The sequence below is a fragment of the Pieris brassicae genome, chromosome 1 (assembly GCF_905147105.1).
Source record: "Pieris brassicae chromosome 1, ilPieBrab1.1, whole genome shotgun sequence".
In the NCBI taxonomy this organism is placed as follows: Eukaryota; Metazoa; Arthropoda; class Insecta; order Lepidoptera; family Pieridae; genus Pieris; species Pieris brassicae.
This window is the reverse complement of record NC_059665.1, coordinates 12,901,499-13,011,250: the sequence shown is the minus strand read 5'-3', so window position 1 is coordinate 13,011,250 and position 109,752 is coordinate 12,901,499. Positions and strand designations below refer to the sequence as shown.

At 33.6% G+C, this 109,752-nt stretch overlaps 1 protein-coding gene and 1 non-coding gene across 3 annotated transcripts; one reads left to right on the top strand and one right to left on the bottom strand.

The window, feature by feature from the left end:
* Positions 1-2,706: 2,706 nt before the first annotated feature.
* Trnal-aag lies at positions 2,707-2,788 on the top strand. Its single transcript has one exon. It is a non-coding gene; the product is annotated as a tRNA-Leu (tRNA).
* Positions 2,789-15,024: 12,236 nt separating this feature from the next.
* Positions 15,025-96,179, bottom strand: LOC123714227 (synaptotagmin-10-like). 2 transcript variants are annotated; one of them, XM_045668424.1, is made up of 11 exons: positions 96,057-96,179; positions 55,532-55,688; positions 54,483-54,633; positions 45,569-45,712; positions 38,672-38,794; positions 36,286-36,440; positions 31,968-32,136; positions 26,688-26,808; positions 21,120-21,291; positions 20,564-20,770; positions 15,025-18,798 (listed from the first exon to the last, which is right to left on the bottom strand). In XM_045668424.1, the coding sequence occupies exons 1-11, from the start codon at positions 96,166-96,168 to the stop codon at positions 18,795-18,797; spliced, it is 1,515 nt and encodes a 504-aa protein (XP_045524380.1). In that variant the 5' UTR covers positions 96,169-96,179; the 3' UTR covers positions 15,025-18,794. The 2 variants fall into 2 exon arrangements, with proteins under 2 accessions (XP_045524380.1, XP_045524387.1); XM_045668431.1 differs by lacking the exon at positions 15,025-18,798 and having other exon boundaries at positions 20,560-20,770; positions 54,483-54,624.
* Between the last annotated feature and the right edge of the window lie 13,573 nt (positions 96,180-109,752).

The window sequence follows — 109,752 nt, the reverse complement described above, 5'->3', positions numbered from 1 at the left end:
GTATTTATTCAATGCTTCGTCGTGATATTCGATTCCGAATCGATAACTTTATTTGGACAACTTACACAACTTTGAACGATTAATGAAATTTGTCCTTTGCCCCACATAATATACTATCCCTATACCAACACACCAATAGCACAGTAGATGGCACTATTGTTTCATAAAAAAATCCGTAAGCGCCTGTTGCATAAAACCTATACATACTATAGACGTCTGGGACACGGAAGCACACACAGAAGTTTCAGGGTCTGGTTCACGCACACCAACACACAGCTGCAGGTAGGTCGCTAATGACGTCACGCTTCAGAAGTTCAATATCACTCGGATGTGCTCTTCTTACGCTAGGCCACTATCTCCATCTCTTTCGTAGCGGGCTCACCGTCTGGGCCAGGGACTGCATACCGTGAATGTGTGCGTATCCTTTGGAATTGTTACGGGTTAAACTTTAGCCGTTATTTATTCCTGTTGTCTGATTAAATATGGCTGGATTAAAGCAAGTTTCTTAAGAGTTAAATAAATATAAAAACGTTTCTTAGTCAAAGTAAAAATACAATTAGACTGTAAGCCGAGTCGAGCTTAGTTCAGAGCTATAATAATTTATTTATCTCTAAGCATTAAGTAAGTATCTGTTTAATATTAAAAAGACTGTCTGATAGTTGATTTTGGAACTATTATATTACTACATATATTTTATATACTTATATATAAAACAATAATACTACACATAGAGCTGAGAATGGAATACATATATAGAAAAAAGGTTCAAAAATGTTTTACTAAATGGAAAAATAATTAAAATGATATAATATTAAGGTTTTCCCGTAATATTTCGACTGTGGAGTGTGATGGTGTGAAAGTGAGAGTATGTATATACGTGAGAGTGTGTATGTGGGGTGAACTGTCAATTTTGTAATCAATTCAGAATATATCTATACTATACACGCCGAAAAGCACGAGAAACGTCGGTAAAAAAATTAAAATTATGTACATAATTATAAGTTTTTAATAATAATAAGTACATAGCTCCGTTTAAAAAGTGTTTTCTTAATATCTATACTATTTATTTACAGTACTAATTGTATGCTGTTCATGTAAATTGGACACTAATGTAGCAAAAGTATATGATCATGAATACTGCAAGTTCTTAAATTAATTAGAAAGAGGGGATCTGCCAAATAACACCGCTGGTTTTAATCGATGATTTTTACTTACTTCATATGACGTCCAATTAATGATCTGTTTTCATTACTTGACATGGAGCAACGGACACGAGACTCATCTGATGTTAAGTGATACCGCCGCCCACGGATACTCACATTGTCAGAAGAGGCTCGCAAGTGCATAGCCGGCCCTTTGAGAATAGCATTTGTAAGTTTTGTTCGTATTTTTGTTCTAAAACTAATCCATGAGCTGTGTATTATGTAGACTTCAGAGCTGTCATATAACGTAAATGTAGTGTCAACGAAAAGGTACTACAAATATCACTCATGTCACATGCAAAGTGTTTTTGCTGATGAGTGATGAGACCAATTTCAGTAAAATATATGTACAACTTATCTTTCATAAAATGTAAACATTATATCTTAAAGGGTTCCCGTTTTAACACTTCTCTAATTTATCATTTAAATACTATTTCAAAGTACGTACATTGTCATTATATAACCAGGACCGAGGGTTATTACGTAAGCAGATTTACTGCAATTTATCCCCCCCCCGCTCTTCTTTCCAGCAAAATTAAGCAAAGCTCTCAAAAGTAATACATAGTACATAATCGTAATATGTGTCAAAAAGTAAATATTTACTTTTGACGTAATCACCAAATACGAATATCAAGGTATATGTAGTGCTTACTAGGGGGCCGTTCAAGTTCAATTACCTACACTTGAACGGCCCCCTAGTATGTTTTTGGTCGATTCAAAGACTAACAAATCTAATCGTAAAATTTGAAAAATAAGTACAATTTGTAGTGGTTAATGTATTGCAAAATCTTGACTGTCAATTTACTACGTAACAACAGAACGTACTTAATAACTACGGATTAACAAGTAGGAGTGAGCAGTGTTGGCCAACTGGCTTCAGTCTGCGACTCTTATTACTGAGGTCGGAAGTTCGATCCTCGGCTGTGCACCTATGGAGTTTCTGTCTATGTGGGGATTTAACATTCAATCGAATACTGAAGCAAAACATAGTGAGGAAGGACTAGTGTGTCTTAGACTAAAAAATTGTCGGCGTCTCACTGGAGGCTATCACCTATTTAGTAGGAATACTAAATTAACTAATGTTCAAGAAACAGATAAATAAATCTAAGGGGCAGACCCCAAAAGGTTATAGCGCCATTGACTTATTTTTTATTTACGGATATACCTTTCTGACCTCTAAACTGGTCAGATCTCTAAACAATGTTAAAATTTTAATTACGATACTGGCCAAAGGTTAATTCATCTAAGTTTGTTTCACCAGAGTTTCCATTATTATTTTTTGTTTAGTATAAAATGTCTGTTTTAGACAATGGCAATATCCTTTGTCACTCCGTATTCGTAAATCTTTTTAACATTTGTAGTGTAGTTTAATTGAGTATTAAAAAGACATATGCTGGGCCAAGTCTAAAAATATAATCACTATAAATAATGAGTTTATATAATTTTAGCTGTTATAAATAATATTTATCGGTAGCTATTTATCTATTTTGAAATTGCTCATCAAGGTAGCGTGGCCGAGCGGTCTAAGGCGCTGGTTTAAGGCACCAGTCTCTTCGGAGGCGTGGGTTCGAATCCCACCGCTGCCAGAAATCTTTTATATTTTTATTTTTCTGAATTCTATTACATCTAAAATATAATGTTCTTACGTATGGTAAAAAATCTTTGTTAATTGGGAAATTCTAAAATTTCAAAAAAGGCCTCTGGATTTCGACGATTAACCTTTCTTATGATTTTTTTATCTTTACGGTTTTTCTCTAATCAAATTTATTTAAAAGAGTTGAATTGTGCAAGCGTGGATATTAATTTAGAATGTAGGTCAAATAAAATCAGTATAAATGTAAACACGTGTTCGTAACAGCCTGAAATAATGGTTGAACGCGGTCAAACAATAAAAAAATTAATTCTCTCAGAAACCCAATTGTAACTGCCAATTACTTTGATATTTTAATATGCTTTGAGTTAACATCTGATATTTAAAAACATAGCTACAAGTTTGACATCTATATGAAGGCGAAATTTATATAATAAAATTGTATACAAACATTTTAAAAATAAATTTTAAAAGTCGTTTTAAGTCTTAACAAAGTGTGATTTAGAAAATTTAAAACATTGTTCGTATCTAATAAAAAAATATTTTTTCTTATTTTAAATAATAGTACGCTTTGTTCCGGATGATTTCTCTAATTCTAATCTTCTAAATCTAATCAATAGAATAGAATTTGGCGCTAACCAAACATCTCTTTCTATTATATATTAACCTTAGATATCCCACGACGTCCACGATGCCAAAATACAGTCGCAATGTTAATTAAATATATCAGTATTAATATACTGATATTTATTATAATTAATAGTTTGTTTCCAAATTTAAAAATCATTAATATATAATTAAGATTTGTCTTGTTACTTAATTTCCTAGTGGGAGTGCCATGCTGTTGCCTTTGGGCTTCAGGCAAATGGGCTGAAACTCGGCACTACCCGGGCGGTACCACTGTCTCTCAGAAAACAGGCGTGAATACAAATTACCATCCATATCACCTCGAAGTTCGTCATTTCACAACTGAGCGTGTCTTAAGGCCCTATCCCAGCACGAATTTCTGTGTCAGTGTCTCGGGCTGGACTGCGGTACGCAATGGAGAGCTGGAGAACTGAGGCGCGCCGGCCTGTAATATTTTTTTTTTATGTAAAACATTAAATTAATATAATTTTTTTTCTGAAATGTATTACTTGAATTGCCATAAAATATATCGTGTAAATTTCAAAATCATGTTCTATATACATTTTCGTCATAAAATGCATTCAAAGTGTCAACAATTAGCTTTGTTTGGATTTTTTTCTATCAAGCGAAGTTATTTAAATCATGTATCGATCTTTTCAAAATGGATACATATACTATTCATGTCCACCATATATTTTTTCCACTCGCCATACTTCCAGAAACGATGACAAAAAAAAAACAAAACAATGTGCCTTTTTGGAGGGTGGCGACCCTTAAGGCAGTTTTTCCGAACCAATTCGACTTAGGGTCCTTCAAGAAAATAGCGTACCAATTCTTGAAAAGCCGGCAACGCACTTGCGAGCCCTCTGGCAATGTGAGGGTCCATGGGCGGCGGTATCATTTAACATCAAGAGCCTGCAGCCTGCGTGCCTCCTGTTATATTAAAATTATATTTATATATTCCATATTACCGACGACGCTCATTCATTATATTTAATTCTTTCGACAGAATGACGGATCGAGGACAGAGGAAGCTGTAAGTGTCAAAAGAATCTGCCGCATGAACGATCACATTTTGTATTTCAAACAAACTTTTCTTCTTATAAAGTCTTAAACGCTATATCAGTTCTTGATCGAGCTAATGTTATGCGCACATAGAAAGAAAATCCAATGGTGCATAGCCGGGGATCGAACCTACGACCTTAGGGATGAGAGTGGCATGCTGAAGCCACTAGGACAACACTGCTCAATACAACAATATTTTAATAATAATTTAAATTAATACGAAGCAGTCTGTGCGTCCACTAACGAATGCTGAATGGTGGACACCCAGAGGAGGTTTCTCCACAGCGGTACACCCCGTAATATCTGTTTAAACGGCGGCTTCATACTTTTCAGGGGGTGAATGATGGCTTCCGGATGATAAACCTACTGCATCCCTTCACGCCTGTTTTGCTGTTAGACAGGGGTTCTACCCTGGTCAAGCCTGCCCATTTGAAGCCCGAATGCAACAGTATGGCGTTTTCCGTCTGTATGAACACGACTCAATTGAACTTTGTGCGGTTAATATTGTGATTCCTAAGAATTTAATGTAGTTATGGTTTTATTTGTTAGTCTCGTGGCTAAACCATTCAATCCTCAAACCTGAGCTCATGCGTTCGAATCATGGTTCAATGAGCACTAAGTCCTATGGTAAGGCAAACATCACGATAAGTTTTAAACCGAAAAATGTTTGTGACACAGACGGCTGATCACCTACTTATATTTTTATTTACTTAAAGCCATTTTTATTTTATAATGAAGTAGAGAGATAATTAATATTATTTATAAAACATCTTAACAACATAACAACTCTTACAAGTATGCTGAATTAACTATGTGACCAACAGCTTTTATAAATATTATAAAACCAACCAACCAACAAAATTTGTATTACCAAAAAATTAAGATGAACCGCCTACCTTAGTAAAACATAATACTTATATTGGTGTGTCTGTGCGTACGTATGTGTTTGCATGTATGAGACGGTATGTGTGACTATTAACTTTAACTATTTTGTATATCAATTTTCGGAGAAATTTGTCTATTTAAAACTGTCAAATTAAGAAAAGAAATCATTATACTAGACACAAATTCTATGTAAGGGGCGTTACGAGAAAAGTCATTTTTATTTGTATTTACCGCGAAAGAGCAGTCTTGTTCTCCGTCTAGAAACAGAACATTTAATTTTGATGAGTTATTCAAGACTTTTAAGCGAGTATGACACACAATTTTAGGCCCATTTCACATTTTCAAAATAGATATTGTGTACATACTTTTGACGCAGGTTAAAATAACGTAGGTTTTATGATTTCAATTAAACCTCAATTTATTGAACTGAAATCATACAGCAACAAGATAAATTGGTGACGTCGTTAGCTGCGATGGACATCTGCATACGACACGCCATGAATTGAGATGAATGCCTGAACAGAATATACGTGAAATTTTATTGGACACGCGGAAGCAGAATATTAGATCAGGATGAAAAGGTTTCAGTGAATTATAAGGTATATTTGGGCTATTTTCCGAAGCATTTTATCGTAAGCTTCTTCATCGCCATCGCGAGCAGTGTTGGCCTAGTGACTTTAGCGTGCGTCTCCCTGAGGTCGGAGGTTCGATCCCGGCTGTGCACCAATAGATTTTCTTTCTATAAACGCATTTAACAGAACGGTGAAGGAAAACATCCTGACGTGACACAGGATTCTGATCATAAAACAGATACAGAAATACCCAGTCGCGCTACTGCGCCACTTATTTATTTATCGCGAATATTTTACAGTTATTATATCTTCACTAATATTATAAAGAGCAAGAAATTATTATCAAAAAAGGTTTGTGTAAAACAGATTTAAAAAAAATCCTAAATCACGTACGTGATTCTGCGGGAACTATTGACAATAGAGCAACGTACTACAGTTTTAAAGATGACATAAATAGGCATGACATGAGTTATGTAACCTAAATTAGTTAAGTTGCATATGTATATAAGCTGGTTAACCATTAATTGTTTAAAACATGAGTTTATAACTATGATAGCATCAGGGATTGCAACGCTGGATTTAGGAAAAGTAACTTGACTTATTGGACATTATCGGAAACGAGAATATTAAATTACAATTTATGAGTGTGGTAAAAATTAAAAGGCATCAAGTGAACGTTGGTTCTTTATATTTTGTTTCCGCTTCTACTTATATTAGTCCAGCCATTTATCTGTTTCCATAAAGTCTGCGTATAGTCTAAGCGTTAAAAGTTTTATTTCACTTGTACAATTTTGAATTGGAGTAACGAGGAGTATTTTATTCTATGTAAATATATAATAGAATCGCTAGTTTGTACATAAAAATACTTCAAAAAGCCTCTGTTAATTAACGTTTCCTTTGATCCAAAATCTTAATTACAGATCACAAATATTACGACTTATTTTCTAAGGGTAATACTAAATTGCCTTTTTGGTATGTATTTAATTTAATCAGGCCGATTCGGTATATTTATTCTAGCCGCACTTAGAACATAGGAGTCTCCTTTGTCTGTGTTTGTAAGGCACTGTGCCTTGCACTTGCCTTAGTGAACACACAAATGTATCTGCCCCTACAATTCTTGGTATTAAATTCAAATAGTATTTCCATAAAAATTAATAAGTAAAATTAAATTAAAAAATCCTTTTTATTTCTTGCTGCAGATCACTGTAAACTTAATTCTACTATATATACACATATATTTATTTGTAAGAAAATAAATTACACTAATTTTCTTTCATTTCCAATTTTTATATCTATTTTCTAATTTGTTTGCATGAACCCTTTCGCAGATGAAGGCCTACTGCAAGGCAGTCCACCTGGACCGATACCTTTCGGTCTTGTGTGAGTTGCATCCAGCTTGAGCCAGCGGTTTTATTATTGACATCCGTCCTACTCGTGAGCGGTCTTCCTCCGTTTCGTTTCCCAATAGGGCCTCCCCACTGGGTCGCACTTATGGTCGATCGATCGTCAGGCCTTGCCCATCTCCCTTTTAGCTTTAGAACATCGTTTAAAACAGCAGTAGCTTTAGTAACGCTTCTTATCTTTGTGTCTTATTTTATAATTTTTTCTAATGTTGAGCATGCTTCGTTGTAGGCCCCTTTCCCAAATTCAGATTTTTCTTTTTTCTTATCTGTATATTTCCATATCATTAGAGTTTAATTTTGAATAGTTATACATTTTATACATTATTTTGGTGGAATCCAGAAACCTTAACAGCAGTTTAATGATCAACATCGAATTTAAAGTGCTTGCGAAAAATCAAGTGTTTTCTCATGCTGAAAATGAGCACAAATTCTATGCCTCGCGGTATTTATAGTAATCACGTCGCTAGACAAAAATAGTTATTTGTTCTCTATCTTATTATATTTGGTAGTCATAAATAATTTGTTTATCATTTTTGTGTATTTTATCCATAATTTATATTTTTATATGGCAACTTTACTAGTTAGTAGAATTGCCAGAGACAAAGCACTGATTATGCAACCACGAACGTACTTATTGAATGAATATACTTATGAATTAAGTGTGAAACGAGATTTTTTGAGCATTTTGTTTGTAATAATAATATTTTTACGCGCACGCTGTAAAGCACGCGAAACGTCTGAAAATTTTTAAATTATGTAAATAATTATAAGTTTTTAATAATAATACATAGCTTCAATCCGTTTAAAAAGTGTTTTCTTAATAATATTTTTTTAAATGCCATAAACAGGTTACAAACACGTATCCCAGGCCACTGATACAGTGAGAACTGTTCCAGTAGCCCGGGTCTCCCCATTATGTTCTATTTAGCAATATCGAGAATTAATTATAATGATTAAAAAATAATAATAACGAAACAAATTAGATTTACAAATAGCTACCTTGGACACGGCTTGCGCCACTAAGTCTTTCTGTGGACCGAATCTTTGTAGCCGAACCTTGTTTAAGCGAGTCACTAAACCGCTTCAACAGCCGCGGTCAGCATCCATCTTGCACGGGATACTCCGTCCTAACGATCACGAAATATTGGTGCTCTCGGGATAATCTAGGAGTGAAGTGTAATAGCTCAAATTCTAGTAACCTTATATATATCGCAATATCGTGAATTAGCTCAAGGAACAGGTTGATGCTTTAATATATTTCTATCTATTGTATTTATAATGACGTAAGTTAATATAAATCTTCAATACGTATCTGACTTATGCTTATTATGTTAAGATATTCGTTAAATGCTTCTAGCCTGTCCGCTTTTTATGCTGAAACTACTAAGCTTTTGAATAATTTTTCTAGCATTAGTTTATACAAAAGTAATGCTAGAAAGGTATACTTTCATATATGTTTCAACAACTAAACGTTTGTATAATGAATATTTAGAAGACTATCCAATCTAGATCCAGTACACTGTCCATGATGTCATCAACAACCAAGCCATTATGTACAAAGTTTATTGATTTATTATAATTCGAAAGAAATATATTGTAACGCCCATATATTTGCAATATATTAGTAAATATCCCTTACATCTTTAGCGATAAATCACCTCGATGTCCATTGTTCCGAAAATGAGCGTTTGAGGCAGTTTTTGCCGCGAACCAACACTATGTGGAACTAGCTGCCAATCGATTTTCCGTACCAATTCGATTTAGGATCCTTCAAGAAAAGAGCGTATCAATTTTTTTAAGCCAGCAACGCATTTGCGAGCCCTCTGGCAATGTAAGTGTCTATGGGCACTAAACATGAGATGCGCCTTCTGACCGTTTGCCCACTTTTAATATAAATAATAAATAAACGTCTCAAATCCTTTCACACAATATTTTTTAGGAATTCATGGAATTCAGCGTTCAGAACTCGGAATTTAATGATGGACAAGATGGCCGATACTAATGATAAGTTGATAGTTATTTAGAACTTTATTTAATAAACAATAGTGTAGTGCATGTCGGAGACAATTATTATTTACGCTAGAGTATAAAGCTTGTTCACAAATAGTGTTTGTTACTTGAGTAATACGGAACAATATTTAAACGATTAGTTCCTTTTAATAAAACAAATCTAAAAATCTAAAGCAACCTCAAAGGCAATTACAACGTTACTAGGTTTTTATTTACTTGACTTAAAGTGCTATCTCCACTCATCCATCCGCCATCCAGCGTAGTAAACCAACCTGATCGGTCCCACGGCACTCTTAATTTCACTCCACGTCATTCTAGCTTCCTTGGCTCTGCACTGATGCTTCAATGCCAGATCTGTTTTAGGCGGCCACGTTTCCTTTGGCCTTGAGGATTCCAGTCGAGGGCTTGCTTGGCAATGTGACTTCCCTCCGCAGCATATTGCCCACCCATTTTCACTTTCGACGTTTAATATTCTTGTCAACTGGCACCTCATAGCTCATAGTTGATAAGAGAGATTGTTGAGATTCATGCCAGATTTTTATAGATTTTTAATAGCAATAAAACCTAAGCTTAAGCTTTTGTCATTGGGAACAGAACCTGACACAAATACAAAGCAAGCGAGCCTTCATTATCTGAGTGGGGTTATTTTTCATACGTTTTTGTGTTTGTTTACTGCCATCCTAACAAAACAAGACCCGTTTCAGGTCCATGGTAACCTCGATTGTCTGACGGAAGTTCAATATTAAGATCCAGCCAGGAAAAACTGACCAACTTTAATAGTCCTTGGATTATATTTAGAACCAGACTAATTAATTTTAGAGGAAATTTAGGTCAGAAATATTCTTGTATATAATAATTTGTAATACGCTCATCAAAGCAATTTCGCGGGGGTGTTGGTAAATATTGCTTAGTTGACTTATACTGAATATTTTAATGAAGTTGAAATTAATTTAGAAAAAAAAAGTGACAAAGTCTTTAACGTAAAAACAGTAGTACAACCTTTTAGGCCTGGGCCTAAGATTTCTAAATTAGGTAGGGTAGATAGTAAGATTGGTGGACTCAGTTTCCGCACTTAGACTCTCACTGGGTCCATAAAGTCGTGTGCGTAAAATCCTTGTTAACTAAGCCAGCCTAGCTTCTTCCAGTCTCTTGGGCACTTTGCAGGCTTCATGGAGCGACCTCACTGCTCCAGAGATTTCTGTACGTTGCGTCCCAGGACTAGGTGGATGACTGATATTTCTACATCTATTTCGTGATCACTTGTTTTTCTGATAAGCAAGTGAATGACCAGCTCTCTGTGTCTGCCACACGCCGTCGATTAGTGTCTCAGTCATGCTGGTTTCCTCAAAATGTTTCCTTTCACAGTACGTGCGATTTCAGAGATGAGAGTCGAACTCTCAAGCCTATATGCCAACAGTGCTCATGCATTTGTTGTTAAATTATATTCTCACTACAAAGCTTTAAGTATAGTACAAGTTCGTGTTAACATTGATAGTCAATATTATTATAAAATATATCATCATAGATATTAGTACCAAACTTTGTTTGATTATAACAACTTTTCAATGTTTTACTTTGAATTTATAAAGCTTGTTTAAATGTATAGTCAACCCTCCGAGGTCACAGACTTACTGGAAACCACGCGAAACGTTGGGAACAGCTTTATAACTTTACTTAAAATTGTGATTATGTTTTTTCAAGTGTGATTTTAGTAGTTTTTTTATTTAGCTATTTTAGTATTATATACTATTATAGTAGTTATTATAGTAGTGTAGGAAGGAAATAATAAAGACCGTATTACGTAAATGAGTCTACGGAATGCCCAAATAGGGCTGTCGCAACCCATTTTCACAGTCATTTGGACAGTCATTGAATAGTTGGAGGTCGTATCTCTCAGAAAAGTATAGATTTTGTATAGTGTTTCACTGTTATTACAATCTTATAACAATCACAACATTCTTACTCTTTTTTACATCTTTACGGTCTAAAAATAGTATTTTATTAATAGTAAATCCCAGTCTATCATTAAGTGAAGACATTTCACCAAAAAGGCGAGCTATTGACTTTCATGAACGCGATAATGATCACGAACTTGTTATGGGCTCTAGTGTCAAAGATATTCATTACGGCCAAAATAGAACAGTTTCAAGGAAAATGGAGAAGGTTAGAAAAAACGGGCAAGCGTGTGTAGGTTTTGAAAGAACTTTAATAAATGCTGTGTTCTCCATAAACAATATATTACCTCGGGGTTGCTATCAATGGAGCTGCTTTTAGTGGTAGTCTTGAAACAAATCAAGAAGTAAATTATGGAAGGCTGATTACTTATTCGATTAACTACAAAATTTTCTTCAAGCCTATAATGCTCCTAATCCCGTTGAAGCTATAGAATTTCAGGGTGCTGTTGCGGCTTTCTCATTTCTATAATACGTCCGCAATTTTTGCTGATGATATGATGAAAAAAGACATCATCTCTGGCACAGTCTTAGCATGATCACCTATTTTTACATTTTAATGTTATATGTAGTTTGTATGTTTTTTTCTAACATATATTTTAAGTCAAAAACCTACTTGCGTTGGCCTAAAATTTTAATTCGATATACCAATCAGTATTCTTACTTTTGGTCCCCGGTGGGAAGCAAAACTATAGCTTGTATATGTCCTAGGCAATCTCTTGTTCATCAGGCCTATCTGTTTTCAAATTTCCCATCGGTAACTAGATAGCTCGTAAGTATTGTAAGATTATTTGACTTAATGCCCTATAGAACCTAGATGGAACAGAGAACGTTACCAGTGAGTCTACATCGCGTTCTGTCTTAAATCTATACGACGCCTGGTGTGCTTGGGACGGTCACGCTTCCGCTATCCATGCGGGTTCCAATCAAACGCCTGCTTGGGAGTTGGGCATATAATTGGAGTCTCTTCGGAGTGATCCCTATCCCACACATTATTTAGTATTTAGTTATTATTACGTACATAATACATAATACCTGCTGGTAGTTCGCACTTTCGGCGTGGATGTGCAGAATTATTAGTCGCTTGTAAAGTGAAGGGAAACATGTGTGTAGTTCGCACGAAAATGTAAGTGCGCGCTCCTATTCACCATGCCTCCTGCTAAAAGAGGGATCTTTGTTTTTAATTTAATTTATTATTATTAATTAACTATGACTTCAGAGGTCATGTGGAACATGTTGTTATGGTTGCAGCTCCTTACAAACATTGTGTAAAACAAAAACTTGGCGATAAAAAGAGTGGCGGAGAGTATATTGCCAGTTCTTCTCTTCCATTCTACGCCCTTGATTTGAGAACTGGCAGTAAATTTCAAATTAGAAGCATCTAATATATATTTCTTGTTTGACGTTCATAAGTGTACATTGTGTTACCTATATGAATAAACGATTTTGACTTTGCCTTGACTTTGACATGGAGAGGAAACCGGGCATGCCTCTTATTTAAAAAGCCGTCACCGTGTGTTCTACTGATGATTATGGCAGAGGGCTGATGCAATTTTATTTAATTATTATATATTAAATATGATTACTTTTCATGTTGTATTAGTATTTGTTATTTACAAAAGCATTTGTTTCAAAACGACAAATCATTAAATAGTTTTCTTAACTTCAATATATTTCCTTGTTAACCCTATTCCTACTTTGTGCTCGTAATGAAAACAACATTTGTACATGAGGTATGTACTAACAACGTTAATACATTAGGTTTTGTTGGCTTTTAACAAACAATATATCCACAGCACTAACAAATAAATAATAGAAATAATTAAAAAACCAAGTTCAAATACGACATGTACCTGCAATATAATTTTCCTATTTACCTGTCACTTATAGATATGTGAAATTGTATGACTTTGATGTAACTTGGACTGTTCCGTAAGTTAGAAATAAAAATGGATCATCGCAGTGACAAGCACGAGATTTTGATGGCCTCTTCTGAATGAGGTTGTGCTTATATTCCAGCCAATATGGTTAACGATTTACATTAACCGTTAACTTAAACTAATACTAATAGCGAGATTGTAAAACTTCGTGCACAAAGTAAAGTAAATAAATACGGATATGAATTTTCTTATTTATTAATCTAAGGTTATGACAAATTTTGTCTAATACATGTTCCATATGTTCTCATTTATCTCAATGCAGGAATATTTGTTATTTTTTGTGAATGTTTCTCCAAATGACATATCATGTTGCCTCATTTGGTTTTTCGTGGTGTATATCGGGAATCATTTCAAAGGACCTCCTACAATGAAGCAAATGACTGAAGCACGCATCGATTGTTTGTGATTGTTTAATGCTTTGTGTTCCATGTCGGCGATAGAACTGTGGACCACTGCCTTTGAACCAATGACAATTAAACAAAATTACCCAACCTTACTTCCCTCTTTTAATATTGCCACGATCTCTCATTCAACAAATGTTGGTTTTTCATTCATATTTTGTAAAAGCCTTTTGTAAAAGTATTTTAGTGAAGGATTTATACTTCCAAAGGATGTACTAAAGCTAAGAAGTCTAGTTATTAAGCTTTCCGAAGCAATAAGAATTCCTATGATGTTACCGCACCGTTAGCGAGAGCCATCTACTCCAAGATATTAATTTCAAACTATCGCAGAGATACTTTGAAACTTTAATGAGAGATATTAAAGATATAAGTAGTAGTTATTGGAATGCCGTGTTAGCTTAGCAAAGTCATGCTTTCAAACCCTGGAAATGTATGCATAAATGTTACATAAAAATTACAGATTTGAAATAAATAAATCTAGTCGGTGACGGGTCCCAATTTCGTTTCAAACGAAATTTATTCTTACATTTCCTTGAATATTAATATTTAATTCCTAATGGAGCATAGACATTACTGCATCTGCTTGACCTAACTCCAAAACCAACCTCTTGATGTGAATGAATGTGATTTCAGATAGTTATATATATATAGTTATAGATATCAAGCGTCACTGAGTTTTTAAAAACTTAAAAAAATCAGATGAAGCTGCTTTCTAAGGAAACTAGAGTAAGCTTATATTACCGACTATTAAAACGTAATGTATCATAATTTTAGCATAGGCCAGGTATTGGGAATTAAAACTTCGTTGAATGTACAACGAGAACAACTGGCGGCCTCATCGCTTTCGAGCGATCTCTTCCAGACAACCACTGTAAGGGAAAAACATAGATAAGGTAAGCAATAAGTGCGAAGATACTTAAGTTATTTAAATAAAACTAATGGACGGAACGTAATTTCTATAGCCTCACTGCAGAGAACTTAAAGAATTTGCCAAGAAATGAAGAGATGGGATTTCCGGTATATAGCTAGCTTTCGGAACTATGGGCTCTTAAATTTGATGAATTTTTTTTTATCGCCTTTGAGATAGGGAGGCGGTTGAACAGGAATGGAATATTAGATGGAGAACGTGAGCATTACGTAGCTGACGAATGGGTAACCATCCTAGCCGCTTATGGAACGCAGAGATATGTTCGTACTAGACCGAACTAACTAGTTCTAGAATATAAAACGGATACAGATATTTTGGAGACAATTCAGTTTATTAATCAATTCCTTGTTCCTTGGATCGGAAGTACAAGATACTTTAGTATCATTAAACAAATGAAACTCAATATAAAAATATCAACATTTTATTCATAAATCAGTATAATCTCTTACATCTAGACAGATTTACAGTAAAGACTTAACGAAGAACACTACGATAGCTCGTACAAAAATAATCACTCTTCTTCCAATATAATTGAAAATTCTTAAATAAACGTAATTCATATTAGAAGTATTAAAAAAAATTGTGCTTACTCTACTGCGTTCAAAACGTGCGTAGTTATTTCTGTAGAACGATTCCCGTATATGTTACGTTATAAACGTCATAACATGATCTAAAAATCGAGTTGAATGCAATCGCGCATAATTAAGGAAATCGATCTATTACGCTTTTCAGAATCAGTTTTAATGACACATTTACAATCAGCCCTGTCGGACTTGCAACAGGAAGTAGGCAGTATGAGTCTACAAATAGCTCAGCCGAGCTACCTCTGCTATTGAGAGCTGAGTATGAACTGGCGACGATGCAAATATTTCCGACAACGGCCGAGCTGAGTGTTAATGTGGTAGTAGTAAAAAATAGGTTGAGGTATTGTGTTGAAGATTGGAAAAAACTACTGTAATTTTTTTTAACATCGATTATTGATATAACATCGAAACTATAACATCTAAATTCTGCCTTATATCAAGAAATTTTTAAGCTATGCCTTGGCTCGATTAATATCTATACAACATAGAAAATCTACTATTTATATAATAAATGAAAGGTTAGCAAAGGTTACGTTAAACTATTTTTATTATAAATATATTAAAAAACGGTTTAAATGTATTATATAATGTCTACTGGACAAGCTGTTCAGAAATGTAAATTGCGATGCAGTTGCTAATTAGGTGACAGACGAGCCTTTCCGCATAGAAAACCACATACTAATGCGCCGTAATCTGGCCTTTACTTAGAAATAAATAATAATAACTGGGCGTATAAGATTTTACATACACATCATTTGTAAAGACGATAAGTTTGACTAGCTATATCAATTAAAGATTAAGGTTGAGATAAAGGTTCTCGTCCCTAACGCACGGAGTGAGATTTTAAGATGTTTCTGCTCGATTCCTTTTATAGAAAGAAAAGGGTTAAAGTGAACTCAATCCAGTTTAAATGCAACACTCTAAAGCCACTCGTCCGTCACTAGCGTCTCGTCAACTTTTCATAGAAATATAGAGAATTTCTAGGAATCTCGGCTAAATACATTGTTATAAAATATAAATTAACAATACTTACATCATTATGACGAACACGTTAAAGCTTAATTTGCATATTATGTCGTTTTCAACGGCGCTGCTAATGTAACAAATGAAATCTATTTCGCAAACATCTACTTATTGTCAGACATGAGAGAATGTTAAACATTCATATTAGCATAATCTAAATTAAATGTGCTGAGGTGCTTTATCAATTAGAAAAATTGCGCTTTACATTGCATCGCTGCTTTATACAAATTCATAAATGCCACACAAAATTCATGTAAAGCGAGAGTTGGAAAACTAAGTATCAATAACATAAGTTAAATCATGTTTCATTATTCCATTCTAGATTTATAAAAGTGACCACCTTGCAGTTTGGCAAGGGGAGAAAACGCACAGTTAGAGTTCAGAGGCCCAGTTCATTCCAATAAATGAATATCAATAAGATGAAATACACAAAACTCAATTCTAACTTTCTCTACCAATTACAATTCGTCATATGCGTTACTGGAGACGTATTACAAAATAATGAATTATATAATCCATAAGTCCCTCAATAAAATTCAAATTACCGAATAATTAAACGCATTTAATCCAAAAAAAGTGTTTTTTATTGAAAAGTTTAAAAAATTCCTTGCTAATTAAAAAAACCTTTAAGTATAACAATATATAAAACTATATGTAAGCAAAAGGTCTTTTTTGATATTTCCAGAAACAAAAGATTTATATATTTATATTATGGGCATCTTTATTGCCCTTCATTAGTTTAATATGTTAATTAATTTAAAATAAGCTTTATTCTGAGGTAATGTATCGCAGTAGATAAAAAATGAATGAAACGATGCAATAGTGATTCTTCTTGTTCTTTTCTCTAAGAAATCTTGGAGTCAGATTTAGTGTCAAAATTTTGCTAAGCATATCGTGTATTTCAAAAAAGTATTGGTTTTGATATTCACCTGAAACTCGTATATAGCCTAAAATATAATAGGTAAAGTAATATTTATTTAATTATACATTTGATATGAATATACATATAACATTTGATTGACAACAATTATAACTATGGATAATACATAGTCTTCATTTGAAATGTGCGTTTGTACATAGTTTACAAAGTTTATAAATATAGAAAATGGTAGATATGGTTAAGTAATCTCAACAATTGGGTTAGTTCGCCACGTGCAGAATAAATCACTTAGTTAAAGTGTTGAGTTAATCGAAAAATATTCTGTGGAGTAGAATTTTAATCTATGATTTTATAGTCTGTGGACCCGCCATCTTGTTTACGTAATCTTAAAATCTTTGTCATAAATCCCTTTCTAATGTTATAGATATGTATGTGTCAATAAATCTAAAATTAATGTTATCTAACCCAATTTTTAAGACAGGAAATAAAGGAATAGGGATGACAATGATAATATATCTAACACATAGCTACGTACATCAAAATATTGGGTATATTTTAAAGAAATCTAATGGAAACTCTGTCTACAATAACATTATATCTACTCATACTTTCGAGATAAAAATGACTATTTCTATTCTTACACCACAAGACTAATAGAGCTGTTATAATTAAGCAGGGCTGGAGATTTAAAAATCGGTGGACTTCTTTAAGTTTTGGCACTGACCAAAAAAATTACAGTATACGGTAAACGTACCAAGGACACGGCATCTATAAACGTTAAAAATACATGAGTTCTTAAGTTAAATGTAAGTTGAATAACATATAGGTATTTAGAAAATTATAACATATATCTTGGCTTTTGGCTAATAATTATTATTCCCAAAAATAAATGATACACCACCTCCACCACTTTCACGTACATTGTTGTATTTCTATGTTCAAAACATTATATTCCTGTTAAGACTACAAAAGCTTACTTAACACCTTACTTAGATATTAATAATCATTGAGTTATGCGTAAAATTATTAAGGTTATATAATTTACGGAATTAAACTCTGTATCACAATTCAAACGAGTTCATAAAAATCTAGTTTTTATTAGTTACGCTGGTGCTTTTGCCAATAATAGTGCTATTTTCGGCAATATTTGAAAGTTGATGTGAAGTAACCTTATAGACAGCAAATGTATGATTGAGGAGTATATCGGAATAAGACATCGTCGTCATAATCATAAAACTTCTTAAAGTTCATGTTGGTTAAATACCATGAGATTCAGTTATGAAAAAGCTTACATTGGTCTCTTAACTTCCGTATTGACACATAATTATATATCATATCCTTTAATAAGATACGTACAATTAATAAGTTAACTAATCGTGATATAACGAAGCTAAATCAAAACATTTGTTTGTTTAACGATCCTATATTACACGAAAAACAGAAACGAAAGATAGAACCTTCGCCTCTTAATAGAAAGCCTGTTATCGCTGGTATGTGAATCAATTTATCTATACAGATTCTCGGGCTCATCCTTTAGTACTTAATCTACGTCCAGTTTATATATATCAATAGAATAATTAATCATTTTTATCTCGTCACAAGAATATCACTAGAATTCTACAGTAAATGGACATACAACCGTTAAGACCACTAATTACACAAATCTTTTGGCATCGCGAGATTACCTGATTTCGTTTGACATACCTGGCGATCACGTGTTTGGAAGTCTCTTCATCTAGAAAAAACAATTACACGTTAGTTTACTTTAATGTGAATAAATCAGAAGCAATACAATTTTTTTGAGGTCTGAGAATTCTTTATCTATTTCATGATCATTTGTCTAATAGGCAAGCCGGTTTAATCACGATGTTTTCCTTCACCGGTCGAGCGAATGTTAAATTCTCACATAGAAAGAAATAATTCATGACACTTTAGTATTACAAACTGTACCTACTCCTTACGTATGCATCATTCATAAGAAAATACATTTAGACTTATTGGTGTGACAGAAATATCATTAAAGAAATGTCTATCTCGATTTTAGACATGACTTTCTTCACAAAACCAATTCCGAAGAGAATTTTAGATAATGTCTTTAAATTACATCCGTTAAACCTGAAAGTTTTCGATTCTATCTCACTCAATGGAGTAATCATCATTTATTTTCATTTCATGAAAAGGTGAGACAGCTTGAAAATAGTTTAAATTTGTCTTCGCTTACAATAGCTCGATTTCATTTTACTCCAACATTGTGTCATGCACTGCCAGTTTCTTGAACATATTTTTCATTTCGAATCAAAAGTTTTGGCGAAACTACTCAGCTTTATAATAATGTGATGTTGTCACGTTAGCCCCGTCTCACCTCTCAGCAAAACAGATCAGAACAGAGCAGATGAAATAATAAACGGCTCAAATAATCTTTATTATAAGTCTTTCCTCCAACTTCCCTTGTTCCCTTTCGAGTAGAGACTCTTCAGGGCTTAAGTGCACAGGCGCTAATTAAAGATTTAAGTTGGTGCCTCGTAGATAGTACCAGTGACTCCAGAGCTGTTGCTTTCCTCAACGAATAAGTATCGCAATACAGGGAGGAAATGCTGCCAGCGTTATAGCTACACAGGCATCAAACTTTGTTATTTTTAAATATGTGTTTATTTTCCATTTATTAATTTTTAATTGTTTTTATTATTACTATGTAGGTTAAGAAAACTGTAATTACAGTATATTTATTTATTTATTATATTATTACAGTATATTTATTAGTAGAAATAAGTCGTCGATCAGTTAGCACTAACTTCATCAGACGGATTATGCATGCAGATACATATACAATAAATTAAATACGCTGCTCAATATCTACCCGTTCAACGTCCTCAATTTAGTAAACGTTTAAAGGACTGTCTTCTAAACACACCTTACGGAGAGTAAAAGATGCTCCTGAGACCTTACATTTAGTTACGCGTGACACGAGTAAGTGAGTGTAAGGCAGAAAAAATATTGTTACAGAAGTTTATTATGAACGAGGTTGTAAGACATCTTTTTAAAGTGACACTTCTTTATCGGCGTTGAAAAAAAATTACCGTCACATTTTTGGATTACGCGTCACATTTTTCATGGTTGATTCGAAGCCAATAATAACAAAAATATATAATAACGATAACAATGATAGTAATATATCTATTACAATATATGAAAATCTGTAATAATCTTAGTAGAAAATCTGTAATAATGTAAAATGATGTAATTGTATTATTTGTATTCTATGTCTATGATAATAAAAGCCTTTTGTTAAACTTTATCTAATTTTATTTCATTTTGCCAATTTCTGTGAAGTTGCATATAGTAGATCATTTTTTTTAAAATAAGGTCATAAAGAAGTTTCACTTCTTACGTGTTTACACTAGTACACGCACACATTTTACTCATTTTAATTGTTATAACACACATATATTTATTTTATTTGTTTAAATAATATACCTTAGCAAGACGGTTAATTTCCTTACCTTACATTTAAACAGTTCAAAGCGGCATTCTGGTCCTTATGGTCTTTAGTCGAGACTGGTACATTGGTGGGTAGGCTTTTGTTTAATGGGTACCACTGTGCGACTGGTTTCCGAGCGTTGTCCAACATCTCCAACCAGTGATCACGACCAATGCCGATCATGTTGGAACCAATTGCCGTGCAGCCGATTAATTCATTTTGTCCAATTCTGTTGAATAATATTTACCTATTTATTCAAGAACGGACAACTTATTGAGCTTTATATGCGACTGGAGTAAGAGAGAGGCTCAGGACTGATCATACAATACAATACAATTTCTATGATTCTTATGAATAAACTTCTGAACTACTGAGCGTCTTTCAGTTTGAGATAAGTCGCTAGTTGCTTTTATTTAATATAACAGGGGATGATACTGATGCCATAGACACTTTGCTAGTGGGCTCGGGCGTTGCCAGCCTTTTAATCTGTCGTTTGATATAATCGATTTGACGACACCATATACTCTAATAAAATATTGAAATATATAAAAAATACTGGTTATCTTAAAGATACTTACAAATCATAATCAATAACTTTTATGAGCAGTGTGACGTCGTAGACATTTTCTGCGGGTAGATCAAAAACAAGCGCCTCGTTGTAGACGGGGTTCAGTGTGTTCTTTTTGACAGTAGTTTTCTTTTTCTTTATTCGTTTCCCTTGACAGATGAGGCAGATTTTCACATAGGGATCTGAAACAAAAATGAATTATTTAAAATAAGTTGTATATATTGTTATGAAGACGGGTCGACTGCAATGTTTCTAGATTTTTCCACTAGTTAGAGAACTTTTCAGCAGGCTGTAATATGATTTCTGACCGTTTCAGGAGAGGGTCAATCACATATTAGAAAATTGTAATTTCCATAATGTTACCCTAGTTTTCAGGAAGCTGAAACCTTTTTTCAGTCGGTTTCATGTGTAGTAGAGTGGTGCAGTTTTCAGGAGACCCGTTTTCAGGCCTAGGTATACCCCTTTGATGAAGGAATATTCTAGACCAAACTTTCTAGGTGTGAGACAAGGACGAAATGATACGAGAGAGAGAGAGAGAAGATCAGAACTTTCTCGAAACTAGACTGATCACTCTAGAACGCCGTACGACAAGGACGGAGCAACGTGCGAAAGAGACAAAGAGTGCGGACGTTCTAGAATTGTGCAATCGCTACTCAGTAGCAAGCCCGCCTAGAGAGTTATCGAATATTGTTTAGAATTATTCCCAGGGATATATAAGCGAGCCGAAAGGCGACTACTGACTTTAGTTTTGAATGCGATAACAAGAGAGAAACACCGAAGCGATAAAGTGCGAATAAAGTGATTACAAGTGATAAAGTACTGTGTGAAGTGTGCATAAGTGAAGTAATAAGTGTTTGTTTTTGTGTCCTATAAGTGCAATTAATTTGTGCCCATAAATTCCTCATTGATTTTTCAAGAAATAAACCCTTGAATAAATCCACGGCATTTTCTATCCGATCCCCTAGCTCGTATCAATATTATATCCCCTTATATAAAACAGAGTATATCACCGTTTATATATATTACTCTTTCGTCAATTTGAAAAGAGACAGAACAGTCTTTTAGCTTTGATAATGCAATTAGAATGATTATGTTTTATAGGTGGGTTATTATTTATTTACATTTCGTTGCAGAAATACAGTACAATTAAAATAATTTAATAAAAATGATAGCAACTGGCGGCCCTATCGCTTTCGAACGATCTCTTCCAAGCAACCACTAACACGAAATTTCAAAGGAAACTATAATTAATACATTAACGTAACACATGGCCTAACTGAGAAATAAAATTCAAACACACAGTAAAACAATATCAACAAAAAAAACAGACAGGCAAACATTAATAAAAGTCATTTAAAAGAATCCAATTGAAATGTTTCCCTAAGAAAAACACGTTTACTTGAAGGTTGAATCAAAGATAGCATTTTCCTAAGAAAAATAGGTCAAGGATGATATTGTCTTTTATTCGCTATGATATTCACCCGAAATCACGTTTCTATGTGTGACTCGAATCCACAGCTCCAAAATGCACAAAAACGATTCAATAATATTTGTATTCGTGACTTGGTCTTCGAAACTAGCGCTGGCCTAGATTACAGTGCGGCTTTCATCCCTTATTTCGTGTAACAGATGAACAATATTGTATTACTCGTAATAATATATCAACGGGGTTTAGATTCAAACTTCAAAAACAATCCAGTCAAACGACTAAATGAAGAACAAAAGGAAACGACTTTAATAAATAATAGCTCAAAAGTCTCGAGGTTCGGACGACTTATTAAACCCGACATCCGTGCAATTATATAAAACATAATATAAATGATTATAACATATTTAAGTTGTTTTATCTTACTGATTTTAAATGTTATTTTGAACTTATTTAGGATATTTAATCTAGTAGGAATCAAATACATTTACATAATTTCATTTTTATTGTGTATTCACATCTTAAATTAAGTTTTTGAGTTGGTAATAAAATGTCATAGAAATTATTCTACCATGTTATTGAAACATTTGCATTTTGATTTTATTAAGGGAGACGTACTGTGCCTACATGGTTAATATAAATATATTGATGTTTTAATATATATCAGTACTGTATCAATACTCATATTATATATATATACCAGTACATTTCAATTGGTTGTGCCCCGGTTGCCTTCCCCGAATTCCGGCAATGGTATTTATTACTTTATTTTCTAAAATCAATACGAAACACAAATTCTAAATAAATATAAGTCATTATATGACTTGTAAATAGCAAGTAATTAAAGAAAAATATCAATCAGTAAAGAAATTCAATATATTCTTTCCCTCATACGACCTTCATATGTTAACAGCATTGAAATATTATATCACGAATGATGGATACAAATAAAATGTACACTGACAAAGGACTCGTTACCTAGAATTTCATTTCTTTAACACATATAAACGCGACAATACTCGACGTTTTGAATCCATTAACGATCTCCAGACTGATTTAACCATTTTAGACTGGACATTGTCGTAGAAGGTTTATATTTATTCACTAAAAATATATACATGCTATTCGTATAGCAATTAATCAATAATATCGAAAAATCAAATATATAGTATTAAATAAATAGCTACATAAATATGTCTGTAGTTGGAGACAGCATTCAATAGACAACGTCTTTAACGGGGATCTGTGCAACAGGCTGCTTCAGGACCTTGGTATCGCAAACAACCTTGGCCTTCGCCGTCGTACATATCTTCTAAGTGCAAAGTACCCAAGTACTTGAAGAACACTTGGGTTACTCACCCGCAAGACTTTATGTAGATAGTAGGCCAGATACAATAACAACTAACCGCTGAAGCAGTCTCACCTCATTTTCTCTAGCTGAAGATTCTCTATACAACGACAGCTCACTAAACTAATATTATACATGTGTAATATACAACATCGGAGATAGATACGGAGTTGCCGTGCTTATTAAGAAAAACAGACAAACTTTACTTAAGAACTTTCTACCTCTTTCAGACCGGGTAATTTTGTTACAACTAGAAGCGAAACCATTTAACATCAACATCGTTCAAGTATATATGCCCCGATAGCAGACAAAAGTAAGGAATTGAATGAGACTTTCTACAACGACTTAGGCGCAGCAGCTATAAATTGGAAGGTTCTCGGTACTAGGTAAGACTAGTACAGTTATGCCAGCACCACGATTATGTTGCTGCGAATACTTTCTTGAAAATAACAACCAGGTACACTCTATACTTGGCAATTGCCAGAACATAAGCAAGACAGGTGTGTGTGAAACCAGATAAACAAAAGGCATAGAAATAACATTAAATCTAAAACAAACCCTGGTACATATATAGGTTCTGACCGCTATCATCGTGGAGACTATTTGACTAAAATTGAAGAAAGTTTGCTGTCATTCTCTTTCCAAAAAAAAGATCTTGACAAGTTGATGCATATCAAGTCTAGGATACAACTGTGAGTTGTTGAGACGCATCCTTACGGGTACGTCTGTAACCTTAGGTCTCTTGTCATTTTAATTTCATGCAACAGGAGGCAAACAGGCTGGCCGTTCATCTAAAGTTTAGTGATACCGCCGCCCATGGACACATTGCCAGAAGGCTCAAGTGCGTTGCTGGCCTTTTAAAAAATGGTACTCACTTTTGTTGAAGGTCACTAAGTCGTATTGTTTCGGAATTACTTCAGTGGTCAGCTGGTTCCATATAGCGTGACAGAACTATTTATGTATTCACTATTTAAGTGTAATGCTAGTGCAGACATCCAAAAACTATTTGCAACTATACTGCGTAGGGAGCCGATAATAATGATATACTATATTTGCTAATATTGATATACTATATTTACTATGCTCCGTCTATATAAACTTAAATACAACAGTCCACAGGCTGAAGCTGCATATTTTGTATACTGTACAAGCATGTCTATTTCCTAACTTTGTCTAAAAAAATCATTAAGGCCGGAGCTTTGAGGCCTGAATAAGAATGACAATTATGAGACTAATGAGTCTATGACAAATGTTACAAACGTCTGGAACAGTATGCCACATCAAAAAACCTATACCATAATTAAAATTGACAACAGCTCTTTGTTCGAATTCATTTTAATTAGACACTTTCATAAGTTATTAATTAACATTACGACTAATGCTACAAAATTTTCGACATATTTCATGCTTCAATATTATTTGTGAATAGAAATTTCATTCAATGACGTAGTCGCAAAATACGTCAGTCTCTAATGTGAATAATTAAATGTGCTTACCTACAGAAATATAATTGAAGGATGGGCTATCTGCTAGAGTGGTGGAGTATCTGGTGGCTCAGGTACTCTCAGGAAATACCCCGATTTCTACGACGGCCTACGACATTTCGTGGGCACAGCGAATAATCACCGCCATTTTATAAATGCTGTCTCGTCATTGGGAGGAGCTGAGAGATAGATTCACGACATCATCCACGGAAATGGTTGTCGTACTGTTGATAAAATATCTGGTCGTTGTCAACAGATGACAGATTACACAAATTAAGGGCTGCCAAAACATCTAAGTGTATGGCACATAGCGTGCATGATCGAAAACCTATGGACCCGCAGGCTCTCTGAACTTGACAGAACTAATAACCGCGCGGCCGTCTACTGATTAGACGTACTGATAACATCGCTGATTAGCTTTCTCGATTTTCCACAAGTTACAGACGTTTTCAGCAAGTTGAAAATTGATTTATGACCGTTTCATGAGAGGCGCTATCACATATTACAAATTGAAATTTGCATAATTTTACTCTTCTTTTCAGGAGAATGAAACATTTTTAGACAGTTTCAGAACATGTTTAGTCGAGTGAGTAGAACAGTATTAGTTTTCAGGCGTTTTCAGGAATTTTAATGAACCGTTTAATGAACGAATCGTTCGATCGAAACGAAAAACGATACGTTTGTAAAAAACTAATTTTCTAGGTGTGACTAGGATGGAATGATACGCGAGAAAGAAGGAAGATCTTCTCGAAGCCAGACTGAACACTCTATAACGCCGTACGACAAGAACGGAACAATGCTAAAGGCAAACCTAAGGCGGACAATCACTACTCAATAGCAATCCTGCAAAGAAAATTCTCGAATATTAGTCAAGATTATTCCCAGGAATATATAAGCGAGCCAAAACGCGACCAATTAAGTAAGTTTGAAGTGATAAAGTGCGAATATTGAACATTAGTGATGAAGTATGTGAAGTGCACGTAATTGAAGTAATTAGTTACCGTATTTTGTGTGTAATTAGTGTATTTCTGCGTATAATTTGTGTTTTTTTAGTGTAAACAAATTCCTCGTTTATTTATTTCAAAATAACCCTTGAAGAGACTCCGCCATTTTCTATCGAATTCCTTAGCTCGTAACAATATGTTTTAGTAATAATAAAAATATTTTCGGCTATCAGGAGATTAAAGCATAAGTTTTAGACAAATGCGTCTTAAATTGGCATCAGAAATATATATATATATACAAACTCAGCCAGGCATATTTCTAACTACAATCGAGTATTATCTGTACGATTATGTTTGAATATATATGAAGGCTTACCAGAAGATCCATTAATGTCCATGGCTTTAAGATTTCTTCCTTTGATAACAGTGACAGTCAGTCGGCCCGCAGTAGGCAAATAGCAGAGAGATAGCATGAGCTCTCCAAGATCCTTTTTCTCCTGGAACAAAGAATTATTTATGTACTGTAAGTGTAGGAAACGTTTTGTTTGACACTTAAAAATTGCGTTTTTTTGTTAGTACGGGCAAAAATGGTTCTATGTCAGTGCTTACAAAATAAGACATTGAGGGGTTTTTGGTCGTTAACCAAATAATATATTAGACATAGAAATATGATTTAGTAACTAATTATTATTAGCATCATAATTGCACGTTCTTGTATCTCTATACTAGATCTAATGAAACTCTGACGCCTTTTTTTCATATTTTTAAAACTCGATATTGAAAAATGTACTTTTAAATAAGTTTATAACTTCGGTATGACAGGTATTTACCCACGCCAACCAACAATTTAGATAAATATCTATTTAGATATATATCGAGTGTATTTTCATGTTTCTAATGAAGAGGAGATATCATAGTTTTAAAATAACTCAACTCAAACTCAACTCAACTCAAAAATAACTCAACCAAGCACGCATTTATAATGCGCATATCAATGTTATAGATAGAAAACGCGCCACAGATCTAGTAAATATATAAAGTGACACAACAGTCTCCATAGCCCTTGCCGGACTCAACTCTGTAATTATTTAAGTTGCGTAACTTTAATTTGTTTCAATAGTCTTATAAAGGGTTTGAAACACGAACAAAAAGTACTTAATTTCATCTTCGATTGCTTAAAGTTTGTAGTTCTAATATCTTTGTATGTACAAAAAAAATGTTTATTATTCTAATGCTTTATGATAACATTCTTTGTTTCTGCCGCGTATATTAATGGCGCGTAATAGTTTTGTTGGTATTCCGACAACGTGCAAATAGCCAATAAATAAAAATAAAGTAAATAATTTGCTATAGTAACAAAAGTATTCTTTAATTTTCTAATTTTCTATGCAATTTTCTTTATTTTTTCTTTCATAAGAATGATAATAAAAAAAACACAACAATTAAAAGAGTTAGCGAAATCGGTCCAGCCGTTCACGTGTGATGCCGTGACCAGGGGAAATAGGGATTCATTTTATATATATAGATTTTAAAACCAATGGTGACTTTCACGAGTATAATACTCGAAACATAACTAATCTAAGCGTATGACCAATCAGGCTCCAGAAGATAAACCACTCCTTATATGGAAACTGTATTCGTTTTTATAACAAATTCTCAAGCTAAATTAGAGAATTATCAATAAATAAGTTCAAAACTTTCGTTGAACGTAAATTAATCAAAACATTTTTTTATAAATTTCCGAATATTTAAATGATCCTAATCTTTGGGATTGATTTGCAGTTCAAACGATATTCATGACTCAAAACTTGGCGATTTAAAAGAATATCCTAAAGTTTCCTGCCAGTTCTTTTTGCCCGCTCTATGCCCTTGACATGCGTACTGGTAGTTAATGTAAATTTAAAATTAATTTAACCTCTTTTCTGAGTAGTGTTGGTCAAGTGACTTCAAGGTGCGACTCTTATCCCAGAGAATGTAGGTTCGATCCCCGCCTATGCACCAATGGACTTTCTTTCTATGGGCGCATTTAACATTCGCTCGAACGGTGAAGGAAAACATCGTCAGAAAACCGACTTGACTTAGACCCAAAAAGTCGACGACATGTGTCAAGCATAAGAGGCTGAACACCTACATGCCTATTAGTTTGCCAAAAATTATTGAAACAGACACATAAATCTAAGGCCCAAATCTAAAAAGGTCATGGTTTTTTTTCTTTCGTTCATAAGTGCACTTGTTTACCTATTTGAAAAAGTCATTTTGAGTTTGAGTTTTAACGTGATCTAAACAGAGTTATGAGCTAGTTCGTGGAATCACGTAGTTAAAACTTCGTTAAAGGATTTCATAAATTAACCGTTAATCGATTCGGAAGTTGAAAAAGCAATTGGGCATTAAAGTTCGCAGCTGATTTTCACACTTTACTTAATCAAACATACGCATAGACAGACAGACGTTAATTTCATATAATAACCCCACCCAATTTATAAACTTAATAAATATACTACAGATTAAAAAAGTTTTTGACTTATAATGTCATTCAGTTAAGTAAATAACTTCTATTAGAGATAACGTAAGCTTCTCACCACTTCATTATGTTACTCGCATGCTTGTTTACGCCTGTCCCGTAAAAATAATATATGAATTACATTTGAAAGATACTTTGTATATGACGTGTTATGGTGATTATAGATAATTATAGTACCAGTGTTTGCCAACGTGGTCCCCCTCACAGAGGATTTGATTTGATTGCTATTCGAAAATAATTTATTCAAATTATTTGGAGTTTGAATTTCAGTCTGTCATTATATGTTCGGAAAATTTACTCACTGTGTTTCGATAATAGCTTCCTAGTTTCTTACAATAACCTTTGACTTATCATTTATGTTTCTTAAGAGCACAATCCAGATTTAGATTATTAAAAATCGTATATGTTACATAAGAGTTTTGGAAAGGCTAAGGGATATGGCAAAAAAAAGATGACAAAAGTCGACATTTAGCATTTATCATACCACTGTCCAAAAACATCGGATTTGACATATGAAAGCCATAAATTCCATTTAGGCAACAGTACATTGGCATGGAACACCGAGAACATACCAACACATACATAAATTGTGCGTTAGTGTTCGTAACGTACTCACTATATATGTCGCGGTTTACGAGATTTGGGACCAACATAACCAAAGATTACGGCCGGAATATACCAACTAATAAACTTAGCTTAATCTTGTCGTTAGAAATTCAACTTAAAAAAGATTCGAGATACCGTTTGCGTTCAATTACCTTGAAAGCTGTTGAGAGCTCTCAACGTTATATTAAATATTACGGAAATGTATCAAGTTTTCCCTTGTAATATCTCTCATTTCAGGAAAATGATATAGACATAGGCATTTTAAAGACATTTCTGCGCCTGATTCATCGAGCATTTTTAACCAAATTTCGAGCTATAGTATTAAACAATATCTTATTAAATATTCCTTTCATGGATGTGGTAGGTAAGTATGTTTTAGAAGATGATTTGATTTATACTACAGATATTACAACACAGGGATCACTTTAAAATCATACTAGTTCTAAAGAAATTTCCATGCATTTCTGTGAATCACAATATATGTTAACTTTATATATAAGTACAAACAAATGGGCGCAAGATATTATGCGCAAGCTGGCATCGACCTGTTGTTGTGCATTACCAAAGGAAGAAAGAGTAAAATGCAATTACAGCAGTACTTACGTTCATAAACAGGTGCATAACTTACACAATGTAGATTTTCCGAACATACTTGTATAATGAAAAACTTAAAATCAAATTCCAAATAATTTTGATAAATTTAATATAAAAAACACGTATTAATCACCATAAGGTATCTGTTAAATGTAATCCAAATATTTTTTGGGCAGGCTTAAGCAAGCAGGCTGGTAACATAATAAAGTGCTAGTTGCTGCCCACAGACACCGAGAAGCTTACGTTGTCTCTATGTGGGTAATTACTTTAGTTAGGGTTGAAAGAATAATATAGATGCAGTCTGAAACTAAAACAGGCATTTATCTGTCTTATACCTTCCCGAATGATTGGATAACTAATACAAATTGTTACAATATAAGTGAATTTACACGCTACGACTTGGATAACAAGAGCAATTGTTGGCAACATCCATTATCCATTGACAGTAATAAATTGTGTTTAATAGATTGACTAACAGTATTGAATGATAAAAATATTAAAATGTTTTAGGTCTGCGCCTCTTATATCTGTATCGTGATCGCGATCTTAAAGGACCCTAAGTCGAATGGGTTCGGAAATACTTCAGTAGGCAGCTGGTTCCACATAACGGTGGTGCGCGGCAAAAATTGCCTTGAAAAACGCTCAGTCGTGGAACGGCAGACATCGAGATGATACGGGTGGAATTTTGTATTCTGCCTCGACGTCCGATGATAAAACTCAGCTTCAGGTATTAATCCGAGTAACTCCTCTGAATACTCTCCATGATAAATTGTGTGGGTGATACACGCTGTCGAACTTTTGCTTCTAGGCATGCCGATTTCCTGACGTTTTTCTTCACAGTAGGAAGTAGGTGTAAAATCCATTGGTCGGATCATCTTGTCAAAGTATAACGATGACAAAATTGTGAAGAAATTTTTACTAAATGTTAATTTTTAATGTGAAGATTTACATGAATCGAGATATACCCATATCCAATGACAGTATAGATCTTCATTGTTATAACTATATTCAACCTCATTGTTATACTCTTTGACGGAGAGCAACCTTTTTTTGTTTGTTGTATTTAGGCATATGGAGGTATATCATTTACAAACGTACTTAAAGAAGATTGATAGATAGATTTTAGACCCAGTGGGGTCAGCTACTAGTTTACAATAATTAACTAACAAGGTCATAGTTTATTCTAAAGTGTAATCCAACTTTCTAATTACAACCAACACTTACTAACAAGGTTAAACTTTATGAATTACCCAAAAACAGTGAAAGAAGACTTAAAACAAAAAAGTAAGGAAAACGCTTATTGAGTTTGGGTGTTGCAAAAAGTTTACTAACTTATTTTTGTAGAATTACGATTTTTTTTAACAAAATATCCTTTTACACGGGATGAAAGTAATATTACGTAATATCCTCAAAAGAGTTATATATAATATATATACTTATATAACGAAACAGCACCTTCTAAGCATTTTTAATTGTTTAAATATTAATGGTGCTACAACCTTTTAGGTTTGGGTCTCAGATTTCTCTATTTGTTCCGTAATCATTTCTAACAGGCAAAAAGATCATTAGCCTCCCGTGCCTGGTAGACACTGTGGCTTTTTTTTCGGTCTAAGGCATGTCGGTTTCCTTATCATATTTTCCTTCACCGTAAGTTCGAGTGTTGAATGCGTACATGGACAGAATGTCCATTGGTGGGCTTTTTTATTGTTTAGTCTGTTTGGATTTTATTTTATAAATGTTTTAAATAATAAATAATTATATGAAGTCGACTAAATTTGTATTAATGTAATTTCGATAGCTTTTTTTACATAAAGAAGCCAAAATTTATATTATATACAGTAGTTAATAGAATAAACATTCAGAGAGTACCGTAACAATTACTCGTTAGTAATAAGAGAATACTTCTTGCATTCATACTCTGAATATAATTATTACCTGTGGTGGAGCCAAAATGTTCATAGTGTACTCAATCTCTTGAGTCAGGTCTGCAGACTCGAGTAGACCTTTAAGCACCACATGACCGATGAGGTCGTGTCGGCTGAACCGGTCGAAGTCATACACGGAGAATTGTAGGTAGCGTTGACGAAGGTCTTCGTAGGGGACGCTACAACAAATAATACATAAAAGCGGCGTTGGACATGGGATACTAATTTAATAATTATTCCAGACTTTATTTTAGTTCTCGAATCGATTTTGTTATTAATTTTATTGCTGTGAATAATAATTTATATAGTATAATAATTAGTTCCAAAGTCAATATATATTAGGAAAGTTACGACATATTGTGCGCAGCTACCTCGGACAAAGAATTAGTCTAGCTATTTAATGGGGGTACCCTGCCAGTAACTTCGGAACCTTGCCTAAAGAGACTGTTTTTAATAATATATTTTAAGGTTAGTTATTTTTTTTCTTATATTAATTTATGTTAGATGGAGGATTACTTTATAAACGTTAATAGTTATTTTTAGTTAGAATATATGAGAATTTCTAAGTACAAATTGGAAGCTTATGGTTGAGCTTATTTCAGACGCAATCATCTGAAATAAGCTCTACAAGCAATCTTTGTACGTTTTGTGAACGTTGCTGGAGCTTGAAGGAGTCATCCATACTGTACGAATAGTGGTTAAGTATACAACTAGGTAACGATATGATATAACACAAACTGAAATCGTATTGAAGTATACGAACATTTACCACTTTTTATAGTATAGGACCAAAGGGGCCTACTGGACGCCCATTAAGGACGTTCATCGCAACCCATGGACATCCATTTTAGTGGATGCTTGCTGGTTTTGTAAGAAGGAGTAAACTCTTTCTTTAAACAATTGGATCGTAAATCACGGTAACTATCTAAAATCGACTAAAAGACTATCGTTTGTGCGTAAATATAGTTTTAGTTATTTTAAGTTCTTTCTATGTTAATTATTTATTTCACTTACTTCATGTACTTCTACCCTTTGTAGGTGTTTCTTTTTTTAATTTACCGTACTACGGTTGCCTGGAAAAAATCGCTTGTTACCAATAAGATCGCCTTATCCTTTAACATCCGTAACTAACCTGTTTTTATATGTATGTTTAAGGTGACAAAGTGTTAATAAATATATTAATAAAATATTTATTTCGGATCGACAATATGTTTTGCTTATATTACGACCAAGCTCTGTTCTTAAACATTTTGCAACATTATTCATAAATGTGCCGGCAACGCACTCTGGCAATGTGAGTGTCTATGTTATGCGGTATCACATTACATCAGGTGAGCCTCCTGCCCGTTTGCCTCGGCATATAAAACAAAATAACTCTGCCAAGAATTTAGAAAAGTTGGAGACCCATTGCCTATAAGCCCGGATAGATAAATGGCATTGCATTTCATATTCCAATTACACGTCAAAGCGAACTTTTAATGAACTAAAGCGTAACTCGACCCCTTAATTGGCGATGCGGTTCGTGGGGGGATATTTTGAGTTTTAGCAAAGACTTATAATTAATTACGCTTTATATGACGCTTTGATGGTCAGGATTTCGATGCCATAGCTCTTGTTTGTAAAATTCAATGCGTTTTTGACATACTAAAGACATACTTAAGTCTACGAGTAAGTCTCGCCTCTGTAGGCTTTGAAATGAACATACATATCTACTATGACTATGACCAAACAATTTAGAATACAAAAGTAAAAAATATTAATAAAAACTACAGATAATAGCCAGAGACAATATGAGAAAATTAGTTATCTTTAGGCGCTAAGACCAAACCGAAACTAGCCATTAACGAAAAGACCATTACTGACTGAGGCTGTTTCAAAATATATTTTTTTTTTATGTAGGTAGGAGGCAAACGGGCAGGAGGCTCATCTGATGTTAAGGGATACCGCCGCCCATGGACACTCACATTGCCAGAAGGCTCGCAAGTGCATTGCCTTCCAAATATATATGTATATACGTAACGCACGGTATATTACACTACAAATGCTAAGAGGTGAATATCCAATGTATTTAAATTTTGACCATTAAAAATTTCAAAGTTGTCTGTTGATTTTATGTGATAGCCGCTATACACCAGAATTGTAATATCGTTCATGTTTTTATAATATATATTTTTAATTAAGTCATCAAATCCAAAAACCATCAACGCTCCGAAGAAATCCCAATCAGGAATATAACTGGGATAAGAATTATCAAAGGAAGTGAAAGCGTAGACATTCCAAACAAACCTTGAGGGACAATTGCAGATAAGGCGAGGGGGCCAGATTTTTATCTGTGGTCATCCTTTGCCCCATCCAGGGGACATATATATAAGGTTACGCCCGTACTCATGCGTGGGTAGACCTTTACGTCATATGAGAGATATTACATAATCATTGATTTAGAGTAGTCATAATATAATAAATAAAATAAAAAAACATTTGACGATCATTTATGTATATAGCGAATTGGCGAATGAATCTATCTCTCTTAACAAAGACAACTACAGTTATACAAATCTTCTATTAAGTTATATAAAAACATAACTCCGATTCTAAATACCGAGTGCTTCTTAAAACTCATCACGATAAAATGCCATTAACTAAGATTACTACAATCTTCTGAACGTCTTCAGCGATTAGCACCCAGCTTCCTTAGATCTAATTGTTCGTTGCACTATTTTTTATCTCTAGAGTTTAATCTGAGCTTTTCTAACGAGATTAAAACTATCGGGTTTTACATTTATTTAAAGCAAAGTTAGAAATGGGTTTTACTAAACTTATGGAGGGTGGAATGCATTTTATGTAACGGGCAAACGAGTAAGAGGGCCGCCAGATGTTAAGTGATATCGCTGCCCATAGACATCGCAAGTGCGTTGCCGGAATTTTGAGAATTCATACGGTCTCTTCTTAAAGGACTCTAAGTCGAATTGGTTCGGAAATACATCGGCAGGAAGCTCCCCATAGTGATATTGCGCGGCAAAAACTACCTATATCAGTTATGGAATAACGTATATCGAGTAGATATGGATAGAATTAAGTAATTTGCCTTGACATCCAATGATGAAACTCAGCTGCAGGAATCAATGAGAACAACTCCTCTGAATACTATCCGTGGTGCAGAGACACGCCACATCTTTAGGCAACCCCAAGAGATTAAGTCGCTAGGAAAATGACTGCCCGTCGACTATTTGCTTTCGTCGACGGCACGCGGGAGCTCCCGCCCAGAGGTGAGAGTAGTAATCCATGTGGGGCCACATTTGCGTTTTATGGAGTTGTAAGCGGTAGCCTGGAGTGTGGACCGTCTGGCCTTGTTGAGCACACAAAGCTTCTTAGAGGGTTATGTAGCCTTCCTTTCCGCGAAAATGAACGTATTTTTCTATCTAAGCAGCATGGTGATAATCTAAAAGGCATCGTGTCGTATATCTGTGATTAGACTGCGATGCTGTGGACCAATCACAATCTATTTTTTCATATTTTCCAATAAAACTTCATTTAAAAAATATGTTTACTATGGAATATCAGATACAGGTATCACTTATTCCACGTAATTACATTTGAATCAGTAGACATCCCTACTCATCGGCAAAGACAGAGAAAAGAGATAAAGCCGGAGTAAAAACCTCTCGGTACTCATTTAAAATAGCAAATCATTAAACAACACTTATTTAAACACAAATATCGCAAATGAATTAGAAGCAGCCTGTCTTTCACTAGTCCCAGGCCCTTTTATCAACTAGATAATCGTTAACTGTATAGTAATCCTTTTTTCACAGCTCTTTAATACATTTCTCAAATTTATTAAAAGGCAGAGATAAAAGAGCCCCTGGTTTTTTATTAAAGAAAAGTATCTCTTTTTCCAAAAAAGAATTACTAACTTTAGATAGTCTAGTACGCGGAAATTGCAGACTGCGTGTGTTCCGAGTATTAACATTGTTCTATTCTAGTAAACATATCACTATTTTTATTACCACTTATCATCGGCCAAAGTGGTTGGCGAGAACTACTACTATTGAGATAACTGGAGGAACGCATTATCCATATGTTGTTCCTTAGCTTAGATCTTTTGGCATTAGTAACAAACAAGTTTTAAGCACTCAACAAGGCTTAAAAAGAAACATTTTATACTATAAACAAGTCCAACGTTTTTTCCAATCTCGGGCAACAATTCATTCAAAATAAATAAGCACGTTTTATTATAAATAGTTTGTTGCCTTAGTTACTAATTGAGTGGTGACCGAATTTTACTTAAACGAACCCACAATTAACTAATATCAATTAAGTTTAATTACCTGAACAAAAACGTCTCGTTAAAGACAGGGTTGAGGTTCTTCCGGTGTACTTTAGTCTGGAATTTCTTTTTCCGGTCTGGCAGAAGGAAGACTTTTATGTACGGGTCGCTACTTCCGGTTACATCCTTGATAGGCAGGTCACGGGCTTCGAATATCTAAAGAAACAATTTTATAAATATTTTTTTTAACCAAGCAAAGATGACATACAAATTTTAGTTGCTATTGGCTACTTGTTGACTGTATATAACGAGAATATAATATATATAAGAAACTCGCATAAAATAGAGATGTTGTAAATATTGACCACTAAGTCTAAATAATAATTTAGTTATCTGCTGCATTGTTTTTCATAACACCATACGCCAATTTATTTTAGTATACCTAGTAGTGTTTTGTTCGGGTACATGATCTTCTCATATAATTATCGAATCAATGCATAGAAAATATTGTAAAAACTATTTTAAAGGATTAAGTATGGAGTTTTTTGCCCATTCTTCTCCATATGAAACTACATTTTGGTTGAGGCAACTAGAGTCATTAAAAAAGTTTCCAAAGTGCCTTTCTAATAGGCCTAATTGAAGTATTCTGACTGTGACTTTTACACTGATATTTTTTATAGAACAGTACAAATCAAATGATATATACAATAGTAATATAGTTTCATACATACTTTATTTTAGTGTAGCTGTAAAAGACGCAAAATAAAAATGTATACTTCACTAAATCATACGCATACACAACCCGGTATAGTACACATACAACGATATTAATATCCGAGATATTTATGTATATTGATATAGGTAATTTTTTTCGCAAGAAACTGCTGATGATTACACGAGAAAGCAGATAATCCTTTAGTAATGAATGAATAAACTCAACCGTTCTCCATTATTCATCTCCATCCCTCAATTTCCATCATTACATAAATAAATAATTATATTTATTTATCTATTGAAGGGTGTAGCTACGACAAATTCCCCTATAGTTAATGATAGATTTTAATATAAATTCTGTTAAGTAGAAATCTTCTTAAAACTTCTCTCTGATTCATTGATATTTTAAGCCATTAATAATCATTCAATTCAATTCAATCATCATTAAGTTGTACCAAACAATTATTTTCAAAAAATCGAATCGATTATTAATTTATAAATTTATACATAAAAATATTATGACGAATTATCATACATTAGGTAATCATAAAAAGATACTTTTAATCAGCAGAACTATTAATATAATAATAATTACCACGAAGAAAAGTCTTGTTGGAATAAAGGTGGGCGTAGGCGCTTGGCAGGTTTATTGGCAATATTGCGCCAAGTGTCGAAACTAAGCGATAAATAGGATTACTGTTCAATCACTTTCTAAGTTTGATGAAATAATCAATTATTTGACGCTTTATTCGATACTAAAATGATAATAATAATCCAGTAGCGCTACGATATTGGTCTTGGACTGAGATTGCTTCTATTACTTTGATGTTTTTATTTTATTTTATAGACAACCCCATAGCCTGTGCCAACAGTTGCCGTAGATTTCCGGCATCACGTTAATCACAAGTTTTAAGCCCTTAACAATTTACATAATCTATCTAAATCATATAGATATCGTGTTACCGATTTTTATGACACACATGGATGCGCTTTGCTTTAAGGGTATTTATTCTCTAGAGTCTGGAGCGTTGTTTGAAGCTACGAACTATAATCCTACTATAACCCGCTATACAGTAATACAGTAAGCCCCGCTGTTATACTCTATATACATTGTACATATTGGTAAGGAATACGTTATCGAAATGAAGAGGAAGTGTGTAACAAAATGTTTAGTTGAAATTCTTCCTTAATAGGTGTGTATTGTGTGAATAAATGTTAGATATACAACGACAACTATTAAGTCCTCGATTTGTTGAAGCTATCACGGAATATGTTTAAAAGGAGTATTACAAATATGAATGGCGTTAAATAACCTGCATCATGAGCACACCCCACATACACACCCTCGCGTACATGCCCTCATTGTCACACCATCACGCAACACAGCCGAATTACGTATTACTTTGTAAAGTGTATTAATTTTAATTATTTTTTTCCTTTCGTAAATGTTTGAATCTTTTTGTAAATAGGATCCGTCCATGTAGGAGTAAAATATTTATGAAAGATGCATGCAAAACAATGAAATGAGGTCTAAGTTAAGCTAACTAACAAAACTAGCCTGTGTGAATAAATAATGTGAATGAAAAAACAATAACAACTTCAGAAAAGTGCTGGACAAAACACAAAACATCCCCTTTATAGTATAGAATGTCAATTGTTTTACAACTCTCGAGAAAGAGACAGAGAGAAAATCATGCAATCATTTTACATATTATTTTTCTACTATGTATTACCTTGACAACCAAAGCTTCCACCTCCTGGTCGTACTTCAACGCGAAGTGTAGTTTACCACAGAACTCAAGTTCAGCACTGTCTGTTGATGATTGGCGAACCAGTTCATTCTTGTACAATTCCGGCTGCAAAAAGATCACGAGATAAAAAGATTTTCGAGTGCAGATTGTTTCCAAGTATTTAGATTTACGTATATATGGGACGTTTGCTTTAACCTGAAATCAGATCCGTCATGTACAAGTGACAAACAAGTCAGACAGCAATGCATTTTAGAATGTCTAGTTATTGGAGATTCTAGATGGCGTGCAGGTATTCGAAATATTAAGGAGCTAGAAGAACTGGAAGATTTTTGTAATAGAATTGTAAAACACGTTACTCAACAACAAAAGCGTAGGGTTGGCAATCGCGAGACGGCGGGCCACTTTCCTATGAATATTAGAAAGGAGTTTTGGGAAGTGGCTACGTCCTCTCGCAAGTTTTCGTAACAAGGGCTAATTTCTGATGCTACAACCCTTTATGGATCTTGGTTGGCTATGTGTTTCTTTGATATTTTTATTTTGCTAGATAAATAAATATCTGTAACGAATGAATATTTCTCTCATTGTTTCACAATCACAATAAGTATTTACAGTATCTTTTTTTATGTAGCAAGCAAGTGCGTTGACGACCTTTCATTGGTTGCTGGTGGGCGACAAAAACTGCCTTACAAAACTCTCAGTTGTGGAATGACGGACATCTAGGTGATACGGATGGTACGGATGGTTTAAAGAGTTGCAAGCGGTGGCTCGGAGGGAAGTACCGTCTCGCCTTGCTAAGCACACATAGCTTTTTGGATGCTAATTTAGCCCTCCGTTCGAAATGACCGCAAAACTGACGCATAGACAATGGGAGCTATAACTATTATTTAAATCTAGTCTCCAATATCTGTTTCTGTTGGTACTTCAATATCAATCGCTTTTCAATCTATACAAATTCAAAGCAACCTTTGTACAATACAAACAGAACGTATTATTTTACGGTCAAACGCAAACAAAATACCTGCTCGTATTGATATCCATGTCCAAATATTTTGTTGTAAAAACATGTTTGAGTTCCACGAAGCATTAATGTTACTTACCATTCTCAAATCATCATTACTAAAATGATTTGGAATACAAGGCTTGAGAAACATGAGGAAATGAAAGAGCAGTGTTGGTCTAGCGGCTTCAGCGTGCGATACTCATCCCTGAGGTCTTACGTTCGACCCTCGTGCAACAAAGATCGTGAGGAAAATGTCGACCGCGTATGTCAGGCACCGGTTAATCACCTACTTGCCTATTAGATTGAGTAATTATCATGAAACAGATACAGAAATCCAGAGGCCCAGACCTAAAAAGGTAGTAATGCCATAGATTTTTTTATTAAACATAATTCTGTTGTTCATATTTACCCGAATACTTAACTGGCTAAGTTTGCTTGATCATCACAAAGATGGCAACAATTTAGCAAACTTCAAAATTTAATTGGATTTTCTTTTCCAAAAATAATTAATGTTGTTTTGAGATAAAAACATTAATTACATCAAGCTTATACAAACTTTTACCAACTTATTTTTAAAAACTGGTTCTATATAATGAATAGCAATGATCTATTTTAAACACAGCATAATCTTTAAAATAAATAAATAAATTTGGCTAAATTCAATTCTTTAATTTATTTTGCAATGAAGAAACATAAATAAAAAAAATAAAAATATATCGGTTATATGTTATATTATAAAAAGGGCCTTCCAATTTCATATAGTTTAAGTCCTATAGATACCTGCAATATAACGAGCCTTCCGTATACGTAAGTTTCACGACACATGATCAGTCAATGTTAAAAGAAATACAAAACAAAAGAACGGCGATACCCGCGAAAATAAACTGAGTAACATCGAAATTTTACAGTCCAGTTATTAGAGACTACATCTTTATTACGAAATTCAATTTAGAAATGTTTGCATAAAATATAGCTCTATACTTTAATTATGTTGGTAAAAACTTGCAGTTTTAAAGGAAAAAATAAATCCAACGCTTTGTTCTCACTGTTTTACTATGAAAATTTCATTTTAAATTCACTAATTTAAGAGCCGATTTACTGAACATTTCAACTGTTTTCAAGTTAAACCTCCATTTAATATTTCGATCATCTATTTACAATAAATAATATATTAGAAAGATTGTAGTTATCATATAATAATGAAGCCGTTATATTTATTTTATATTTAGTAGTAATTACACCGTATACACGGTGAGGCTAAAAGCTTTTATTTTGGCCTATGATATAGCCATATTATTTCTGATCATTTTTCTTTATAAGCAAATCGAGGTCGTGAAGCAGTATTTTATGTTCGAATCATAAAGAATCCCAGGTTTATACTCAGAAGGATAGTCGATTACAGAAACTCATACATAAAATCCTTAACATATTATATTCCAACTCCGTACCGTGACTAGGCAACAAAAACTTATGAAATTTAAGAACATTCACTACTCAAAAAAATCGATTTCAAAGGTTAAAAGTGGGAATCATAAACCTTTACCTATTGTAAATGCCTTTTTACGATGCCATCCCAAACAATATACACTGTTATTTATCGACGCAATAATATTTTTACGATTAATAAAAAAACACCTAAGATATACCGAGCTAAGATCTTATATTGAAAAAAAGTTGTTTTAGCTATGTCCTAATTTTATTTCAAAACACTTTAATATATGTGAATAAAGACATTTATATGCTTCGCTACACGCGTGGATACTAAGTTGACTGTGTACGTATAGTTATGATGGTCATTGTTCCAGAGATTTCAACCTGAGCGAAGCGACGTGATTCGTTTTTGATCCTAACCATAACTATCATAAAAGGACCGCAGTATTAGGTACGCGCGAAGCGATGAGAACTTCGAGAAACTGATCGTAGTTGGTAATCGATCACGTGGCAGCTAACCAATCAGATGGACCAATCTAATCGAAACAAATGCTCCACTCTAGATGCTTCCTTGCTGACCACTACGGTCAAACATGAGCTGCCGATAGAAAGAGAGATAACGTAAGCACATTACGCAGCTCAGGGCAGCAGTATATTGACTAACTATAACAAAATTGTTTATGCCCTAATAATGCTATGCGAGTGGCGTAACACCATAGAAAAAGAGGTCAAAACCCGTTTTAAAAGTAACGTATAAAGCGATCGCATTTATCCATTAACCGCTAAGCCGGCGACTCCATTAACGAAACAATATAAACCGGTGATTTCGGTATGAAACTGTGTGAACATTAAATACCTTTTACTTATTAAATGGAATAAGTAGTAATGGGTTATCGGATTATACTCTGCACACATTAATGTATCTGATACTTATTTACGTAATCGTTTTCTGATTGATATCTTAGGCTCGCCTGATATTAAGTGATTTTAGTACACTTCCTTTGCCAGGAGGATTGCGACTGTGTTGCCAATTCTTTACGATACAAAATTCTTCTTCATTAGGTTGTAGGATGTAGAATTTATAAGTTTAAAGCTCTGTTTACGGCGTTTAAGTTTTTATAACAACATTCATGGCGTAGTACTTTAACACTTAACCGCGATTATTTCTCGAGTTATAGTAACGGCTATAGACTGACCTATCAGATATAAAAAACAAGACTGTATTATATGACGACTCCATTTGGACATCATCCGTAATAGCTAGCATAATTTCATGCTCATTCATGTCAACGAATTTACTTGAAATTACACATAGAGTACAATCATTTATGACGAAAGATTCTATACACTTTTATTCCCAATGGTAAATTAATCTCTTAGCTCTGAAAATTTGATTGAAAAGTAAATAATAATTTCTAAACGAAACTTTAATCTTAATTTCAAAAAGCCAGCTACGCCGCTTTCTACGTCGCTTGTAATACTTATTTAATTTAGATACTTATATACAATTTTTATATACTACGAATGATAAGTAATATTATTTTTAATATAGAGTGACTATGGCAACTAAACATGAAAAACATATTCAATCCATTTATATTCGGGCTCTACATTTACGCCCCCTAACTTAACAGTGAGACTGACAAATTTATTATTTTCTAGAGAAATGTATGTAGACATATTCTCGTGTCACTATGTTCGTTTCCATACTTCTCCGAAACATACACAAACAAATTCAGCAGTCTGAATATATATTCTGTATTTCTAACTCCTAAGTGATAAGGGGTGTCCACCCCAATTTTTTTTAATTTAATTTTTTAGACAATTTATTTTTTGATTATATAATGATTTTTATGATACAACATACAAAAATAATACAACCCCTAAATACCACGATAAACCCCTATTTATTATTATAGTACAAGGTTATTTTTATTGAACTAAAAATGATTCCTGTAAATAATATACATGGCAAAACGACGATTGTCGTGTCAGCTAGTTATAAATAAAAAAAATTCAAAACATTCTTTGATCAGAACTTTCAAATTTATTAGAAGCCTACGCAATGGCTATACCACAAATAGAGCCTTTAATTAACACTTTCTTTGAACAAAGAAGATTAAAGGATTTTATTTCTATCATATAGTCGGCAATGCCCACTCAGCTGAGTAGGCTTTCAAATGTAAATAAATACAAATTTCGAATGTTAACGCATTTATTTAGATTATCTAAGACTCATTCATTATTATACATAGATGAAAATTAAAAATTGCACTGTGAATTTTTTGAAAATTAATAAATTGTTTAAACAATTATAGATTATTTTATAATATACTAGCTGACCCGGCAAACGTCGTTTTGCTATGTATATTATTTCCAGGAAAAAAAATTAGTTTAATAAAAATAGCCTATGTACTATGATGAAAAATAGGGGTTGGGGTGGACACCCCTTATCACTTAGGGGTTTTAAATATAGAATATATATTCAGACTTGCTGAATATGCATTAAAAAAATCATAAGAATCGGTGGAGCCGTGAAAATTAATTATGTAATTTTAGTATGTATTTTCTTAATACCATCGCAGAGCAATGCTATTGACATCTCTGTTGTCTGAGTGCGAGCTTGGCACCCGTTGGCAGAACCCTCTATGCAAGCACTTGTTCATACGGTCAGCGTTATTAACACTATAAGAAGAACTTACCAAGGAAACAGTTTCAGAAATCTGAAGCCAAAACCATTGGGCATCACTACTGCGACAGCTACCTGTAGCTATAAAAGCTACTATAAAACATTTATTATAACCCGTTACTATAAAAAAAATATTTTTATAAATGTGAAAATTTCTTACTTTAAAATGTTAGTCGCCGCAACAGGTTGCCGAGGCGATTTAGTTAATTTACCAACTCAAGGAATGAGTGCACTCTGTTTAGCGCCATCTTGTGGCTGTTTTATTAGTTTGATGAAATAACTAGTAAAATACTTTTGGGTAGGGCGACTGATCAGTCTGCAGTTGCTGACAAAAAACGTCTGCCGTAATCGTCTGGGCAGACTTAAGAAAGTTATAGTGAAAGACCCTGGCACTAGTACACCAAACGCTCCATTTCATCATTTCATTTGTAAGGACCCTAATATTTTGAAACATATAACCTAACTAACAGTACAACTTAGTCTCGAAAGTCATAGATCTCCATAAGTCTCTGCGTTTTCAACAAATCTATAAAAAGTACGTGCTGTGTCGCTCCAGTGGGTTTAAACGTACAAAGTCGTACCAAGTGACTTGAAAAATTCACTTCATTTAGCACTTTAACAAGGGAGCTTTTTCAACTACAAAGCTCACTTCCGCGGTTGTGTAAAGTGACCTAGTTTGTTTCATACAAACTATACGTGATACCTTTAAGCTACTTCAAGCTTTAATCCGTTTATGGAGTTCTAATCAAAAGACCAACATTTTTTCTTTGATTGAAATTAGGTGTAAAATTAGTTACCATACTCTTAAAACACTTTATACTATACAATTTGAATAAATGTCGTCAATTTGCATTTATGATCTCGGTTAAAATTTTGTACTGATAGTTCTATGTGAAAGTCATCGCAAAGTCTAGTCCTACATAAATACGGTAGGTACACATCTATTGAGGTCAGGCAGTACTTGGCCACATTTTGACTTCTGTGCTTCTGGAAGGAGCTAGGCTGGCTAAATTAGCCAGGACTTACAATTATGAGTCTAAGTGCGCAAAATGACTCCACCAACCATTAACCTAAAGTCTAGCCCGAATTTTATTATTTTTATTGTAACAATACATTCATATCATACATATTTTTAAACGAACTAATTGCAATTCATTGTATATTTTAAATAAAAATTATAAAAGACTTTGCATTTATATATACATGTTTCTATTTGTATTGATTGACATTATTAAATGGGCTATGAAATCCTACATGATTTTTTTTATATGCTACGAATTTAGTCTCTCATTCGCTGCAAATCCGGTCCATTTGACACCTCATCAAGATCGGTCCACGGACAGAGGAGCTACGCTTGAATATTCATTAAAGTTCCACGTTGAATTGAGAACCTTCTTTTTCGTTTTTTAAGTAATTCAAAAAGTACTCAAAACGTGGAGTTTTTGTTACAGAAGGCAAACGGGCAGAAGGCTCACCTGATGTTAGACACTGCCAGCCTAAACTATAATATAGTTATTGTTTATTGATTTATTATATTCATAATCAGAAAAGGAATCAGTTTATAATAGTGTGGTGGAAACCAACTGGAGACAGTTTTTCTGTCCACCAATACATCGAACAGATTTAAACTCATATACTAAGAACAATTATTTATAGAACAGAGAAAATTAATAACAAAACCATAGTTACATTACATTGTTGATTACGTAAATGATTTCGATGCATTCGATTCTATGCAATTTATTGACATTTTACTTACTTTTATAAGTCCAATAGAAGAGTCAGCTCGCTCCAAACTGCATATGCTGAACTGTATCGAAGGTAGATCCAATCGGTGGGATAGCTGTCTTTGAAATGTCTGATGGCGGTCGGGGACTATTGGCAGAGTCGTCTGTCTTAGAACCTACGACAAAATAAAATAAATCACAAAAAAAATTGCGTTACAACGGTATTTTTTAGGTCTGGGCGTCATATTTATGTATTTTAATGACCCTTTGTCAATCTAATAGGCAAGTAGGTGATCGGCCTCATATGTCTGACACGCGCCATCTACTTTTTGGGTGTGGACCGTCGGTTTCCTAACGATGTTTTCCTACGGTTACGGTTCGGGCGAATGTTAAATGCGCATATAGAAAGTCCATTGGTGCACAGCCGGGAATCGAGCCTACCACCTCAGAGTCGCAAGCTGAAGCCACTAGGCCAACGCTTGTCTCAAAAGTACCAATATTTCATGGGTCCTTGTACTGTAAGAATTAAATGTAAAAAGTCTCAATTTTCTTTTTGTTATTAACTCACCAAGCCAAGTAATTAACTCAAATCGTCCATTTTGGGTACCTAGGTAAAACTGAAAATGTTTAGAAAATGAGAAACTGCGTAATGTGGCAGTTATATATTATTTTCTTTTTGGTGTCAATATTGGATGCTGGGGCTAAAATATCGGACCTAAATTGGGCGGCTGAGGGAAGGTTATTGTATCTAATAGCAGAACCGACCCTCAACAACCTACCCGCGTTCGATACTATACGCCAGCATCCTACAAGAATAATTCATTCATTCATTTTTACAAATTCAACCTTATTGCACTTTCGCAGTGGCATAATCACGCTCATTTTGTTTTATGTAAAATTGTATTTAACCGATAAGATGACAGCGTAACCATTTTTATTTATAAAATTGTTCTATTTTCTAATTTAAATTGTACCTATTACTTTTATAAACAACACTACTTTTACTATCATATTGTATAATTACTAGTTTTTAAGACGCGGACTCTAATAGGCGGTTGAGGGGGAATTTATTGTATCCATTAGCAAAACCAAACCTCAACTGCCAAACCGAGATCACACGTATATATTTTTTTTACAACAATAAACGCAAACGTCATGCTAAATTATTATAGCTTAGCTTCCTCGGCCCCGGAGCGTAAGTGGCCGGGGAGGTAGACCCACTAGCAATTTTAAAAAAAATGTAAAAAGTTGCCAATACTTTTATTGTTTTTCGTAGTAATCTTCGTTCCTTTCTAGACATCGTCGCATTCGCATGGAACCACTGAAAAAAACAGGGGGCCCATTCACCCTTAGGGATATCTTCTATGGCATGTTCGTATTTTATCTTAAGTTCTTGAGAATAAAGAAAAGTCGTTCAAGTCCGCCAGGTCAGGACTGTATGGCGGATGACTCATCGTCTCGACACCTGCCGTAGTCAAATATTCAACAATCCGTTTTGCGGAGTGCGCTGAAGCATTGTCGAGGTGAAGGAGGAGGAGAAGAAGCCTGCTTCGAGGGCGCTGCTGTCGAATTATTTCCAAGACAACAGGCAAACGGCCATTGACATACCAGTCTGCAGTTACTTCCATCTTCTAGCACAACTGTCGCAAAATAACCTTTCCTACCAAAGAACGAGTCAATCATCTTTTTTCCTTGACTACTTACTTTCTTTACTTTAGTTGGCCGATCCTTGAAAGGAAACACCCATCGAGCTGATTGTCTTTTGGTTTCGGGTTAGTAGCAATACATTCAACTTTCATCACCTGTGACAATGTCAACAGCATTTGAGTTACCGCCTTTGAACTTATCTAAAATTTGGCGACACCAGTCCATGCGAAAGTGTTTCTGGTCGTCGGTTAAAGTATGGGGATTTCCATCTGATATAAAGCTTCCTGATGCCTTAATGTTCGTGTAATATTTTTTGAACTTGACTCATACCAATACCTAGGCTTGCTCTCTCACTCTCTTATCTTATATGTATCTATCTCTATGCGTCGCATGATGTTATGTTATTGAGATTGCTACGTCCACGCTTAAAGTCGTTAAACCATTTGTAAATAGTGGCACGAGATGGGGCTTCATTAAGAAATGCTAATCAAAGCCTGTCATAGCTTTGTTGTTGAGTAAGCCCACAACGAAAGTTATAATAAATCATAGACCGAAAATTATCTCGCATTAGGTTCATTTTCACGTGTAACGAGAGTTTTAGATTTGCCGCCAATTCCCAAAAACAAATGAATGTAATATACTACAGTAGGTTACTAAAGAGTTCTAAAATTGAAATTAAAAAAAAATCATTAGCAATGTTTCTAACTGGCCAGTTTAACATTTTCAGTGTTACGTATAAAACAATTTTGGAAGATAAAGGTTATGACGTTTTTTATATTATATGATAATTGTAATAATTAAGCCTCATTTATTATTATAACAAATCCAAAAGAAACACACTCTTAAAATGTTATACTAAAATTAGATATCTATTTTTTCCAAAGACCTCCTGTAGAGTCTCTCTCTATCTTAAGCATTTTTTCAATTCTTCCAATCTTCTCCACCAACTATTAAGCTCAGCCCACCGTGCAAAAGAGTGACCTCTTTCTGTTTACTTGGTGGCCCTTTTCACTTTGTTCATTTGCCATTGTTCATGCGAACTGTCTGGCCAGCCTATTGACACTTAAGTTTTATGCAGTGGCATTAAAAACTTATGTTTTGATCATTATTTCTGTACTTCTTGTCCATATGTCCATGTTTGGACCTACATAATCGTATCACCACTAGACTAACACTGAACTTAAATCCTTAAATATTCAAATATACATATATTCCTAATGAGAAAGGAAATTTCAATGTTTTTTTATTTCAATACAACGTATCTACCCGTGAAGCCTTTGTTTGCCTGTATTACGGAATGAATAATGTATTTTTAAAGATTACGTTTCCATAGACTTCATCTTGATTTACGGTAAAAGGTATTCTGTAATGCGTATTATTCATAATTGTATAAAAAACACAACTGTATTTAGAATATTCTTAACCTATATAGTAATAGTAATAATTAAAAAATAATGAATTAGTAATAGACATTATTATAAAAGTGTTTGTGATAGACCACAGAACAAATATATTATATATTTTGTAAACTTTTATCTTATTCAGTTAGACATGTTTTTTTTTTTAAATTTAATTGTTCAGAAAAATCAATAATATCTGTTCAATTGTGTAGAATTTATCTACTACGCTGAGGCAATGGCGCAATAATTTTACGTCACTATTATTAGAATAACAATATAAAGACAGACTGTCTAAGATAATTTAATCACTCGAAATGAATTTCTGTGGATTCTTCTGTAGTTTTAATTGCTAAATAAAAAACTTTTGTTGGTAGTGTTTTGTTTACCAGTCCCAGGGAGACGTCTTTATTGGTATTTTGACCTTAAAAGGTTGTCAACCGTAATAAATTGAATATCTCTATGTAAAATTAGTTATTGAAACTATTTAATTAAGCAATTTACATATCTATTCGTTTATTTATCTATATTAAAAAAATACAGAATTTGAGAATTCTTCAATTTCCTTAAAATTATATCAAATCTAAGCATAAACTTACTCAAAAAAAGAGAGATGGCCCACCAGAAACCTGGTAATAAAAGGAGGGCGGGGCAGGATTAGAAATTTGTGGCGAGAAAAGAGCCAAGGGGAAGAATTTGGAGGAAGCCTTGACTTCGTCGGAGGTGGAAAACATAATGACATGGACTGAATGTTATAAAGTACTCGAAACTTAATATAATGCATCAAGGCGCACAAATATTTATTTCCATACAGTTTAAGAAATAAAACCTTTCTACAAATTTTACATTTTTTAAAAGAACATATAATTAACAACATACCGTATATATAACAAAATATATATATTATATAAAATAGCGTGCCAGTTCTAACTAAAATAATATGATAAATATATATTTATAAAAAATATCAAATAGTCACTTCTAGCATTAATTAATATCTGTCACAACAGTGTTGAAATATCGATGCAACCTACCTGCAACTGTGTAAAAAATATTGTACATATTGTTAGCGTATTTTTTTTTATATTTTATATAGGTTATTTTAAAATAATTTTATAACGATGTACATATTTAACCAACCCTAAATATTCTCCCAAACTGAATGTAATTCTTTGAGAAATAAAGTATCTTTGCCCTTAAAAACAGGTGAAATCTGTTTAACCACAAAAACAAACTCAAACTCAAAATAGCTTTATTCCTATAGGTCACTAAGTACACTTATAGACTTCAACAGAAAAGATGTTAATTTGACTTTACAGTTACATTTACTACCAGTTCGCAAGTCAAGGGCGTAGAGCGGACAAGAAGAACAGGCAAAAAACTCTCCGCCACTCTTTTTAATCACCATTATTTGAGTCATACAATTTTTTTGTAACCTAGAGTAACCATAAATATTTAAAATGGAACAAATCAATCCCAAGAATTATTTAAATAAACTTCAAATTTCAAAAAAGACGTTAAACATTAATTTACATTTAGCGAGAGTTTAGATTTTTTAGTCTTTTATTTTCTTATTTCATTTGGGAGTTTATTGTATAAAGGAATACAATTTATATAAAAGGACAGGTTTATCTTCTGGAGGTTGACTTTTTGTTATTATTCATAATACTGTTACGAAGACGGGTCGACTGCAATGTTTCTAGATTTTTCCACTACTTAGGGAACTTTTCAGCAGGCTGTAATATGATTTCTAGCCGTTTCGGGAGAGGGTCAATCACATACTCGAAAATTGTAATTTCCATAATGTTACCCTAGTTTTCAGGAAGCTGAAACCTTTTTCAGTCGGTTTCAGAACATGTGTAGTCGAGTGGTGCAGTTTTCAGGAGACCCGTTTTCAGGCGTCTTATGGCCTAGGTATACCCCTTTGATGAAGGAACATTCTAGACCAAACTTTCTAGGTGTGACACAAGGACGAAATGATACGAGAGAGAGAGAGAAGATCAGAACTTTCTCGAAACTAGACTGAGCACTCTAGAACGCCGTACGACAAGGACGGAGCAACGTGCGAAAGAGACAAAGAGTGCGGACGTTCTAGAATTGTGCAATCGCTACTCAGTAGCAAGCCCGCCTAGAGAGTTCTCGAATATTGTACAAGATTATTCCGAGGGATATATAAGCGAGCCGAAACGCGACCAGTAACTTTAGTTTTGAATGCGATAACAAGAGAGAAACACCGAAGCGATAAAGTGAATACAAGTGATAAAGTACTATGTGAAGTGTGCATAAGTGAGTAATAAGTGATTGTTTTTGTGTGTTATAAGTGCATCTCTGCGATTAATTTGTGCCCATAAATTCCTCATTGATTTTTCAAGAAATAAACCTTTGAAGAAATCTACGGCATTTTCTATCCGATCCCCTAGCTCGTAACAATACTTAACTCTTGACATTTGTATTAAACATATATAGTAGTAGTTCGTTATTTTAATAACATTTGGGTAATATGATTGGAACTTTTATCTGGAATATCTTAAGAATATTGAGTTCGAAAGCTCTATAACCTATGTCCAGACACGCTCATTGATATATTAAACTTGTTATCGAATTATGTGCGGCTGTGTGAAATTTATCTTCGCAAATGTGTTTAGGGATATTCTACCAAAATGATGATATTTTAGTCAATATTGTGTGTTCACTCATTTCAATGTTTTTACAGTGTAATACCCTCCTCGTATCAATCCTTATATTATTAATTTCAAGCTACAAAAGCCTACGATGATAAGCAACGTTATTGCACCACTATCTTAGTTTTTTATTAAAATTTAATCGCTAACCGCTATCAATGAATGTCGTACGATGTAGTAAAGTTTTTACTTGTGGATATGAATTGCGCATATCACGGGGCAACTGCTTACTGCGGGAGGGTTTTGTGGGACTCGCAGTTGTGCATAACCACTAAAATGCCAAGGCAACACCAATTGCAGTAGGCGGGATGCAGTAACAGCAAAGCCTTATCCGCTTCCCAACATGCAAAGCGGCGGCTGCGGCGACGATTGTTAGTTTGTGAAGATACTTGACACAGCAAGTATTCTTCACAAACCGGGCCATCTGCTTTTAGAAATAGCTAGAGCGATCGGGTCCAGATCTAAGTGTCACAAGTGATATAGCGATGGTTAAATAGGTTGTTTAATAATTAACCACTTGATACCGGAAAATGTCGATCCAAGAAACCGTCATGGTTCACAAGGTATGCCATATGATACTAATATTAACAAAATATTAGCTGATTAGCTTTGGTGAAAATAGCAACAATGAAAATTGAAAGAAACACAAGAAAAAAGAATATACTTTTTAGACAAAAAAAAAACAAGCCCCAACTAATAATCGTAACTTTTATAACTCTCGATCTCGATACATGTTCTTAAGAGGGGAGTGTTAAAAAGACACTCATACATAAAGGAAAACTCACAGTATATTGTAGAAAAAGAAAGGAGTTGTTCTTATCAAACATCAAATGATGATAGGATCAAGGCAATATTCACTCAATATTAAATATGACCAACTAATCATTATAAATATCACTGGATTAGAGCAATATTTAGGAGGAGGCATCTTCGGTCTTGCAGACAAAAACAAATAGATATCTATAGTATTGTCTTTTATTAACATAACTTATACACATTTCAAGAAAACACTTTTACAACAGATTGAAGCTATGTATAATTATAAACTTATAATTATTTTACATAATACAATACTATCCAAATTAAAATCTCACGACAAACTATCCGCGAAAATATCCGTCATCTTTTAGTCGATATCAACGCCGGGGAAATAATACAGATAATATAACTTTCTCTAAAGCTGTGATACTTTTTGACATTCAACACCTTTTGTCTTCAGTCACCGTGACCACGCACTCTGTAAAGGACTCGAAACGTCGTATTTTTTTAAATTATGTAAAATAATTATAAGTTTATAAGAATACATAGCTTCAATCCCTGGAAAAAGTGTTTTCTTTAAATAGATATCTAACTCTTAGTTAATCATAATTAGCAGTACATATTTACAAGATTCATTATACTTTTTTTGTGTGTTACGTACTTTACTTAACGCACAGAATAGAAGCAATTATTTTACTTTAATATGTCTATCAATTACAATAATTAAAATGGTAATTCAAAATGTATACATAAAATTCACTTGTCACAGTGAAATATTCTTATATTTCATGACTGAACTTGAAATGACAACGAAGTTAATAGCATTACAGAAACTTCCACGTGATAAATCGCTGCATTTATAATAGGGAAAGAGAAAATATGAAAAATTGCAAAGGTCGGGCGGATATTAAAAAATAATAGCGTGCAAATGGAAAAGAAAATTTATCTTGATATATAGAAACGAGTTGCTAGCTATAATCTTCTTGCTTTAGAAATATATCAAATGAAGATGATGTATTTGTACCATCACTTTTAAGAACACTAAGTAAGTAAGATATAAAAATTCAGGTACTTTAAAAGAAAGTTCTTATTTCTGTCCCCCATGCAAAGCCAGTTTGACATTCGCAGTCCAGGCATTCCTGGTCAGCAATCGCCCCCAACACTATATCATTGCAATATACATGTATTATATTTATTTTGTATATAATTATTATATAATTTGTGGCCTAGTGGCTTCAGAGTGCGACTCTCATCCCTGAGGGCGTAGGTTCGATCCCCGGCTGTGCACCAATGGACTTCCTTTCTATGTGCATAATTAACATTGGCTCGAACGGTGAAGGAAAACATGGAGAGGAAACCGGCTTGACTACTTGCCTGATAGATTAACAAATGATCATAAAACAGATACAGGAATCTGAGGCCAGATCTAAAAAGGTGGTAGCGCCATTAATTGTATCTTTTGAATATAATAAAATAACTGCAACTTACATATAATTATTTTTAATCATTAAAACACCAATTGCTGGTTCTTGGTTTGCCTAAATTATGATTAATAAGGGCAAGATTAAACTTAATTTCATGTCTGTTTCAATGAGTATATTTGTTAAGTGTTTACTTATTTTCTGGCTAAGATAGCGGTTCCCGCTTGATGTACATATTCACTGTACAAGCAAAAGCGAATTTAGAGAGAAAAAACAATTAGAGGTCAGTCGGAGATTGATGATGATGCACTAACATTGCCTTTTATATGTACAGATAAAGGCTAACTAAAAGTATTGTAGTAAAATTAGTTTTTCGTTCTTTTTCTTTATCATTAATTTGCAGATTTTTCAAACATCGATGCATTGTATTAGTATTCAAAGTGACTCTTTGCTATGAAGCAATATAAAAGGTCTTAAAGTTCAACGTCTGAGTCGATGACCTCATGTGGAAAACCTTAGTTCATATCCTTAAGACGAGGTTAAGTTACTGGCTGAATGTTCGCGATGTGTTTAGAATTTATTATAAGCTTTCCATAAATAATTTCATGTAACAAGAAATATTAAAGAAACCTAATACAGTAAAAAATTGTTTACGCACGCACCTGCTATGTTGATAACAAATTTCCTTTTTTTGAAGTCAGCAGTTTTGGGGTGGTGGCTTCAGCGACTCTCATCCCTGACGTCGTGGGTTCGATCTCTCTGGCTATGCACTAATAAACTTCGTGATCGCAAAAAAACCGGCTTTTCTTAGACATGAAGTCGACGGCGTGTGTGAGGCATAGGCCGATAAAGTACTCGTCTATTTTATTGACAAATGATTATGAAATACATACAGAAATCTAAGGCCTTGACCTAAATAGGTTGTAGTGTCACTTTATTTATTTTTTAATATAACGTTATCTTTCTAAGTAACGAATCTGTATAGAAAATGTTTGTATTTTTAGCAATAATAATAATAATAATAATTTGTTAGATACTTACTTTTTTAGCTGTATCCTTGTGTTCCTGAACATACTCCTCTTTCAAGGGCTCAGTTTGTAGGTCGGGGAGAGAGTGACTTATTCGTATCGCCGCCTGTCGGGAGAGGGAATCACAATTGCTGTCCTGGGAATTACGTCGGCTCCTGTAACAACTTTAAAGAGTTATTCTAGGTTATAATAAATACCGTAATACAAGTTCTTTTAGTCTTTAATATCTTGGATGCAGTATAGGATTATGTAAAATAATAATTCTAAATAAATGCCTTGGGATCCGGTAAACAAAGAAATTAATATCTAAAGTAGACTTACGCTTCATATATTTATAGATACTATTAAAAGCCAAACAAACTTCTTTTGAATTACCTTATATCAATTTTGATATATAATATTTATATAAAAAGTAGTTTATTGTATATGTTATGTACATAAAAATCTATTTTATGATTTATGATTATATAAATGAATGAACTTAAATCATTTGATAATATTTATACATTTAAATATAAATCACGGCGGGATTAATTCTACAAGAGAATATATGAAGATACAAAAGGTCTAGCACGCCAGCCCTAGGAAATATATGCAACACTTCCCGCTAAAGCCTATCTAACCAAGCTAACCTAGGATAGCGAAATGCAATTTCCTAGAGATTGTTATCTGGAACAACGTTATTATTCGCTTGGACACCTTTATAAGTACCCTATGGAAACGATATTTATTAAGAGTTTTCAAAGGCTTTAGTTCTTTAATAACAATTGGCACTTTTGTTCAGTATAAGTTAAGGTAACTGAGTATTTGAAAAAGTAGATGGTTAAATACGATAAAAATCTATATTTTTAAACTATAGACTTACTACTTAGTAATAATAATTAGCATATATTTTTAGGTAGTGCCTGATAGATTTTGACTCTAACAAAACCTCAATATATTTTCCTTGCCCTGTAGTTAATAATAGAAAAAATCGTTAGGAAACTTGGTCTTTATACGGACAACCTCGTGAATGAAAACTGCGTTTCTTGGATAATCTTGAAATATACTTTTGTTTTTTACCTGCCCATTAACCACCTCCATGTAGCAGCACACTGGTAACCCACAGCGGCAAGTAGCACGGCCGCCATAGCAGCCAGCATCAAAGCTGCAGCGTAATCCAAGGAACTGCCCAGCACTCCACCAGATTGCGTTTCTATGCCTTCGGGCTTCCAACTTTCTGTAATAAAAATAACAATTTTAGTTTATACTTTATACATTCATTTATAACAAAACAAATATAAAAACAGAGTACAAATAATATTATTCCAACGCTATTATAATCATTTATTCAATGTTTTATAATTTTTAAATAATCATAAAGAAATCTAAATAAATAACTACTTATCTTAGATTTTTATCACATATTTTTCGTTCAATTTTATGGGATTGAAAAAGCATTTGTTTAATATTGGTTTTACTATTTCTGCAAGAATAATGTTAATTTATGATTATTTCAATCAACTACATCAATATTTCGGAAAAAGATAACATAGACACAATAGACTTGAAATCACAAATACTTTTAAAAGACAACCGGTGACGCACTCGCGAGCCGTGACATTGAATGTCCATGGGCAATAATGATATCAGATGAGCCTCTTACGCGTTTACAGAACAGGGAGTCCTATATAAAAACATGTTATTCCTTGACAAAATAAACTTTTTGATTTGTTGAGTAAACAAACTGTTTTGTGTAGAATTCCATGTTAATTCGGTCGCAAAATCTTATTACAGCATCGTCTAACCTTCATTTTTTAAACTAAGAAGCCATGAGAAAAAAATATGAACTCTTTTAGAAAATCGTCCTTTGAATTCAAATCACAACGCCTCAATTTAGAACAATAAATATTATTTCAATATATTTATAATTTCGCGTGAAATACCTTTGACAATTTCATTGTTACTATGAGGATAAAGTTGAAATAATTGCGTAAATATTTTTGGCAACTAATTTCGCAAGAACGGATAGTACCTAGCTTATAGAAAATCGGCTGTCATAGTCATTTCAACGCATTCATTAAGCATGACATCTATGTATAGTCAAGATAGTGTCGGAAGGCACATGACACATGATATGTCGTATCCTGTCAGGTGTAGTTTCCTATCTATTTTTGCACAGCAGTGAATCGAACGCACGACACACACACTTCATTGCATCACAAAGTCTTTAAATTATTTTTATAAATGGTGACAATACTTCGACCTATAGGAGTAAAGACTAGAATTATGTTTTATAAGTATAAGTAAAATATCTGTCTGTATTACTAAATAATATCCCTAATAAATGTCGCAAGCACTGTATAATTTAAATTGACATCAAATATTTCATAATTATCAAATGGCAAGCAAATTACCTAAGATGTTCAAGACTAATTTAGTTATATTCAATTTATTTAAATTTAATTACTCGGTAAATAGAATTTCATTATACAAACTTAAGATTGTATTTTTAATATCTTAATGTATACAACTCTGAACCATGACGAATAAATATCGTTTATTATGCTTATAAAAACCCTTGCTATACGCCTGTTGTGTTCTCTTAACAAGTATATATGCAAGTATATTTGTAAGCAACCCAATTCGAGCAGGAAGAGAAGCTGACCTAGGAGAAGGAACGCCCATCTCCTACCAGATTCGTGACGCAAGGAGAAAGCGCAGCAAGACTCTTTAAGTGATTGGGCGGAACGCACCCGTCGAGTGTTTAAGGGGTTTACCTGGTTTTCCGAGTAGCAACGATCCTACTGTTAGTAGGGACTTTGATATTAACGTAGCTTTTGAATTACGGAATGAGCAAATGGCACCTCTTTTTTTATAGAACAGGGGGCAAACGGGCAGGAGGCTCACCTCTTTCATGGTTATAAAAAAATGGATCGGTGTACGCCATCGATTTTTGGGATATATATTTCACGATATTTTCCCATTAGCATTACCACCACACTACTACACCTGTGTGCTAAACTGACATTGGTGCATACTTAAATTATATTGCGTGTTGTTCCCACGGGAATGTAAGTGCGTGCTCCTATTTCACCATGCCTCCTGCTGATAGAGGACAATTCTTTGTTTTTAATTTATTAAATTATTATTAATAACTTAAGATGTCATGCGGGACATGGTGTAATGTTTGCAGATCCATACAAACAGAGAGTTTATTGCCAGTTCTTCTCTTCCGTTCTACGCCCTTGATTTGAGAGCTAGCAGTAAATGTAAAATTAGAAGCATTTAATGTATATTTCTTTTTAACATTCATAAGTGTACAATGTGTTACCTAAGTGAATAAATGATTTTGATTTGATTAGATTAGCCAAGATTCGAACCTAATATTTACTAAGAAAACAATAATATCAATGAATCCTTAATTAAATTCTCTATTGGGCTCTGGAATACCCGAGATAGCATCGTAGTACAAGTTGCTTCAAGTTGTAAGCTCTAAACTAAAGCTATAAACCCATTCCAGCGTTTAATTGTCCTAAACTGCCCCTCTATTACTATTGTTCAGTTATAAACCTGTTAGAAACATGTATATATGTTGAATTACTTTCTACATATCTCAAGATTTTATAGTACAATGTTGACACATTAATTCAACAAAATACGCTTTAAATGATATTGTCTTTAATTGACAATTACACGAACACTACAGAGAGTGTTTCCCGCTGATTGCGATTGCAGAAAATCAATCTAATCCTCCAGTTATAATAATAATGTATTGATTAATACAGGTTTAAATATGTTAAACTGAGTGTGTCTGTGCGTAAATCGAGGTAGCGGTTGTGCAAAAGCGCGTAGCATTTAAAAAAAAATATAGTATGGAGGGAATCTACCCTACGAAACGCCCAGAAAGGGTAGCCATAGCAGCCCATGCATAGTGAACGCGTTGCCAGACTTTGAGGGAGGACTATACGCTTTTTTGAAACAATTGGAGGTCGTATATCTGAGGGAAGTCTACTACCGGGAGTCGATACCACAGTTCGCAAAAGAAAATGTCTTATGAAGTGGACCGTAATAGACTTCCAGCCATCAAGATGATGCGGATGAAATTTTTGAATTATTACGGCTCGTCCGGTGTTGAAACGAGGCAGGAGGGATCAAGCCAAACAACTCTTCTCTAAATAAGAATAAAGTTCCAAAAGTAACTAAATACAACACTAAAATAACTATATTGTTGTATTTAATTAACTGTTATATCATAAAAAGAGTTTATATGAAAATTAAATATATTAAAATTACTATTTAAATTAGTCTCAAATATTTTAAATAAAAACTTTCAGCTTACGCTGCAGCTACGAGTCTACGAATCTCGTAGCTCCCTACGGGCCTATGTATTATAACGAAAATGAAATAACAAAGCAAAACTGTATTTCATGTAACGGCTAATCATGAAACAGAATACCTCGAAACGTTCCTGGCACTTTCTCATAAATTTGAATCAATGACGGGCGTATTATACAGAAAATTGCTTCAATTTTCTACGTTACCTAACTTGTAATAAGGTTTTCATTCTCTTGGTGTAACCAAGTGGATAATTCTCGTAGCCGTAAATCGCTCAGTATAGTTACCATGCGTTGTCGAAAAAGGAAAATCTGTTGAATGCTGTAAATAAATAAAAAATAAATGTAACTAGAAAATCAATATATAATTAATTTTAAACACTCGTTAAAGGTTCTTATAGTTATAAAGAAAATAACTCAAAATAAAACCTTACATATGTGATAATTTTAAATTAATAAAAACATCATTACTATACAGTAGAATTGCCTCAAATGGCATAAACAAGCTCACGCCGAAGGTTATCAAGTCAACTAGTTCCAAACACATTGTTATTGTTAAAACCACGAAATTTTCCGAAATATTTTTTCTATTCTATGTTAAAACTTTAGAAATAAAACGGAAATCATTATCTTGTAATCATTTGCAAAAAAAAGATGTGTGCGTGTACTAGTATACACACGCACGAAGTGAAAATTCTTTATGACCTTTTTTTTCGAAAAGTGATCTGCTTTAACTATCAGAGACATGAATACATATCATACAATTATTTTATTTTACCTCATTACTAAGATTACAGAATTTCATTAATTGTAACATAGTTTTTACTATCATTGTTTTCATTATTATATATTTTTTGTTATTAATGGCTTCGAATCTCTTCGAATCAACCTCGGTAGAGACAAGAAGAAGATGGCGCGTAACGGAAAATTTGACGGTAATTTTTTTTCCAACGCCGAGAAAGAAGTTTCACTTCAATAATACTATTTGGGTACAAAATAAAAAATTTAAATTAGAATGGTAAGTATAACATCTTGGATGGTACAGGCTGTGATGATTCTAAAAACAAATATTTAACGCAGACACCAAGAATATTTGGAACTCATGGTAAACCTTCTGATATCTTTATGGATAAAATTATCGTAACAAACGTGAAGAAAACGAGGAATATTGTTATTGGGATGAAAAGGATATCTTTTTGAACAAAACATAGGATTCTCTTTGTTCCATTTGAACCATTGTTTTTAATTTAACTTAAAAAAATTATTACTTTAATTTAAATTTGTATAAGTCTAAATATCTTTCATACATTTTTACTCCAAAATATGCGGCTTTAGAGGAAAGATACACAAAAAGATTATTCTTTCATATCGAGGTACTATATCCCAGCTTATCTCTCTCACTAGTCCTACATACAATACCATGCAACATATGCGCAAATTCTTGTTCATATCAAAGTAATTTCTAAACCTATGAAATAGTTTTATGCGTCACAATTGGTCTAACAAGTGACGAGCCCTCATGATTGGAAGCCTCAAAACGTATTTTTCCAACTTGGTTACCACAGCTTAATTTGAAAGCTTTTATTTGGACGACATTTTAAAAGTTACTGCGCAAACAACAGTCATAAATCAAATGAATACGCGCAATAAAAGTTTTACCGGCAATATCATTCGTATTAATTATTTAAGTACTATATACATATATACTTTGTTTTTAGTATTGAGTCTATTGGATTGCTCAAAGATTTTCAAACCTTCTCTGTGTGTTATTGCTGTTTCTATATAATATGATATGTAGGTTACACAAATATCATTACAAAGAAACGTCCTTTGCTTATGAATTCATAATGTATGTGTATGTAATTACATAAGCGTGGAGTACAATTCATTGCATTGATAATTAATTTAACCTTGATTTTATAAATAAATAGAAATTTTACTAAATATTTTTTAAGATTGCAGACCCTTAGGTGTTTGTCGAAATTGAATTGGGTACACACGATCCCAATAAAAACACTTTAAACCAATCTCTTCCGAATAGAAGGCTATTACCGGCGATAAATAAAGGACGGAAAATACGCTTAGTCCCATATTGCGGAACGATAGTGTCTCGAATTTTATTTTGGTGTAAGGATATGGCATACAAGAGAGAGAGAGAAGCCTGAAAGTGTGTGGGACTCTGAGTTCGGCATTCAAATACTTTATATGTGCGAAATAAAACTGACATTATAATACTGGATCGTGCTGTCAATTTATGTATCTAAGATATTTTAATTTATAGAAAAATTTGGCCAAACAGCTTTCGGAACGCCTAAAAAGGGCATTTTAGTGGAAGCACATTACTCTAATTTATTATGTAACCAAACGCCGAAATTGAACTTTCATTCGCACCCTAATAGATTTTTTCATATTGAAATTGTTATTTTTCTTCATTTGGTTTTCTTTGTAGAACGGAATGTTGTAATTCGTAATTCGAATTTTTTTATTAGTTGAACTACTAATATGTTATAGATCAAACAACAGCCTGAATCAACAAAGCTTATTGAGTAAATAAAATCTTTTTTATTAAAAAATACAAACTATTTACAATAATACATAATCTTGGTTTCAAATTGCATTCGTTTATTTTACCGTTTTTAAGGTTCTTAATCTAGAAAGTAGATGGTATGCCTTTTGTGCCTGACGTATCAAGAATGGTGCAAAGCCGTGTTTTGAACGCACGATCTTAGAGATGAGATAAGGACACTTAAATTTCTAACATTTCTCCTTTTTTAGTATAAAATACTTATAAAATCTAGATGACAATATTTTATATTAAAAATTCATCATACATAACAAAACGTTATATGAATTTCGGATAGCCACAAATTGTTATTTCATTTGAAAACACGTTAGCCTAGTTAGTTTTGGAGTTGATTAAACCAATTTAACCGGCGGAATTTTATAATTAGATAAAGCGCAAACTATTATTTTTATTGCAGTGTTCTTTAGTCTTTTTTGTGTAATTGAGAGAATAAAAATACCCACTTTTTAATATTTGAATGTGCGTGGATATATTTGGTTCGTTATTTGAACCCAACTTCCAAATGCAGCATATGCAACAATGCAATAGCTTGATTACTATTTTGGTATATTTCACTCGAGTTATACGGAAACGATACGTTCTCTACAGTGTCCGAGTAGCAGACACATCCATATAATGTATTACATATTACGTATTTTTTATATTTGATAAATCAAATCAAATAAATATTTTAATGTATTATGGTTTAATTATATCAAGTATCAAGTATATACAAAACAGTTTCCCTGTAAATACTCAACAATCTCGCTTCAAAAAGCATCTCTTTAACAAGTAAACAAGATATTAATTATACGAGGAATCGTGAAGAGATAATATGTTTGTCGATGTAACAAAAGACGTTTGCATTTCAATTCAATATTATTTTGTTAGTGGAATGACTATCACTTTGAAATTTGAGTACAGCAATTCGTAAACAATTAAAATGTGTGTGTGTGTGTGATTGTAAGTCAAAAATTATTCCTTTTACGTTCAACTTTGTAGGCCTATTTTAAGCATAAAAGGAAAGCGCATACTTGCTGGGGAAGATTATGAAAATGTACGTTCTGGACAATTATCATCGGAAACATAACCTTTTTGCTGTGCATTCGTCTCGCACTGTCCAGCGTCAACAAGGTCCCATTCTACGCTTACTCTCGCAGCTTAATAGTTTCCTCATCTCTTCGCCGTAAACCGACTTGTTTGTGAAGCGTTTGGTGGTGTTTTATACTATGATTTAAGGTTATACTTAGCGAGGATAAATGGATAGTAAAAGGTTGTCTGTGAATTTTGTAAACGTCGATTAATTATTTAATAGTTTTATAATATTTTTATTTATTTATTTGTACTTTGTTACCATACTATATATAATTATACAAACAAAAACAAAAAGTAAGTAGGTTACATAAGTTAATAGGAAACAGGCGGCGTTATCGCTAACAAGTGATTTCTTCCAGGCAACCCTAATGGAGAATAAAAGAAACACCTAGAACACCTTTTTTGTTGAAATTTGGCCATGCCTGGGGCTGTAAATAAATAAAATAAAGATAACAACCCTTATTTTCTTCTCAACCGTCTCTCGTTAAAGAAACAAATGAATAATATCAAAGTCAATCATTTATTTCAATTAGGACTTTCAAAACACTTTTGAAAGTTAAAATAACAAGTTAAAAAAAATTCTAGTTGCCCCTTCCGAAATAGGAGAAGAATATGGTTACTCCAAACTTACTGTTTCAAAATAATTTTTACAATATTTTGTATTTATTCACATTATAATTATATCTGAAGACCTACTTAGAATAAAAAGAAACTACTATACTAAAATAAAATAGTTGCATGGTGTCATAAAAAAACAATGAAGCAGATAACTAAATTATTATGTAGATACAGAGTGTTGACATATTTACAAATATTGCAACTAGAGATTTAGCATTATTCTTCATAAAAATCGAAACAATTAACATACAGTCAAACAGTGTGGGAGCTACGTAAAAGTTTATTATGTTATTTAGGCAAATATAAAGCTATATTAGCAACCGGTTGTTTGTAGATCGATTGTCCTACGGACAGCATGGTTTCAAGCCTATGCTTGTTTACAAAGTGTTTTAATTTTTGTTTTGATAAATCACAAGGTATTTTTTTGTAACATTTAGCACCCTATATATATATATTACTTAAAACAGTTTTATATAAAAACTTAATTTTTATGAATGAATAATACGTATATACATCAATTCAAGCTCAAACAATTTCAATAGCTTTATTGTTATAACTTTACATTATATTTTGTATTGTGACGTAATTTTAGCTTAATGTTAATATTTATATATTCAGTAAGTGATGGATAATAAAATAATATTTTACAATATAATGGTAACTTATAAATTTATTTTTTAGTAAATTTAAATACCGTTCAATTTGGACTGAATGATACAAATGACGAAAGTATTAAGGTTTGTGGTTGGATGGCCGCCTATTGCTTTATTTCCTGGAAACCTGTTTTGGAAAAACATTTGTAGATTTTATTGGGATACCAGTTGTCTCTGATTAATATATTTCTCACACATAAAATAGAGCCGTATTGGCCTAGTGGTTTCAACGTGCTTGTGCACTAAAGGAGTCACATAGACAGTCTATTTTAACAGTGTCAGGCACAGAAGGCTGATCACCAACTTGCCTATTAGGCCAAAATGAGGCCCAGACCTAAAAGGTTGTAGTGCCATTGGTATAAATATAAATTACTTACTAATACCACAGACAGATTAAGTTATTTAAGAAGTTTCAATCTCCCTTGCATCTTATTTGGTACAATCCTCAAGGGAGTGTTATTGATTTGAATTATTAATTGGAACTAATTGAACAGGCGGGAATTGTTATAACTAATATACGTAATAACTAGAAATAATTAATGTTATTATCTGTATGCGAATGTGTTAAAGTGAAGATAAATATAGCATAATTTTGTATAATTATTGCGTTTTCCAGACCAACTTTAAGGCAAATCCTAATTATCTAATAGGAATATGTCACAGAACACACAACAGCAAAATCAAACAATAAGACATAAGTGTTATCAAAAACAATTAAAGGAAAGAAATTACACACACCTACACGTACATTTTTTAAGTTGAGTTTAATTTTCAATAAACTCATAAATATGCTTGTAGGTTTCCTACCTGTATCTATCTCATATATGTATCACAAAAAAAATTTCGAACCTTTTACTAATAAAAACGTGGTCCATTCTGTAAAAAGATATTATCGAGCAATATCTGCTGAACGAGAAATATGAAGAATTTGGCTTAATGACAGTAAACAATCAATATAATATGACAAGTAACTTGACAATGATGGAATCTAAAAATTATTATGTTATGATTACAGTATTGACCGATATATAATTAGTAAGAATAATGTGATGCTTTCTATAAAAACATATTATCGAATGAGAAATATAAAGGATTTAGCTTAATGATAGAAAACAATCTATATATGACAATTGTCTTGATAAAGATTGATTCTCATATTAATTATCGGATTCCAGTATTGACATATATTAAAATCTGATTCTGCAATAATTTTTTACTGTTTATGCTATTGTATACTAATACTGTTCTGTGTTACTTTAAATTAAAATACAACCCGTATTTTGCTACCCGCTTGATAAAGAAGAGATCGAAATTAGTGGTTTACACTAAACATTTTATTTATTTTCCTTTTTTTGTAAATGAGCAGTGTTGTCCTAATGGCTTCAACGTACGACTCTTATCCCTGAGGTCGTAGGTTCGATCCCCGGCTGTGCACCAATGGATTTTCTTTCTATGTGCGCATTTAACATTAGCTCCGACGGTGAAGGAAAGCATCGTGAGGAAACCGGCTTGCCTTAGACCAAAAAAGTCGACGGCGTGTGTCAGGCACAGAAGGCTGATCACCTACTTGCCTATTCGATTAAAAAAATGATCATGAAACAGATACAGAAATCTGAGGCCCGGACCTGAAAATGTTGTAGTGCCACTGATTTATTTTTTATTTGTAAATAATAGTGTCGTGTATCTTCTTTTTTTTTGAACTCAAATCAACTCTTAAAGAAGTCTATATGCAAGGCCTATATATATTAATAAATCAGATTACAGGCTTATAAAAAAACCAACCGTTTGAAAAATATAAAAGTACTAGCGGAGAGCTTAAAAATAATTCGGACGGCTCAGACTGGGAATATAACCCAGATAGTTTGGTTCCGCGCCAAGAGCTCTACCAGTTAAGCTATCTGGTACTTGAAGTCCAGCTGTTTAGTTGCATAAATAACCTAGAGCTCGACTGCGGATTCTGCCGGGCTGATTTGTGAATCTACGCATGCAAAAAAATATTCATTCAAATCAGAATCTTTTAAGAGGAGTTCAGTAACATACACACGCACAGTAGAATTCTATATAATAATGAGGATCTTAACTCAACTCGAGAAGGAGGATATTATGAATAAGTAAACTTATCACTGTGATAAAAGACAGACGACACGAACAGAGTTGGTAACATTAATACAGAAACATTTGCGATGTTAACACAAACATGTTGCTTTGTCTAGACATGATATTTTGGTGTGCTTCTAGAAATGCCATCTTATCCTTATGTAGTTAAAATATACTTTTGAAATCTATGTAAACGATATAGTTTATGAAATAAACACTTTATAAGAGTAATATTATTTATTACATTCGTAGGTTTGGAATGACATTTATATGGAAATATTTAAATTAACTATTTGAAATACAACGTATAAGATTTACGTCTAGTTTTGTATTAACATATTATTTTTCATAGGGATGGTGGGGTACAATAAATTGGCCTACTACGTACTGAAAGTCTTGAGGGGTGTAGTGTGCCACCCAAGTGTACTCCAAGAACTGGGTTTCTTCGGCAAAGGCTTAGGTTATTTGCGATACCAAGGACCTGAACCAGTCTGTTGCACAGATCCTCGTTATCCAGGACGTTGGGCCTACTGAATGCTGTCTCCGACATATTTATATGTTCGGAGAGTGAATTCACAGTAGCGATATTGTGTATATTATGTGTTCAATATTATATATGTACCTTATTACATTTTATTTAATATTTCTCGACGTTATCGTATTGGCATAGTCTGTAAGTATAATGAATGTGTTTCTGTAATAAACGAATAATATAATGTTATCAATCGCTTTACCATCTAACTCTTAAAATTTATGTTTTCGCATCTAGGCTGTGTGCTTTCTTTCTATGTACGCAATAAAGAAGAGAACGCTGATTACCTTCTTGTCTATGAAAACGAAAATCACCAAAGAGTAAGCGTATGCAAGACCCATACAGGATTGTAACAAATGTTTTTTTATTATAAAACCGAACAGTCTACGTTCGAGCAAAGATGGTCGTTTTATATTAATTCCAAAAAAGAGAATTGGCATAATATTGAAATAGCAACAGCGACCAGTCCCTTCGGATAGATGGACAATTTCTTTAATATTTTGGAAAGAAATATCTTACTTATGGTAACTCAAACTCATAACATAGCATTGTAACGGTGAAATAGTTTTTGTAATCGGTCGAGTGGTTAAGTTTTTGTAGTGAAACTTCTTTATCGGCGTTTAGTGAATTTTAATTCAAAGTAATTATGTCTCTCTTTCTAATACTTGTGTGGTGTGATTGTGGTATTTATTTTTCTAAGTTATTTAAAGTTAACCTCAGTTTAATTTCTGTAAAATTGCATATAGTAGTTTCGAAAAATAATGTCATAAAGAAGTTTCACTTCTTACGTGTGTATACTAGTACACACATTAAAAAAAAATTAAAAACATACAAATTAATAATATTTACTGGTCGACTGTAAATTATGCCAATCATCGAAACAGTTTTATAACTTAAAACATTAAATTGCGACAATCGTATTTTATGGATAATTTTATTTGAAATGTAGGAGGACGTAAACCGTGTTAATAATTATATAAAGTCTAGACAGGTGCTAATAAAATACGTAACAAAGAATATATAAAATTTCAGTATCAGAACGTTGCTGTATCAATCAAGGCAGTGAGCCGTATCAAAATTTGTTTCAGACAAAAGATGGGTGCAAATAATACTATGAATCTTCGAGACAATCTTCTTGACAATCTCTCAAGATTGGTCATCTTCTTTATGTGAATATATATATCCATATTTATATAGGGAGCAATGTTGTGTGTGTTTTGTGTTGGCCAATTGGCTTCAGCGTGCGACTCTCATCCCTGAACCTACGACAGGTTCGATCCTCGGCTGCATCAATGGATTTTCTATCTATCGTGAGGAAACCGGCTCGCTTTAGACCCAAAAAAGTGACGGCATGCGTCAGGCACAGAAGGCTGATGACCTACTTGCCTATTCGATTTACAAAATATGATCATGAAACTGATACAAATCTAAGGCCTAGACCTAAAAATAATTGTGCATTTATGGTGTAATTTTACAAGTGAACAGTGGAGGCACCGGCTTACATAGAAATATACAAAAAACATGATTCTTATATGTTAAGACGACCGAATTTTTTAACCTCGCCAAATTTCACAGTGACTTGTTAGCTACAAACGATCTATAGTCAATTTAATTTAATGTCTTTTAAAAGCCAAGTTCAAGAAATAAAAAACCTTAGTTTATTTATTAGTAAAAGCTGCTTGGTTATTATTTATTAGTAAAAGTAGTGAACCCGACAGACGTTGTCCTGTCTTAACTATAAATATTCATTTAGAATTGGTTTGATTAATAACAAAAAAATTGAGTACATAGTTTTGCAAGTTTCATATACAAAGTGTAATGCTTTATGTAATGTAATGCTTTATGATATACAACATTCTTTGTTTGTTTTTCTGGCGCGTATGTAAATAGTTTTGCTAGTATCCGACACGTGAACACGCGGCATATCAATGTCCATGTGAAAAACTTGGAATTTCAAGTTTAATGCTACAAACAATTACTGACTGCAATTATTTTATATGTATTTTATCAATACATTAACTCCGATCGAAGCGTTTGCTGTAAACGATATTATTTTTTCTTACTCCTCTTTGATGATATTTGTAGCACGCATTCTGTCAATGTTATGTCAAACGCCATAAGGTTTAAAAAAGTTTGAATTGTAAAAGCGCCATGCACTAAAAAAAATATTTGCTGTAACAAAAGCCTGGATTACTTAAATATATTTTCTGTGCAATTTTTTTATCTTTTTCTTTCATAAGAATTAGCGAAATCGGTCCAGCCGTTCACGCTTGATGCCGTGACCAAGGGAAATAGGGATTAATTTTTATATATATAGAATTATTTATCTCCATATTATAGTCATATGGAAGTCCGTTCGTTACACAATTATACACGTAACAAAGAACATTCGTCTTACTGAATTCCTTGCATTGATATTCAAATAGAAAAATTGTCATGAAGCTGTTCATACATTTCAATATATTTTCCTGACTTCAAGCAAAATATGTCCAATGGTGTTTTTGAATATATAATGAGAAAAATGGGTTTGTATGTTTCTGTTAGTTATAAACTTTTATAACTAAATAAATTATTTGAAAGTTATATTGTTATTTACATTATTTAGATTATACAAGAATGATTTTAATTACCTAAGATGTTTGTTAAGTTATGTTTATTATTAGAATAAAGACTGAAAAATCACGTCCAGGCAGCAAATGATCCAAAATATGTATATACAAGAACACTCCCTTCGAGACCCGTTAATCGTGACTCTGAGCAGTGACAACGGCAGAGCACCAGACCTCAAGACCGATCTCCTACTCGTTGAACCCATCAATTAAAGGCTTTTGCGGGTCTTACATCACCCTTGCGCAGAGGCACGCAACAGGAAAGAGTTGACGAAGTGTACAGCTGCCGCGCCACTAACGCTGACCATAGACGGACTGCATGTTGCAACCGAGACCGACTGGTCTAGAAAGGTAGCCTCACGGCGATTTGCACTTTCCATACTAAATTCATATCCCCAATACACGGACTGTTCGAGCAGTTCCTGAGCGGTCAAAGCAGTCGCTCTGCGGTTGAGTTTCATCGTGCGCTAGTCTGCTTAGAGCTGTCGGACCCACCATACATGGACTGCAACAGCATGTAGCAGTCCGTCTACATGCTGTTGCTGTCGACCGCGTGCCACTCCCTCCAGAAAAATACTAACTAATTCATCAACGACGGACATTCTACAGTAGTTGAAAAATTTTTAGAGTCTTCTCTGAGCTGGATACATAGTATGAAATACTGCTCCATGCTGTTGCACTTTATTGTAGTATAGACGCACCCACATACTACGGTGTCTTCTACGCCTACGCTAGCGTAATAGTAGTACAAGAAGCAGTGTAACATCCAGTCCGTCTATGGCCAGCGTAACAAGAACTTCAGAAATGAAGAGTGTGACTGAAGATGAATGTATATTTATATCAAGTTTAGAATTCGAATCGTATCCAATAGATATTACAGTACATAAGCAATAAATTCATATTATAATAACATTCAGAATGAACAAAAATAATGACGTTATTCAGAGAAACGTTCATATTAAAGCTTCATCATGCCTAAAAACATGAAAAATGATAGTATGATATAAAAACATTGAAATGCTCGAAATGAGTAACAAAGAAAAACTACGTATAAAACTATGAAAAATAACAAAAAATACAGAGTAATGAAAAATCTTTCGCCGAGTTCACAAGGTGAGATGAAAAACACGTTTAATCTGTAGTCGGCACACCTCTAGATCATTAGTTATCTGTCGTCGTAACCACGCAGGATTTGCGAATTGATTGATGACATGAATGAAATGTAATTCGAGATATTTTCCCCTATATTTTTCAAAGGTTTTGGCCAACCTTGTTAAATTGCGTAATTGGAATAGAAAAACTTTTGAGAACTTCTCTTATTTGGGGCTGTTCCTTCATTACTCTTTGCTGATTTTGCGATAGTTTTGTTAAGTATTTGGGTTCGTTAATTTTGCCTGAATGTAACTTTTACTATCTCACGTCAGCATGCCTACATGCCCCAAGGATTGGTAGCGACCAAACATTAGTCAAACCATCTCTTGAGAAAATTATTAAGATACCGGTACTGATAACATCTACTTAGATTTCTGTAAGACCTTCGACGAATACAATGTTCTTCTTAAATGACGGCAATTTTATTTCCAGTATATTATCTTAAAAGTATATTCAGTTTTTTGGGTTTGGGCCTCATATTTCTCCTGTACCTGACACACGCCGCTTATTGGGTCTAAGGCAAGGCGGTTTCCTAACAATGTTTTCATTCACTGTTCCAGCGAATGTTAAATGCGCTAGAGGAAGTCCATTGGTGCACAGCCGGGGCTCGAACCTGCGAGCTTAGGTATGAGAGTCGCTCACTGAGATCAAAAGGCCAACACTGCTTGTACATATAATGATAAAGCTTAAACAAAGCACCAATTTTTCACGTTGAGTGATTCTGAATTTTTCTCTTAATCTGTATCTTGAAGCTGGGGCCTTGTCTTCACACTGAGATAATCCAACCCAAACTTAACGATACAAAGCTTAGGATCAGTGAAGTACCGATCGCATTCTCTACTTTTCATATTTATAAGCGGATTATTTTACGTCCTCAAATCCGTTTTTAATAATGAAAAGTCCGGAACGTCTATAGCTCAAATGAAATTAAAAATATTTTTAAATCTGTTTGTGGTATTAAATTTCTGATGTTGCTGTGATTGATGTATATTTTGATTTAATTTAGTTTAGAGTAAGGTGCACATGGAAATAAAGTCTCTTGAGGTACTGCGGGGTTTCGAATTCATTTCGGATTCAAAATGGCAGCCACTTAAGCTAGGACTTTTTTAAAGTAACGTCTAATTATTTTTCGTAGGAGTCCATATTCAAGCTGTTGTATCCTTAAAGTAATACCATACCTAGCCTACCAAACATATATACAATCCATTTTGACAATGAGCAAGACAAGTCTTGACATAAACGCAATTAAATTAATGATCAGCAAAATCCCATTTAATATTTAAAGACCCACAAGGGCACCTGTCACTCCCAACACAAAACATTGACCCAAATCGCCACCTCGGACTATCGCTATCAGTAGCCAGTAGGGTGGAAAGAAACCATTAATCTCCCATACAAAGGAAATTGTATGCCTATTTCAAAAGTTATTATAAATAAATTTTGCTCATAACAGACAATAACCAAATGTGTGGGTTTATCACAGAAATAGACAACAAACTTTCCATTTGTAAATATATTTTTTTTTATTAATTTATTGTATACATGATCTTAAATAGAAAATAAGTTGGTGTGGTGGAAACACAAACTGGATACAGTTTTCTGTCTGGTGGACGTCGAATACATTTAAGTAATTAACGAATATACTAAAGCCAGTGACATATACACTATAACATTATAACTATTACACCATTACAAATTGCACGTAAAACGTCATAAACCAATTGAAACATTGACGATCCATAGATAGCCGATGCAAGAAACCGGCTCTTGACGAGAATTCTCATTCGAATACAGGATGTGTTTTTATATTCGAATATGTATTAAATGATTATGATGTCTGATTATATTTTATTTTGTATATGTAACTTTTATGCTATAATTTTGCTTAAATGTATCTGAGAACAGTAAATAATGAACCATATTGTCTCGGAAAAAGGTATCGGCAAGTAAACGAGTTAATTATTAGAGTCAAAATAAATCAGTGGCGCTACAACCATTTTAGGTCTTGGCCTCAGATTTCTGTATCTGTTTCATGAACATATGTCAATCTAATAAGCAAGTAGGTGATCAGCCTTCTGTGCCTGACACTCGCCGTCGAGTTTTTGGTTCTAAGGCAAAACGGTTTCCTTCAACCAATGTTACATGGTCGAGCGAATGATATATGTGTATAGAAAGAAGTCCATTGGCGAACAGCCGGAGATAGAACCTACGACCTCAAGCATGAGTGTCGCACGCTAAAGCCACTTGGCCAACACTGCTCAATATAATAACATAATATTTAGGACAATATAACTAGCACTAATCATATAGACTTATGAGAGTCTCCTTAAATTAATAAATTGTAATTATCATTTATTTATTTCCCTTCATGTGTGCAAATATTTTAATTAGACAAAGTCAAAACCTATATATAGGTCAACTAGATAATATTTTTGCAAATTTTTCGAAATTTTAAAATTTCAGTGTCAAGAGTCTAACCAGCTCTATCACATAAAGTTATTTCAAAGTTCCTAGACATTACTTAAATATGTTTTACTCCGAATTCAGCGTTGAGTTAATTTAAAATCCCGAAATTTAAACAACTCGAGAAACAAGATGGTGGATGTATTTGTATTCATTGTTAAATTACTTTCATTATTTTTGAATGATGTATAATAAAAGTCTAAGATAATATATTATAAGACTAATGTGGACAGTTGAAAATGTGTTTTGATAATTGAGAGTCTCTCGATACGATTTTATCGGTAAGAAAGATTGTTAAAGATTATTGAGATCTAAGACTAGCGTTAGATCAATTTTGTGACAACCATAATAAGGTCATGAACAAAGTTTAATTAGTATTTAGAGGTTGAGAAGTGTTAGTTTCAGGATTTTTTATCGGTAGGCCACGAGATTTTAATCAAAACGCAATGCATAAATATTTGTTACCTGCAGTTAAAGCAAATACGTGTTCTGTAACATTCACTAGTTGCAACATTTCCAACGAAAAAGTCATACCTTTTGCTATCACGTTTCCGGAATTCGTGTATCATGCACATCGTGTCATTCATTTAAAACTCAAATCACATTTCTAAACTCCAAACCACACAGTTCTAGGATTTATTTGGTAAATGAATGTCCCAAACATATGCAGTAGCCGTATCTAACAAAGTTATGTAAAAAGAAAATTCTCGGCGTGAATTGATATGAAATGAGGCGCGAAATGAAGTTCGCGGTAACTGGATTTAAATATAATATTCCTTAGTTATTAGTTTTTGTAACTGAAATTATTTTATTAACTGATAACAAAAAAATACTGTTTTAATTCTTAGAACATTTAAAAACTTAGAGAAATTTACTTTAAGGGCCTGTTTAACGTTAAAATTATAGTTATATATATTATATACCCCCATATTCATAAAAACAAAATCAGCCTACTTTCACTATTTATATTTTTAATGACATCCATAATTTAATTGAAAAATATGGTTTTGTATGTTTTCTTTGTCAATTATGAACTAACGTAGTACAAGGTACGTACAAGAAAAACAGTTGTTGGAAAAATTGAATTAATCCACGACGTTTGAGGACATTTCTCATTATGTTGAGGTCTTCTGTTAGAAAAATAAAAAATAACATTATCAGGTTTTATTCTTAGTCATTTATATGAATCTATAAGAAATTGTGTTTTAATGTAATTTTATAATTTTCTAACCCACCTTTTGATAAGAATAATACGGCAATGTGGATAATTGTATTGGTATATGCGACGATAAGAAGAGATCATAGTAATTCATAATAATTATTTATTTCTAAATTGAATAAGTACAATGTTTTTTTCTATCGGAATTTATACCTTATAGGAGCCCAATTTCTGGCAAAACAATTTCTGTTTAATATAAAAATCATTGTTATGTGACTGGTATAATGAAGTTTTCTATTGTGGAGTTTCAAAGATTGAAGCAGACGTTACATCATTAATATTAGTTTATAAAATATTTAATTCATATAAATATTGTTGTAGGTTTCCGTTTCCTTAAAGCAAGTTGCAATTATTCGGAATGTTACCCGGGTATGCGCGCGCATATCCGGGTATGTGACCGTGACCCGTAGTCTTGACCCATTAAGAGCAAACAAAATCAACAGGTCTTACGAGACCCACGAAATTTTCTACAAACGTGAAGTTTTCAAAAATTAGGTCATAATAACCTTGACATGATTCAGAAGTTTTCTGTCTCAACAGAAATAATGACACTTTATCGTTTCAAACGAGGAAAATGTAATTTAGATCAAAGGCAACTTCTGTGCGTACCTTAATGTATGTATGTACTCTCGGTATGGGATTTTGAATTTTTTATAAAATGGGGCAAACGGGATGGCTTATGCTGCTCGTGGACACCTAAATTTCCAGGAGGATACAACATTTCTACTTTTTTTCAAGGTCTTTTGACGCACTTTGAGTCGAATTGGTTCTTTATAAATATTGTATTCTTTCAGATTAAACTTATTAAATTATTATCACTAGAAAAAATTATTCATGTATAACGCTGGTTCTAGAGAAATGGCACGGTTGTCTGCTGTGTTTTGGGCATGTCAAGAAATCAAGTATACGAGATTATAGAAGATTTAAATGAATCAAGGCGTATCATCAGCTCAACATTTACTCATTGACATCTAATTTGATGCCCTGTCTAATGTATTTAAAATTAATTTTACCAATACCAACTTAACAGGCATTTTTGGGCATCTAACAGGAAGGGTTTTTTTTTAAATACAGTTTGAAAAAAATATTTTAAAATTAAATTTACTGTTAAATCTCGAATGGGTGAGAATCTTGTGTTAGAATCTGTTTAATAAGAAGCTGCATTATACTATATATGTATAACTTAGAGCACGATTGTGAGTGGTACGTTATGTATACTGAATGCCATTTACAACCCATTAAATAACTTTGTTTTGCTTCAGGCCTACAAAGAAATACAGGATCTGACATTATCTTAAACAAACTTGAGCAATCAACGCAAACTCATATACAGTGGGATTAGTGCTTTACGAGGGCTTAAAGGTCACTCTAGGTTAATTGCGAGAAGTTGTGCTAATCTTCTAATAACTTCTGTAAAACTTTGATATAAAAGGAAGGAATTTAGCATATATAACACATATATGTAAGCTCATTTAAACCACAAGACAAGATCACAAGTACAGATATCAGAAACAAAACAAAGGTTATTGTTGCACTATCCCCTTGTAAAAAACTTAGTGGAAACGGTTGGGCCATACCGCTTGCATGAACAATGACAGATGGATAAAAAGGGTTAAATGGAAAGGGACACCAGGAAAAAGAAAAAGAGTTCGCCTTATTGCACGACTGACGAGCTTAAGGAAGTTGGTGGAAATGATTGGGAGAAAAATGCTCAAGACAGAGAGAGATGGAGGCAATTGGAGAAAGCCTATAAGAGGTCCTTGAATGATATATATATATTAAGGAATAAATAAGGCTAAATAATAATAATTATTATTATTATGTTAGCTTATATTTTAGCAACCTTGCCGTGTTAATTATTTGCTATTATTATTATTTTCTTAATTCCCATATAATTATGTATATTCACGGATGCTTGGCGGATCCATGCGACTTCTTCAATACAAAGTCATCCCCCGTGAGTTGGGTGCTACAATATTGCGGGCTACTCGATTGTGAGAAAGATGCATGGATCTGGTTTGCGCTGTGCCTTCTTAAGTTCTCATGTTATTTTCACACGTGTATTTCCATTTTATAACATATATTCATAAGTATCTGATTCCTCCTTGTAAAATGATGTATGGCAGCAATAATAAAACAAAAAACGTTTTATATAAAATTCATATGTTACTTCCATTCGAAAGAGGAAAATGTCTTCATACTGACAATTATAACAATTGTAAATCGATGCCTAAAACTAAATAAAAACTTTTTATTGTCTAATTGCTTATCGAATTTTAAAGCAACACTTAAAACAAAGCGTTGCGAGTAAAAATCTGCAATTTGTCTTACTAATTGCTGTCTGTAAAAGGGTTTTATTTGCTGTTTTTTATCCATAACAAAACGGTTTCAAAAGCTTTTCTGAATAGTAGTTAGTTTAACATTAAACTTATTTTGGGGTCATTTTTTTGCAAAACAAGATTTGAAGTGTTTTTCGTTTCAGTTTCATTATAGTGATATTTATTTATACATAGACATTTTCTTATAAACCGAGATGGATATGCACTTACAGTTGCAGACCAGTCTACCCACAACAGAATCTCTGCTATTCAGAGACCAGGTGAGCAATACCCTCTAAAACCACCTCTGGTGGTGGTCGAATGGTCGAATCTGTGATGAAAAGTGAAACCTATACGATAATCAGAAGCGCTCATCGCAATGGCCAAAAAGTTACTTGTGAGCATTTGGATTGCGGCAGATGATGGAAATCTAGCTGCTTAACAACCAAGGCTAGTCAATTGCTCTAGGCCAGTGCTGCTTCACGACAACGCTAGACCACACATTGCACAACAGACTGTACCAAATTAGAAGAGCTTCAATTGGAATTTCTAATATATCCACTATACTCTCCCGGACCTTGCTACAACACATTACCATTGCTTTCAAAATTTGGATAACTTGCAATTGCACAACAGACTGCTACCAAATTAGAAGAGCTTCAATTGGAATTTCTAATATATCCACTATACTCTCCTGGACCTTGCTACAACACATTACCATTGCTTTCAAAATTTGGATAACTTGCAATTGCACAACAGACTGCTACCAAATTAGAAGAGCTTCAATTGGAATTTCTAAGATATCCACTATACTCTCCCGGACCTTGCTACAACACGTTACCATTGCTTACAAAATTTGAATAACTTGCAAGGTAAAAAACTCCGATGGGGCAGACGAAACGGCCTTTCAAATGTTTTTTTAGTACAAGGATCAACTACCTATAATATGGCAAGTGTGCAAAGATAGCAATGATATGTACCACTTTGATTAATTAAATATTCTATTTAAAAAAAACTACTTTTTGTTCCTCCCATACAAAACGCCAATTTCATATGTAACGACTTGATATTTAAAATACCTTATAGAATCGTTTGACGTTCATAATTCAAATAACAATGGAACGATCTAAGCCATTTATAATATTCCTCTACATTTTCTTTCCAAATTTAAAATTGAATAATAAAAGAAATATGAAAGAATTTTATCTTTTATATTCGCTTATGGTGGCCCTTTACATGCAAATTAAGCATTCAAGTCGGAATAATAATGTTTTCCTACACTTAGCGAGCATCGTTATTATACAGTAACGTTTTAAAATAATTCTCAAGTGGTTTTTGTTTTAATGACATCATTAGGATTTTGGAATTCATGTATAGAATATTTAAAATATTAACTAGAAGACAGTTATGCAAATAAGTCCCAATGTGTTCCTTCGTTAATAAGTCCGGACGGCACAAACATATGATTATAATATAATAATGCTTAATTTTAATTTTTCAAAGATATTATAAAATAACAAACGATAAAGAAACAAAGTTACCAAAAACACAGGTATACTTCTATAAAAGACGTTATTAAATTTGGTGTTGTTCGAACAATCGAAGTTAAATGTTTCGTGATATGTTGGTTTTGCTTACCAAAATTTTTTTTATAGTTGTCTATGATTTATACACATAATAAAAAAAACATGCTTATTACCATTAAACGTGGATGGTATTTGACATTTCAATTGTCTTGATACACACATAATAATCCTGATATGAATATTATGGAATTTTGGAACAAATTTGGCATAGCGAAATGCATTGTAAACATAAAAGAATCATTAGAAGAACTGAAGCCACACACATTAAAGTCATGCTGGAAAAATCTGTGCCTGCTCTGACTGCGGAAAATGACGAAGAAGAGCCGAAATTTCGAATTGAATAGGACGATGTGTTCGAACAGATATAATCAAGTGACATTCAGGAATTGCTTGAATCTCAAGAGGAAGATTAGAGCAAAGATTATTACTTGACTGAAACTGACTTGGAGGATATGTTAAATTCACAGCCCATACAATAAGAGGCTATAACACGCACTGGAAACGTGACATTTAATATGAAAAATCTTAGTGAACGTTTAAGAATTAGTCTATGGAACAGTCTTATTTTTAAGAGGAAAATTTCTAAAGCCACTGCTCAATAGCAGAATTGAATGAGCTTCCAAGGAAAAAAAAATGTAATAGATGATTTAAAACATTGCTTAAGATAATAATTAATCAATACGGTCAATAAAACTTCAATTAAATTGATTTTTTATATATTACTTTTTTTATTTTATTATGGATGCGGAATAGTAATATATATAATCCCATATATATTACCATTCCGAATTCACGGTTTCTTTATTCACGGCATATTTATGAAACATGATAAAGAGCGTTTACTGTATCCCTTTAATTACTCATAACTGCTAACGCTCGACTATTGCTATTTATTGAGTTTCCCCAACATTGCGATCTTAAGGAATTAACAGTCTCCCATATGTATCTGTGGCATCCATAGCCATTAAACATTAAGGTAATGCTCCATAAATACAGAAAAGTATTATGGTCTATATAGTAGAACTGAAATTAGTAGTGTCATTAACACTACTAATATTAAAAGCTGTCAACACATATTTTCTGTTTTAAGTTTGAGAATGAAGACGTCAATAACTATCAGGATGAAAGTGATAGCGTCGAATTAGCCGTATAAACAACAATAAACAAAGACATTATTACTCAATAGTGAACATTTCGTAAAGTAAGGAAGTAAAATATTTTTTCTTAAACGTTTATAATTATTGATTTTCTCCTTACTGTAATTAAAAGTATCGTAATACTTTAACACGATGACACATTTCTGCTGTAATTGTAAAGCCCTAAAGGCGCTACAACCTTTTAGGTTGTGCATTTGTTTCATGATCATTTGTTTTTTCTAGTAAGTAATCAGCTTTCTGTGCCCGACATTGTGCCTAAGACATAGCCACACACACGCTTTCCTCACAACGTTTTTCTTTACCGTACGAGCAAGTGTTCTTTGATATTGGTTATAATTCAGTGTATTAGAGTTCAGTAAAAGGCATATAACCGCGCTATATACACGAACAGTCACAGTTTGTCTAGAACGTTGTAAAAATTAAGGTATAATTAAAGTAAAAATTCAATTTTGAAGTAATGATAATAAATGACCGACAAAAATGACGGTCACAGGAATTGCAATGATACCACCAAATAGATTCTAACACAAATTTAGTTAATTCAAATGTTGCTATTCGTGTATAGCATACTGAGTTTCAAAGCAAAATATAGAGAAAGCTTTTAGGAAATACGTGTGGTATTATTACGAGAGGCTATGTATGCTTGCATTTCATTACACAAAGGTTTGTACTGCTTCCAACTGTTCCAGCGAATGTAAAGATGGCTGACAATGTTAGTGATTTATACTATATATTTTAGTTTCCGATTCTCAACGGCCATGTCAGCAATGTCAGCTCAGCAGTTTGCGAGTGTATTGCCGGCCTTTACTATAAGGTTATACATTAAAAAAAATGTTTATTATTGAATATAAGACACCGGTATCACTTATTCCACGTCATTAAATTTGGATCAGTAGATATCCCTACTCATCGGCAAAGACAGAGGGCCGAAAAAAAGCGGGCGTAAAAGCCTCTCGGTACTGATTTAAAATATCAAATCATCAAACAACACTTTAAAACAAATATCGCAAATTAATTAGAAGTAGCGTGCCTAGCACTAGTCCCAGGCCCTTTTATCAACTAAATAATCGTTAACTTTGTAGTAAGTCATTTACGCAGCTTTTCTATAATAAATGTATTAAAAGGCAGAGATAAAATAGCCTCTGGGATTTTATTAAAGAAACGCATCCCTTTTCCCAAAGGAATTACTACCTGCGTTTGTTCCCATTATTAACATTATGCGTAAGTTCTATTCTAGTACATTTATCACTATTTTTGACATACATTGGTATTGTTGGTACGGTAACAAATCTTCGTCACATTTGAGATCTATTAAGCTTTTAATATACTAATATTAACGCCAATAAATATAATTCATTAACTTATTCAATGCATTGTGAATGTTTCTGACGGGGAAAACATATTGTCGACGTTACAATATTGGCACTAAGAGAAAGATACCTTTTCAATTATTAAGAACCGTTTGTTTTAAAAACAATTGCGATTCCAAAGACAAAAGCTGATTATTTTTCTCTATCAGATAATTTGATCCGTTCAAAGCCTCACTTCCTGATTATTTATTTTACTAAAATTCAGTTTACAAAACATTTTATCACTGAATCGTATTATAATTTATTTGAATTTGTACCACACATCTTAAAGTGTTTTATTTTGGCATTGTATTTATTGTGTACACGGATTAAATATGACAACTTAATGCCCCAATGAGCATGCTTAATTAATACATAGTAGGAATACTAATTTGAAAAAAAACAAGTTAGGGAGGATTCCAAGAGGATCGCCCAAGCAGTTGACCTACGATACCCAGGTATAAAATCGACACAGCTGTTTCTGATACGACAAACGTCTCATCTATATTAGTGTTCTTTATTTGACAGTGCATTTGCCATAGTACCACAACTCCGTGCGTTTTGATCGGAGATCTAACCTGCTACAGGACCCTATCACTTTACTGAAATATGGATCGTCATTTGTTTTGTTCGCGTTTGACCTGACAAAACTTTTATATTGTGATATTTGTTGGAGGAGTTAAACAAATTGTTTTCTTTTGTTCTGCAGAGTTCTCAAACTGATTGGAAACTTGCGGGACGTTAATTATGAAATATATCGAACCGTTGCGTTGTTTTATGAGGGAAGTCTAATTAAAATTCTTTAATAACTCTAAAAAGATATTTATGAAGATTTAAAAACTCTTGTTCATGCTGTGCGGATGAAAATAAATATTGTTATTTGAATATTATGTAAAATAAAGTCTTATATTAAGGTCTTGTTGTATATGTTTTTTTTTGTTATCTGTGAAACTATTTTTATTATATCCACTGATTTGCAAGTCAGCAAGCTATGTAGCAATCTGGCTAAGTATATGAAAACAAGTTTGTCGTAGATTATATTAAAAGCCGCCTAAAGTAAAACAACTATACCCTTTTAGGTCTGTTCATGATCTGTTTCGTGATCAACGATCTAATAGGCTAGTAGGTGACCAGCCTCCTGTGCCTGACACGCCATCGACTTTTTGGGTTTAGTGCAAGCCACGATGTTTCTCTGTTTTCACCGTTCGAGCGGATATTAAATGCACACATAGAAACAAAGTCCATTGATGCACAGCCAAGGATCGAATCTACGATCTCAATGATGGGAGCCACACGCTGAAGTCACTAGGCCTTCAGTGCTGCTGCCAACACGGCTGATACGAGCCGCATATTACAGGATTATATGAGGTGTAGACTGTATGTGAACGGAAGGTAAAATAGAAAGTCATTTCTTTTTATACAAATGACTTAGTTTTGCGGTAGGTTAGTATTACGATAAAATATTGACCAAGGTATTCGACCTTGTAGTGATAAATATTTTCTTTTAAGGAAAAGGATGGTGTCATCTCATCCATGAACTACCATTTTCTGCTCCGCTCTAGTTCCTGCGTAACGCGCATGGGACTAAATTGTCAATAAAAAAAGATTGGTAAAGTACCTGCTCATATCACTGTCCACTGTAGATATAAGTGTGGGTCACAGACAAAATAAGAAAAAGATCATAGCTTTGCCAATACCGAACTTGGCATGTATTATTATGCATTAGAAGCATATTAGGAAATAGTACATGTATCTAAAAATCAATGGCGCTACAACCTTTTTAGGTTTGGGCCTCAGATTTCTGTATATCTGTGTATCTTTTGTCAATCTTATAGGCAAGATGATCAACCGTGCCTGACGCAAGCCGGTTTTCTCACGATGTTTTCCTTTACCGTTCAAGCGAATGTTAAATTCGCAGATAGAAAGACAGTCCATTGGTGCACAGTATTGGATCGAACCTACAACCTCAGGGATGGTAGTCGCACGCTAAAGCCACTAGGCCAACACAGCTTAATCTTTATATCCCGTCACCATTATATTTGACTCATTCAGCAAGGCTGGAAAAGGTGTAAAAATTGTACACATTACCATTACCATTATTTATTACCTAATTATTCGAAAATAATAAATAGAATTTGATGTAAATATGATATCTTTTAATATCTGAGTCAAAAAAAATTGGCTTACTATACCTTTTTAAAGTAATTAGCGGAATTGTGGATTTCCTGGAGACGTCAGAACGTATACCCAAACAAGGTCCTTTGGCAGTCGCTTGTTCAATCGAAGATCCACGTCGTCGAACAAACGTTGGTAGACACTCTCCAATACTAGGTTATTTTGCAACCATAATCACATTTCACAGATTTTTGACGTGTTTCATGGTTCTCTGGTTAATAATCGAAACAAGACGGTAAAGACACAGTACCTATAATTCAATACTTGATTCAAATAGTTTAATTCTTTTTATTTTTGTATAATTACTGTTTTTTGTGTTTGATTTCGCTTGACCGCAAGTTTTAGGTACGGCATCATTTTGATATTTTTGTTTGTTCTATAGTGTGTTTTAAAATTCCAGCTTCTCAGCTGTAAAACGATAAATATCTGTATTTAATTAACATATGCTCGTACGATCGAAGGGATACCGCGATAATTTGTATGTAGTTTCGCATTGCTAAAGGAAGTTACAGATGACCGGCTTATAGAGAAAAATCGTACAACTTCAATATGCAACAGGCAAGCAATTTGCATCGTGTAAATTGGCCTTTACTTCCGTCCTTGACAAAATAATATTGGTGCTGAAACCAGCTGGTTGATATTACACTTTCATAAATCCTGTTTAATAATGCTTTTAAAGTCTAGTGGTCAATAAATTGTGTTGCTGTGTTCGAAATAATGTTTTATATCACTTTGCAAATTAAGAACGTAAATTGCTGTAATATATAATAATCAAACAAGTTAAAGTACTTCAAAATATCACAATATTTTGTTTTGGGATTGATTTAATATATTAAATTCTCGTGTCACAATGTTCGTTCCCATAGGTATGTCTGAGAATTGGCTATCTTTCACACCTCTAAGTGATTAGGGACTGTCACCCCCGCCAAAACTTTTGTTCTTATTTTGTTGTATAATTTTTTTATTTTTTTATGATACAACATACAAAAATACATTTAACCCAATTTTCACCTCTCTACTATCAATCCCTATATTTTATTTCTTAATTGGAAAATTATGACTTGAACTCTGAGGTTTATATAGAGAAATATTCACAAGAAAACCTAAAAAGTTTTTCATTCTGAAAAACCGAAAGCAAAATGTTCCATTAAGGAGGAACGAACTTGATAACTGTCATAGCAGAGCGGATGTAAAGAGTTTAATTGTAGCTATTAAAATAAAAAGTATAATTGTAATACACCTGATAAAGAAAAAGGTTTTGCAAATAATTCAATCTTACTTTAAGCCATCGGGTAACATGCCATGACAATGATAAGGAAATTGGAAGCGAAATGTTTAAGGCATTAGAAATGTCATACAATATATACCAGTTTGGACAGTTTAATCTTAAGAATAAATTTGCTTTGACCTAAATTATTATTCTCCTGTTCCAAGATGTCTGTTATAACCTTTTCATCAACACTTTATATATTTATTTAAGTTTTAATCTTTTTTTTAATTTCTGTTGTAATCTGATTAGCTTAGACACATGGACTGATCTGATGTAGATTATTGACTCTGACTCAGTTGCTTTTTTCTTACCCCCATTTTATATTATCACTGTGATATAAGTTTATTTGTATTTATAACATATGTTTTAACTTATTTTCTGATCGTAATAGAAAACCCAATTCCAAAAAACAGTGCTTAAAATAGAATGTTGTACAAAATTCAGTAATTAAGGCTGTTCGTTATGTAATTTACGTAATTTTCCAACTTGACAAAGACCGTCCAACAAATTATAAAAGTTACAAATTATTACTTTTATATTTATAGTAAAGAAAAGTAAAATTATTCACCGTAATGTGACAGATATATTTGCGCATCTGTTTCTATAATCGTTGGGTCTAGGTAAGGTTAAATACTGGTTAGAGCAGTGTAAACCAAGTGGCTTCAGCAACTCTCGTCCCTGCTTAGGTTAGGTTCAATTCCCAGCTGTGCACCAATGGGCTTTCTATGTGCGCATTTAACATTCGATCGAACGATGAAAGAAGATCCTAAGGAAACCGGCTTGCTCTAAACCCAAAAAGTCGACGGCGTGTGTCAGGCACAGGAGACTCACCTACTTGCCTATTAGATTGTTGATCATGAAATAAAAAATCTGAGGCCAAGACCTAAAAAGGTTGTGAGCTACAACCTTTTTAGGTCCTGTTTTTTTGCGTTTAAATATATTTTATGGTCCCCGATGATGCCTAAACGAATATAAATACATAGTAATTTTAGCTTCATTATATTCTATATAACTTGGGTGATCTATCAAGTAGCACGCGAAGTTCATGAATATTAATTCGTAATTATCAACTGATCCATCGTTTTCTAATCTTCTTCGCTATAAGATAAGTATTATAAATGATAATAAATAATATAAACAAAATGAAACTTACGCCATTTAGATCAGGGTCTCAGATGTATTTGTTTCATAATAGTTTCTAAGCAAGTAGGTGATCAATCTCCCGTTCTTGACACATGACTTTTTGGGTCTTAGGCATACTGGTTTAGTCCCAATGTTTTCCTTCGTCGAACGAGTGAGTATTGAACGCTCATATGAATCGAATCATTGGCCGGCGCTTTACAAGAGTTACAAGAATGTAGCTTTGTGTATTAAAATTAAAATAATTGTATGTTCCTATTCATTAGGCTAATCTCACCATTTAAACTAAATATTTATCTCTCTGACATATTGTGTTTATGGTGTGAAGAAATGAGATAGCCAAGTTCTATAGTTAACTGTGTAAGACTGATGTCTACGGTGTGAAATAGACCAGATTTACTTAAAAGAAACTCATTAGACTGACTTCATTTCTATAAGTTTAGGAGACTGTTAACAAATTCATCTATGCATTAAGATATACATCAAATGTTTAACATGAAACAAAACAATGGATGACCTAATAAGACTAGAATAACGCAGTTAGCACACAAGAGCCGGTTAATTAGCAATAATGATATTATTAAGCTCGACTTAAGCACGATTTAGTAATTCCTCTTAAATTTAGGTCATGTTATTCAATAATATAGAAATAGTGTGGTTTAAATAACTTAAATATATTATAAATAGAACGATTTTTAGAAATGAAACACGTAAAATGTTCTAAAAAAATCTAAAAGATGTCTTTTGTTTTTCTAAAAGAAAAATGTTATTTTTTATACATTGCCAAACATGGATATAGCCTAAAGGCTAGCAACAGCTTTGCCAGGCTTTTTTAAAATTGGTTAGATCTTTTCTTGAAGGACTCTAACTCGAAATGGTTCAGAAATATTTGACTGGGTCGCTGGTTCCACATAGTGATGATGCGGCAAACAACTGTCATTAAAAACGCGTGAAGTTTGTTGATAATTTTACTTCATTCTGTATAAAATAAATATGTGACAATAATACAAATCATTATTCGAACAAAAATTACAGTGAATCAACAAAAAATAACACGCAGAATACATGATAACAGATGTTTATCCCAGATTAAATTTTATTCAAATTTTATCGAGAATCGAACATGAATGAAAAGGCATGAAAGTTAACACTAAGATTGACCAAAGATCTGTATGGATTTATTTTACTCCAAATCCACTGCGGCTCTACATATAACTTACATGTGAAGTATTTAATAAACGCTAGTGTAATCACTGGTATGTCCTATATGTAATTACAGCTGTTTAAAGCAACTAATAATACACTCCGTTATATTAGATTAGATATATTGTCTCCGTGAACACAGCTGTGTATGAAATGTACGAAAGAAACTGTATAAAGTCAACACATATATGCAATTTATTTCAGAAGTCATACACCAGTACCACGTTACATAAAAATTTATCGCGTTTTCTTGACATAGTCGTTATCCGCCATCTTTCCGCTTGGATCTTTTAATTTAAGTAAGGTATTATAATTTCCGCAATACAGATATTAAACAAATTTGATTTCTACATAAAATAGGGAGAGTATAAATTTATTCTTTTTTTTTCAAGCGCAGTGGTGTAGATCATAGATAATTTCACCTGTTTCGAGTGAAAATTACTTGGATGTTTAATTGAGGCCCGAAACTAGGCTAGCAATGGCAACAAATGTACCGGTTTCACTGGGCTAGGTATTTCTCTTATTATTGCATGTAAAAATAGCCTATTTAGTACGGGGATTACATATTGGTTAATTTCTCTCTTATCTCAACAATATTAGTAAAGAAGACAGACTTAGTTGCGATATAAATTTTATTATGGTTTACTTAATTATAAAAATACTTAATAATTTTGTTATATTTATCATCGGGATTTTTTTGAACCAAACAATAAATAAATAAACTAATACTAAACTAGAAACTACATCATAAACAATTTGATTATAAACTTCCTAAGAACGAATACTTAATGTTTACAGGAAATCAAAATACAATATATAGCAAATATATGTAAGCAATCCAATCTGACTCCGTTAGTCCTCGGGATTAGATATGTTAGTAATGTATGAGTATTGCCTGAGATGTAATGGCAAATTGTATTGAAAATTTAATTTATTGTGACATCACGCTGCTATAACATCTGCAACCATATGATTTATGAAGACCTACAGTCTGGGTCTAGTGAGCGTGCAACTTACAATTCTGGAGTTCGAATCACGGCCTATTCACGGACGGACTCACGGATTCCTATCAAAAGCTAACATTTTTTAAACAAGTGCCGTTAATAATCAATAGCAATGATAAACGCCAACGATGCCAATTTTAATGTGACCAATAAATGATTCAGCAAAGAGGTGTAGGTATATTAATATTGAAAGTTTTGTAAAATTTATAAATCGTGAGCTTAGCTTCTAGTTTTTAGTTTATTTTACTTTAGACTAAGTTTGGTAATTGAATAATTTTTAGGGTTACATGTCATTTTATTTTTGTTGTTTTGGTAATTCTTTTTGTTTAGTTTTTTTACCTTACTAGCTTGCCTAGCGGAGATTGCTTGTAAGTGATAAAAGCGCCTGTTGCATTCATAGCCCTTTGGCATACTCCAATCTTCTTTGTATTCGCTTCAATAAAAATTCAAATGAAAGACATCGAAGTAATAATTTGTCGACGTAATATACTAAGGAAAATTTAGTATTTTACTAATACATTTGAATTAAAAATATTGAAATGTCAAGCGCGGAACTTTCATTGATCGTCTTTCTGCGTTCTCTAGGTCAATATCAGTCGCGATATCACGAAAACTACATGCGCAAAGCAGATTACCTACATATTTTATCAATTAATATTTGGCACGATAGATTTTTCTTTCTATGTACGATTAACCAACACTTCATAGAGGATATATTGTATAGTTATAACCAGACAAATGATGTCAGAATGTTTTAATAAACGAATATAATTGCTTTTCAATTTTCTATATTAATAAACAAAAAAGACTATTACTCTTTTCTGAGTACGCAAATTCGAAGGAACAAAGAATTCCAAAAACCGCTACGTAATTCGTAGCAGACGTAGCTCGCGGTAGAGGCGTAGCAAGGTCGCAGGCTGCGCGGGATCCGCTCATGACCCACTTCCGGGTCAAGATCAGCGGATGACGTCACGCGTTTGCGCACTACATTTACGAGGTCTATCAATGGATTCGCATATCAAATATTCATACTTCAATTGCTTCCTCTCCTTGAAACGCGATATTATATGAATTAAATTTTGTAATTTTAATTTCAAGTATTTAATTTATTTAAATTTGGTATATTTTCTTAATAAAGACAATCAAAATAAAAATAAAAACACTTTTGATACAGTAATAATATAACAAAAAAAAATGTAAATGAAAGCAAATAAATGTATGGAACGTACGGACTAAATTTTATTTCACATTAATCGATTGTTACCCTTTCCTACAGAAAAGATATCTGCAATATATAACTAAACAATAGTCTTGGCCTGAATAATTTTTAAGATCTATATATCAAATCAAAACATAAGGAAAATATAAACGACTCAAATTTAAGTCTTTCCACCAACTTCGAGACTCTTGGGCCTTATGGTTCAAGTGCACAGGCGCTAATTAAGATTTAAGTTGGTGCCTGGTAGATATTAACGGTGACCCCAGAGCTGGTCCTTTCCTCACTCAACGAATAAGTATCACAATACAACTAGGAAATATCACCGTTAAAGCTACACTGCCACAGTGTAGAGTCTTAATTTTCTTTTTATTAATTTTTAATTGTTTTTATTATTACTATGTAGGTTAAGAAAATTCTTAATACTGTCTATTTGGTTGATATGATTACTAATAAACGTTATTTATATCAAAACATTATAACAGGAATTCCGTAAAGAATAAATTTGTACTAAAGGAAATCAAATAGAATATTGAAAAGGAATTCCCAACCCGACAGTCACGCCCACACAGTCTGCTGGCACACTTGTTCATAACCTAGGATAATGTCACTGATTTAATAGGATATTTAATATGGATTAATGGGGTCAACTTCAAAGACTTTTTACTAGAATTAGTTGGTGCGTGATGCGTGCTAATGACACCATTCAACTAGCCTAAAATTGAAGATAGACATCTACATCAGTAGAAAACGGTTTTCTATTTTTATATGTATTGTGATAGTTTTTCTAACTGTACGAGGAAATATTGCGCACGAAAAATGCATTGATACACATCCGAGATTCCAACGCAATACCTAGTTTAGAATAACAAAAACAATAATTCTTCGTGTTTTGGTAGTTTTTTTTGGAATGCGAAATGAAATTAATTTAAACAGATTTTAAGAGACGAAATTATAATTACTTTAAGCGACCAGGTATAAATAAATTTTATTTGGAAATTATTCTTCAACTTCAAATAACAATTTCTAGGAACCTTGCTTAAAATATCAAGTGTATATGAACAGTGTTTTCCAGGAATTTTAAAGGTAAAGGTTTAAATAGGTAACTGTGTATGCTTCTGAGGTTAGCCTAGTGATTTCAGAGTAGGACTCATCTCTGAGTTCGAATTCCGGCTGTGCACAATGGACTTATAAGTCTATCTAGTCGCTCGAACTGGACATCATGAGGTAACCAAAAAGCTTTATACCAAAACGGTCGACAGCGTATGACAGGCCGATCACCTACTTTTCGGACAAAGCAAATTATATTAATTTGTTATTTTTATTTTATTTTTTATCCTTTTAGGTATTATTAACTAATTTTTAGTATTTTATTTTGTTTGTTTCAATTTTTCCTTTGATAGATTATTTATGTTCTAATATAATTGATGTATATGTGTATGTGTGTTAAATTTTCTTGTATTTTGTTTTAGAACGTCGAATAAATAAGTAAACCACTAAACAGATTTATAAATCTAAGGCCCAGATCTAAAGAGCAAACATTGTGTAAAAAACTTGGCGATTAAAAAGAGTGACGGAGAATTTATTGCCAGTTCTTCTCTTCCGTTCTCCTTTTTTGATTTGAGAACTGGCAGTAATTGTAAAACTAGAAGCATTTCATATAAATTTCTTTTTTGACGTTCATAAGTGTACATTGTGTTACCTATATGAATAAATAATTTTGACTATCTATGACTTTAAAAAAGGTTTTTCACCACTATTTTATATTAAAAGGGTCTGCTTACTTCTCTCTAACTCGGACACTAAGTGCACAAACCGCTAAACTATAGAAACGGTTTCCAAGAAACGCAATGTATCGATGCTTCCAGACTTCGAAAGCATGGTGATGTGGGCAGCATATTGCAAAATCGATTTAAATAAAATAAAAATTTAAGCTTTTTAATTACGTTACGTTTGCGTAATTTTTAAATGCACACTGCATACTTCAGAAGTTGTGTTCTCGTTCATAGAATTAAACAAACTTTTATTTATTTTATATATTATATTAAGGTTATAATTATAAATTGTTAAATATACACTAACTGAAAAAGGCAAATGGACCTTTTGAACAGCTAATTAACGTTCACCGTTCAGTAAATTATTTCCATATAAAAACGATCTTCACAAGCTTCCATCCACATCATTAAGCCTTATAATTAATAGCTGAAGAGCTGCTTTGTTGCAGTTTTAATAATCGGATTAATCTGTTTTACAAACCGTCCGTCCGTTTTATCAACCGTTTTTGGCGTCGGGACGTGACGACGCCATCGCCCACTGGTGAAATAACCTGTGACAGAGGTTATTTCACCAGCGCAATCAGTCAATCCCTTCCTAGTGGGAGTGCCATGCTGTTGCCTCCTGACTTCAGCCAAACGGGCAGGCACGACCGGGGCAGTACCACTGTCTTTCAGAAAACCGGCGTAAAGTGATACAAAAGGTTCGCCTTCTTGTACTCGCGTTTCGTGCGGTGAGAAAGATTCCCGGAGCCCATCCCCCCCCCCCCTCTCTACAAGAAATATGAAGGTGCAGAAAAATCAGAATCTACCCCAGGAGGGTACCACACGCGCTTGCGGTGGAGAATCCCCCTCTGGGCGTCCACCACCGGGACACTCAGCACCCGGTGGTGGACGCACAGGCTGCCCTTCGTATTCTGGGGGGGGGGGGCAATTCTGCGCTCTTTAAAAAAAAAATTATCGGTCTCGGGGCAAACGGAGCAATCCAACAAAGGCACCCCCATCCACACCCGCCGTGGACTTCACAAATATTAGGGGGCTCAACTCCAACATCCACTCTGTCCACTATCATTTAGAGACTGCGAAGCCGGCCTTGCTCTTTCTTACCCAGACTCAGATTTCCTCCCCGGCTGATACTTCTTACCTCTCCTACCCGGGGTACAAATTGGAACATTCATTTGTGCCGCGGGCTGGAGTTTGCGCGTACGTCCGAGAGGATATCTGTTCTCGTCGCCTCGGGACGCTTGAAGGAAGGGACCTATCTAACCTCTGGCTGCGCGTAGGCTGCGATGACCATCCGCGATTCTACACATGCCTGTATAGGTCCCATAGCGGAAATACCGAAACTGACCGACTCATTGAGCACATCCAAATTTACAGGCTTAGGCTTAGGCTTTAGGCTACAGATTCCCTGCTCGAAAGGATTCCTACCGCTGAAATCGTGATACTTGGCGATTTTAACGGCCACCACCGATCACGCGGGAAGATCCTTTCACGACTTTGCTCTAGCCTACGACTTGACGCAAATGGTCCCTGCGATTACGCGAATACCAGATGTGGATGGTCATAAACCTTCTTTGTTGGACCTTCTGCTGACTTCACATCCGGAGACCTACCAAGTCTCTGTTGACCTACCAAGTCCGCCATTGGGTTCATCAGATCATTGTGTGGTACGGAGCATTGTGCCGCTCACGCGCCCTTTACGGCCTAGCTTTGCGGGCTGTCGCCGTGTGTGGCACTATAAGTCAGCAGATTGGGACGGGATGCGGTCTTTTTTTGCGTCCTACCCTTGGGAGCCCATTTGCTTTTCGTTGAGTACTCTCCGTCCGCGTGACTCTGTCGCTGATGTGGTCCTGCAGGGCATGGAACTTTTTATTCCATTCTCTGCGGTGCCGGTCGGTGGCAAGTCCCAGCCTTGGTTTAGGCGTTCGTGCAAAGAGCCTTTGCACCGTAAGCGTGAATGCTTTAAAGCCTGGGCAGAAGCGGCGACATCCTGTGATGCGGCTATCGGCGAACATAAAAAAGTATACCAATTCAGCCTCTAGGTCCTTCAAACGGGAAATCGCTAAGGCAAAGTCAGAGCATATTGCCAGGTTTGGTGAGAAATTGGCCCACCTTCCTTCGGGAACTCGAGCCTTCTGGTCTCTTGCCAAAGCTGTCCAAGGGAATTTCTGTCAGCCCTCTATTCCACCACTGCATAGGGAGGATGACTCACTGGCCCATACTGCAAAAGAGAAGGCCGATCTTGCGTCGAACTCAACTTTGGATGATCAGGGGAAGGAACCACCGACATTATTGCGGTGTGATATTACGATGCCTGAAGTTACATTCCGGCAACGTGCTATCCGTAAACATTTATTTTCCCTGGACATCCATACATAAGTCGAGCGGGCCTGATGGCATCCCCCCAACTGTGCTGCGTACTTGTGCTCCTGAGTTGGCTCCGGTCCTAACGCGCCTTTTCCGGTACCTGTACTCCCTCAACACTGTTCCGAAGTGATGGAAGACAGCTTTGATACATCTGATCCATAAAAAAGGCGATCGCTCTGATCCGTCCAACTATTGCCCAATCGCAATAACCTCCTTGTTCTCCAAAATAATGGAAACCATTATTAGCGGCCAGCTCTTGAGGTATCTAGAGGGCAGCCAGCTGATTAGCGATTCTCAGTACGGCTTTCGTCGTGGTCGCTCAGCTGGTGACCTCCTTGTATTCCTTACACATAGGTGGGCAGAGGCAATTGAGTCCAAGGGGGAGGCGCTGGCGGTAAATTTGGACATAGCGAAAGCCTTCGATCGGGTGTGGCATAGAGCACTGCTCTCGAAGCTTCCAGCCTCAGATGGGCTCCCCGAGAAATTATGCAACTGGATTTCCAGCTTTCTCGCTGATCGGAGCATTAAGGTCGTCATCGACGGAGCATGCTCCGACCTTAAACCCGTCAATGCTGGTGTCCCACAAGGCTGTGTCCTATCCCCGACCCTGTTTATTCTGCATATTAATGATATGTTGCAACTTAGCAACCTTCATTGCTATGCGGACGACAGCACTGGGGATACTTTTTACACGGGCCGGGCAGGTATTTCTCGGGCTGTTGTTGATGAGTGCCGGAACAAACTTGTGTCTGAAGTCGAAACTCTTTTACGTGGAGTCTCGGACTGGGGTAGACTAAATCTAGTCCAATTTAACCCCAAGAAGACACAAGTATGCGCGTTTTCCGCTAAAAAACTCCCTTTGTCGCTACTCCCCTCTTTGAAGGCACTCTCCTTAAAGCCTCAGCTAACATCGGAATATTGGGCGTTGACATATGGAATAACGTCCAGTTTCGCGGTCATTTGGAAGGGAAGGCTAAATTAGCCTCCAAAAAGCTTGGTGTGCAGCAAGGCGAGACGGTACTTCACTCCGGGCTACCGCTTGCAACTCTATAAAGCGCAAAGGCTCTACTCTTCTTGACGTAACAAATTCTATAAAACACTTATACTTTTAAAATAAAACAACAGTTGCACAAGAGGAATACTTTCGGTATCAGCATAGGACAGGTTGAGACGATCTTACTTAATTTTTTTAGTGAATGTATAAATTTTTAAATCTTTTGACAAAATTTAGTTTTTAAGAAGCCTAAATTGATAAAAATTAGCAGTGTTGGACTTATAGCTTGAACCTACGGCTCTCGTGATGTAGGTCATAGCTTTGAACCTCGTCTGTGCACCAATGGACCTTAATCGTGATGTGGTGAAGAACGGTGCATATGATAAAGAAAAACATCGTGACGATCATGCCTTAGAGCCAAAAGTCGAGTCAAAATTATCACGTAACAAGAAATCTGAGACCAAGACAGAGAATTGTAGCGTCGAGTTTTCTACTCAAGAAATTATATAATAGCATTAGTTATATAATAAAAGATAGATGCAGCTGTGGAAACCTACATTTTCAAACATAAAACTAGTTTTATGATCATTTATTGTACGTACTAAATAAACAAAATTAAGTTGTATTTTACGCAGATGTTGTTCATGAAGGTTTTCATTATAATTTGATGATTCGTTTATCCAATATAGCTAAGTATCTTAAATTTTTTATTTATCAAAATCTCTATTAAAAATTTTATAACGAGTTTTTTGTTAACTCCTACGTTCGCACCCTTTTATTGAGTGGCAGGTGTCAACCGTAATATGGTATTATTAAAAATCCTTGAAAATGAACACAACGGGGATCATTACAATCCTCTCAACTTAATGGGACTTTACCTGATCAAATTTTAATATTTTTCTCGCGTAACGGATGAATTTGTTATCTTAGAAGTAAAATTTATAGACAAGATGAGCTGCTTATTAATTTAGTCTCCGGAAGCGTATCGCAAGTATAAAACGAGCTTGTAGCTGTGTCAAACTACATAGTGGACTTAAGAGAAAAAAGTTTTTCTAGTATGGCCTTCAGTTGTGATTCAAGCCTTTACTTTGAGATGTATGAGAAGTTGTGTGTGCCTTAAAATATTCATAAACTATAGAATATTACTAATATACAGATTTCAAGGTTACAATAAAACAATACAGGAACTGCACATCCTCCGGACGAGTTATCGCATTTTATCACGGGACTTGATATATCATATGTTTCTATTTCGGTAACTACATTATAATGGTAACCGTTTTCATAGAAACGTTTTACCGAGAAAATTAATAATTATATAAAACATTAGTTATTTCAGTGGGGAAATGTAATATGGAAAGTGGAAAGGGCCACCAGGAAAATGAAAGAGAGGTCACCTTCTTGTAGGTACGGAGGACTGACTAGCTTAAAGAAGTTGGTGAAGAAGATTGGGAGTAAAATACTTAAGAAGGAAATATAGAGCCAATTGGTCTCCTGACCTCTATCAGAGGTCCTTAAAAAAATATATTTACATATTTATATAAGTTTTTTATTTGTGTGTGTTTATTTTATAAATGTTTCAAGGAATTCATTATTATTTCAATGTAATATCGTAGAGCAAAGTCCTGCGCCCGTACTACCGAACAAACAATTTGCCAAGTTTTGTGTTAATTAACATAACTATACATTAAAAGGTGTTGAAACAAGGAAAGCCACTATTGATTGCATATAATTTCAAGGTTGCATCAGTAGGCATGATTAGCTCTACCCGTGCGTAAGTAAGGGTAGGTACAAATTTAAAGCAATACCGTATTTTTCAGTGACCACAAACCATAAAAAACATAGTTATATCGCATCGAGGAGTTTGTTTTTTGTTAAATAAACAAATACTTGTCATAAACAGAAATCTTTGCTAATAAAACAAACACTTTGGTTAAATGTTGTTAGTAATTGATTTTAAATCAATTACAAAGGGCCGTATACAAATAACTATTTTAATAATAAACAAATTTACCAGTTAAAAGCTCAGTTAATTTCAAGTTATACGGAATATGTAACGCAAAGTTTAGATAGATGACCGGTCCATTAGCTAAGATACAATATAATAGGTGGATGATGTATTTATATTTGAATTTAAACGCTTTAATAAGTTTTAATTTAATCTGAACATGACCGTGGTGCTCTTAATGTTGAATTACATAAATTCAAAACATGAACATTCGAATTTTCTCTTATTTTATTATAGGAACACTTTAAAAAACTAAATTGTCCAATACGTGATGTATTAATTAAATAGGTCGAAACACATTTATGAAAGTAGACGAAAAACAAAAGCTCTCGAAATCTCGTCATTGAATGGATTTAAAACATTAAACACAAATAATAAACCTAACTACAATTCAAAATTCTCTATTAATCAAATTAACTTCTTTATATTAAATATCCACTTAATATTTGTTTAATGTAAAAGAAAACATATACATAATTTACATAAAAACATATTTCAATTATAAACAATGAGTGATAACAGCGAGAATTGCAAATAATATTGGAGTTACTGGTCAATGTTATCGTATCAATGTCAGTTTCTTTTTGTCGACGCGCCTAAAAGCCTTAAAATTTTAAACTACAACAGCGAGTATAAAATCTCATAAATCAACTTAAATGTACGATCCATAAAACGCACACAAATTGAACTCTGTCGGAGGCCACTAACCTTCTGTGAGGCGCGCTTCACGTGAATCGTCGAGGATCAACAGGTGCGGCCGCCTTGCACGACCGAGCTCGAGCTCGGCTGACGCGGTGCTACTAACTCGCGGAACGCCCATCCCGGCCGGCAGTCGGGGAGCGAATGGCGCTCACCCCTTGCCCGTTGCCTCAGGTGAGGGCTGGACCTTGAAATTTTAAAAAGGAACCGTTTGTACCCATGTTTGAGTTGAGAAATACTCTTGGCAAAGTACTCTGCTTTCCGAATACATATTTTTGTAAAATTTAGTATAGTATCGAAATTGGGTTGAATAAGTCTATTTAATATAAAAATTTAAATCTCTTACATTAGATCTAGATAACTTGCACAAGTTTGAAATTTTGTGTGAATGTTGATTTTATTACGTCTGGTATTTTACGTGTCCGGACTTCGCTTCGTGCTTTTGTAAGTTCTACGAAAACAGATGGGAATTCGTCCGTGCAATTTTATGGAAAATGAATCTGCTTTAATTCGCATGACTGTAACAAAGGGGAATCCGGCTAATCTGGCTCCAATGGGACTTCCTGTAATTTGTGCAATGTGCATTTTTTATTTATTCCTATTTTCCTTTTAACAACGTAACGTAAAATATTGTAACTATACAGCATTGTATAATATAATAAAATAATATTATAAAATAATTTATATAATAAAATAATTAATAATTTAATATTGTCTTGTGTTAAAATAGCTTTTACACATTACGAAAAACACTTTTTGAACGGATTAAAGCTATGTATTATTATTAAAACTTATAATTATTTACATAATTCTAAATTTTAAATTTTTTACCGACTTTTCGCGTGTTTTTCAGTGTGCGTGTTTAAAATTTAGAATTATGTAAATAATTATAAGTTTTAATAATAATACATAGCTTTAATCCGTTCAAAAAGTGTTTTTCTTAAATAATTTAATGTCATATAAAAATGTATAAATAGTGGGTCTATTGTATTAAAGTTAACTTACTTTTATTGGTACAATGAAGAATTAAATTACTTTTTAGTATAGGCTAATTAAATCTTAAGAGTAAACAATTTTAAGCAACTTTAATATAAAAGTTTCAATCTAAAGTCCTCATACAAAGTTCGAACTTGAAAAGCGCTCAGCTGAACAAGGTTGCTAGCTACGTCACTCGTCACCTTCTATATAGATAGATTCTACGGTTGAAGAAACGTATATATCTCATAAGATATCTCCTGTATACAGATATACATCTCTTATATATGTCACTTTATTTATCTTTTAGAACGGAGCATGCTAAAAATTAGAAAATAAATAAAATAAGACACACAAGTACCGCTTATTATACTGAAGAAGCCCTAAAGTGCTGGCATTACGGATGGCTCGAGCAGGATGCAGCTTGCCCATCATTGAGATACATAGAGATCCTTAAAGGAGGCCTTAACCTACTAAGGGGTTCTTGGTGTAGTTTATTACCATTTTAAAATTATAATAGGAATTTTACTCAGATTTAGCTATAAAGGGCTTTGTATTATTTTATTAAATTTTAATAATATTATAAACAATCAGTGTAAAATGCTATACTCCATTAAATTGTAATTAGTAATATATAACGAAAAAAGGCTTACCTGAAATTAAGTGATGGTTTGGTCATGGTCCCTGACTGCCAGACGGCTCGCTAGTACGGCCGTTTAACAATTGAGACGTTCCTTTATTGACACGGAAATACTTTCGTGGTATTTAAAACCTTTAAAAAAGTAAATATAAATACCGTTTGATTATATGGGTGGAAAAAAGGTTGTAAGTGAACACAAAACTAAGTTTAACAAAGATTTACATCAGTTGTCTTCTTATACTTCAACACTTTACAAAACATAGCGTTTTACATTTATTTCTTTATTGAAGTTTACAACGTCATACATAATACTATATATCTACGGTATGTTATCTATGTTATGTTACAAGGTCTTCTATCTAAAATATTATTTATACTTTTGGTAAACATAAATGTTACAAAAAAATTTAAACGAATAGAAATACTAGTATTGTCTTTTGTTAACATAGCTTTTACACATTGAAAAAAAAAACACTTTTTGACCGGATTTAAGCTAAACATCGGAAAAATTTAAATTTAAAATTATGTAAAATAATTATACGTTTATAATAATACAAATAGCTTTAATCCGGGTAAAAAGTGTTTTCTTTCAGGAATACTACTGTTTTAGAATGTTCTTATCACTTATCAGAAAAGTAACCATATATATTAATAGATAAATTTACCGAGCATCTATGAAAAAATACATTTACTGTCAACTTTTGAGTCGATGGTAAAATAAATACGGAGAACAAGAAATAATATATATTTAATTGCCAATTATTTTATTTTATCATGTATATATAAAACTTAGCAAGCATTACATTTTTGCTCTTCATCGTCTTCATTACATACGTCCTTTTCAACAGTTTTCAGTCATATCAAAATTATTTTACATAGAATACATTTGCTAGTAAAAAAACCATTGATATAGAAAAGATGCGGTCGTGGTGTGAGCACATAACGTCTACAAAGTGCTACAAGATTTGAAGCTACATAAGATGCGTATCTGTAAGCCAGAATGATTTTATAAACATGAATCAAAAAGCGACAAATAAAATTGTACAGACAAAAGTTCAAAACAAACTGTTTTGTATAGCATTCAATTTTTTTTAACACGTACTTTATTTAAAATAAAAATGGAAAAACATGAATGATATAGTCCTTTATAGAATTAATTTATACAACTTCATATAAACTATTCATTTCATTCAACTAAATCATGGTCAATTAATGATCTCGTGCATTATCTATCAAAATTGAAACATGTTAAATTAATGTATTAATTAACAAATAAAATAATTAAAAATAATCAGTGGCGCAACAGCCTCTTTTAGATCTGGGCCTCAGATTTCTGTATCTGTTTCATGATCATTTGTCAATCTAATAGGTAAGTAGGTGATCAGCCTTCTTTTTTTTAATGAGGGGAATGTATTTCCGCACTGCACCGCATAAACCCCTCCCACCAATCACGTCACGGTTGGAAACTTGGGGTCGCGTAAGCATTCTTCTTCTACTAAGATACCCCGTGACTGGTTACATTGCAATCGACTTACAGAAGAGTTGCAATTTCTTGCACCCAACACGTGATTCGCCGGCATGTTCTCGCTCGCACATACAACGCAATGTGGTACTTCGTCACATGTGACCGATTTATGCCCCGCTTTTCCGCACCTATATCACACATTGCTACGGTCCACTGTGGATGAGCAAGACGCCCGTCTGTGCCCTAATTCCAAACATTTATAGCAGCGCAGTGGGTGGTCTTTTAAAAGAACTACCTCCACTAAACTCCATCCAATAATGCATTCTCCTTCCAGAATTTGCTATTGCAACCGGGCATTGTACAGGCAAACTTCTTGTTCTATAACCTCTTTCAATGTCTTTACACCTTATTAACTCTGCTGCGCAGTTTGCCTTATTCGACAAGGCAGCAATTATATCCTCGGCAGTAACTATGTCGTCTAGGCCTTTAACCCTCAGAGACACCGTTTTTTCTGGCCTACTAACTCTCGCCATTGTAGACAGTGCAACTTTTAATTTACTGGCGAGTAAATCTGCCTTTTCTTTATATGTCTCGCCTTCTATCTCAATAAGACACTTACCTGCTGCTGCCTGTCTGATGTTTATGTGACTTATGCCTAACAAGTGTACTACGCCTTAAGGCGAATGACTTCTTCCGTTTGATTTTGTAGAGGAAGATATTCAGCTAATTGTTTGATATCCCTCGCTGCCGCTTTCATTTCCTTTATATACTTTGGTTTTGTATTTCCCGATTTTAAAGCAATCACGCCAATCCTTACGGATAGTTGTAAAACCCATTCCTTTATTTTCCTGTACCTCTGATTCCGGCACAATGCATAGTGTCGCTTTTAATGCTTTATGTACCTTACGCAGGCCTACAGTAGCAACTTGGATAGATTTTCTCCATTGCGTCTCCTCTGCTTCCGTGTCTGAACCTGTCATCTCCCTGGAAGTTAGACAAGACTTGTTTCGGGATCCATCATTCATTTGAAAATCTTCCATTTTTAACAATTGTGTGATACACACACAACACAAAGAAAAAACAACATTTTTCCAACTAATTCGCCTACATTAATAAATGACGGTAGCCTAACGTCTACCGACATTTTAAACCACTCACTAATACGCGTACTGAACGGAAAATTGTATCACGCCGACACGCTCGCAGCACTCTACCGGCAATACGTCTTATCTGGTCGAGCGCCCGACGCCGTCAGGTGATCAGCCTCCTGTGATTGACAGACACCGTCGACTTTCCTCACCTTTCGAGCGAATGTTAAAAAAAGCATATTTGTGAACAGCTGGGGATCGAAACTACGACCTCAGAGATGAGAATCGCACGCTGAAGCCACTACGCTGGCACTGATCTCAATTTTATGTACATTTTAGTTAATTATCTATACATATATTCCTATTAAAATATTAACTAACTATGTATTATAGTTGTTATAAAAAGGTATTTACGAATTAATCTTCAACACAGGTTTTCCGCTAAAGTTAAATTAATATTTCGGTCCCAATTCCCAGTATGTATTACAAATATTACCATTTAAAATTTAAGCTTTAGTTTAAGAGACTTTCATCCCTGATTAGTTAAAGTTGAATGACACCAAGCCGAGTCCTTAAGGTATAGTTATAAAAGGAACGCATTAATGTATTTTTAAGACTTGCATGCTTTTTAATCATTTTTAAATTTAAATATTTTATGAAAATCTGATGCATTATTCACATATTATAAGTATACAGAAATTTTATTTTGCTTATTACAATGTTTAATTAGACATCTGTCGAAAAATTAGGAGAAAATGGCTGTGCCAAAAATTTATTTGGAATTGTATTCGAAAAGCACCTTTTGTATGGCAAAAATATCACAAATCTTTCAATGATTTTTTATAAGAATTGACACAATTTTTTTAAAGACCAATTTGCACGCCATTATGTGTGGCAAAATAGGCTTTTGAACTTTTGATTGTACCACCATAACATTTTTGTACCTTGCAAGAAGCAAATAAATTATTATTATAAGTACAATAGTTTTTGATATCATACCCTAAACAGAAAGCCTTGATACAAACAAATGAGGACATAAGTTTGAAACAAAAACAATTGAAGGTGATATGATAAAATATTTCACTGTTTATCACTAATACATATTGTTGCATTCAGAAAAATCAGGCGTGTTCACTAAATTAAATTTCTATAACAGCATAAAGTTTGTTTAAACAGACACAATCAAATAATTAATTAAAATAAAACTTTTTCAAATTATTATACGCGCAGACTTATGACATTTCAAGTGCTTTACAGCAATTTTGATCAACTAGTGCCTCGTCAATTGAAAGGCAGTTCTGAACGGCTTTTAGATGTTATGATTAGTTATTGGTTTGTGGACTCAGTTTCCGCACTTAGACTCTCAATAGGTCCGTTGTGCGTAAACTCCTGGCTAACTAAGCCAGCTTAACTTCCACAGCACAGAAGCCTTCTGAATACTTCGCAGGCTTCAAGGAGTGACCTCACTGTTCCGAGAATTTCTGCACGTTGTTTAGCCACAGCCGAGGTTTAGTCTAGCATTCCATGACTACGTGGGTAGCTGATTCCTCCGCGCTGAAACAGCCTCTGCACATGGGGCTGTCTGTCGTCGGTGTTATGATTAAACTTCATTAAGACGTTGTATATTAAGTGAAGTAGATCTAAATATATTTTTTTAAAGGATTGATAAATAGATGAAACTAATATCGACACCTCAACTAACCATGAACATATTAAGACTGTATTTTGACATTATCAAGTTTATATATCCTAAAAGCAGTTATAGCTGTAAAAAAGCATCTAAAATTATTCGAAACATTTAAAAAAATGGCTGTATTTACCTATCCAACACGGTTGTGGGTGCCTGCGTGTTGAACCACGTAATCAAAAAATTGTTATGCCATAGCTATCAAACTATTTCATTATCACCTTCCTAGATGTTATAGATCATTGTATTGCTTTCAAGTGGAAGTTAATTAAATTTTTAAAGGCAACATGCCTTTTATAGCTTGTGAGAATATTTTGACAATAATTATTATAACCTGTTCTTATTATGTTGTCAAAATTATAATTAACACATTTGTATGCCTATTTTTATATGGCTGACTATGCGATTGGTTATGAAATAGTGACTTTCACCAGTATAATACTTGAAGCAGAGCTAATCTAAACGTACGCTCAACCAGGCTCCAGAAGATAAACCACTCCATATATGGAAATTGTAATAAAATCCATAACTCTCGTTAAACGTAAATTAATACTTAAAGCTTAATAAATTTGACGATTATTGATCCTAAACCTTGGGATCGATTTACTCCAACTCAAACAATTTGTGTGATCATAAAGAGTGGCGGAGAGTTTCTTGTCAGTTCTTCTTGCCTGCTCGCCCTTGAGTTGCGAACTGGTAGTAAATGTAAAATTAGAATTATTTTAACTTCTTTTCTGACGTATACAAGTGTACTTCTTTACCTATATGAATAAAGTTATTTTGAGTTTGAGTTTATTATTGTTATAAGAGTCCTTTCTTATAAATCTTATACCTGGACGAAATATTTGTTTATTTCCATACATTACAGTTTTATATATTTATATGAGGAGACGTCTAAACAATAGACATAATTACGTCTGGTGAACATCGAGTTACGTATTTTCTGGTATTAGAAACGCCTTTTAATCGTTACTAACATAATATTTAGATAACCTTCCAAAGGATATTATCAGACGACCTTTTAGAATTAAGGATAGCGAACTCAATTGCCTAAAACATTATGATTTTGGTAAAACTTTTATCGTTTAATATTTAATAAATATTAATATCCATCCATCTTGACTACTACTACGTGTATTTTTTGATAGCAATATACCTTGCGTTATGTATATATCAACATAGTTCTGTTATATACTATAAAATCATTTCAAGACTGTTGTTAAATAGAATCAAAAGCTGAAATACCATTATGATTCTAAATTATTAATTATTTTTTTACTGGATACAAATTTTTGTTTATAAATTTTTATAATTATTTGATCTTTAGGTCGGTTGCCCGCCAGCAGTTTTTACTACGCCTCTATGGAATCGTGCCTGTGAAGAAGATAAGAGTTTCCAATCAATACTACTTAAAGGCCGTTGCAAAACATACCCGTTACCACGACGTCATTGCAACCGCGATTTATTCAAAGAAATGCGAATAAACTTATTTATTCGTATTAAAAACTAAGTCGAGTTATGTCATGTTCCAGAACGCCTTCGTAGTGGTTACACATGTGTTAATTCCCGTGCATACGGTGTTTGCTTTGTATAACAATGTTTTTATATACATTACCTAATAAGAGGCGCTTCAACAAAAACTGATGAACTCACATTGTTGTTACTTTTTAAACTAGTTTCATTGTTTTATACAAATATTTCTAAAGGATTAGTGTCAACACGTTCCACGCGGCATACAAAATGCAAGAAGGGCAGGTTTTCGGACTACATTGCAAATACGCAGCACCAGAGATTTAATAAAGCCAATTTCACATTTGAAATTCATTTTTATAAATTTAATGTAATAAATCTACTTCTTAGTGTAGTTTTCATCAATCTCTTTACAAAGGGCGCCTTGAATCTAAAGTGCCGCCACGCCTTACGCCACGACTTTTCTACTTTGGCTACTACACGATGGTGTTGGACCTCAACTTTCTGACACACACATGTATGTAGAATACAGCAGCTACATACGTCATATTTTTTCGAGATTTTTTAAAATCTTTAGGCGCTCTTTCATCTTTCATCATCACAATAGTAAAATTATAGTAAGTGTTATGTAGAAATGATTGTCAAGTACTGTTAATATGTCAAAAGGAAGAGACTAGCTGCCCACGACACAGGTAATCCTAGACGTCTAGTGCACTTTTTCTTTGTTTAGTTATACATACTTTTTTATTGTATAATAAACTTTTTATTTAGTTCTTTAAATCTTTAGCCATCTTAATGTATGTCAGGAATTGACACATATTTTTTCTTTATTTAAAATGTAAATAATATTAACTAATTTGTAGTTATAGATTCCTCACAAAATTATAACATTAAAAAACGTAACATTACATGATTAAAATATTTAACACAAAAAATATCTAAAACTTCAACGTGGAAAAGTGTTTAGTTGCTTGTTTGAAAACGTTCATTTCTGAGTTATTTAAGTTAAGCTTAAAAACTTACACTCACAGATTCCCATACAGCCTTGTTTAAACTAACTTCATTTTGTAAATAAGACATTTTAATTAATTTTAATACTTTTCTTTAATCTGTTAGTAATGACAAGTAAAAATGAAAATAATACTAATATTTAAGACCCGCAGGAAGGGCCAGTTTTAATAACTAAAATAATCGAGATAAGGTAGTGTTTATATTATCATGTAAGCCATCACTTCCGGTCAAAAACTGAAGTTTAATTTTCAGGAAAGTTCATGTCACGACACAATTAATTTACAATAAATTTTTTTCGATTATAAATTGTATATAATTATGTCTTAGTAATTCACAACATCTAACATCTTGTAGGCTTAATCCCATCATGGATATCATTCGTACACTCACGAACAAAAGACAAACTTCACTATTTTAGCAGGTCGCGGGCGGGAACTAGATTTTTACTACGATTATTTGATAACCCTTCAAAAAGAAGTATAATATCACTATTGTCTCTTCAAATAAGGGTTGTAAAATTCCAGAATTTTCCGATATTCACATAATATGGCCAGGTTAACATGAACCGTATATCAAAAGAATGCGTCACAAAAGACACAAAATTGTAACCCCGCTAGAGGTCTTTTTATATTGGTAGTGTCATCCATTTCCCTTTGACTGTATGTGAATGGGTTCGTTTGTGAACTTTTTATCTGAGTCTGTGGTGTATTGATTTTATCATTTAAAAGCTTTAGAATTTTGCACCAGCTTCAATTGGGGTAATTTGTAAAATGTGTGCACATTTCTCATTTTTAATTCATAATTTCCTTATTATAGCTGAATATGGAATAAGCCTGACGTAGTATAATCTGTCTAGACTTAGACTGATATTTATTGTATTTTCAAAGTAACATAAATGTAAAACAAAAATACACTCAAAAACTAACATTGCGGCTTTATAGTAAAGATGAGAAAACAGGCATGTTTTAGGCTTTTACCATTGTCTTCAACCAAATAAAATGCAATCAAATACCTGTTTTTGTAAATATACAAAAATGCCGTATCCTCAGTGGAGAAAGACGTATATATATATCCCTCTACTTGAAATAAACAAAGGGGTCTACTGATATACTAAACCTGACATTTGATAAGAAAATTAGATACTATAAACATCTCAGTTTAATAAATCTGGTCATCGAACGAAATCAATTACTTTTCCTTTCGAGGGCATCCTTGGATATCAGGGTTGCCGACATCTAACAATGTTGACATAACTTCATTGCTTTCAATGTTGCCGTTTAGTATTACAAATAGAAATAAACCACCGCCATGGTCACATTGCGTATAACGCTTTTATTCCCGGCGAAAACAATAAATTAAAATGTTAACAAACGCCTAATTATCTAGGTAATTATATGCAATTTTCAATAAAACAGACACAAATGTGCTTATGTTTCTTAAGACTTCACATCTAAAAGACTTTGTGTGGAAAATAAAAAAGATTTCCTGAAAACAACTGAATTAATCTTATTATATAGGTTTAATTTAACTGGTTTCAGCCCTTTTTAGTTTTCGTTTTCGAAAAATGACACCGGAGGCAAATACACTCGCATAGAAATACTTGACAACACCTAGTCTGACACAAGATTTAGTTTTATAATAAACAAGCCATGGTTTGGTTTCATCTGTTTTTATTCTATAACAATATATTTTAATCCAAAAAATCCTCGGCCGCTCCGCCACTTTAACCAAACAGATAATGATGATTTATACTAAAAATAAAGGGTACTGAAAACACGGGGAAAACTGTGTCCCATTATAGGTTTGTAGAGGAAAGAAAGTGCTGCTCTTGCTCCAAAATAAAGGATCGTGGACTAGTCATTAAATGGCGCGAGGCCCCCATTGCTTAAGTCAAGAAGTTGGATGTTTCCATAGCAGTTGGAATAACTTTGTTATCGTGTTAAAAATAATAATAAGTAATCAATGGCACTACAACCTTTTTAGGTCTGGTCCTCAGATTTCTCTATCAGTTTCATAATCATTTGTTAATCTTACATGCTAGTAGGTGATTAGCATTCTGTGCTGATCACCGTCGTCTTTTTGGGTTTAGAGCAAGCCGGCTTCTTCACGATCTTCCTTCATCATTCGATCGAATGTTAAATGCGCACATAGAAAGAATGTCCATTGATGCACAGCTGGGAATCGAATCTAACCCCAGGGATGAGAGTTGCACTCTGACGCCACAAGACCAACACTGCTCACTATCATGGTAACTAAGGTATAGAACTGACTAAAGAATTTAGTCTACAGTCTCCTTAACGGACTAAAGATTCCCAAACTAGTGTCTTAGACTAGCGTACGCAAAAAATAGCCTTCCAGATTTGCAATATTAATATATAATATAAAGCAAAGCTATACTTTTAACTCTTTACTGAAAAACAATTAATAAATATCAAATATGAAAGGCCGGCAATATACTTGCGCACAGGAATTTGTGGGGAAATCAGACCTCATCTTGTGCTGAAATACGAGTGATATTAAATATGACTACTTATTTCAAACGAGGCTGAATTTTTGCCTTCGTTCCCAAAATCGATAATATACTTACAACGGCCAATGTTACGTTGTAAAGCCTCTGGGAATAGCCTGTAATTAAGAAAGCAATCAGAAATCACTTAATACTAGAATGCCAATATTTTTCTGATACACTTTAGCTTTGAAACGGTTAAATTAAAATAAATATTAATTTAACACTCTAGACCACTTGTTTTAAGTGAGGTTATGATGAAGATTGGTTATTTAAGACTTACCACTTAAGTATGTCAAAATTGCAAAATTATACAAGTTTGTTTAACATTTGTTACGGTTTGACATTAACTTAAAAAAAAACAGTAAATCTTAAAACGTTGAACAGGTAAAGACCTCAACCAAAATTGTTCATAACTGCCACGAGTGTAGCGCAAATTTATTTGGACAATTAAGTGACGCAGTGCCTTGTGTTGGTGAGTTACTGAAAAATAAATACAGCAATATATTCGACGAATACAATGACAGCTTGTTATGATGTCAACCATTCCATGAGATTTTATGAAGAATACCTAAATATTAAAACTACAAATTCGAATGACTATCGCTGTATGATGTAATTATTGAAATAATTCTCAAAGTCTCAACAAAATTTTCCTTTCACCAATTTATGTTGTAACTATAAATATTTGACACAAATCTCACTGGCTTCAAATGCTTAATATTATTGAGAACTACAAAAACTATGTAACCATGAAATGATCGAACTAGAATTAATCAAGGGCCAATAATCTACCCTGGAGTAACCTCCAGGATTCGAAACTGTATATGGTAAGCAATATACAGTTTCGAGTCCCTGAATTTGAATCGAATTCTCATTCGATTGAATTACTATATAGAAACATTATTGAGGGTCGTGAAGCGCATCACATTTGCCCCTTTTAATACCACTACAACATAGCGATCACAACCGCTCTGTCAAGAGTGTACTGGATAAGAAGAAGAAAAGTCGATAGTGCAAGTATAAAACCTGATATATGCTAATAATTATAGACTTGACATATATGAATGAAAGTACAGAATTTAACCAAAGTATTATTAATTATTTCGTGACTCAAAACATTTATAGTCAAGAATTTCAAATATTGGTAATATATTTTGTTCTATAAGAATAAAAGGAAACTAATGATGTGAATAAAACTGTAACAGTATTGTAAATACTAATAGGTGCGCTGAAACTTTCAGTGGCTTTCATCTATGTCGATGGCGCTATTAATATTAAATCAATACAATTTTTAGTTAGCCCTAACCTTCAGAGGTCACGTGTATTAATTTAACGACTGTCGTACTATTTAGTATGTATAGTTTGTGATCGTATTTTGATTGAAGGAACTTTTGTTTGTTTAAAAAAATGGATAAAAAGGATTGCTTTTTGGCAAAAAAAATACTATTGAAGCCAAGGCTTGGCTTGATAAACATTATTCGGACTCCACCAGGAAAATTCAACCACTTAGAAGTTTGCTAAGTTTTAACGAGGCGAAAAACTATATTTTTTGCATATGTTATATAACTGAGTTATGTATCAACGCGAATCTACCATTGGAATCGAAATATTGCGGTTTGATGCATTTTATGGCAATCCAATAAGGAATGACGCTTGAAATTGCACAAACACTTGTGAAATATAGGAACTGTTTCCAACCTGCGGTGTTCTATTTTTAAAGCGTGAAATCTCTGCAATATTTTTATTAACACATTATGTCGGAGACCCTAAATTCTTTCTTTAGTCACAGACTTCGTTATGTTGGTAGTTACGCATTTCGTTATGTTGGCCCTCTTGGCCAAGAAATCTATTCAACAAATATGTTTGTTAGAGTGTCATAAACCTTACAATACTCCATAATTGTTAGTATCGATAGACAATTCGATTTTGCTTACTTCATAATTTGATCGAGTAGTATACAGTTAATCACGTAAATTGAATTCTACGTATCATGTAAGCCAGTGTTCCGCAAACTTTTTGCGTTCAAGGTACATTTAAGAAAACGAATATTTTTGGAAGTACATCACAAATTAAAAATCAGTTTTAAGTTATAATAATCAACATGTATTATGAATAAACATACCTCAACTGGCAGAAAATGTATTTAGTGTGAAATTTGAGCCTGTTTAATTAAGATGGTCAACATTTTTTTTTAAATGAGTAATTGCTGACAGGGCTGCTGTCATCTCTTTGTCAAAAGTCCTAAGGCCTTCCCTTGAGCTCATTTAAGTGAGCAAATACGTCCGCCAGATATCCATGTGAATATATCATTTACTTAAGATGTCATGTGAAACATGGTGTAATGTTCACAGCTGGTACAAACATTATGTAAAACAAAAACTTGGCGATTAAAAAGACTACCGGCCAGTTCTTCGTGTCTGTTCTACGCGCTTGATTTGAGAATTGACAGTCAATGTAAAATTAGAAGCATTTAATATGTATTTCTTTATTGACGATCATAAGTGTTTATTGTGTTACCTAAATTAATAAATGATTTTGTTTTTTTTTGTATTTTGATCCACAGAATTTCAAGTTTATAAAATAATCTTAATTTTCTGCGCCCCGTAAAGTAACAACCACTGTATGACGCGCTACACACTTTGCGGAACACTGATGAAAACGAATTGAAATTCATATAAGCGCAATATCATTGCTAAACGAAAAGTAATTTTATACAGCTTACGTTGATATTTATACCATTTTTTATACTAACATTTTTGAAAATTTTTAAAATCCTTTGTGACTATTAAATACTAGTAGTAGTTGTTGTTACGTGTCGTCATTTTTATATATAGTATTGTAATTCGTATTCTTAGTAAGA

Excerpts from the sequence above, each read along its gene's own strand:
- LOC123714227 (XM_045668424.1), bottom strand. The coding sequence starts at position 96,168 with ATGGGCGTTCCGCGAGTTAGTAGCACCGCGTCAGCCGAGCTCGAGCTC. Across the intron at positions 32,137-36,285 it reads AACGAGACGTTTTTGTTCAG|CGTCCCCTACGAAGACCTTC; the intron begins GTAATTAAACTT and ends TATTTGTTGTAG. Across the intron at positions 20,771-21,119 it reads AAAGTTATTGATTATGATTT|AATTGGACAAAATGAATTAA; the intron begins GTAAGTATCTTT and ends ATTATTCAACAG.